Source organism: Mustela putorius, unplaced genomic scaffold (genome assembly GCF_011764305.1).
Source record: "Mustela putorius furo isolate JIRA1106 unplaced genomic scaffold, ASM1176430v1.1 tig00000281_pilon_pilon_pilon, whole genome shotgun sequence".
In the NCBI taxonomy this organism is placed as follows: Eukaryota; Metazoa; Chordata; class Mammalia; order Carnivora; family Mustelidae; genus Mustela; species Mustela putorius.
In genome coordinates, this window is record NW_025421343.1 from 14,458,047 (window position 1) to 14,602,225 (window position 144,179).

Below are 144,179 nucleotides of genomic sequence, written 5' to 3' on the forward strand. Positions count from 1 at the left end.
GAAGAACGTCTGTGTCACTACAGTAGGACAAGAAAAGTCCTAGTTCTTCAGCTAGGGGTTGGGTGGCAGGAAAAGGTCAGAGGCAGGCATGGCTACTATTATTTAGGAATAAATATGAGTCATAACCCTTTCTTTTAAGAAGTTCTGAGACAGACAAGGAAATATATGACAAGAAGGCCTACAGTCATGTGAGCTATACAAGTGGGAAGTGCTCAGGAAGGCATGGCGATATGGGGAGAATGGGGAGGGATGAGGAAAGGGCGGTAACAACCTGTCTAGAGGGAAATGGTGGGTGATCACCACAAGCTGGATGATTATTTTTAGATAAGCTATATTTCCAAATAAAACAAAACAAATGGATTGGTGGTATGAGATACTATTCTGAGTACTCTTGACATTATTATTGGGTTTTTTTTAGGCCATCAAGTAGATTCAGTCTGTAGTTGGGGCGGAGAGAGTGTTAGCTGGTGCTGGCCCTATGTTGAGAGGCTGAGGACAGAGGAGAACTGTAGTAGAGGTATTTACACCATTATTTCCTTTCCCAGATTGTGGACCTTCCAGGGCCAGGGCAGTATCTTACTGTGTTAGCCCTTGTTTCCAATGATGCCCAAAAGAATATGGAGGGAAAATGGACTATATGACATGGTAATAAGCCAACAATGCTCTTTCCTTAACCTGAAAGCAGGAATGGAGAAACGGGGCTTCTTCAAACAATGAAAACAAACCAACCCTACATTTAGATCATTTTATTTGAATGGTTGGAAGAGTGACTATAAATATTCTGTCCATCCATCCACCTGAATAAATTTTGATTATCCACATAAGACAAAAATGTTCAGGGATTATGAGCATCCCTTAATTCCATTATCTGAATAAACTAGCCAGATAAATGCAATCGTGAAACTATATCCTGTCATTATGTCTGTTCTTCTCAAGTTGATTTACAGATTCAAAGCAATCCCAATTGAAATCACAGCAAGTTAGTTTGTGGATACTGACAAGTGAATTCTAAAATTTATATGAAGAGGCAAAAGACCCAGAATAGCCAACACAATACTGATGAACAAAGTTGAGGGACTGATGCTATCTGACTTCAAGACTTACTATAAAGATACAGCAATTAAGACAGGGTGGTATTGGTGAAAGGAGGCAGACACATCAATGGAACAGAACCGAGAGCCTGAAACAGGCCCACATAAGTACAGTCAACTGATCTTTTGATCTTTGAAAAAGGAGTAAGGACAATACAATGCAGCAAAGATTGTCTTTCCAGCAAATCATGCTGGAACTGGACATCCCACATGCAAAAAAAGAATATACGCACAGACCTTACACACTTCACAAGAATTAAATCAAAATGGGTCAAGACCTAAATGCAAAACACAAAATTCCCTGAAGAGAACATAGAAGACCATGGGTATGACCATGACATAAGATCTAACACCAAAGGCATGATCATGAAAGAAATCATTGGGAAGCTGGATTTCATTTAAATTTGAAACTGGTCTGTGAAAGACAATAGGAAGGAGTGAGAAGACAAGCCACAGGTGGGAGAAAATATTCAAAATAAAAGACACATGTGAGAAAGGAGTGTTACCAAAGTATGCAAAGGACTCTTCAAACTCAACAATATGAAAATGAACCACTCAATTAAAAATGGGCAAAAGGCCTAAACACCTCACCAGGAAAGATACACAGATGACCAAAAAAAAAAGCATATGAAAAAATGTTCCAGCATCATAATTTGCATAGGGAATTGCAAATTAAAACAACAGTGAGATACTACTACATACCTGTTAGAATGGTCAAGATCCAAAACAATGATAACATCAACTACTCCCAAGGATGTGAGGATTAGGAACCGAGTCGTGGCTGGTGGGAAAGCAGAACGGTACAGCCACTTTGGAAGCCAGTTTGGCAGTTTCTTAGAAAAGAGACAGTCTTACCAGTGATCCAGCAACTGTGCTCCTTGGTATTTACCCAAGTGAGCTGAACAGCCGCAGCAACAGCAGAGAAAAGCGATTGGAGAATGAGAGAATCCTGCTCTCACAGCTGTCTGTTCTGGGTCCAGCTTGCCCTGGGAAGGAGGGCAATGAAACCTACATACACACACCTGTCAGGACACAGTACACACATCCAGCCAACAGGACAAGGAGTTACCCTTCTTGAGGATCCTTTTGGTTAAACAGATGACAGAAAGCAGAAGTGTGGCTCCACACCACATCTGTGAAGGCTGGGGAATAGCATCCTCGGAGCAGAAGCCTCTCGTGCTGAGTTCCCACGTCCCATACGACTGGCTATAGCACCTCCTCTCTTTCCAAGGTCAACATATAATTTGAGACTGCAAACACCTTGAAAATTGACTGCACATGACAATCTACGATGAGACCAAGTGTTAATGCAGAAATTTATTAAAATCCACTTTATATAGTGTTTTAGGGACAAAAAAGATAAGAGTTCTCAACATTCAGGCAATCAATTCTAATTTCCGAAGTGCTTCTGGAGAGACAGATTCCTTTGCCCTTTCCTCCAAAAGAAACTTCTGTCTATATTCCTGAAGATGATGCACTGCGAGAAGACCGATTCCTTTGCCCCCCCCCCAAAAGATACTCTATGTATACCCGTGAAAATGCATTTATAACCCCGCCTCTCAAGGACAAACCCGTTGAGATCCCAAAACCTCGGCAAAGATGGAGAGATATGAGCAGAGAACCTTCTCAGAACGCAGTGCTCGTTCAGAGGTGTAGTGCAAGAGACACATAAAATGGTGGCCGCTTCAGAGGAGTGTGCCGGCTCCTGGCAGGCGGGCAGGGAAGGAGCGCGAGGGCCCGGCGGGGCGGCCCCTAGCTGCGGAGTGTGGCCAGCCGGGACTGCATGGCCTCCAGGGCCTCCTCCTCCTCCTCCTCCTCGTCTTCTGATGCTGCCATGGCTCCTGGAGGTTCTGGCTCTGGAAGGGCGTCGGTCACTTTACTAGGTGCTTTGCCCAATGCCCCTGAAGAGAAATAGCAAATGAATTAACCAAGTATCCTGTTAAGGTGGTCCCTCATCCTCTCCGCCTTTCATGCCTGGATGAGGCCAGCAAGAAACAGAAAAGGGGCAATGAGTGAGCTGTTTGCATGGGGTTTTGCTCACTATGACAAACATGCAAACACCAGCTTGTCAGGAGACCAAGGTTACAATAACTGAGGATTCTGAGTTTTAGAATTTTGGTTCTGACACTCTTGGTTTAAAATCCTAAACACCAAATACTTAATTTTCAAGATTCATGAAGATGTTAAATGCCTCTCAGTCAAGCTAAATGGTTTCTAAACCTCCACAAAAATGTTTTCCTGGAGCAACTAGTCTTTCTCCCAACAATTTCAAAAGAAAGAAAGAAATAATTTTAAAACATAAAAATTAAATGTCACCAATTTTTTATTAAACCTAAGTTCCAAAATCCAGAAGTAAAAATGAAGTTTAAAACCTCATTAACAATCTTTCGGAGATAACTACTATTTTTGTTTATTCCCTTTCCAGACTTCTTCTATAGGCGTGTTTTTCACACCAGAGTATGTATCAAAATAAACAAGACTTTTCTCACACATTGTACTGTGAACATCTTTCCATGTCAGTGAATGCATTTCTGCATTACCACAGCTATAAAGTATTCCATTCAAACAGATACAATACAGTTTAACCAATACTCTATTATTAGGCACTTAACTGGTTTCAAAGTTTTCAGTATGATAAATAATGCTCCTATAGACATCCTTGAATTTATATCTTTCATTCACATCCTTAATTATAGAATAAACTCCTGGAAATCAATTTGTTAGGTCCAGGGCTTTTGACAGCTACTGCCAAACTGCTTTCAAGAAAGTCTTACCAACTTAAGCTCCCAATGGCAGTGTTGTGAGAGCACTGTTTCTCCTTACCACTTGAAAACTCTAGGAATTTTTTAAAAAAAAAAATCTTGGCATTTTTAAAAAGATGGTTATGGATATTGTGCTTCTTTTTCAAATACTAATTTTATAATCTAAAACGTGTAGACATAAGATAGGCCTACTAGATAACTTAGTGGCTGCAAGAAGGACCACAGGAGGAGAGAAAGAGGAAGAATCTCGAGGCCATACCTGCTGTGATTTCAAAAAGAATTTTATCAATTTCCATTTCTGCTGCTTCTTCCATTTCTTCCTGATCATCCATGCTTTCAAAAGTGTCCTCTAACATTTCTTCTATGATACCAGCCTGAAGACAGAAAAAATCACATCATTTCCCTCAATAGGTCAATCTGGTCCCCAGGGACTCCTCTGTGGGTCCAGTTCCACCCAAGCTCTAGTGTCCCCAAGTCCAGACCACCCTTCTGAGGGCTAACACCAAGACAGATGGCCACCGGAAAAAAACGATGCTCTCTCCCTCTCCGAAAAAAGGCAAAGGCCTCAGGGAAACTGTTCTCCATATTCAGCACCAGGGCTGGGAGTGGGGGGCCTCTCTCAGCAGAGCCTCGTAGTAACCCAGACTGTAATTAGACAGACTTGGGAAGAACCTGCTGAAAATGAGTGTGCTCTGAGCTCTCTCAGGAAGCATGTGCCCTGGGGCACCGCCTGGGTGGTTCAGTTGGTTAAGCGTCTGCCTTGGGCTCAAGTCCTGATCCCAGGGTCCTGAGACTGAGCCTGGCATTGGGCTCTCTGCTCACTGGGGAGCATGCTTCTCCCTCTCCCTCTTCATCTGCCACTGCCCCAGCCCCTGCTTATGCTCTCCCTCAATCTCTCTGTCAAATAAATAAAATCTTAAAACAAAAACAAAAGAAAATGGAGTGGAGTCTTCATAGACTCTATGATAACATGTACTAAGAGTAGAGCAGGGTTCCATGGAACCCTGAAGAGGCATAAAGAGTACTTCAGCGTGTCTAGGTTACAGCTGCTGGTACAGGCCAGTCCAAGGGGAGTCTGGCAAGGATCAATTGGTTCACTAAAGACTGACTCCATTCCTGAGAGAATCAATAAGACAAGGTTTCTGGACTCAACAAGGTCACTCCCAGACTCTACTGGAAGCCTCATGTCTGGCAGCCTGAAGCCAATCACTCAGCCTCCTTTGTTCTCGAGGTAGCACGGCACCACCACCAGGCAAAAGAAAACCATTCTTGAGCACTGCCCAACACAAAATGGACCCACAGCCTTCCTTGCCGAGCAGTGTCCTCGGCTCCCAAGTGAGACCCTACTGTTTTTTGTTTGGTTTTGAAGCAAAAGGTCCTAAGAGCATCCTCTAATGAAAGAGGCCCCTGGTATCCCCGGGCAGAAGACATAGGAAGGGATGAGAAGCAGAAGGAAAGTACGGGTTTAGGCTTCTGAGAAGTGGCCAGACAGAAAAATCCTAATTCCTTTGCCATTTGCAAGAGCTGAGCCCCTTTGCTTTGTACCTTGATCCAGACTCATGGAGCAGAGTGTCCCTTGTGGCAGCTCTGGCCCTGGCTCCCTGGCATTGGCAGGGCACGGTGTGTGCTCATGGACCATGCCGATAACAGCAGATGTGAAGCAAGCCCTTTCTCCTGCCAGACCATTCTTACTGACATGAATCAGACTAATAACCGTGTTCTACCCATTCTCAGATCCCTTCCTCCCAACCTAAATGAACAAATCAACAAATGCACAGGTGGAGCCCTGTGACCTGAAGGAATGGATGTCAGCTTGGTGTTGGAGGCTACCGTGCCGGAGGTTCAGGACGTGCTCCATAACCGGCTGAGAGAGCCTACTGGAGTCCTGACTGTAACAGCCTTCCACATCCCGGAGGCAGACGTCATTCAGTCATTTATCCACTTATTCTATCTGCAACCATTCGTCAAGTGCCTGCTCTGTGCCACACAACAGGCCAGGGTCTGGGAACAAACGGGATGACTAACATCACGTTTCCTGCCCTAAAGGAGCTGGGCCCCTACCAGAGGCTTCAGTTTGTACTTGAGGATGGAGCCTAGAACGGGTATCACATGCAGGTCTGCATTACTGTATTACTTTCAGCATTCAGAAACCCTTGTGAAGGGCGCCTGGGTGGCTCAGTTGTTACGCGTCTGCCTTCAGCTCAGGCTCAGGTAATGACTCCAGGGTCCCGAGATTGAGCCCTACATCGGGCTTCCTGCTCAACGGGAGGCCTGCTTCTCCCTCTACCACTCCCACTGCTTTGTTCCCTCTCTCGCTGTGTATCTCTCTCAACAAATAAAATCTTTAAAAAAAAAAAAAGGGGGGGAGGGACCATTGTGGAAAAGACCCCAGATTCTAAAAGGGGCTTCCCCTCTGATCCTGGTGGCTATGTAAGTTAGAATGAGTGGCCTGAAGTCATTCTAAGACTTCTCTGTAGAACTTTTTATCCAGTTCTACATGGACAGTCATCACAACTTGGGAAAAAAGATCCACACACCACTTTGAAAGGACACACACTCCTGACCCCATTTCCTCCTCCCTACTACTGCCCAAGCACTTCTGGTTCCAAAGACCTGGGTTCTGGGCATTATTATATGTTGTCATTCCATCAATTTTCTCCCGTTCCTCTCTCCCATGCCCTAGAGCTTTGCACAGATTTCAATTCATAAATGCAATTCCCAAGGAAGAAAAAAGAAATTTTTCTACATAAGCTAATATATAAGAATCTGAGGTATCCAATTTTGGGGCTCAGGTCACAAGTCCAAAGTGAGAAACACATCTGTCTGAGGAACTTACTATCACCACTTGTGACACAGCTCAGGCAATAAGGTCAGACGTGTGTGCTCCAACCCCAGATCTGTCATTACTACCAAAGTCACTTAGGTAAATTACCTGGCAATCTGAAAACTTGATTTCCTCCTGTGTAAAATGGGGTAAAAAAAAAAAAAGCTTCCTCACAGGATCACTAGGAGGACTCTCTAGGACCACATGTATGATATACCGCTGGCTGGCGGGGGGCTCAGTAACAATGTTTTCCTGAGCCTTGTCCCTGTCTGAAGGCCACCCGTAGAAGTCCTTTTTTAGGCCTTGATCCTGGGACACTGGCAATACGACCCAGCCTCTGCCATGGTCAACTCAAAGAGTTTCAACCAGCGTTAAGAGCTGCTCCTCTGTCTTCAAAATCCTTTCCACCTGGCAACAGTGATCTATCCATTCCTGCCCACTCCTGGCCCTAGCCCCCTACCATCCGCTGGGAGTGACTGCTAGGAATGGGATGCAGGAGTGGCCCCAGTCACCTTCATCATCTCTTTGGACAGCTCCCTCATGGTGGCCTGGATTTCTGGGATCTTCACGAGACTCTGCATGGCCTTCATCACTTCTGTGCTCTTCTGCAAGGAACCAGCCACTCGCAAAACCGCTGGGGGAAAAGTAACAGGATTGCTTAACAGAATGTGACACAGGACTGGTACAAAGATTAACAGTTATAAGGTATTTTAATAGAACAGCAACAGGTGGACTCCCAAAGCTAGTTACGAACATACAGACTACATTACTCTGCTAGCTGACCCAGAGATTGACTTTTCCGAATTGTATGTGACTTTGGCTACAACAGGTACACATTCTCTAAGCATGCACATAGACTAGAGAGTGGCCTGAAGGCATGCACCTGATCTTTAAGGAAGAAGTCAGCTAGGAATGACTGCTGATACCCAAGACAAGTCACCTACAGGAGAACAGCCACACTAAAAAATTCAACACTTTAGGCTACCCAACCGGTGTTCCTCATACACCAGCCAATGGACAGCAGCTGCTCTGAGAGAGACCTGTCACTGGTCCTCAGGAAAATCAGAGAAATAAGGACAAGATCCATAGTGAGTCTATGTGTCACAATATGGTGGTTACTGTTCCTTGTTAAGGAAACATTTCTGGTAGTCTGATCATATCCATTCTATATATTCTATCTAAGAAATCACAAACATAGCAGCTGATCATCCCTCTGCCCTGCCCCCTGGCCACACATACATCTGAAATGTGTCCAAATAAAGATTTCGCACCCCTCCAAATCTGTTCTGGACTTTCATGAGACTTAAAGTTCTGAGATGTTCAACAACTGCTTTCACATCTAAGGGAAGACAAGAGGCAAGGAAATGAGTGACTGCGGAAATGACTAACATACAATTTTAAGATTCTTCCGAAGGAGCAAGGAAGCTTGCTAGTTGGAGAATACTTCATCCCCTTCACATGAGCATGAAGAAGTAAAATACTGATCTATTTATTAAGATTACAGCAGAAATACCAAGAATCTGTATGGCAGAAATAATAAATTATATATGCCATTACAATGATACAAAAATGATCTCCCTGATATGAGGAAGTGGTGATGCAACATGGGGGCTTAACTGGGTAGGAGAAGAATAAATGAAACAAGATGGGATTGGGAGGGAGACAAACCATAAGTGACTCTTAATCTCACAAAACAAACTGAGGATTGCTGGGGGGAGGGGGTTTGGGAGAAGGGGGTCGGATTATGGACATTGGGGAGGGTATGTGCTTTGGTGAGTGCTGTGAAGTGTGTAAACCTGGTGATTCACAGACCTGTACCCCTGGGGATAAAAATATATGTTTATAAAAAATAAAAAAATTTAAAAAAAAGTTCTAAAATATTAGTTACAATTCATTATTGTAAAAAGGTAAGTGATGGGAAGAAGGGCAGAAATGAAGCGGATTCCATACAGTTCTTTCTGAACTGTCATGTTTGATGTCCACACAGGCCCAAGTTTTATCCTAATCTGGATCCTGAGTCCAGAGAGTGTGCTTGAACATGACATGTGTTCAATATTTTATTGAGCTGAATTAGTAAAAACAAATAAAATGATGGGAGACAGAAAAAAAAACGGTGGGACCAAAGTGTTAAAATACTAAAACATTAGTACTTTGAAAAAGGTATAAATTTCTGATTGTCAAAAAAGGGAAGAGTCAATATAGTGGGGACAAGAGGAAGCAAAAATAAACCTAGAAATAAAATTCCAAAAAATTTAATTTGATAATCAGGATCGCAGCAAGTGGATTTTTTAAAAGGCCAAAAATAAATGTGCACTGTATAATGAAAACACAAAATAAAGAAGATTATATATACAGATAAAAATAAAAGACTAGACTATGATGTAGTTTCTATGTTCCACAAGGAAAGAAGCATGTGAATCAGACAAAAATTACAAAACTGGTCACCCCTACAAGAGAAGGAGAAGACAAGCTACAAGCTGGAAGAAAGTATTTGCAAAAGGCTTATCTGAGAAAGGACTATTATCCAAAGTATGCAAAGAACTCTTAAAACTCAATAATAAAATGAACAACTCAATTAAAAATGGGCAAAGACCTAAACAGATACCTCATATCAAGATCTACAGATGGCAAGGGAAAAAAAAAACAAATAAAACCCCCAAAAAACCCCCACCAAAACCCACATGAAAATATAATCAACATGTCACTAAGGAACTGCAAATTAAAACAAAGAGACACCACACATGTACTGAAATTGTCAAAATCCAGAACACTAACAATACTCAATGCTGGCAAGGATGTTGAACGATAGGAACTCTACTTCATTTCTGGTGGGAATGCAAAATGGTAGTATGCCACTCTGGAACACAATATGGCAATTTCTTACAAAACTAGACATATTCTTACTATGATCCAATAACTGTACTCCTTGGTATTTACACAAATCAGCTGAAATGTAGGTCTATACCTACAGATGAGCAGCTTTCTTGCTAACTGCCAAAACTTAGAAGCAACCAAAATGTTGCTTGAAAGTTAGCAATACCAAAAAAATAAAATAAAATTTAAAAAAAGTGAACAGAAACAGATAGTGTGGTACATACAGACATCGGAATATTCACTACTAAAAAGAACTTCCAAGCCACTAACAAATGAAGGGGACTTACTTCCATGCATATTACTAAATTAAAGAAGCCAATCTAAAAGGCTTACACACTGTATGATTATAACCATATGCCATTATGGAAAAGGCAAAAACTAGGGAGGCAGTAAAAAGACCAGTGGTTGCCAGGAGTTATGGGGGAGAAAGGGTGTGTGAACAGGCAGAACACGGAACATGTTTTCACTACATACATTTCATAAAAAAGGATCTCTGGGGCACCTGGGTGTCTCAGTCAGTTAAGCTGCGAGGCATGGAGCCTGCTTAAATTCTCTCTCCCCCCCTTCCCCCTCTACTCTCTGACCCCGTGCACACACGCTCTTTCTCTAAAGAAAAAAAAAAAAACCTCCAAAAGGTTAAAACAACACAGAAAACATTAATAAGTTAGCATTATAAAAACCAGCTGTCATTTAGAATTAGATCAAAGTCACACAGAAATAAGCATTTCCTGGTTACAGCTCTTTCTGCTAGCTCCTCCCCAGCCCACTGCCAGGCCTTCCTGTTGCTCTGCAGTGTTCCAGGCCCCTCCCGCTGTGGGGTCGCTGCATATGCTCCTCCCTCAACGTGCAGTGCAGGGCCTTGCGAGCAGCTCTCTAGAGTGGGGGACAAGGACCATCAAATCTTCTCACTACGGTACCATTCTGGTAATTCATGTTTGCCCAAGGGACAAGATGTTTTATCTGAAGTGGATTCATGATTTTACTCCCAGTGCCTAACATTGTGCCTGACATGCTGACACTCAAATATGTGTTGAAGAAAGCAACAAATGAACTCAGAAGACAAGGAAAACTATATTCAAATTTGACTTTAGGGGGTGTCTGGGTGGCTCAGTCGTTAAGCGTCTGCCTTCAGCTCAGGTCATGATCCCAGGGTCCTCGGAATAGCCCCACATGGGGCTGTCTACTCAGCGAGGCACCTGCTTTTCTCCCTCTCCCACTCCTTCTGCTTGTGTTCCCTCTCTCCGTCAAATAAATAAAATCTTTAAAAAAAAATTGACTTAAAAAATGTTAAACATCGTCATGTCTTAATAGCAAACACACTGGTAGTTAAATAAGACTCAAGTGCACCTACCTACTTAAATATTGGCATATTTAAGTAAAAAATGTGGTTTTCCTTTCTTGTACTTATCATTAAAATTCCAGAACTCTTTTTTTTTTTTACAGAAAATCAATTTCATACGGCAAAAGGGGAGGGACTAAAAGTAATTAGTTCTCCCCAAATTTTCAATTAGACATAGAATGGCTACATATTAGTGACAATAACAGACCAAATGTGAAAGAAATTAAAACCCAGAAATAAACGTAAGAAACAAAGCATTTAAAACCCAGAAACAGGCAGCCGCCACACGGAGCTGGCCCTCACTGGGACCCCAGCCGCCGTGCTCCTCCCCACGGACCCCCGGGCATCCAGCGCCGGTGCAGCGGCTGGTTTACACTCGCGGAGCCGAACGCTGCGGTGCGGCCGGCAATGCTTCCAGTCGTTGACGCTTCCAGTCGTTATCCGATGACCACCGTGTTCGAGCCGCCATGGAGGCATCCACCTTTTGCACGCCGCCTCGTCTCTGCGGCCCAGGGCGGCAGGGCCCTCGCTGACTGCTCGTCGCCGGACCCCCCCTCGCTGAGCGTGTAGGTGTCAGGCTGGCACGGAGCAGCTCAGAAGACAGAGGTACAGTCCACTTTGTAAACCGCACCGGCGAGACATTAACAGCCAAAGGAAAAGTTGGTGACTCTCTACTGGACATGGTGAGGGAAAATAATCTAGATATTGATGGTTCTGGTGCATGTGAGGGAACCCTGGCTTGCTCCACCTGTCACCTCATCTTTGAAGAGCACATACTGGAGAAATTAGAAGCAGTCACTGATGAGGAGAATGGCATGCTCGCTCTGGCACGCAGATTAACAGATCTCGACTGGGCTGCCAAATCTATTTGACAAAAGCTATGGGCAGCAAAGCTGAGAGGGGTGAAAATGTGGCTTTTTGATGATCCAGCTTGCTACAGATGGGACCTTAAAACTCCGAGGACAACTATGTCATGTCACTCACTTAATGTCAATTATATGTTCTTGCACACTTACAGCTCCATAAAAGTATTCCTATCAACTATAACTAAAACTAAAAAGAAAACAAACAGAATCAATTAATTTGTTAGGGAGGTATTTTTTATCCTTTTAAAAACTTCTACTAATACTGTATTTTGTTTGTGCAAAGGAAAAATATTTCATTTGAAAAAGACCATTTGCTCTATAGATTTTGGATTTGTGAAAGTTTTAAAGGAAAACATTTAAGACCACTGAATAAACACATGGACAATACATAACACAGATATTTATTTTAGAAGATTATTGTCCAGCAAATCTTACATAAATTGAGTTTTAATTTTGTATATGCTAGATCATATTAAACATTAAATGCCAAATAAAGGGAAAAGTCTATGTGTTCCTATGTGTTTATTTATGGGGTTAGATTTGGAAACGTGGGTAAGAAATATATACACAGACATATCTATTACTGTATTATCCATTATATGTAATACATATAATTTTATGTTTATGTACATAAGAACATTATGTCCTTATATTACGGGTCATTTATATGTAAAATGACACACTACTAGAGTAAAGAAAACAAACTACCCGGAAGTTCAAATGACACTGTAATAGTAGTTACTGGTGGAGAAGAGGGCTGAGGCCAAAACAAGGGAATTGGTGAACACTTTTTATTTTATATATTTATGTAGTACTTTTTTAATACAGTAAGCCTGCATAACTTTTAAATTAAAAATTTCTGATTGACCATCAGTTTAAATTTCACAAACACTGTGTTTCACCTCAAAGATCCACACTTGGCAGACTCGCTTTCAAGTGCTCTAATCAAAGCAAGAAAACAAAACAGAGGCCACAGAAGGAAACCGGAACAGGTCCCTAGGTGGAGGGGCTGCCCTAGGCTGACCCTCTCTTTTCATTGCCTTTCTTGCTCCTCTGGTCACTCTGCCCCAACTACCCACGGGCTCAGAGCTCCCATTTCCACGATGGCTCAGCATCCAGGCCTGGCCCACTTTTACAAAATATGCATAACAGAAATAAGTCAAGCAGAGAGAGTCAATTATCATATGGTTTCACTTATTTGTGGAGCACAACAAATATCATGGAGGACAAGGGGTGTTAGAGAGGAGAAGAAGGGAGTTGGGGTAAATTGGAAGGGGAGGTGAATCACGAGAGACTATGGACTCTGAAAAACAATCTGAGGGGTTTGAAGTGGTGGGGGGGTGGGAGGTTGGGGTACCAGGTGGTGGGTATTATAGAGGGCATGGATTGCATGGAGCACTGGGTGTGGTGAGAAAATAATGAATACTGTTTTTCTGAAAATAAATAGAAAAAATTAAAAAAATATATGCATAACATAAAACTTACTGTTTTCATCATTTTTAAGTGTCACATTCACACTGTTGTGCAACCATCACCACCGTCTCTAGATCTTTTTTCATCTTCCCAAACTGAAATTCTGTCTCCATTAAACTCTCACTGTCCCATTTCCCCTCTTTCCAATGCCCGGCACACACCGCTGTACTTTCTGTCCTTATAGATCTGACTGTTCTAGGTACCTCCTCCCGCAAGTGACATATAGTTGCTACCTATCCTTTGGTGACAGGGCTATTATACTTAGCATAATGCCTTCAGGGTTCATTCACAGTGTAACAGCACGTCAGTATTTCCTTCCTTTTTAACTGAAGTTGAATGACATTCCGCTGTGTGTACACACATTTTGTTTATCCATTCATGCTTCAATGGACACTCAGATTACCTTAAACTTTTGCCTACTGTCAATAATGTGACTATGAACATGGATGTACAAATATCTGAGTCCCTGCTTTCAATTCTTTTAGGGGTATACCCAGAGCTGGAATTTCTGGATCACAAGGCAATTCTCTTTCCTGCCCCATCGAACCTCTCTTTTAATTTACTCCCCTAATTAAAACATACTCATCACCTGTCTTATTCTGCAAGAAGATGCTGTCAGAAAGCGATCACTTGCAAACCATCTAATCATGACAGTGTATTAATAGCTGACAAGGTTTAACGTATTACCCCTCCCAGGCACATCTGCATTTTAACCGAATAACATCTTAAGGAAAATGACTTCATCAAATGTTGGCTTTTCAAAGCAGAAGCAGGCAGAGGGCGGAAGGGGGGGTGGACATCAAGGGCAAAACCCTAATATCTCAGGAACTCTCAGTACAGTATTTCTGATTTTCTCTTTTCTCATTCTAAAATGTAGACTCCTCTCTCCTGCCTTGTCCTTGATGCCACCTTCAGTTACCTTCTCTGCTGTATTTATTAATTTGCCAGCAGGAACCTCCTACTACAGACCCTGGCAACAACCCTCCCTGGGAGTTCCTCCCACTGTGCTTAGGTGCTGGGAAGCAGGGGGATCCTGCTGGAGTCAGTCTGGACAGCCCCAAACGGAATCTCCATTTTCTCTTTAGAGCCTCTCCCCTCCCTGTGGTTTCCAGTGTCTTTAATGGTCCTGCATTCTTCCCAGGTTCAAGGGCTTAGAGCATTTCCAGCTCATTTATACCTTCGCCACGGCCATTTACTCTGCATCCAGATTAGGCCTTCCCAGTGTCCTCTCTTCACTGGGAGCCGTCAGACTGAGCCACTCAGGCCCTGCCCGCTACAGCAGCTCCAGCCACCCCCGGCCCCACCCACTGCCACCATTCCACGGGGTCAGATCCTCGCCGCACAGCCCTCTGTGCTTGCAGGGGGCCGCGGTGCTCTGCTGCCTATGAGATGAAGGACAGCTCCTCAGATTAATTTATAAAACTGACTCCAAGTTACCTTTGGAGCTTTACCTTCCACTGCCCCCCTTAATGTGCTCTTGTCAAATGGAATCAAGTGCTGTTTGCTGAACACAGCCCGAAACGTTCCCCTGTGCCTCGGTACACCCTAATCGGTCAACACAGAGGACTCCGATTCTCCCCAAGATACTCTTCCTCTGTACTCCCCTTGCATCTCACCTGTGCCATCACCATCGCCGCCTAAACCGGAGCTTGCCTCTGAAAACCCTTCCTCTCCTAACAGCTGTAAAAAACCATCCTCACCTTCCGGATCAGCCTCTCTGACCACCCCTCCCCATTGCTCTCAGGCACCCCAACCTCCCAGAACTTCCTTCAGTGCTTTAAGTGCACAGTTCTTTTCGGCCCTGGGGCTTTCTGGCAGTCTGGTTGGACCCTTCCCCATCCCCTGCCACCCACACTTCCTTCTTCAGGTATCATCAGTTCCCTTTTACAAGTCCCCTGGTGCTTACTGCGAATTTGCAGGACATCTACTTACTTCTTAAATTTATTATTTATTATGTATTTTTATTTTTGTTAAATTTATCTGATTATTTGTTTACCACCCCATACTCTAGAGGGCAATGACTGTCCTGTAATGTTGATTAATTCATTCCCTGTGCCCAGCAATATATCTGGCACATAATACGGGCTAAAAAAAATGGATCAAATGCATTATCATTTTGCTCTTTGTAGCTTAGTCTATCTGCCTGAGAAGACCAGGGAAGGTCCTCACGCAGCCTACACTCAATCTACCCTCCCCACCCTTTCTCCCTTTCTTCCTTAAAAAAAAAAAAGGAGATAAAGGGAAGAAGGGGGTGGTGGGAAGGAGCTCTGAGAAACACAGTTCAAGGAACACTAGAATATTTCAGAAAGAAGACAATCAGTATGGGGAACAAATTGTGTTTATGAAGTAAGAAAAGGATGATTAAAAAAAAAATAGAGATCTCTTTTCTGTAAATAAAATTAAAACAGCCAAAATAAAGAATTCAAGAAAAGAAATGGAAAATAAAGTTGAGGAAATTTCTCAGAAAGGAAAACGCAGTGACAAAACTGATGACAGCTGATATTCTGAACCTACATGTAAAGCAATCACCCCACGCCAGGTGTTGAATAAGCCTCACACCTACCCTATGAGGAAGGGGCTATTATGATTTTCAAAATGGAAAACAGGAAAGGTAAGAAATTTAAGAATCGGGCTGGGAAATCTGACAACTAAAATCTTTTGCTTCCAGAAAGAAACAGAAAATACAATGGCAAGGAAATAATCACATGAACACATCCAAGAACTAAGAGAACAGGGAATAGAAGGGACAGAACCCCTGTCTTAGGAAGCCATGTGGAAATATTCCCAGATGAAAGTGTTCGAGGTCTTGGGCTCCCAGAGGAAAATGCAGGGAGGAGGTGTGGGTGCAGCTGAGGTGCACCAGCCAAGATTTCTGTGCAGGCATGGCAACTGTGACACACCCACAAAGACAGAAGTGGAGACGCCACCCATACACTAGGTGGCAAAGTCGGGCTTGTAGATAAAAATGTGCAAAGCAACACCTGGAGGAACGAAGTTAGGTGAGGTCATACGGGGACAGAGAACCTGGAAAACAGCAGAGGATCTAGAACGGAGCTTTGGAGCACTTGGACATTTAAAGACCAAACAGGTATCTTACTTCTTGGTTGTGATAAAACCAAAAATAATATATATTTGAAACCAAGAATAAAATATATTATTATGGGTGTATAAAGGATAACAGGCTTCTGACTTCTCTGCAGTACATACGAGAGCTTTCGTTATGCTCACTATTGAAAGAACACGCCACAGGAGAAGAGATTTTTCATGCAGATTACTTGTGAGCTGTAACTGTTAGGAAAGGTTTTTAGGAATGAGTACACAGAGAGAAAAGGTGAAAAGAAGACTGTGATCAAGTACACTAGTTCCCCAAGAAATGTTATTTGCTATGAACAAGGTAACATTTCTCAAAAATTACAAAGTCTGACAAAGACTGGTAAAGAGGTATGGAAAAAAGAACTCTCATCCACTGAACTCATTCATGACAGTGGTTACCTGTGGGGAGGCTGAGAGAGAAGGGGCTGGAACTGGGAAGGTTTATTAAAGGAGCTTCAACTGTAGTAATATGGCTTCTTCTATAATATAAAACTGAAGCAAATATAGCAAGTGTCAAATTTTATTAATTCTGGGTGATAGGAACCTAAGCATCTAGTGTATTATCCGGTGAACTTTTATCTTTGCAACTGGGGAAACAAAAGAGGCTGTGCATATAGTGCTTTATTCGTGGGAGAAGCGGGGAGCACAGTAAGCTGTACGTTTTCTAATGATGATTCAGTAAAGGAGATACTGAAAAATTTTACAGTAAGTTCATCATGGGAAACTGAACATGTATGCTGCAGAAAGAACAGGATGTAAGAAAGAAATCCTTGCTGGCTGTGAAAGGCAAGAGTACACTTAAGCTTTCAAAATGACAGGTTAGATTAGATTATTTCTTCCAGGTACGCTCGCGCTCTCTCTCTCTCTCTCTCTCTCTACTCTGGCTTCTTCAAAGGCATGTATCTAGATTATATATCTAGTATTTAAAAAGCATGTGCGTGTGCGTGTGTGTGCATGTGTATAAATATGTGTATGTATAATTACTTAGAGCTGAAATAATAGATTTTAAAGTTAAGAAGATGTGGTATGGTTGTTTTCGTTTTTTCCCCCCCCCTCCTTTCCAATCCATTATTACTATCCTCAGTATCTTCAGAAAGAAACTGATGGTTTATTCATTACTAGGCGTTTTTAACAACCACTTCTCAGTGTTAACATTGAACCCAAAGGAATACTTTCAGAACCAAATAAAACCAAATAATGGATCAGGTACTCATTTGGCACCAGCCCCTAATCTGAAACATTCAAGTCCCCTAGCTTTTGAATGTGCCGTATCATCAATGTCGTATCTGACAGCTGAAAACATTCCTTTGTGAAAAATTTCACTGTAATTTCTGAGTCAGTACTCACGTCTAAATATCTGAGAGTCACTTGCTGCCATTCTCAAGGAATGATACTTCTGAGTTAGGACTTCTTAATTTAACAGAAATTAAGTAAAAAACCAGAAACCAAATGGATATAAAATTTAATCTATGACTCAAGCTGCCTCTGACCTGGAGACAGATACCTGTGAAAGATCACAACAGTATTATACTGGACAATAAAAGAAAACTCAATTATGTTTATTTTGTTTTAAATATTACAACATGTTTTTAAAATTAAACTGATAATTCCCATGTGTGCTGAACACCCATTACATAGTGTACAGATTCCTAAAATGTAAAGAAGCATTAAAGGGCCAGAGATTAGCATAAAGGGCCAGAGATAAGGCACAAAAGGAAGTGGGTAAAAGCTAAAGACAAACATGGACTATTTTAAAATTCTGGCTAGGGGGCGCCTGGGTGGCTCAGTGGGTTAAAGCCTCTGCTTTTGGCTCAGGTCGTGAACTCAGGGTACTGGGATCGAGCCCCGCATCGGGCTCCCTGCTCCCCCCCCCTCTCCGCCCGTCTCTCTGCCTACTTATGATCTCTGTCTGTCAAATAAATAAATAAATAAATCTTAAAAAAAAAAAATTCTGGCTCCGGTGGTCTGCACCCAAACCAGGGAAATGCTCCTCTTCCTCCTCTAACGCACTTCTTACTCCCATAACTCAATGCTCAAGTCACTTTTAAGACACTATTCACACGAGGGAAAATATTAAGTAAAGCAGATTGATATGCATATCTTGCCATTATTGTAACAACACTGGCAAAGGAAAATGAATCATAAAATGATAGTAATAATCATATTTTGCATTGTGTTAACACTCCAAAGACAATATAAAGAATAAAAACCAGAGCTGAGACTTTTTCCTACTCACGGCAAGCAGCCAGGATTGGTAACAAGAGCAAGAGCGTCCGCACCGAGGAAGTTGCTGTAAGGTAACTGCCCTCTTACCCAGCTGGTTTTTCATCCCCATGAGCACGGAGTTCATGTGCGCTTTGGAAGCGTAGAGCTTGCTCACAGCCTTCCTTGACCTGATCATCTCCTTGGCTAGAACCACACAGACGTCCTTCTGACCCTTCTTGGCAGCATCTTTCACTGACCGTTTCACTTTTTCTTCTTCTCTTTGGATATCTAAATTTAGAACATAACACAAAAAAACCAAAAAATTAAAGGTAAGCCAGGAGATGTACTGGCACTCAAATCTGTTCTTAGGATGATCTAAGTGTGCCTATTAAAAAGAAAACAGGGGCAGCTGGCTGGCTCAGTCTTTGAAGGTTGTGACTCTGGATCTCAGGGTTGTGAGTTTGAGCCCCACGTTGGGTGTAGAGATTTCTTAAAAATAAAATCTTAAAAAAGATTAAAAATAAAAGGGAAAGAGAAAGGAAGATATAAACAAAATTAAAATAATTAATATAAGAGGCTTTCATTATTTCCAAAAACAGTTTAAAGTAACGTAAAAGTAAATTCTAGTATAATTAGGCAAAATTTCAAAACTGCTCTGGCAAGGGCATTTGTTGGTATTGGTACTAGGGACCTTTAAAAATACTGTAAATGTATTCCAGAGCTTGCTCTAATAATCAGCAGTGCTCCCACGATTATGAGAGTATAATCACTACATTCACTAATGACTTATAAAATCCTGCAACTTAAAGGAAAACCCGAACATATTAAAATTATCAAAACATTCCCTCCTCTCACCAGCCCCTAGTAACCATCCATCATTCTACTTTCTGCCTTTCTGAATGACTACTCTAGGTACCTTATATAAATAGAATCATAGACCATTTGTCTTTTTGTGACTAGCTTATTTCACTTGACATAACATCCTTAAGATTGATCCATATTGTTACATGTATCAGATTTTCCTTTCTTTCTAAAACTGAATTGATACCCCATTGCATGTATATACCAAATACCAAATTTTGTTTATTCATTCATCAACAGACATCTGGGCTGCTTTTAACTCCGAGCTATTGTGAATAATGATGTTAGGAACAGAAGTATACAAATATCTCCTGGAGGCCCTTTCAAATCTTTTGTGTACACACCATGTTACCATAGACCGGGTAGTTTAAACATAAATTTACTTCTCACTGTTCTGGAGGCTGGAAGATCAAGCTGCCAACAACCAATCTGGTTCCTGCTGAGAACCTATTTCCTGGTTTGCAGATAGATACCTTATTGCTGTAGCCTCACATGCCCAAGAGATACAAACATTCAGTCCACAGCATTCTTCCTCTGCCCAAATTTATGCCCTTTTCACATGTAAAATGTATTCATTCCATCCCAACAACCTCAAAAGTGTTAACTCGTTCCAGCATCAACTTCAACTTTTTTTTTTTTAAAGATTTTATTTATTTATTTCACACAAAGAGATCACAAGTAGGCAGAGAGGCAGGCAGAGAGGGAGGTGGAAGCAGGCTCCCTGCTGAGCAGAGAGCCCGATGCTAGGCTCCATCCCAGGACCCTGAGACCATGACGTGAGCTGAAAGGCAGAGGCTTAATCCTCTGAGCCACGCAGGCACCCTTCAACTTTTTTTTTTTTTCAATTTTAACTTCTAAAGTCCAAAGTCTCATCTAAATATCATCTAAACCTTACATGTGAAACTAATGTAACATTGTATGTCAACTATACTAGAAAAATAATTAATAAATATCTAAATCAGATGAGTAAGACTCAAGGTATGATTGATCCTGAGGCAAAATTCCTCTCTAGCTATGAACATGTCACTAGCATAGGATAGACATTTCCATTCCAAAAGGGAGAAATAGGAAAGAAGGAAGGGGTGACAGTCCCCAGCAATTTCAAAACCTAACAAGGCAAACTCCACTAGGTCTTAAGACTTAAGAATCCTCATTGATCCAGTGATCTTACTTCCAGACCCACTGGAGGTGGCAATATCAACCCCATGCCTTGGTGGGGCACCACCATGCTGTGGCTTTCTGTGGAAGACCCACCCAACTTGAGGCTCTGCCAGGCAGGGGGTCACATCCTTAGGGCCCTGCCAGCAGTCCTTTTCTATGGCTTTGGCTGGAAGCAGACTGGATTACTAGAACCAAGATAGTAGCCCTGATGATCTCTGAACCAGCTTTTGGAACATTCTTTCCTTTCTTGAAAAACAGTGCAGGTTCAAAGTCTAATGGTTTGTTTATCGTCCTGTCCTGAAGAATCTAAGTCTATCTAAGTCTGACAGCCCTCCTTCATTCTGGACCTATATCCATCTCTTTCCGTTCAAACTGTCAGTGATCCTGCTGGGGTCGCTGAAGTAGTCTGCGGTTAACACACATTCTAAGCTCCTTACCAAACAGCTGGCCAACCATACCCTTGTTGTCTTCTTCCAAACATGCCTTCTCATTTTCTGCGATATGTACAGATTGAAACTATGCCAAATCTTTAAGTTCTGGTTCCTTTTTGTTTAACAATTCCTTCTTTGAAATAATAAATGAATTCAGTAACATTGCAGGATAATATGCTGAAATTGGATGCATTTCTATACATTAATAACGAAGTGACAGGAAGAGAAAGTAAAAAAACAATTCCATTTACAACTGGACCATAAAGAATAAATAACCTAAGAATAAATAACCAAGGAGGTAAAAGACCTGTATTCTGAAAACTATAAAACGCTGAAGAAATCAATGAAGACGACACAAACAAATGAAAAGATACCCCATGCTCATGGATTGGAAGAATTAATATTGTTAAAATGTCTATATTACTCAAAGCAATCTATAGATTCATTGCAATCCTTATCGAAGTACCAAAAGCATTTTTCACAGAACTAGAACAAATAATACTAAAATTTCTATGCAACCACAAAAGACCCTGAATAGCCAAAGCAAATTTGAGAAAGAACAAAGCTGCAAGTATCACAACCCCAGATTTCAAGATCTATTCCAAAGATATAGTAATCAAAATACTATGGTATTGGCATACACAAAAAGGGCATATAGACCAATAGGACAGAATGCAGAGCCCAGAAATAAACCCACACAAAGTCAATCTATGACAAAGGAGGCAAGAATATACAATGCGGAAAAGACACCATTTTCAGTAAATGGTGCTAGAAAGTTGGACTTACAAAAAAAAAAAAACAAAAAAAAAACAAAAAAAACCTACACCACTCATACAAAAGGTATCTTATACAAAATAAACTCAAAATGGATTAAAGACCTAAATGTGAGACCTGAAACCATAAAACTCCTAGAAGAAAACATAGGCAATAATTTGACATTGGCCTTAGCAAAATTTTTCTAGATAAGATTCGTCAGGTAAGACTATACCAAAATGAAAGTTTTTGCAAAGTGAAGGAAACCATCAATAAAACAAAAAGGCAACCGACTGAATGGGAGAAGATACCTGCAAACAATACATACAAATAGAGGTTAATATCCAACATATATAAAGAACTTACATAACTCCACGCCAAAAGAAACCAAGCAAACACAAACAAAAAACCACCCCAAACAATCTGATGAAAAAATGGGCAGAGGATCTGAATATTTTTCCAAAGACACACAAGATGGCTAACAGACACATGAAAAGATGCTCAACATTACTAATCATCATGGAAATATAAACTAAAACCACAATAAGATATCACCTTACATCTGTCAGAATGGGTATAATAAAAAAAAAGACAAGAAATAACAATGGTTGGCCAGGATGTGGAGAACAGGGAACCCTCGTGCACTGCTGCTGGGAATGTAAATAGGTGAAAACAGAGAAAACAGGAGGAAAATAGCATGGTTCCTCAAAAACTTAAAAACAGAAATACCATATTATCCAGTAATTCCACTCCTGAGTATTTACCCAAAGAACACAAAAAGACTAATTCGAGGAGACATATGCACCCCTACGTCTACTGCAGCACTCTTTACAACAGTCAGGATTTGGAAGTAGCCCAAGTGTTTATCAATACACGAATGGATCAAGACGGGCTATATACACACAATGTAATATTACTCAGCCATAAAAACTAATGAAATCTTGTCATTTTTTTGACAACATGGATGAACCTAAAGGTTATTATGTTAAGTGAATTATGTCAGAGAAAGACAAATACTGTATCATTTCTCTTATATCTGGAATCTAAAAAATAAAAATGAAAGAAAAGTAGAAACATCCACAGAAAACAAACTTATGGTTGTCAGAGGGGTGGGGGGGTGGAGGAAGGCTTCCAGTTATGGAATGAACAAATCACTGGAATTAAAAGGTACAGTGTAGGGTATTTTACTAGTGTTGTACAGTAACAGACGGTAGTTACATTTGAGGTGAACATAGCATAATGTACAGAGAAGTTAAATCACTAAGTTGTAAAGCTGAAACTAATGTAACAACACGTGTCAACTATACTTCAATAAAAGAAAGAAAAAAACAATTCATTCTTCAGTTTCTCTATTTCTCCTTGTATTCTACCATAAACAGGAAGAACCAAGCTATCCCTCCAATATTTCACTTAGCTCAGTGGGTTAAGCTTCTGCCTTCAGCTCAGGCTGTGATCTCAGGGTCCTGGGATGGAGCCCCGCATCAAGAGCCTGCTTCCCCCCACCCCTCTTTCTGCCTACTTGTGATCTCTGTCAGTCAAACAAATAAATAAAATCTTAAAAAAAGAAAAAAAAGAAGAAATTTCTTTAGCTAAATCTGTAACCTCATTGCTTGCAAGTTCTAACTTCCAATAAACACTAGACACCAACATAGTTCAGGCAAATTCTTTGCCATTTTATAAACAAATGCCTTTTCTCCATTGTCCAATAATCTGTTCCCCATTTCCATCTGACACCTCAACAGAATGAACTTTAACATCCATTATCTTTACCAATTTATGTACCGTTATTTAAGTGTTCTCTAACAAGATGGAAGATTTCTCTCCAGCTTTTTTTTTTTTTTTCCCACTAAGCCCTCCCCAGAACTGCCATTAAAGTTCCATTCCTGGCAAAGTAGGCTTTTCTTAGCATGCAACTCAACACTCTCCTAGTCTCCACCCATTACCCAGTTCCAAAGCTGCTTCCACATTTTTAGACGTTTGTTATAGCAGCACCCCACTTCGTGGTATGAATGTATGTATTAGGTCAGGCTGCTATAACAAAAACCGAAGATTTGGTGAATTAAACAACAGAACTCATTTCAAACCATTCTGGAGACTGGGAAATCCAAGATGAAAGTGCTGGCTAGTTCAATTCCTAAGAGCCCTCTTTCGAGTTTGCACACAGACACCTTCTTGCTGTATCCTCACATCATGGACACATTATCTTTCTTGTGTCTCTTCAGAAAAGGGCACTAATCCCATCCATAAGGGCTCCACCTTCATAGACTAATTATTCCCAGACCCTACCACCACCTCCATACTATCACACCGGGGATTAGGAATTCAACATATGAATTTTGGGAGCAAAACATTCAGTCCACAGTAATACTCGAAAGTGTTATTGTGGCATCACATGGCAATTCAATTTTTAACTCTTTGAGGAATAGCCATACTGTTTTCCACAGCTGCTCTGTCATTTTACACTACCACCAACAGTGACCACTGGTTCCAGTTTCTCTACATCGTGCCCACACTTATTTTCTGTTTTGGTTTGATTGATAGCAGCCATCCTAGTGGGTCTGAGGTGTTCTCTCATTGTAGTTTTTTTTTCTAAGATTTTATTTATTTATTTGTCAGAGAGAGAGAGCACGAGCACAAGCAGGCAGAGTGGCAGGCAGAGGCAGAGAGAGAAAAAGGCTCCCAGCTGAGCAGGGAGCCTGATGTGGGACTCAATCCCAGGACCCTGGGATCATGACCTGAGCCGAAGGCAGCGGCTTAATCAACTGAGCCACCCAGGCATCCTCATTGTGGTTTTAATACACATTTCCTTAATCATTAGTAATTCTGACTATCTTTTCATGTGCTTATTGACCACCTGTATACCTTCTTTGGAGAAATGTTCTAAGGACTTGAAAGTCTATTCAAGTCCTTTGTCCATTTTTGAATAGGATTTTTTTTTTTCAGTTGAGTCCTAAGAATTTTATATATATTCTGGATATTAATCCCTCATCAGATATATGATTTACAAATATTTTCTTCCATTTGGTGAGTTATCTTTTTATTCTATTTATTTTTACTACATTCTGTGATTCGTAAAGCTTTTAATTTTCATGAAGTCCAATTTGTTCTATTTCTGTTGTTGCCTGTGGCTTTAAGGTCATATCCAAGAAATCACTGACAAATCCAATGTCATGATGCTTTTGCCCTATATTTTCTTCTAGGAGTTTTATAGCTTTTACGTTTAGGTCGTTGATCCATTTTGAGTTAATTTTGAGTTAATCTGTATATGGCAATAGGTTAAAGTCCAACCTCATTCTTTTGCGTATGGTTTATCCAGTTCTCCCAGCACCGCCTGCTGAAAAGACCGTCTTTTCCCCACCAAATGGTCTTGGCACCTCTGTCAAGAATCATTTGGCCATGTTTTATTTCTAGGCTTTCTATTCTATTTCATTGGTCTTTATGACTGTCTACATGCAGGTAGAACACTGGTTTTATTTCTACAGCTTTATAGTAAGTTTTGAGATTAAGGCGGTGTAAGTCTCCATCTTTGCCCCCCCCAAACTGGTTTAGCTCTTTCTGGAGATTCTATATGAATTCTAAATGGATTTTTCTATTTCTAAAAAAAAAAAAAAAATGGGGCTCCTGGGTGGCTCAGTGGGTTAAGCCGCTGCCTTCGGCTCAGGTCATGATCTCAGGGTCCTGGGATCGAGTCCCGCATGGGGCTCTCTGCTCAGCAGGGAGCCTGCTTCCTCCTCTCTCTCTCTCTGCCTGCCTCTCCAACTACTTGTGATTTCTCTGTCAAATAAATAAATAAAATCTTTAAAAAAAAAAAAAAAAAAAAAAAAGGTCATTGGGATTTTGATAGGGATTGCACCAAATCTGCAGATCAGATCAGGTGCTACAATATTAAGTATTCCAATCCATGGACACAGCAGGTCTTTCCCTTTATTTAGATCTTTAATTTTTTTTTCAGTAATGTTTTTATACTTTTCACTGTGTAAGTCTTTCACCTCCTCGGCTAATAATTCCTAAGGATTTCATGATTCTTTTTGTTGCTACTGTAAATATGATTGTTTTCTTAATTTCCCTTTCAGACTGTTCACTGTTAGTGTACAGAAATGCAACTGACTTTTGGGTGTTTTGTATCCTGCTAATTTGCTGAATTCATTTATTAGTTCTAACACTTTTGTTAGAATAGATTTCTTTGGAATCTTTAGGGTTTATACACATAAGATCATATTATCTACAAACAGGTAATTTTACAGGTGCCTGGGTGGCTCAGTGGGTTAAGCCTCTGCCTTCAGCTTAGGTCATGGTCTCAGGGTCCTGGGATTGAGCCCCACATCAGGCTCTCTGCTCTGCAGAGAGCCTGCTTTCCCCCCTCTCTCTCTCCCTGCCTTTCTGCCTACTTGTGATTGCTCTGTCAAATAAATAAAATCTTAAAAAAAAAAAAGTAATTTTACATCTTCCTTTCCAATTTGGATGCCTTTTCTTTTACTTAATTGCTCTGGTTAGAGCTTCCAGTATCTGTTGAGGAGAAGCAGCCAAAGGCAGACAGACATCCTTGCATTGTTCCTGATTGTAGAGAAAAACCTTTCTTTCACAACTGAGTGTAATGTTTGCTATGGATTCTTCACATATGGCTTTTATTACATTGAGGCAATTTCCTTCTATTCCTAGTTTGTTGAATGTTACCATAAAAGGGTGTCAAATTCTGTCAAACGCTTTTCTGCATCAACTAAGATGCTTATGTGTTTTTCCCTCTTTATTTTGTTGATGTGTTATATTACATTGGTTGATTTACATATATTGAACTATCCTTGCATTCCAGGAATCCCACTTGGTCATGGTGTATAATCCCTTTGAAGTCTCTGCACTTTTTTTTTTTTAATTTCTGCATTGGTGTTCATATTCCTATACTGTCAGTTGACTTGGATATCAAGGTAATGATGGCTTTATAAAGCAACTAAGGAAGTGTTTTCTCCTCAGTTTTTTGTAAAAGTTTGAGAAAAACTGAGGTTCTTTTAATATTTGGTAGAAATCACCAGTGAATACATCAGGTTGGAGACTTTCCTTTGTCACAAAATTTTTTCATTACTAATTCAATCAAGTCTATTCAGATTTGCTCTTTAGTTTCAGTTTTGGTAGGTTTTATTATTTTAGAGATTTGTCCATTTCAAAATGTGTTATCCAATTCATTGGTACACAACTGTTCATAGTAACCTTATATATTTCGTTTCTGTAGAATCGTAGTAACAGTCCCACTTTCATTTCTAATTTTAGGGACTTGAGTCCTCTCTCTTTCCTCCCATTTTTAGTCAATCTAGCCAAAGACTGGCTATCTGTGTTGGTCTTTTCAAAGAACTCACTGTTGGTTTCTTATTCTGTTTTCTTATTCTCTATTTTACTTAGCTCTAATCCTTATTACTTCATTTATTCTGCTAATTTTAGGTAAGTTTCTTGTTCTAAATCTTTAAGATACAAAGTTAGAGGTGGCTGGTTTGAGATCTTCCTTCTTTTTTAATATTAGCATTTTTATAGCTATAATTTCCTTCTGAGACTGCTTCTGGTACATACCACAAGTTTGGATATACTGTGTTGTGGCTCAGGTCATGATCCCAGGGTCCTGGGATCGAGCCCCACATCAGGCTCTCTGCTCAGCAGGAAGCCTGCTTCCCCAACATCCCCACCCCCCCGCCTCTCTGCCTACTTGTGATCTGTCAAATAAATAAATAAAATCTTTAAAAAAAAAAAAAAAAGAAAGAAATATATTTTCCTCAATTTACAGCCATGCTAAGATAGACAATTAGTCATGAAAATGGAATTCCATTCCTTATTTATGCACAATTTAATCTGAATTCCATAAGGCATTCCTTTATAAGTAGAAGAAGTGTTTGTTTTTTTGTTTGTTTTATAATGGTTTACAACACAACTGATTCTTTTACAATTTTGGTGGTCAGAAGTCTAAAATCAAGGTGTTGGAAAGGCTATGTTCTGGAATCTTCAAGGAGAAATCAGTATCTTGCCTTCTCTAACTTCTACAGGACAACTGCATTCTGTGGCCTGTGGCCTCTTCCTCCATCTTCAAAGGACATTTTCCTAACATCTGGTTCCATGGTTACCTCTCCTTTTCTCTCACTTTTTCCTTCTTGTAAAAACCCTTGTGATTATATTTGTCCCACCCAGACAACCTAGCATAATCTCCCCATCTGAAGATTCCTAATTTAATCAGATTTGAAAAGTCCCCTTTGCCACATAAGGTAACATATTCACAGGTTCTTGAGAGGAGAATGTGAACATCTTTGGAAGGCCATTATTCTACCTATCGCAATAATGTTAGCACCTGCTTTGTTTCCAACACTAACCTGATCTCTAGGAAATCAGAGATAAAGGAACACAGCCCCTCCCCCTTTCTGAGCTGAACTGCAGGCCAAAGGAAAGATTTAGTTCTTATAAAATGTAAAGCTTTTTCTTATAATGATTAAAAAGCAAAATAATTAAGACAACCATAAATAATTAATATAAGAATGAACTAGGCCTTACAATGGGGTAGATGCAATTTATTTTTATGAATATAAGATTAACAAGAAGGTAAGGAATAGGAGACAAAATTATAATTTACCTCTTATTTGCCTGTCAACAACTCTCATTTCCTTTCTTATCTTCAATGACCATTCATTGACCTGGGAAAAATTTTAGAAAAAAATTGTAAGAAAAGCCAACACTCCTAGTTCACCAAACTTTTTAAAAATGCTACATTTATTCTAGACAAACAATAAATCCATTTCAAACAAAAGCTTTAGGGCCAAACTCTTTTTTTTAATCTTTTTATTCACAGTACAGAAGTCCCAATTTATTTAAAAATTCTTATCTGAAGGTAGGCAGTAAGAAGTACTTTATACAAGACTTCAGAGAGAGTTCAGGACCCTGTAGGTACATAAACATTTTTCAGGAGGTGCCCAGGCATAGTAAAAAGTGATCTTTAAAAGTTGAAAACCTTTCATTGGGGAGGGTATGTGCTATAGTGAGTGCTATGAATTGTGTTAAGACTGATGATTCACAGACCTGTACCCCTGAAGCAAGTAATACATTATACGTTAATAAAAAAATAAAAGTTGAAAATCTTTTGAAACCTATTTCAAAACCTGTACTTCCTGTGTCAAGAGTTCACCTTTTCCTTCCTCTTTTCAACAATAATGCTTCTTCATTTTACAAAGGACAGAAATTCCTCTGACCTATGTCTATTATAATGATATATTTCCCTTAGAGGCAAAAACATCTAAAGCACTAAACATAGAGCCAAATGGAAATAATAGTGTGGGTGTTGAAAAAGCACTGAACTACTCTAATGTCTATCGAATTCTTATGCAACTGAAGTGTTTTCTAATTCTTCAGTTTCAAAAGAAATTGAAGGAAAATCAGTTATCGGCTGATAATCATTAAAATGAAATTTATATTAAATAACTATATGCCCTTTGCCATAGGACACAGAATTTCAAAGAACTTAGTGACAATGACATAATATAACTTCCATTACCATCGATTTATTTATATTAAGGGTGTTTCTCAGCACTGGAGTCTTATAAGACATAAAACAGGGCTTTCTTCCTATTGTGATGAGGATCTCTTGTCTGTGCCCACAGCCATGCAGTCCACAGACTCTCTACAGTTGGTGCAGGTCTTTGGAGGCAGGAAGATGGGCACAGCTCTGGCACTCTGCCAATGGGGTAACAGCCTCATTAGGTGGATGGGCGTTCCCTGGAGATGATCCAACCATGCACAATGCAATCCAAGCTACTGAACCCTCTTCTGTTTCTGGGCAAGGAGTGATTAGCTGGCATGGAACCCTCAGACTATGAAGGGTGGTGGTCGTAAGACACAGATTCACACATTCAGTCCACCTCCAAGCCAGGGAGGCCTATTACCAGAAAAAGGTGGTTAGGCTTCCAAGAAGATTAAAGACCTCTTCATCTAGTATGACTAGATGCTGCTGGTAGCTGACCCCCATCACTGCAAATCCAAAAAGTTTGCCTGTGATCACTACCAAAAATCGAACCAGTAAGCCCATCAGGAGAATAAGGATTCACCTTTACAAAAAGCAATGACTGCGGGATTTAAACTTACAAATAATGAGACAGGAATAGAATTGATGCTGAACCTTGTAGCATTCATCTATGGGGACATAACTACAGCATTAAAAAATTTATAAAAATATTGGGACACCTTTGGCTCAGGTCATGATCCCGGGGTCCTGGGATTGAGTCCCACATCAGGTTCCTTGCTCAGTGAGGAGCCTGCTTCTCCTTTTGACTGTTCTAAATAAAATCTTAAAAAAAAAAAAATCTATACAATTAAGAGAAAGTAGACTTCCAATAAATTTCACTTTTTAATGATTTCATTAAAATCCTTATTTAACAAAATATATAAAAATTTATTTTGCAAAAGCTGTAGTAACTCCAACCAGAAGAAATATTAAGGTACTTAAAATTACATGGATATGTGATTTTTAGAATTTTAACATTAGGTTTATATATTTCTTCTTTTTTTTAAAGATTTTATTTATTTATTTGACAGACAGAGATCACAAGTAGGCAGAGAAGCAGGCAGAGGGAGAGGAGGAAGCAGGCTCCCTGCTGAGCAGAGAGCCTGATGTGGGGCTCGATCCCAGGACCCTGGGATCATGACCTGAGCCGAAGGCAGAGGCTTTAACCCACTGAGCCACCCAGGCGCCCCAGGTTTATATATTTCTTAAGGTAAAATTCATATAACATAAAAATAACCATTTCAAAATATACAATTCAATGGCATTTAATGACTTCATAATGTTGTAGAATCATCAACTCTCCCTAGTCTCAAAAACTTACTAACACATCAGAAGAACACACTATACTCTTTAAATAATCTCTCCCTATGTCCCCCTTCCCCCAATCCCTGGAAACCACTAATTTGCTTTACCTCTTTTGATCTTTTTACTTTCATATAAAAGGGATCATACAACATGTGGTCCCTTGTGCCTGGCTTCTTTCATTTAGTGTAGTGTTTTGGGAGTTCATCCATGTTGTGGCATATATCAATATTTCAGTCCTGGGGCGCCTGGGTGGCTCAGTGGGTTGAGCCTCTGCCTTCGGCTCAGGTCATGATCTCGGGGTTCTGGGATTGAGTCCCGCATCGGGCTCTCTGCTCGGCGGGGAGCCTGCTTCCTCCTCTCTCGGACTGCCTCTCTGCCTACTTGTGATCTCTCTCTGTCAAATAAATAAAATCTTTAAATTAAAAAAAAAATACTTCAGTCCTTTTCATGGCTGAATAATATTTGTTATACTTATACAACACAACTTGTTCATATATCCTTTGATGGACCTCTGGATTGTTTCCATCTTTTAGTTACTGTGAATAGTGCTGCTATAAACACTTGTATACAAGCATTTACTTGAATTCCTATTTTTGATTCTTTGGAATATGTATCCAGTAGGAGCAGAATTGCTGGGGCATATGGTGATTCTATGTTTATCTTTTCAAAGAACTCCAAAACTATTTTACAAATTAGTTTTACCATTTTACATTCCCTCCAGGAATGTTCAAGGGTTCTTATTTCTCTACATCCTTGCCAATACTGTCAGCCTCCAATTTTTTAATAACAGTCAACCTGCTGGATGAAATGAAGCAGTTATTTCATTATGGTTTTGATTAGCATTTCCTTAAAGATCAATGAAGTTAAGTATCTTTTCATGTGCTTGTTGGCCACTGGAACATATTTTTTGGAGAAATGTCTATTCACGTCTATTCATTTTTAATTGTCTTTTTGTTGCTGGCTGTATGAGTTCTTTATACATTCTAATAGAACCTTATCAGATGTAACATTTACAAATAAATTCCCCCATTCTATAAGTTATCTTTTCACATTCTTGATGTCCTTAAGATGCACAAAAGCTTTAATTTTGATGATTTTCAATTTGCCTATTTTTTCTTTTGGTGCTCATGCTTCTGATGCCATAGTTAAGAATCCACTGCCAGATAGGAGGTCATGAAGATTTGCCCCTAGGTTTTTATCTAAGAATTTTATAGCTTAATAAGGGTTTTAATTTCTGTATATAGAATGATGTAGGGGTTGAGTGAATATCCACTTATCCCAGCACTATTTGTTGAAAAAACACTACCCTTCCACTATTAAATGATCTTAGCACCTTGCAGAAAATTAACTGGCTATACATGATGGGTTTGCTTCTAAACACAATTTTATTCCTAGTCTATACATCTATCCTTATGCCAGTACCATACTCTTAACATTACCATAGCTTCACAGTAACTTTTGAAATCAGGAACTGTGAGTCCACCAAATTTTCTTCTTTTTCAGGATTGTTTTGGCTATTCAGGGCCAGTTGTACTCCATATGAAGTTGGAGATCAACTATTTATTTTGGAATTTTGATAGGCATTGTACTGAATCTTTGGGTGGTACTGCCATCATAATAGCATTAAGTTTCACAATCCATTAATTTGAAATTTTTTCCAGCAATATATTGTAATTTTCAGTGATTTGCTTCCTTGGTTAAATTCTTTCCTCGGTATTTTGTTCTTCTAGATACCTTTGTAAATGATTTTATTTCCTTTTAAGATTTTTCACTGGTGTGAAAAACAATGAAATACTTTATGCTTGTCTTAAAACCTGTCAATTTGCTGAATTCACTTATAAGTATTAGTGCGGATTCTTTGGAGTTTTCTATATATGGAATCATGCCATCTGCAAAGAAATAGTTTCACTTTTTCCTTTTCAGTGTGGGTATCTTTTATTTCTTTTTCTTGCCCAAGTGCTCTGGCTAGAACTTCTAGTACAATGTTGAATAGTAGTGGCAAAACCAGGTTATCTTTGTCTTGTTCCTAATCTTAGGAAAAAAGCTTTAGTTTTTCACAATTCGCTATAAAATTAGCTGTAGTTTTCATAAATGCCCTTTATCATGTTAAGAAAGTTCCCTTCTATTCTTAGTTTGCTGAGTGTTTTTAAATCACAAAAGGTATGTATGTATTTTGTTTCAAGTCTAATAGGATGACTTTTATTTCAAGCATAGAAGTGCTACATTAAGAGAAACCCATATGGTGAAAACAGAATGGAAGTAAATGGCATTTCTCCTTTCAAGAAGAAAGAATAATTTAAAATGTCTGACTATAAATAAGAATGTGTGCATGTATGTTTTAAATGAATATTGATGGGAATCACACTCCTGTGATACTTTTAAGAGAGTGATGTAATAATTTTACAACATTTATAATATGCCAAAAATTAAAACCTGTACGACTCTACTTAAAACCTCATTATGATAAAAAAAATTAAATGATGATTTATAACTATTCAAAAGGGCACACAAGTAGTCGAAATTATTTTAGGAGATACATGAAAAAATTTGAAAACACGGTTATAATCTAACCAGAACTTTCAGAATCAGCAGAAAAGGAAATCCAAGTCTCACAATTCAAATGTTCACTGAGCTCAATGTGCTACTGATGCAGCAGGAAACAAAGATTCTACCTTATGAACTTACATTCTAAGGAAACAGACAGTAAGTAAATAAAAAAGGAAATACTCTGTCACAAAATGAAAGCTAAGGAGAAAATGAAGCAAGGAAAATAGGATGAGGGCAGTTGTTGGGGGGAGGTTTGCAATTTCATACAGGGTGGTGGAAGAAAGCTCAACAGCTAAGGTGACTTTTGAGCAGACTTCGAAAAATTTGAAAGGAAACCATGTAACCATCCACTATGGGGGGCAGGGAGGACTCTAACATTTTAATCAGAGTGAAAACAAACACCACTAAGGGACCTAAACAAAAGAGTATCCTTCCCTGTAGACCAAAAATGAATTTGGATAAATAATTTTGTTTGAACTAGCAACATGGATGGGTAAAGCTATTTGATTCAGGTTTACAAAAAAAATACTGGGACTCCTGGGTGACTCAGTCAGTTAAACATCTGATTCTTGATCTCAGTTCAGGCCATGGTGTCAAGGTTGTAAGATCAAGCCCTACGTCCAGGTCCACACTGAGCATGGAGTCTGTTTAATATTTTCTCTCTCCCTCTCCCTACACCTCTCCCCTCAATTCCACCTATATGCACTCTCTCTGAAAGAAAGCAAAAAAGGGAAAAAAATTATCTTTTATATTATAGTTTTATAAGGCAGCAAGTAACTCCTAATCCTATTCATTATAAAGCTAAACATAAATTTTAGATTTTTATTCTCATGGGTCAAAGTACTGATTATGATTAGCTCCTATTATTTCTAATGCTTTCAACTGCTAATTCCTGAGGATACCCAATCAGGTGGAAGCAAGGCACCCATGAGTACAAACCTGTAGCAGTTACAAGAATTCCAGGAACCACATGTAAGATAAGTTTCACAATTTAAATCCAAATCTTAATGCAAGGCAGAATGAACCAGTGCAGTGATTTTCAAACTTGTTTTTAGTAATAGAATCTTTCAAATAAATCTAATATGAAACTCCACAAATATAAGAAGTATAATATCAATACACACTTATACATGATCAGATTGAAAATTTTTACTACTATAAATAAATGATAGGTTATCTGTCTTGATGAAAGACAAAATTTTAAATGCGCTGTTACAGTGTTACACCAACCTTAGCATCCAATTAATTTCTGTATTTTGTTTCCATGTCCAGTATTGAGAAAATTCTAATTCAAAAAGAAGCTATTTCTTATGCTATTACTACAGTTTGTCTTTCAACTTAATGTTATCCATTGCTTAAATAAACCCAGAAGCTCAAAATAAGTCATTAAAAACTGGTTGTTTTAGGGCAACCTAAGTGGCATAGTTGGTTAAGCATCTGATTCTTGGTTTCGGTTCAGGTCGTGATCTCCAGGTCATGAGATCAAGCCCCACATCGGACTCTATGCTCGGCGTAGAGTCAGCTTGCATTTCTCTCTCCTTGTCCCTCTGTCCGCCTCCCCATCCCGTGCCGTGTGCATATACTTTCTCCCTAAAACAAATGAATCTTCAATTTAAAAAAACAAAAAACAAAAAAAAACTTGTTTCAAAGTTTCTCATTACAGTGCTTAACTGCTCATATTCAAGGGGTGAGTACTCAATCCAATACATTAGATGACAATGGTGAAATGACTTTTGTAAAAAATGCACCGTTGCACTATTCATAGTAGCAAAAGACTAGAAACTACCTAACATATATCAATAGAACACTAAACATATTAGAGAATTTCCATAAACTGACATTATGCTCTAACTAAAAAGAAAAAAAGCAATGCATCGAGGACTACCCATGGAATTAACTCCCAAAATATAAAGGAAAACAGCAATGTAAACGACATTTACAGTATGACATATATGTTAGAGAAAGAGGGATAAAGAGAGAAAGGAGAAAGAGAAGGAACAGAGGAGGAGAGGAAAAGAGGTGGAAAAAGGGAAAGAGAGATATTTATATGTTCATATATTATAGACTATCACTGGGAAAATCCATAAGAAATTAGGCTGCTTTCAGGGTTGGAAACTGAACAATTTGTGAACAAGAGTGAAAGACTTATTTTTTATTTTTAAGATTTTATTTATTAGTAGGCAGAGAGGCAGGTAGAGAGAGGGGAGAGGCAGGTAGAGAGAGGGGGGAGGCAGGCTCCCCACTGAGCAGAAAGCCCTATGTGGGGCTTGATCTCAGGACCCTGTGATCATGACCCAAGCTGAAGGCAGAGGCTTTAACCCACTGAGCCACCCAGGCGCCCCAGATTTAGTTTTCAGGATACATAAAGATATACTTTGCTGCCTTTTGAATTTTGTAGTATGTACAAATATAATCTATTTCAAAAAATATTAAAAAAAAGAATAAGGAAAATATCAGGTTCTGGATTGGAAGAATAGTGTTAAAATGTCCATGTTACCCAAAGCAACCCACAAATTCAACGCAATTCCTACCAAAATACCAACATCATTTTTCACAGAACAAGAATACTAAAATTTGTATGCAACCACAAAAGACTCTGAATAGCCAAAGCAAACTTGAGAAAGAAGCTCAAGGTATCATAATCCTGATTTTAAAATATATCACAAAGTTATATGTAGTAACAATATGGTATTGGTAGAAAAATAGATCAGTGGAACAGAAGTGAGAATTCAAAAATAAAACCCAAGCATATATGGCCAGTTAATCTATGACAAAGGAGGCAAGAATATAAAATGGAGAAAACACAATCTCTTCAATAAATGGTGCTGGAAAACTGGACAGCTACATGTCAATGAATGAAACTGGCCGACTTCTTTACACCATTCACAAAAATAAACCCGAAATGGATTAAAGGCCTAAATGTGAGACCATAAAACTCCTAAAAGAAAATTTTAGGCAGTAATCTCTTGGACATCAACTACAGCAATATTTTCCTCAGGCAAGGGAAACAAAAGCAAAAACAAATCATTAGGATGATACTGAGCTAGATGATATTGAACTAGATGATACTGAACTAGATTCTGCACCATGAAGGAAACCATCAATAAGATGGAAAGGCAACTAACTGAGTGGGAGAAAATATCTGCAAATGATATATCCAATAAGGGTTAATATGCAAAATATATAAGGAACTCCTATAACTCAACACCAGAAACACAAATAATCTAACTAACAGGCAGAAGACATAAATAGAATTTTTCCAAAGAAGACATACAGATGATCAAAAGACACATGAAAAGATGCTCAACATGACCAATCATTAGGGAAATGCAAATCGAAACCACAATGAGGTATTACCTCACACTAGTCAGAATGGATAACATCAAAAAGACAAGAAACAAGTGTTGGTGAGGATGTGGAGAAAAGAAAGTGCTCACACATTCTGGCAGGAATGTAAACTGGACCAACTGCTATGGAAAACCGTATGGAGTTTCCTCAAAAAATTAAAAATAGAACTACCATACAACCCAGTAATTCTACTTCTGGGTATTTACCAGAAGAAAATGAAAACACTAATTCAGAAAGATACATACACCCCATGTTTACTGTAGCATTCTTTACAACAGCAAAGATATGGAAGCAACCTAAGTGTCTGTCTATAAATAAATGAGGAAGACACACACACACACACACACACAACTCAGCTGTAAAGAGGAATGAAATCTTGTCATTTGTGACAAGAATGGACCTAGAGGGTACTCTGCTAAATGAAATAAGCCAAACAAAAACAAGTATCACATGGTTTCATTTATATAGATGATCTAAAAAACAAACAAAAAAATAACAAGAGAGAAACGAACTCATAAATACAGAGTACTGGTTGCCAAAGGGAAGAGAAGTGGGAGGATGGGCAAAATGGGTGAAGGGGATTAAGAAATACAAACTTCCAATTATAAAATAAATGAGTCATGGGAATGAAAGTTCAGAGAATTCAGTCAATAATATTGTAAAACATTTATTACTGATATTCATAATTTATACAATCACTGATCTCTAGGTTGTATAACTAAAACTTATTGCATAACAACTATATTTCAATTAAATATTTTATTTTATTTTATTTTTAAAGATTTTATTTATTTATTTGACAGAGATCACAAGTAGGCAGAGAGGCAGGCAGAGAGAGAGAGAGAGAGAGAGAGGAGGAAGTAGGCTCCCTCAGAGCAGAGAGCCCGATGTGGGGCTTGATCCCAGGACCCTGTTAAAGGCAGAGGCTTTAACCCACTGAGCCACCCAGGTGCCCCCAATTAAAATTTTAAAATGTAAGACTATTTTACAAATTTTAAAAACTGAGTTTATAAGTGCTTTAAATCATCTTTGTTAGAAATACTTAAAAATTCTATAATATTAGACTCACTGAATCTTTTTAAATTGTTTTAGATATCACACTCCCTTCTGTTATATAGTCACCCAAAACTTCAAAACAGTTAAGCCAAAATTTTGTTTCAGTTTCATAAATGACATTTAATCAGCTTCTTCTACAATAAAAAGTTGAAAAAAGTAAAATGTGTGACAAATGATAATTGAAGATTAATGTCAATGTGTCTTCGTTACAGGGGAAAATAACAATTGATGGATTACCTACACTTACTTCCAAATCAGAGCAAAATAAAGTCAAGTTTTTTGGCTTAGTGAAAAATAGATTTTCATCTCTTAAAAAAGACCTTAATGTCCTAAGTCATACATTTCATTTTAAGGACCAATATAAAGCATATATAGGATAACAACAGGAAAAAAATAGCAAGAAGGAAAATTGTGCAAATGGCTGCACATTTCCCTGTCCCACTTTGGGAAAGGAAATTTACCAGACTCTCATCTTCTTTTAGTCTTCTTGTGTCACCAGAAGTGGGCAAGAAATTAAATACTTAGGAATGTCATAGTCCAGGGACATAGGCCACTAAACATAGACTTAATAAGATTGTAGAATGCTTCCAGTCCCCCACATCTTCCCACCACACCAACAGAGCTACAGTATAACAACCAATTACAGCTAAAAGAGATGCAAAATGGGAGTTGTTATGAATGTTCAAGATAACAAAGGAGGTAAATACAAGGACACTAGAATAACTTTAATCCTATAGCACCTACAGCTACAGCAAATATTAACAAACTCCTAGCCTGACTAAAATAAAACCTCATACTTCAGACCAATTTACCTCAGTTCCTATTACCTTATATATCGTGTCCAGTTTTCAACATGAAATTTCAAGGCATTCTAAAAGGCAAGAAAAAGTACAGTCTGAAGAAACAAAGCAAGCATCAGAACCAGGATTAGATGTGACATAAAGTCTGACATTCTGTGATTCTTATGGGAAAAAAAAGTCGATATTATCCAAGAAGAGATGGATAATGAGGGCAAGTACAGGGATGGAAACACTAAGAATCAAAAGGAAATGCTAGAAATATAATATCATAGCAGAAATGAAGAATACCTTTGAGAGGTTGATCAGTAAACAAGACATAGTCGAGAAATGAATCCATGAATTGGAGACACTGAAATTTTAAAAAGAAAAACATGAAAATGAAAAGAAAAGAATGTCTAAGAACTGTGAAACAATTTCAAAAGATGTAATACATAATTGGAATACCTGAAGGAGATAAAAGAGGAAATGGAACATAAAAATTACTTGAAATAATGATGGCTGAGAACTTTCCAAAATTAATGACAGACACCAAACCAAAGATCCAGGAAGCAAAGAGAACACAAATGAGATAATGGTCCAAAAAAATGACAAATAGTAGATATCATATTCAAGCTGCAAAACACCAAAGCAAAGAGAAAATCTTGGAGGAAAACAAAGCAGAAAGAAAACCACTTTATCTATAGGAGAACAAGGCTGAGAATTACCAAGGACTTCCTGTTAGAGACTATGCAAGTACAAAGAGGATAGAGTTATTTAAAGTGTTGAAAAAAAAAATCACCAACCTAAAATTCTATGTCCAACAAAATTATCTTTCAAACGCGAAGGAGAAATAAAGACTCTCAAGTAAAAATTGAGGTCATTCATCACAGATTTGGCCTACCAGAAATGTTTAAACACAGTTCTTTAGGGAGAAGAAAAATTATGTAGTTAGAAACTTACATCTATATAAAGAAAGGGTATCAAAAAAATAAAAGCAAATTTTTACTTTCCTTATTCTTAAGTGATTTAAAAAATAACTATTTAAAGTAATAATAGTAAATGTGTACTGGATGAAAACACTATACAGATAAGTGAAATGAAAGAAAACAATGTCATATTGGACAGGAGGGAGGATTGGGAATACAGTGTTAGAAGAATCCTCATTTCACATTTCATGTGAAACAGCATTATGTTATTAGTTAATAAATTATTAGTTATAAATTAAGTTTGTTAATTGCAAATGTATTTCAAAATCTGGGATAATCGCTAGAATTTTCTTAAAAACATACAATTGATATGTAAAAACACGAGATAAAATGAATCATAAAGTGCTCAATTAAAACAACACAAGGCAAAAAAAACTTTTTTTGAGATGGGAAAAAGTAACAAAGTATAATAGACACCAATTACAACACTGTAGATGTTGATGCAGCTATATCAATAGTAGTTTTAAATGTGAAGAGTCTAAATAAACCAACTAAAAGATGGTGTGCCAGAGTGGGGGAAGGAGGAATTAAAATCAAGACCCAACTATATGTTGCCTACCAAATACCCACTTAAATATAAAGACTAAGATTAAAAGATTAAGGCATACAGAAATATACCATGCAAACACTAATTAAAAGCAAGCTGTGGGGGTGCCTGGGTGGCTCAGTGGGTTAAGCCGCTGCCTTTGGCTCAGGTCATGATCTCAGGGTCCTGGGATCGAGTCCCACATCGGGCTCTCTGCTCAGCGGGGAGCCTGCTTCCTCCTCTCTCTCTCTCTGCCTGCCTCTCTGCCTGCTTGTGATTTCTCTCTGTCAAATAAATAAATAAAATCTTAAAAAAAAAAAAAAAAAAAAAGCAAGCTGTGGGCGCCTGGGTGGCTCAGTCAGTTAAGTGTCTGCCTTCGGCTCAGCAGGTAGTCTGTTTCTTCCTCTCCCCCTTACTCCCCGCTCATTCTGTTTCTCTCTAATAAATAAAATCTTAAAAAAATAAAATAAAAAAAGCAAGCTGTACTCCTACCTCCAGTATATGGAGTCCAGTTACATGAGTCAAAGACCTAGCTAAATCTATAAAACTCTCAAAGTATCAGATTTAGCAATGGATAATTAGAAATGTCCCAAAAGCATGAATAAAAACAGAAAAAATACATAAACTGAACCTTGTTAAAATTAAAAACAACTGGGGGACCTGGTGGCTCAGTTGGTTAAGCCTCCACTCTTGGTTTAGGCTCAGGTCAAGATCTCAGAGTCCACAGATGGAGCCCTGTGTCAGGCTCTGTGCTCAGTGGGAAGTTTGCTTCTCCCTCTGCCCCTCATGCTCTCTCTCAAAAAAATCTATTAAAAAAAAAAAATTAAAAACAACTGTGTAAAGATTATCAAGAACGTAAAAAGATAACTATAAATTTGGAGAAAATATTTGCAAATCATGTATCTGATAAGAGCTTATTATATGTAATGAACTCTGACAACTCGACAACAAAGTCAGCCTAATTAAAAATCGTGCAAGGACATAAATAGACATTTCTTCAAAAAAGACAAATGGTCTGGAAGCACATGAAAAGATATTCTACTTCAATGGTCATTAAAGAACTACAAGTCAAAACCATGAGATACTACCTCACCCCCCAGCAACTGGGCTATCAAAACAAAAACAAAAAACATTGTTGGCAAGGATGTAGAGAAACAGGTACTATTTTATGTTGCTGGTGGGAATGTAAAATGGTGAAGTCACTGTTAAAAACAGTTTTGGAGTTTCTTAAGAAGGTAAATAAAGAATTACCGTATGAGGGGCACTAGGTGGCTTATTGGGTTAAAGTCTCTGCCTTCAGCTCAGGTCATGATCCCAGGGTCCTGGGATCAAGCTCTGAGTCAGGCTCTCTGCTCAGCCGGGAGCCTGCTTCCCTTCCTCTCTCTGCTGCCTCTCTGCCTACTTGTGATCTCTGTCTGTCAAATAAATAAATAAAATCTTAAAAAAAAGAAAAAAGAAAAAAAAAGAATTACCATATGATCCAACAATTCTACTCTTAGGTATATACTCCCAAAAACTGAAAACAGGTACTCAAACATTTAAGAAAAAAGTGGTAACAAATTTCAAAATAAAATCTTCAAGAAAAGTATGTGGGAACACTTCTTTTTTAAAGATTTTATTTATTTATTTGATAGAGAGCGTGCATAAGTAGGCAGAGCTGCAGGCAGAGAGAGAGGGAGAAGCAGGCTCTCCACTGAGGAGGGAGCTTATTAACTAATTTCTAGGAGACCAGCATTATCCTAATACCAAACCCAAAGACATTACAAGAAAGGAAAAGTACAGAGTAGTTAGTATTGTTCATGAACACAGATGTAAAAGCCCTCTACAAAATGTTAGCAAATTGAATACAAAAATACATAAAAATAATTATAAACCTTAGTTTATAATTACCAAGTACAATTTATTCCAGGTATGGAAGGCTGGTTTAAAATTCAACAATCAATCACTGTAATCCACCACACATCAGTAAGCTAAATAAGAAAAATCATAAGAATTGACAAAGAAAATCTGAAAAGATCCAACACCTACTCACAATAAAACCTCACAGCAAACCTGAATGAAGGAAAACCCCCTCAATTTAATAATAATTTAAAAAATCACAACCCCCAGGGAACCTGGGTGGCACAGTCAGTTAAGGATACTTGGTTCTGGCTCAGATCATATCAGTCATAAGATCAAGTCCTGCATCAGGCTCTGTCCTCAGCATGAAGTCTGCCTAAGACTCTCTCTCCCTCTGCCCCTCCCACTGTGCTTGCTCTCTAAATAAATCTTAAAAAAAAAAATTGCAGCCCCTCCAATTACACCTAACATCATAAGTAATGGTAGAAAATTAGAAGCTTTCACTCTAAGGTTGGAACAAAGCCTCTACTCCTATTCAACATTGTAGTGAAGTCCCCACTAATACAGTAAGACATGCAAAAGAAATAAAAGGCATACAGATTGGGAAGAAAGCAATTAAACAGCCTTTTTTTTTTTTTTTTTTTTTTTTTTTTTTTTTTAAAAACAGAGGACACTGTTTTCTATGGGGGAAAAAAAATCCCTAAGAATCATTAATATCAAAAAAAAAAACCTCCCAGTACTAAAAAGTATAGCAAATTTGTAAGACAGAATGTAAATATATGAAAGTTGACTGTTTTCCAATATACCAGTAATAACTAGAATCTGAAATTTGGTTGGGGGGGGGCCTTTACAACAGCACCAACCAAACAAAAAACCCAATCAAGTAATCAAACAATATGTATAGATAAGATCTACTGGAAAACTATAAATTGCTGATGAAAGAAATCAAAGAAGATATAAATGGAGAGACCAGTCCATGTTCATGGACTGGAAGACTCAACATTAAGGCATCAATTCTCGAGCTCTGCAGATTCAATGCAATCCCAATCAAAATTTACCACTATCCATAATTGTAGATATCAACAAAGAAATTCTAAAATCTATATGTAAAGACAAATGACCAAGAATAACCAACATAACAGTGAAGAAAAACAAAGCTGAGGGATTCCCCACTATCAAACTTCAAGACTTACTATAAAAGGTACAGTACTCAGCAGAATAGTATCAGCCAAGGAACAGACACACAGATCAGTAGAACAGAATGGAGTCCTAGAATTTGACCCACATAAATATACTCAACTATATACATGAAAGTAGATATTTAAAAATTAACATATAATTTATTGTTTCAGGGGTACAGGTCTATGATTCATCAGTCTTATACAATTCACAGCAACTACCACAGCACAAACCCTCCCTACTGTTCATCACCCAGGTACCCCATTCCTCCCACATCCCTCACTCCAGCAACCCTCAGTTTTTTCCTTAGGTTAAGAGTCTCTTATGGTTTGTCTCCCTCTCCTTTTGTCTTATTTTTCCCCTTGCCCGATGATTCTCTGTCTTATTTCTAAAATTCCTCTTATCAGTAAGATATGATAATTGTCTTTCTCCAAATGACTTATATCGCTTAGCATAATACCCTCTAGTTCCATCTCTGTTGTTGCAAATGGTGAAATTTCATTTTTGTTGACTGCATAATATTCCATTATGTATATATACCACTTCTTTAACCATTCATCTTTGATGGACACCTAGGCTCTTTCCATATTTTGGCTCTTGTGGACTGAAAGTAGATTAAAAAAAAAAGATTTTATTTATTCATTTGACAGAGAAAGAGACACAGCAAGAGAGGAAACATAAGCAGGGGGAGTGGGAGACGGAGAAGCAGGCTCGCAGGGAGCCCAATGTGGGGCTCGATCCTAGAGCCCTGGGATCATAACCTGAGCCAAAGGCAGACACTTAATGACTGAGCCACCCAGGCACCCCTGAAAGTAGATTTTTTTAAAAATAATTAACTGAAACAAACTCATTTTTAAATGGTCTAAATTCAAATCTTGCAGATAATGCTGATTAAGCTCAATTTTCATTTTAATAACAGCTTAATAAATTATACCCTAAATTTATACTTGAAGTATTTTGATAACTAGAAGCACTGAGGCGTGAATTGGAACAATTTAATAACTACGTAGAAGGTGGTAACTAGGGACACATGGGTGGCTTAGTCAGCTGTGTCGGTCTTCAGCTCAGGTCAAGATCCGAGGATCCTGAGATCAAGTCCCACATTGGGCTTCTTGCTCTGCGGGAAGCGTGTTTCTCCCTCTGCTTGCTGCTTCCACTGCATGTGCTCTGACAACTAAATAAGATCTTTAAAAAAGAAGAAGGCGACGGTGGCAACTAATGGATAGAACAATTTCAAATGACCATCAGAAAATATTTCTTTCCCCAAATGTTAGCAATAGTCAGAAAAATAGTTAAAGAACATGTTTTCTGAACTTGTGTATATATATACATCTGTATATTTTGTATATTATATACTTGTATACAATTGTATATTATAATTACTTAGACTGTCAAAAGTCCAAAGGTCAAAGAGCTTTTCTTATTCATTTAGCCATTGCACAATGTCTGGCACAAAGCAGATGCTCAATAACTTATGTTGAATTCAATTGCATGGAATATGCATTGTGAAGGGGCAAAAAATTTCAGCGATTAGTAACAATGAAAAATCTAAAGAAACTTTATATGTTTTTGAATGTCAAAGTTTCACAAAATCTTGTTAAAAAGAAAAGAAATAACTTTAAAAATCAAAAGAGACTTTGCAAAACAAAGGGAGAAATGGGAACAACCAAAATTATCCAGCCATACCCGTGGTTCTCCACCTGACTGTATATAGAAGTCACCTGGGCAACTTTAATACCAACTTAACTGGGCTAGTAGTAGAGCCCAAATAATAGACTTAAACTCTCTAGGTGATTCTAATGTTCTATTAGGGTAATGTTCTATTAGTCCAAGACAAACAACTCAAGAAAATGTATCAAACAAATCTTAGAACTGTAACGATCACTACAAAAACGGGAAATTGAAAATAGATAAAAAGGAAATTAACGTTTTAGTCCCGGTATTATTTTAATAATAAATGAAAAGTATATGTAATCGATAAGTAAAGGTGAAAATTTAAAAATGAACACAGTATTAAACAAATACATCTGTAAAGTAGACAATATGCTATGAAAACCAAAAGGAATCTACAGAGTTTCAGACTATCAAGAAAACACTTTATACAAGTTCATTCATAGAGTCTATGACATGCCAAGCAAACTGGGCACAGGAAATAAGTAAGAGGGCATTTTCCAATAACAGTGTGGAGATGAACAGTAAGCCAAATAAATGAAAAACAAGATTATTGAATTTCTGTTACCATCCATCACTGAAATTAATTCCAGATGGACTGATAATTTAAATACAAATACAGGGCGCCTGGGTGGCTCAGTGGGTTAAGCCACTGCCTTCGGCTCAGGTCATGATCTCGGGGTCCTGGGATCGAGTCCCGCATCAGGCTCTCTGCTCAGCAGGGAGCCTGCTTCCTCCTCTCTCTCTCCGCCTGCCTCTCTGCCTGCTTGTGATCTCTCTCTGTCAAATAAATAAATAAAATCTTTAAAAAAATAAATAAATAAATAAATACAAATACAGAGTACAAAACTGTGTTACTCTAAAAAGACAGTACAGAAGAGTACCGTTTATGATTTTAGATTTAGGAAAGGGTTTCTTAAATAAGCAGCAAAAATCAGGGACTGATGGGTGGCTCAGTTGGGTAAGCGTCTGCCTTTGGCTCAGGTCATGATCCCAAGATCCTGGGATGGAGTCCCACATCAGGCTCTCCACTCAGAGGGGAGCCTGCTTCTTCTGCCTGCCACTTCCCCTGCTTGTGCTTGCTCCCTCATGACGGCACGCTCGCGTGTGCGTGCACTCTCTCACTCTGACAAATAAGTAAATCTTAAAAAAAAAAAAAAAAATCAGTAAGTGTAAAAGACTGATATTTTTAACTATGTTGAAATTAAGAATTTTTATTCATCATAAGACACTATTTAAAGAAAGGAAAAAGACCACAAATTTGGAGATCTCACCACATAAATGGTTACAAATAAAAAGCATTTATAAAAAGTTGGTATCCAGAATATATAAAGACATATTCAGAATAGAGATTTCCTATGAGTCAATTTTCCTGAATTCTGCACACTATATGAAAAATCCACAGGATAATTTGTCTCTGGATAATGTTATCTCCTTCCAGAGAAGACTTACATTTGCTTTTGGCAAACACCTAGCCTAAGGGCCCTGGCAATTGGTTTTTAATTAAATTTAATGAATGCAATCAGAGATGTGAAACCGGACTTCAGTCTTTGTGAAAGCCATTTTACTCCCAGCTCACTGCCACTGCTCAAGTGTACCCTTCTCAGAGACCCAACCAAAAGCCTTGGGAATTTACCTGAATAGTATTATCACTGGTATGCCCTGAACTCTAACCTTTGAACTATATCTAACCATAGGGTCTGTGAAGAACTCCACTCAAATCCTCACTTTCTTAACCACTGCATTAGGAATTAGAGGATCTCTTTAGTGGGACAGTGGTCCCAAATGACTGGGCTCATGTAATCGAGCTTTCCTTTTTTTCTGGGATTTTGATTTTGTAATTCTTCACTGCTTTAATAATTTTAAGTGATTACAAATAGTTGGGCTTTTTATCTAGCTCTTCTAGTTATATTTGGCAGAAGGGCTGGTTTCAAACAACCTAGTCTCTAATCACCTCATGTGTTTTTTAAAGGATGATTTCTTAGTTCTCTCCAATTAAAAGGCCTAGAAGCAAGAACATTCCAGTAGCATTAAGTACCATGAGCACCTAAATTTTGTTTTCTAAATACCATTCCCTCTAAAAGAAACCAGTGCTCCTTAGAGAAATGGCTGATTCCAGGTCCCAGGCTAGGAGATTCTAATCACACTGCTACAGACAGAATGTTTATGTCTCCCCCAAATTCCTATGTTAAAACTTAATCCCCAATGTGATAGTGTTTGGATGCCGGGCCTTATGGAAGTGACTGGGTCATGAGTGCCAAACCCTCATGAATGAGTTTAGTGACCTTACAAAAGCCAACCCCAGAAAGCTTGATTCCTCCTTCTGCCATGAAGACACAGTGAAAAGACAGCCATCTATAATTTAGAATCATGTCCTCACCAGACACTGAATCGCTGGGTACCTTGGTCTTAGGACTTCTTAGTTTACAGAACTGTGAGAAATAAGTTTCTATTGGGTGTAAGCTACCTAGTGTAGTCAATAGTATTTTGTTACAGCAGCCTGAGCAAACTAAAACAGGCATATATCTATCTATCTATCTATCTATCTCCCCCCTACTTTTGACCCTTAGCTTCCTAGCACCTCTTCCTAAAGGTGATGTCTGTAAACTGGGATTCTGTGTATTCTTCAAGATTTAAAACATACATATAACTAGAAATTCACCAAAAGGAACAAATAACTGAACTTAGGTCAAAATGTGCCTACTGTGATCACTGTCAGATAGATATACAAAAGGACAAGTGGGATGTACTTCAAATATGTAACTGTTCTCTCATTACCTCTACTTCTGCTCATCAAGCAAATATCTGATAGGCACCTTGCTCTTGTTAAGGGAATTCAACACTATGCTGACTCAGTGAATGATAAAAACATGATACTTGCTCTCAAGAAGCTTACAATTTTGCTGAGCGGACACAAGTAGAAAAATATTCTCCCAGGATAACCTTTTCTCTGTTTTCCTTGATCTCCTGAATTCTCTCCAAAATGGACACTGTGGTTCCTTCCCCTCCACCATCAGTATCCCATCAAACCTGCTGTTTTCCTGAATTCTCCTATTTTCAGTTCATGGTACCAAACTGAGGGGAATAACAGGTTGCTGTTTAACCTCACCTCCACTCAACCCTTAAGAATCAGCTTTGCACTCTTATTCCAAACCCAGTAGATCAGCAAATTCCGACCACATCCTAAATATTTCTAAAATCCATCCTCTCTATCCCCATATTTCCACTACTGGTTAAGACCAGCATCATCTCTCACCTGGACCACAAACTGACTCCCATACCTAATTCTCTTCCCTCCAATTCTTGCTCCAAACCACTATTCTGAATGCTCCCATCTCTAGTGGGTACGACTCACAGGACTTTGCTTATCTACCTCTGCAATTTTATATTTGACACTGCCATCACTTCCCCCTGCATCCCATTCAGTTATTTCATCCTCTAACCACACCGGAGTTCTTTCTGGTTCCTCCAATCTATGTTCCACACTTCCATGCCTTGCACATGCAGTTTACTTTCCTTGGGATGCCCCCTCTTTCCTGATCATCCATCCATCTGCTCTTGTGAGAAGATCTAGAAACCCTCCCTGATCAGGTCTTCTTCCCCGCATTGAACAGTTAATCACTGCCCCACTGTGACATCACAGATCTTGTATACACTTACACCACTGCCCTTATTTACTCTAAAATAAGAGGATTTATTCACATGCCAGTCTCCCCCAGTAAACTTGGTAGTCTTTGATGTTGTAATCCAATGTCTTACTTTGAAAACCTGGTATCCACCCAATACACACGAAAATATCTCAATAAATGTTTATTGTATGAACTAAGTAAATCAACCCTTCTCTTATTCTCCATCTCCCTGTCTTATCTTTTTTTCTGACAACAACCCACAACCATGAGACATGACTTCGTTTAAGGATAGAAGTTAGTCATAGGATTTAGGAATTCTGATGCTATGACTATACTACTCTAGCCAAAGGGTAAATCAGCGAAATCCCTGTGTAAAGATAGCACAATTTTCCAGAAGTACCTTAAGTCCAACAGAACAATCTCTTTCCAACACAATCTCATGTCCTCTTGATTCCCATTCCAACATAGTCACAGGTTTCTAACTAAATTACAAGGCTCCTTCATCCTTAGCAGGCCCAATCTATTCATCACATGGGCACTTTAAGGTAGAACAAGTTTCACCACTTAAAAGTCTCCATCAATGCATCAGGGATGCCTGCGGGCAATAACTTTAGTCTGTAAGGCTCCTTAAGTAGCCATAATGTTTCCCTGATATATCCCTTGAAACACTGTTCATCTTAAGACCATTTGGCTTTAGGAATATTTGACCACCAATTAAATAATACTAAAAATCCTATAAATAGTCAAGAACAATTCATAGGAAGGTGATGTGTGGAAAAAATGATAGTAAACGGCCAAATCATTTCTGATCATCCCAGTCTGGGGGTGATCACTCCAACCTCTGAGCTCCTGTAACTGTTTATATAGTACCCAATCAAGACTTGTTCTTGAAATGCTTATCTTACTTGCTAGATGATACATTCCTTCAGTGTTTATTTCATCTGTATGATATCCCACTGGCAGGCATATATTTTTTTTTTAAGATATATTTATTTATGAGAGTGTAGAGGGAGAGAGAAACCCAAGCACAGAGAAACCCAAGACAACTCCACACAGAGAGCAGAGTCCTGCATGAGGCTCGATTTCATGACCCACAAGATCACAACCTGAGCAGAAACCAAGCTGGAATCCCAACTGACTGTGCCACCAGGTGCTCCCTGACAGACATTATTTTATAAAACAATCTCATGGGCGCCTGGGTGGCTCAGTGGGTTAAGCCGCTGCCTTCGGCTCAGGTCATGATCTCAGGGTCCTGGGATCGAGGTCCGCATCGGGCTCTCTGCTCAGCAGGGAGCCTGCTTCCCTCTCTCTCTCTCTCTCTCTCTGCCTGCCTCTCTGTCTACTTGTGATCTCTCTCTGTCAAATAAATAAATAAAATCTTTAAAAAATAAATAAAAAAAAATAAAACAATCTCATGCATAAACCCTAAAATGTACTGGTTGTTGACTCACTTTCCTAGGTATGATGCCGTACTGGAAGGTATTCTGACATATTCTTAGCAATTATATTTATCATTTAAAAATACTCTTAAGTGTTATACAAGAAACACATATACGAGAGATCAGTTTAAACAGTAATAGAACAGTTTTCCCAGAATCTTGTTTTATGAATGGCAAAGCTAAGGTCAAACACTGGAGGAAAATAATCTTTCCCTAACATCAAAAATACACTTCTACAATAACAAGCATCTTTGAATACACACACACACTACAAAATGTGCATCTGCAGAATGCTCTACAGCTTACAAAGTAATATCACACGCTCCTACCTCATTTCAGCTCCACAATTTTTATTTTACCAGGGAGTAAAACTGAGTAAGTTGCCTACAGAAATTAACATTTATAGAGGATGTAGTGTTCTAGGACCTATGGTTAACAAATATAACCATCATTAACACACATTATATGTAAGCAACTTCATGATGTAGGACATTGCTTTCTAAAAACATGCCTGCAGGGACGCCTGGGTGGCTCAGCTGGTTAAGCACCTGCCTCCGCTCAGGTCAAGATCCCAGTGTCCTGGGATCGAGTCCCACATGGGGCTCCTTTCTCGTCAGGGAGCCTGCTTCTCCCTCTGCCTGCCATTCTGTCTGCCTGTGCTCGCTCGCTCTCTCCCTCTCTCTCTCTGACAGATAAAATCTTAAAAAAAAAAAAAAATAAATAAATAATAAAAACATGTCTGCAAAAGCTGCACAGGTGAGATCATTAAATACAGGATTTCGGGGTTTTTTTTTCTTCATTATGGGTAAATTTGTACTGGGTGTTGTAAAGCAATGCTTCTCAAACTTTAGCGTTCACAAAAATCAGTGAAGATCTTGTTAGAATTCTAATTATGGTTAAAAAGCTCTTGGGCAGGGCCTCAAGATTTCTAACTAGCTGCCAGGTAATGCTGACGAGGCTGGGCTGCAGTTGGGTGGCCAGAGTGTAGAATATATAAAGAATTACCCCTAACTAACACTACCAAAAAACTTAACAAAACTTTACAGTTTTTTTTTTTTTCCATCTTCCATGACTCTGAAGTGAAACTTTCATCATTTCTACTCGACAAGACTAAGGCACGGAGAAATGAACTTTCCTTAGAGGACAATGCTGGGGAACCAGCATTCAAACAGGAAAACGGACTCTGCGGGGCACTGAACCGCTACACACTACACCATTATCTCAGTTTACAGGTAGATCCGGAGTTCGAAGCCAGGTCCTGAGATAGCTTTAGTACCATTCCCACCAGTCGGGTCCTTACTATAATTAACGTGCCTGCAGTCAACATCACGTTGTAGGGCAGGGAAAGAGGAAAAAGGAAGGAGACCCTCCCATTTAACACAGGAGGTTAGAGGGAAGGGTCGGCGGTGGCAGGGCACCCTGGGGTCGACTCTCGGGCTACCGGCAGGTGCGCCAACTGTCCGGAGGCGGGCGTTAGGGGCGGGGCGTCGGCCAGGGAAAGGTTCCGGGCGGGACGTACCAACGCGCGCAGGGGAAAGGCTTTCCTGTGGCCAGAACCGCCTGGCTACCTCCGCGCCCGGGGCCGGGGCTCCGAAACTCTTTATCCGGCTCTCGGCCCCTCTGTGGAGTGCTGACGGAGCAAGGCTCTCTTTAGCCACAGCCGCCTCCTTAGAGATTCCTCCTCTGGCCCCTCGGTGGAGTGGAAGGCCCCGGAAATGGGGGCCGAGCGGCACCTGGCCAGCCGGGAGGGAGTGTGGCCAGGCGCTTACGAACTCCACTACGCCCCACGCAAATCCCCCGACTCTTCTGTCATCCCCGTAGCCCTTACCAGCTCTTTGGGCGGCTTCTCCTGGGTTTTCCCAAACAGCCCCATGGCGAACCAAACTCGTCTTGCCCCTTCCGGCTTTCCGTTCCCTGCGCCCAGGCAGGTCACGGGCAGCCGCCTGGGCGGGGCAGGCGATAGGGAAGGAGCCCAGACTCCCAGAAAAAGGAGCGGCCGCAGGGAGGGTCGTGCGCATGCGTCCGGCACATGCGCAGAATTGAGTTGGGCGGGGTTTCGTCGGAAAGGTTGGTGGTGTTGCGCATCGTCTGGTAGGTGTTTTGTAGATGCTCCCGACGAGTTGGGCGTGTTTTAGCCAGGTGTGGAAGTGATTCCTTTGGAAGATACGAATTTATTAGCTACATGTGGTGATTGCAGCTGCTCCTTATACTTCCGCTAAATCTGTATGTTGTTGCACAGAAATCTGTATCTCCGCCTGCACAAGGTCCAGTTACAACCACGTTGCGAACGGCGTGTATCTCCTAGGCACATCACAAAGCCAGAAATGACCCCTTCTTCCTCCCTCTAGACTTACTCCTACCCTGTGTGGTCGCCGCCATCACCTAATCATTCTAACCTGGGCATTATCTTCTCTCCTCTTATCAAGTCTCAACAATGGTAACATCTCAATGTGTTCGAACTCCCGCTGTCACAGTGTCACAATGTTCAAGCCATCGTCATTTCCCACGTGGATGATTCCTGCCTGGCATTTGTGTGTGTGTCGTCCTGTGCGCCGCATGGACCATGACCTTAATCAAATTCTCAAAGGAATCTGTGATTTAAAAGGACCAGACTCATTTTAGCCTGGTAAGCTGATTGAACCTGTGCAGTGAGCTGATGGTTGCTGTCATTACCAAAGGTCTTGGTAAAGCGACCACTCATTTAGTGCCCACAACTCCATACTCCGTCTCTCGTGGGAATGTAAAATGGTACAACCATTTTGGGAAGGTTTTGGCAACTTATTAAATGCCAAACATACACCTGACTTATGCCATTCCACTGCTAGTTAGTGGAGGTAAAGCATAGGTCTTTTACAAAGACATAAATGGCTGTTCGTGGCACCTTTATTTGTAATAGCCAAAAGCCGGAACTAGTCCAAATGTCCATCGAAAGATAAATGGATAAATCAGTTGTGATAGATCCATGCGATGGAATACAACTCAGCAATAAAAATGAACAAACCATTGATACACGGGACAACATGGATGAATCTCAAAATAATTATGCTGAAAGAAGCCAGAAATAAAAAAGAGTAGTACTGTAAGATTACATTTATATAGCATTCTAAAAAATGCAAACTAGGGCGCCTGGGTGGCTCAGTGGGTTAAGCCGCTGCCTTCGGCTCAGGTCATGATCTCAGGGTCCTGGGATCGAGTCCCGCGTCGGGCTCTCTGCTCAGCAGGGAGCCTGCTTTCCTCTCTCTCTCTGCCTGCCTCTCCATCTACTTGTGATTTCTCTCTGTCAAATAAATAAATAAAAATCTTAAAAAATAAAAAATGCAAACTAGTCTATAGTGACAGAAAGTAGCTCAGTGGTTGCTAGGGGATGGGTTAGTTTAGGAAGAGGCAGGAAGGACAGACTACAGAGACACATAAGGAAGCTTTTGGAGGTGATAGATATTCTCTTAATTGTGGTGTTGGTTTCACAGATTTATACAATGTTAAATGGATACTTTCAATATGCGTAGTTTATGTCAATCATACTTAAATAAAGTTTTAAAAATAGCAGTACAGGTTATTGTAAAAATTAAAATCCCATTCTTAGTTCCTCAGGGGAAAAGTTCTCAAAGGACCTTATAATTAAGCTATTATAATTATAAGGACACCTGGGTGGCTCAGTTGTTTAAGTGTGTGCCTTCCTCTCAGGTCATGATCCCTGAGTCCTGGGATCAAGCTCAGTGGGGAGTCTGCTTCTCTTTCTCCCTTTCCCTGCTCATGTCCTCTCTCTTTCTCAAATAGATAAATAAAATCTCTAAAAATATATAAGTATACATAGTGTGAATCGTTTGAGATCTTTTCCTTCAGAGAATATGCTTTTATATATTTTTACTTAGTTGGGATCATATTACATGTATTGTTTTGCAATCTCCTTGTTTTAAAAATGATTTTATTGACTTATTTTACAGAGACACATCGAGAGAGGGAACACAAGCAGGAGGAGTGGGAGAAGGAGAAGCAGGCCTCCCACTGAGCAGGAAGCCCTGTGGGGGGCTCCATCCCAGGATTCCAGGACCTTGACCCCACCAGAAGTCAGATGCCCAAAGACAGAGCCACCCACGTGCCACTACAATCTCTTTTTAAAAAAATATTTTACATAGATTTTCATTGCCGTTAATATTTATAGCTAAGGAATTCTGTGGCAGGAATGCACTAAATTTTTTAAATCATTTCACTATTGTATGAGGTCAAGTGGTTTCCAAATTTTCCTTATTAAATAATAAATGTAGACATAGTTTAAATTTTAAAAATACAACCAATGTTCTCCATATAGGTTGCACAGTTTTGAACTACCAACAGTGTATGAGAGCATCCTATTCCCTAAATCCTTGCTAACAATAAATGTTAATAAATATTTTGCACTTTTGCCAATCTGAGGCTATAAAATATTGTTTTTAATTTTCATTTCTAGGATTACTAGTCTAGGTGAGCATCTTTTTGTATATTTATTAGCTATCTGAAATTCTGTTAATTCTTTTATCCTTTGCCCATTTTCCATTGAATTATTTTCCTTCTTTCCTCCTTTTTTTTTTTAATGTGAAGTAACTCTTTGAAAATGAGAAATCTGCAGGCATTTTTTTTAAGATCTTATTTATTTGACAGACAGAGATCACAGGTAGGCAGAGAGAGAGGAAGGGAAGCAGGCTCCCTGCTGAGCAGAGAGCCCAAGGTGGGGCTCAATCCCAGGATCACGACCTGAAGGCAGAGGCTTTAACCCGCTGAGCCACCCGGGCGCCCCTGCAGACATGTTTTTAAAGTTTCCTTCACCATATCACTCCTCTACTTTTTCTTTCTTTTTGAATGAACTATAAGGCAGCAAATTTTCATGTAGAAAGATACTGAACTTCCATTGATTCAACAATATTTATCAAATGCCTACTATGGGTCAAACATTCTATAGGCTCTAGGAAAACTAGAGTGAACAAAAAAGAGCCTCATACAATCTGGTGAGGACAGGTATTAAAAATGGTGATCCATAAAATTAAGTGAATTACTACAAATGCACAAAATTCTGACCCTAAAAAGAACACGATGGTTAGTGAGTCATCCCTGAAGGTCATATACAAGGGAGCCTTGAAGGGTGAGCCAGCAGAGGTATGAGAAATATCCAGTACAAAAGAAACAGCATGTGCCCAAGAGCCTTCCCGGGTCTGGGGGTGGGTTTTGGGCCACAGGCACTTCAGTTCCTAAAGCTGTACTTGTTTTAAAGCTGGTTATCAAGGGTGGAGAGGCCAAGGAGAGTGTGGAGGAAGGCTGGACTGGGCATGTGGCATCTAACTGAAATGCAGAGTCCATAGCTACTCATAGAGCCCTGTAAAACACCAGTGCAGTTTTCCTCAGTGACTAAAAGGGCACCGTGCATCTTCCACACATTTTCCAGGCTCCACCCTCGAAGCAACATACCCTCTACTTGTGTCCTGATATTGCTTTGGCACTAGACTAAACTGGCTACAGCTATAGTTTGTCCTTCATGCATGGACCTCAGGAAGCATGCACCAGATCCTCCCACCTGCTAAGGCTCACATCTGAGGGGGTGGGAAGAACTAAGTGAGCAGGCATTCTGGCTCTCTGCTCCTGCCAAACACAGCAAGTGTTTAACAGGATCACACTCCCTTGCCATATGTTCACAAAGACGTTTATTCACACACAATTTCAAAGGTTTTATGTGCATTCTCCTGATCCCTGAAAAATATTATAAATAGATGCATATCCCTCACTTGAAAGGTACTGCAATGCCTGAGGCTTTAAATACTTCCCTGAAAAAAAATTTCCCTGAACAAAAAATAGAAAGGACTGTTTTTCCTCCATACCCCAGTTTGTCCTTGCTCATTTCTGCAATATTTCCCGTCTTACAGAGCATTGTAGCTCACAACTGCTCCCCATTCACCAGGTAGGCTGTTAAATGAAATGTTTTGGGCAAGAAAATCACAACCCAATTCCTAGCAGGAATTTTGGCCTAATAAAACCAAAATACACTTCGTTTTATATAACAGATGAATTCTGAAAATGTTAGATGTAAACTGAACTATAGAAAATTGAATTCCTTTCCATGCCTTATATAATAATTTGGGGATGGATATTCCATGCCTTATATAATAATTTGGGGATGGATCTATCTAAATTTCTGGCTAATCTTCAGATCTCAGGGGTTCCTAGCCACAGCTTATGACTTGAGAGAAGGCAGAAAGACCTTGAGTCATCTGCTGATTTCCAGCATTCCTCCACCAACCCTGCAATTACCCTGTACTGGTTCCGCAGGGCTGCTCTAACAGAGTACACCAAAACAGGTGGTTTAGAACAACAGAAATTCATTCTCTCACTGTTCTGGAGACTAGAAATTCAAAATCAAGGTGTCAGCAGAGCCATGCTTCCTCTGAGACTATGGATAGAATTTGTCCTTTCCTTTCCCTAGGTTCTGCTGACGGCTATCAATCAGTGGCATTCCTTGGCTTGTAGGTGCATTACTCCAATCTCTGCTTCTGTCATTACATGGTGTTTATATGAGTCAGCTTGGGCTGTCATAACAGGATACCATAAATTGGACAGCTTAAACAACAGAAATTTATTTTTTCACAGCTCTGGAGGCTGGAAGTCCAAGATAAGTACGAGCATGGTCCGGTTCTAGAGAGAGATCTCTTCCTGGTTTGGACTTCTTGCCATGTCCTTACATGGTAGAGAGAGCAAGTTGTGGTATCTCCCTCTCTAATGAGGGTACTAAGCTCATCATGAGGTCCCTACCCTCATAATCTCATCTAAACCTAATTATCTCCTAAAGGTTCCATCTCCAAATGCCAACACATTGGGCACAAATGCATTTTTAAGGATGACACAATTCAGTCAATAGCAATGTTCCCTCTGTGTCTCTCTTCCTCTTCTTATAACTAAACCAGCCACATTACGGACCCATCCAAATCCACCAGGACCTTGTCCTAACTAATTATATCTACAATGATCCTATTTCCAGATAAGATCACATTCTGAGATACTGGAGGTTAGGACTTCAACATCTTTTGAAAAGGTACAAATTCATTTATACATGAATTCCCAACTTTGGAGAAGAGAGAAGGGGATAGAGGATGGGTGGAAAATGTTTAGCTGAATCCTTTCAAAATAGACTTCCATCTTCCCTGAGTGGCCCAAAAGTAGGGACAGTTTCCACTTGGAAGGGGTAAGTAGATATCTGAGGCCTAACTCTAGCCTGAAAGATGTACTTTCCCTAGGAAATTACAGTAATTACTATGGCCACCACATATTGCCCTCTAAAGTAACATCTCCACCATTAATATTCTCATGGGAGACTCAGGTGACTTTTCTTACTTCCACACAGCATAGCGGAGACAAAGCCTGAACTTTGGCAGATCCAGTTGGAATATTTAAGTGATACTTTACAAAGTTGCCAAAAACAGTATCAGAATATCAGAATTGAAAGAGTAGCATGTGACTCACACATTCAACATGATGCTAGGCTGAATATTCTGAAAAACTAGCTACAAACACAGAGTCTTGTTAAAATATAACCAGAACTATTTTATGTGCATGGTTGATCTCCAAAAAATTAAGAGAAATTGGTAATATCTGCCAATAACAGAAACTTAGAACCTTGTGTTTGTGTTTTAAAAAATTCTATGTAGCTTATAGATGGTAAAGTACACAGATCTTAAGTGTATGATCTGTTGAGTTTTTCTGTTGAATTTTTACATATGTATATATAAAATTTTTTACATATGTATATGTAAAACTACATAGTAGTAAGACTACATAGTAGTCTTAGTATAGTAGTTACATAGTTAGTATACATAGTTACATGTATAGTTAGTATACATAGTAAAACTATGTAGTTTTACATAGTAGTAAGACTACTATACTAAGACTACTATGTAGTCTTACTACTATGTAGTTTTACATATACTACTATGTAGATTAACATTTAAAACTTTTAAATCAACATTTAAAAATTTTACTACATATGTAAAAATTTTTACATATGTATTTACATACATATTTATATATAAATTTTTACATATGTATATATAAAACTACATAGTAGTAAGACTAATAGTAGTCTTTGGAAACATTTGGAAACATTTTGGAAATGTTTTAAAGTAAGACTACTTACTCCTATGTAGTTTTACATAACTACTATGTAGATCAACATTTAAAACATTTCAAAAATCTTAGAAGGCTCTATCATGCTTATTTCCAGTCAGTACCCACCAAAGATAATCATTATTCTGACTTGTATCTCCATAGATTAGTTTTCTCTTTTCTTGATGTCACATAATGAAATCAAATAGTACGCTTGGCTTTCATGTCACATAATGAAATCAAATAGTATGCTTGGTTTTAATGATTGGGCAGAGGAATAGGAGGCAAGGCTTTAAAGGATGGGAAATGGTAAAGCAAAATTGAGACTCCCTGAAGAGAAGAGCCTTCCAGACTCCACTCCCAGTAAAAGGACAGACTATGGAGAGAAATCTATCTGCTGACAAAGAGGGGTAAGAAGAAAATGTTTGTTTCAGGCCACATATCTGGTGAAAAAATAAAATTAAAAGGCTTCCTTAAGAAACCGTAATTATAAGGCTGCTTTTCTGTGGGTTTAAATAAACAGTACTTCCTTTGTGTTGCAAATCCTAGGCCTAGATATTAAATTAAACTGTTCCTAATTTTAATTAATTAAACTGTTCCTAATTTAAACTGTTGAAAACTTTATGGGGACCTAACTGTTAACTTGTAATTGTATAACCTGCTAAACTATCATTCCAAAATGGGGGCAAAATAAAGACATCTTTAAGAGTAAAAATGGTTAGAAACAGACCAAAAAAGTCCACAAATGGACAGATCAACAATAAACAAAAATCTGAAGAATGTGCTTTACAGATAATAGTGTTGGTCTTAAAAGGAACGCCTTAGATACAAGAAAAAATGATAACAAATAATTTAGTGAATACTGTGGTCAATCTGAAAAGAGTTGATTGAATAAACAATAATAATATTGAATTTGGGGAGATTAAAAGGGTAAAACTAAGTCATTCCACAACAATAATGTGAAATAAATGGGTGGGAAGTCATTGGAATTAAAATGATCACAGGGGAGTCACACATCTTCCCTTATTTCCCCATAACAATGAGATAATGAAAACAAGATAAAATTTAATATTCTTTGGGAAGGAGTTATATATTGAATAATTTTAAATATAATGTAAATTTGTTAGAATTTAAGGATAATCACTAAAATAAAAGCAGTATTTCCAAAACAGTAGAAAAATGGAATTAAGAATATTAATCTAGGGCCGCCTGGTGGCTCAGTCAGTTAAGTGGCTGCCTTCAGCTCAAGTCATGATCCAAGGGTCCTGGAACCAAGACCAAGGGCAGGCTCCCTGCTCAGCAAGGAGTATGCTTTTCCTCTCCCTCTTACTCTGTCCTTCCCTGCACTTGTGCTCTCTCTCACTCTCTCTTAAATAAATAAAAAAAATCTTTTTTTAAAAAAGAATATTAATCTAAATAAGGTAGAGGGATGCCTGGGTGGCTCAGTCAGTTAAGTGTCCTACTTTGGCTCAGGTCATGATCTCAGATTCTTGGGACTGAGCTCCACATCAGGCTCCTTGCTCACTAGGAAGTCTGTTTCTCCCTCTCCCTCCACCCTTCCTCACACTCATGCATTCTCAGTCTCTCTCTCAGGTAATTAAAATCCTTTTAAATAAATAAGGTAGAAAAGGAGACAGAAAAGTTGGGAAAAGTAGGAGGCACAAAAGACAATGATAGAAATAAAGACATATCAGTATTCATAATGAAACGCTCTACACTCACCATTGAAAAGAGATTCCAGACTAGGTTTTTTTTTTACATTTAGGTTTAAGCTACTTAAAAGGGACACAAATGCAACATAAAATTTTTAAAAAATGGAAGAAAGACCTACACAAACATATTTATCAAGCAATTATGAACCCAAACAAAGCTGTTATAGCTATATTATTTTATGGCAAAATAGCTTTTTATGTACAAAGAAGTTTATAATGTACAAATTTCAATCCACCAGGAAGCTAATCATATTATCTTTATTAAAAAAAAAAAAAAGAGGGGCAGAGGGAGAAGCAGACTCTCCACTGAGCAAGGATCCCAACATGGGGCTCTATCCCAGGATCCTGGGATCATGATCTGAGCTGAAGGCAGTTACCCAACCGACTGAGCCACCCAGGCACCCCAAGAACTGACAATTTCAAAGAGAAATACATAAACCCACTATCTTAGGAGTAAATCTGAACTTTTTTTTTCAATAAGTGATAGATCAGGAAGACAATCATTTGATAAAGACAGAGAAGACATAAAAAGACATGAATTGGTAATCTAATTGTCATATTTTGTATACAACAGACAGAACAAGTTATCGCATAGCAAATGTTTAACAAAGTTGACTGTGTACTAGAATATAAGACAAATGAAGAAGTCATCCTGATACACCCCACTATATGACCACATTTCAACTGGGTTAAAAATCAATGACAAAAAACAAAATTTAAATTATTTTTGAAATGTGAAAATATTTTTCCAAATAATTCATAAGTCAAAGAATAGATCTTAATGGAAATTGGGGAGCCTGACTCCTACCACACCTGGTAGTCACAGGACAACCTTTCCTCTTCCCACTGGGATGGTGTTAGAGGAGACCTAATAGAGACTCAAGACTTTCACTATCACTCTGTGATACTGAGATGACCCTAACCATAGTGTGGTGGAGAACTGGAACTCTCATCTCTACTTAGCATTTAGGAGGAATGCTTCTCAGTGTCCCTGGCTGGCTCAGATGGAAGAGTATGTGACTTTTGATCTCAGGCTCATGAGTTCAAGACCCATGTGGGGTGTAGAAATTACTTAAATAAATAAAATTGTTTTAAAAAACTAAAAAAAAATAAATAAATAAAAAGAGGAACACCTCTCATGTCTCACTGAAGGCTAAGTAGGGAACTTGGACTTCTACCTTCACTTGCAGGTAATGAGGTGGTGCCTCCACTTTTCCTACCAAAACAGCTGCAGAAAAGAACAGCAGAAACAGGTTTAAATAAGATGCAGTATCTCAGAACTTAATGGGAAATGTCCAGGTTTCAAGTGAAAATCACTCATCATACCAAGAATCAGGATGATCTCAAACTAAATGAAAAAACAAAATCAATATATGCTTTACTAAGTGGAACAGTGTCTCCCAAAAATTCATGTCCCCTGGAAACTTTGAGTTTTACCTTATTTGAAAATAGGGTCTTAAAAAAAATAGGGTCTTTGCACATAAATTAAATTGAGTAAAGATTATATGGGATTAAGTTGGGTCTTAAATACAATAAAGATGATGTCCTTTAAGAAGAGAGAAATTTGGGGATGCCTGGGTGGCTCAGTTGGTTAAGCAGCTGCCTTCGGCTCAGGTCATGATCCCAGCGTCCTGGGATTGAGTCCCACATCAGGCTCCTTGCTCCGCAGGGAGCCTGCTTCTCCCTCTCCCTCTGACTCTGCCTTCCACTCTGTCTGCCTGTGCTCGCTCTCGCTCTCTCTCTCTGACAAATAAATAAATAAAATCTTTAAAAAAAAAAAAAAGAAGAGAGAAATTTGGACACAGGCACGTAGTAGAGAAAACCATGTGGAGACAGAGGCATAGACAGGAGTGGGTATCTGTAAGTCAAGAAACACAGAAGATTGAACTATCAAAAGCTAGAGGAAGCAAAAGCTTTAAGAGGCAAGTCCTTCAGAGAAAGTATGGCTCAGCCAAAAACCTGGATTTCACTTTAATTTCTAGCCTGAAGAAATATGAGAGAATAAATGTCTGTTGTTTTAAGCCACCTAGTTGTAGTCACTTGTTGTGGCAGCCCCAATAAACTTAATATAGATGCTAAGAATGAAATAACAAAAATTTTCAAATTACTTAATAAAGATTAAATTCCATGAGTTTTTAAATGCTTCAACAAGTGACTTAAAACATGACTAAAACAAATAATTAAAAATCTCAGGAAAAAAGGAACACACAAAGAAGAACCAAAGGGAAATTTTAGAATTAAAAAACACAATAACTAAAATTAAAACATTCATTTGGTAGGCTCAACATCACAATGGAGAAGACAGAAGAAAGAATCAGTGAAATGGAAGATAGAACAATAAGCCAGTACCCAATCTGAATGACAGAAAATAAATGGAAAAAGAATAAATAGTACCTCAGAGACCTGTGGGACTGTAACAAAAGATAAAGCATTTATGTCATCAGATTAATGGAAGAAAAGAAATCTATAGGACTGAAAAAGTACTTAAGGAAATAATGGCCAAGGAAAAGAAAAGAAATAATTACTGAAAATTCCAAATTGGCAAGGAACATAAACCTGTAGATTTGAGAGACTGAGCAAACCCCAAAAAAGATAAAAAGAAATACACTTTAAGATGAATGGTAGATTCAACTTTTGAAAATGAAAAACATCTCAAAAGCAGCCAAAGAAAAATGGCATCTTAACTATCTGGGATAAACAATTCAAATGGCAGTGGATCTCTTATCAATCCACGGGAGACAGAAGGAAGTAGCACAATATTTTTCAAGTACTAGAAGAAAAGAATCATCAGAAGATAATATTCTTCAGAATGAAGGGGAAATGAAGACATTTTCAAGTTGAAGGAAAACTAAGAGAATGTGTCCCCAGAAAACTATCTTAAAAGAAAAGATAGTTACTTTTTTTTTTTTAAGATTTTACTTATTTTTTTGAGAGAGAGAGAAAAAAAGAGAGCAAGTGAGCACACGAGGTGGGGGCAGAGGGAGAGGGAGAAGTAGACTCACCTGCAAAGCAGGTTGGATGCAGGGCTGGACACAGGGCTTGATCCCAGCATACTGAGATCATGAACTGAGCTGAAGACAGATGTGGTGTTTTTTTTTTTTTTTAAGATTTTTTTTTTTTTTTTTAAATTTGAGAGAGAGACAGAGAACATGAGTGAGGAGAAGGTCAGAGAGAGAAACAGACTCCCCGTGGAGCTGGGAGCCCGATGCGGGACTCGATCCTGGGACTCCGGGATCATGACCTGAGCTGAAGGCACTCGTCCAACCAACTGAGCCACCCAGGCGTCCCTGAAGACAGATGTTTAACTGGCTGAGCCACTCAGGTGCCTCAAGAAAAGATATTTTCTAAACAGGAATGAAACAATAAAAGAAGGAATCTAAGAACATTAGGGAGCAAAAAAGAACAGATTAGGCAAAAATATGGATTGAATACAATGGGCTTTTGCTCTCCTTTTGAATACAATGGGCTTTTGCTCTCCTTTTGTATGGTGACAAATTTCTAAACTGTGTTCAGTGATTGAAGCAAAAATTGTAATATTGCCTAATGTGATTCTAAATAAAGGTAGAAGAAATACTTAAGATAATTATATTATAAATGGGGGAAGGAAAAGAGATCTAAAGAGAAATAAGTTTTTTTTTTTAAAGATTTTATTTATTTATTTGATAGTGAGAAAGAGAAAGAGAGCACACACACAAGTAGGGGGAGCAGCAAGCAGAGGGAGAAGCAGGTCTCCCACCGAGCAGGGATCCTGATGTGGGACTTAATCCCAGGACCCTGGGATCATGACCTGAGCCAAAGGCAGATGCTTAACCAACTGAGCCACCCAGGCGCCCCAAGAAATAAGGTTTTTATACTTCACTTGAACTGGTAAAATGGTGACACTGGTAGACTGTGATAAGTTATATACATATAATGTAATACCTAGAGCAACCACTAAAAAACTATACAAAGAAGTACACTAAAAAATACCATAGAGATATTGGCCATCAGGGAAATGAACATCAAAACCAAGTGAGATGACTTCAAACACACTTGAATGGGTATAATTAAAAAAAAAAAGACAAAGTGTTATTGAGGATACAAAGAATTGGATCTCTCATACGCTGACAGTGGGAATGTAAAATGATGCAGTTTGGCAGTTCCATAAGAGGTATGATACCATATGATTTAGCAATTCTACTACAGAAACATATATATCAAAACGAAAATATATGTCCACATAAGAACTTGTACACAGATATTCATAGCGGCATTGTTCATAATAGTCAAAAAGTAGAATTAACCCAAATGTCCATCAACTGGCAAATGGATACATAAAATATATTATCCATGTAATCAAATATTATTTGGTCATAAAAAAGGAATGAAATACTGATTCATGCTACAATGTGGATGAAAAATTGAAAACACTATATTAAATCCAAAGGACACATTATTTTGCATAGAATAAGCAAATCCATAGTGAGAGAACATAGATCAGTGGTTTCCAGGAAATGGGAAAAAGGCAGAATGGAATGTGATTGCTAATAGGTATGGGCATTCTTTTTGGAGTGATGAAAGTGTTCTGGAATTATATAGTGGTGATGGTTGCACAACTTTGTGAATGTAGTAAAAGTTATTGAATTGTACATATGGAGATGAAAAGTACAACATAGAAAATAGAGTGAATAATATTGTAATAATGTATGGTGACAAATGATAACTACGCTTACTGTGGTGAGCATTAAGTACTGTGAAGATTTTTAAATGAACGAATCATGTAGTATATGAATTCTGTTTCAGTACAGCAGTTTTTTAAAAAAACAATATAGATATATCAAAATGGAATTCTAAAAAAAAATGTTCAAGTAATCCATAGGAGAGGAAAATAAAACAGAGAGAACAAACAAAATAAAAACAATCACACTTAATCTGAGCATATTGAGAATTATATTAAATGTCATGGTCTAAGTACAATTAAAAGAGATTGATAGAAAGGATTAAAAATATAATTATATGTTAGTACAATAAACTCAGTTCAAATAAAATGATATAGGCAGAATGAAAGTAAAGAATGGCAAAGTTATTTCATGCAAACATTAATCAAAAGAAAGCACGAGTGGCTAAATTATCAGAAAATTTACACCTAAGATCAAATAAATTCACCAGAAACAAAGATGTACACTATACCATGATAAAAGTGTCAGTCCACCAAGAAGACATGGCAATCCCAAATGTGTACACACCAACAACAGAAGTGAAAAAAATGGGAAATAAAAATTGATAGAACAGAAATAAAGAAACAGACAAATACACAATTAGAGTTTGAGATTTCAATACTACTGTCTCAACAACTGATAGAACAACTAAGAAAATCATCAAGGACCTCATGATGAAAAACATCATCAACCAACTGGATAGGATCTAAATGACATATATAGAACACTCTACACACAACAGAATGCATACTCTTTTCAAGTGTCTACAGACCACATATCAAGGGAGACAATATCATGGGCCATAAAATAAATCTCAAGAAATTTAAAATAAGTTAAGTCATACCAAGTATGTTCTCTAGCAACAGTGGAATCGAACAAGAAATCAATAACAGAAAAATTCTCCAAACACATTGAAACTAAACAATACACTTCTAAATAATTAATGGAACAAAGAGAAAGTTTCAAGAGAAATTTAAAAATGCATTTGAACAGAATGAAAATGAAAATACAACATATTAGTTTGTCTGGGTGGCTCAGTCATTAAGAGTCTACCTTCAGCCCATGTCATGACCTTCAGGTCCTGGAATCAAGACTCACATTGTGCTCCCATCTCAGTGAGGAGTCTGTGTCTCCCTCCTCTTCTGCCTCTCCCCCTGCTTGTGTTCTCTCTGTCTCTTGCCCTCTCTCAAATGAATAAATAAAATCATTAATAAAAGAAAAGAAAATACAACATATCAATGTTTGTGGGACATAGCTAAATCATTATTGAAAGGAAAATTTATTGCATTAAATGTACCATTAGAAAAGAAGAAAAGTTTTAGATCAATAATCTAAGTTTCCACCTTGAGAATATAAAAAAAGAAGAGCTAAGTAAACCTAAAGCAGAAGGAGGGACAAAATAAAAAGCAGAAATCAATGAAATTGAAAATAGGCAATAGAAGAAATTAATGAAACAGATCCATTTTCTTTGAAAATACAAACAAAATTGACAGACTTCTAGAAAAAAAGACGTAAAAATAAAAATAAAGAGAGAACACAAATGACCAATATCAGGAATGAAGTAGAATATCAATACAGGACTTACAGACACCAAAGAGCTAATAAGGGATGAAATGGACAATTTCCAGAAAAAAAAATGTTACCACAACTCACCTAACATGAAATGGATAATATGATAGATAGTATTGAAGATAGAATGATGGATAATATTCAATTAAGGAAACTGAATCATAATTTAAAAACAATTACCAAATAAATACAAAAAATCTATATAAAAGGATTTTTCCCAAAAAAGATATTTCTGGGCTCAGATGGATAAACTGGAGAATTCTATTGAATGTTTGAAGAATAATTAGTGCAGAGATTGATGCATAAATACAGACAGTAAACTGATGGTTGCCAAGAGTGGCAAAATGAGTGAAAGGGAATGGGAGGTTCAGGCTTCCAGTTGTAGAATGAATAATTCATGAGGATGAAAGGTACAGCATAGGGAATATAGTTAACAGTACTGTAATAGTGGTGTAAGGTGACAGATGGTAGCTACACTTGTGGTGAGCATAGGATGATGAATAGAGTTGTGAATCACTATGTTATATGCCTGAAACTAATGTAAACATTGGTTGTCAACTATACTTCAATTTAAAAAAGGAAACAAGAAAAAAAGAAATAATAATTAACACCAACTATACACAAGCTCTCCTAGAAAATAGAAGAGGAGCAAATGTCCCAGTTCATTTTATGCAGGTAGTATTATCCTCATACCAAAACCAGACCAAAAAAAAAAGTATAAAATAAGAAAACTAGTGATCAATATCTCCCATGAATATAAACACAAAAACTCTTAACAAAATACAGCAAAGATAATTCAGTAATATGTAAGAAGATTAAACACCATGACTGAGGGGCTTATTCCAAAGTTGGGGGGGTGCTGGTTCAGTATTTGAAAATTAATCAGTATAATCTACTGTAACAGGCTAAAGAAGAAAAAAAAATCACATGACCATATCACTCAATGCAGAAAAAAAATTTTGACAAAGTTCAATATCCATTTGTGACGAAATAAATAAATAAACTTTCAAAAAATAGTAGCAGGGGAAATTCTTCAACTTGATAAAAATCATTTACAAAAACCCCTGCAGCTAAAATTAAATTTACTTTTTAAAAGGTTTTATTAATTTATTTGAGAGAGAAACAGAGTGCATGAGCATGGGGAGGGGTAGAGAGAGACGGACAAGCAGACTCCTGGCTGAACATAGAACTTGGCATGGGGCTTGAGCCCAGGAGCCTGAGTTCATGACCTGAGCGAAAGTCTGAAGCTTAACCAAGTGAGCCACCCAGGCATCCTACTAACATTAAATTTAATGGTGAAAGATTGAATACTTTCCCCTAAGACTGTGATATCCACTTTCACCACTCTTATTCAATTTAGTGCTGAAAAGTTTTAACCACTGTAATAATATAAGAAAAACAAATTAGAGGCAATCAAATCAGAAAGGGAGAAATTAAACTGTTATTTACAGATGACATAATTGCTTATGTAGAAATTTCAAGAAATCTACCAAAAACCTTTAAAGAACTAAAAGAGATTTCAGTAAGGTCACAGAGTAAAAGACAAATGTACAAAAAATATTTTACATGATATTTCTTTTTTTTTTAAAGATTTTATTTATTTATTTGAGAGAGAGACAGTGAGAGAGAGCATGAGCAAGGAGAAGGTCAGAGGGAGAAGCAGACTCCCCGTGGAGCTGGGAGCCCGATGCAGGACTCGATCCCAGAACTCCGGGATCATGACCTGAGCCGAAGGCAGTCGTCCAATCAGCTGAGCCACCCAGGCGTCCCACATGATATTTCTATATACTAGTGATGAACATATGGACACCAAAATTAAAAATACAATGCCATTTACAATCACTCAAAAAATGAAATACTTAGGTTTAAATCTAACAAAACATGTATAGGACTTGCATGCTGAAAATTAGATAACACGGACAGAATCATGAAAGAATCAAAGATCTAAATAAAATGGAGATGCATACAATGTTCACAGATTGGAAACACAATGTGGTAAAGATATCAGTGCTGTCCACATAAATATACAGGTTTAACACAATTCTTGCCTTGAAAAAAGCTAACTACAAAAATACATTCTTTTTGTATACAATCAACAATTAAAGAACAAAATTTTTTGGCCCTAGCAACTTCTTACTAGGTATGTCTCTTGGGGCAAGGGAAACAAAAGCAAAACTAAACTGCTGGGATTATGTTAAAAAAAAATTCTGCACAGAAAGGAAACAATCAACAAAACTAAAAGGCAACCTACAGAATGGGAGAAGATATTTTCAAATGATATGTCTGATAAGGGCTTAGTATTCAAAGTATATAACCTTATAAAACTCAACACGTAAAAAGTAAATAATCCAATTGAAAAATGGGCAAAAGACATGAATAGACATTTTTCCAAAGAAGACATACAGATGGCCAACAGACACATGAAAATATGCTCACCATCACTCATTATCAGGAAAATACAAATCAAAACTATAATCAGGTGTCACCTCACACCTGTTATAAGGGCTAATGTCAACAACACAAGAAGCAGCAGGGGTTGGTGAGGATGTGGATAAAGGAGAACCTTCCTGCACTGTTGGTGGGAAGGCAAACTGGTGCAGCCATTCTGGAAAACAAGGTGGAGTTGCCTTGAAAAGTTAAAAGTAGAACTACCTTACAATCCAGTAATTGAACTACTAGGTATTTACCCAAAGAATACAAAAATACTAATTCAAAGGGATACATGCACCCCAATGTTTATAGCAGCATTATCTACACTAGCCAAATTGTGCAAAGAGCCTAACTGTCCACTGACTGATGAATGAACAAAGGAGATGTGGCATATAGATACAATGGAGTATTACTCAACAATAAAAAAAATGAAATCTTGCCATTGACAATGACGTGGGATGGAGCAAGACAGCATTATGTTAAATGAAATAAGTCACTCAAGGAAAGACAAATACCATATGACTTCACTCACATGTGGAACTTAAGAAAAACAAATGAACATGGGGAAAAAATAGAGAGAGGCAAACCAGCTCTTAACTATAGAGAACACACTGATGGTTACCAGAGGAGAGGTCAGTGGGGAGATGGGTTAAGTAGGTGATGGGGATTAAGGAGTGTACTTGTGATGTTGTAAGCACCAGGTGTTGTATGTAAGTGTTGAATCACTAAATTGTATCTCTGAAGCTCATATACTATATTTTAACTAACTGGACTTCAAATAAAAACTTTAAAAATTTATAAAACACTTATTTACAATGTCACAAAAAGTCAATCAAGTAGGAATAAATTGAATGAAAATATACAAGACCCCTTTATAGGCAACTACAAAGCACTGCTGATATAAGTTAAAGAATATCTAAATAAATGGAGATATATGCCATATTCATGAAATGGAACTCAGTATTGTAAAGACATCAATTCACCACCAAAGAGATCTATAGACTTAATGTAATCCCAAAACCTAGAAGGGTTTGCTGCAGTGAATTTTGATAAGCCAATTTGAAAAGTTTGTGTGGAAATGCAAAATACTAACATTGGAAGATTTATGCTACCTGATATCAACAGTATTATAAAATTCTAATAACTAATGTTATGAGGTGTTGGTGTAAAATTATTATAGAGATTAATGGAACAGAGTAGAGAACCCAGTAGCAGAACCTGGTTTATAACAAACACCACCACAATTCATCAAGGAAAATTATATTCTTTCCATTAAATTCCACAAGGTCAATTTAGATCTCCATAAGAAAAAGAAAAAAAAAAAAGATCTTTGGTCCCTACCTCACGCCAAATTCATTTCAGATGGAGCCATCGACTAAAATATGATAGGTAAAAAAGTAAAGCTGCTAGAACAAAACATAGGAAAATATCTTCCTGACTTTGAGGTAGGCAAAGATGACTTAAACAGAACACAAATTTTAAACAACTATAAAACAATCATTAAATTGGATTTTTTAACATTAAGAACTTTTATTCATCAAAAGATGAGGGTGAAAAGGGAAGCCAAAAACTGCTTAATATTTTCAAAATAAAAACACTCATATCTAGCATATATAAAGGACACTTACATATTAATAACAATAGATACATCCCAATTTTTTAATGAGCAAAATACTTGAATAGACACTTCATAAGAGAATCTTCAAATTGCTATTGAGATTATGAAAAGATGATCCACTTCATGATTCATCAGAGAGATAAAAATTAAAACCATAATTAAATACTACTACATCCCCACAAGAATGGTTAACATTAAAAGCACTGACAATGCCAAGTGCTGGAAAAAACATGGGGACTCATATACTGCTGGTTAAAGTACACATTGGTATATTTAGTTTGAAATATTCTTTAGCAGTAGCCACTAAAGCTACGATATATATTAACTTTATGATATAGCAATTCCATGGTTTATTATATACTCAACATAAGTTTTTGTCCATTAAAAGACATGTATAATATTCAAAGTTGCTTTATTCATAATGGCAAAAACTGGAAATAAATGTCCAACTTGTGATATATTCATATAATAATATACTAATTAATACAGCAATACAAAAAAAGAACTGTAGATACAACATCATAGTTGAATCTCGGTGGAATTGCTTACCGGGCATTTCTTGGACTTGAATTCTGTGTAAAGTAGTCAAGAAAGTGCCCTGTGCAGACAGCCGAGTAATCAGGGGCTTTACCCTGTTTGTTTCCTTCCTCTCAGCAATCTCAATCTCATATTCCCTGTTGTCCATTGCCCCAAAACAATTGCTCATGTACTTTTGTCTGGATTTATAGTTATGGTAAGAAGACCAGTCCAGTACCAGTTACTGCATCATGGTCAGGAGTAGAAATCTTGAGTTATTTTAAGAAGTAGTAGGAACTGCACCTAGGAAAAACGGTTGAGAGAGGAACACGCACTATGTAATTGCAGGAGACTTTAAGCATGCTGGAACTACAGACTTAGGATATTTAGGTGAAATGATGATCAGCAAATTTTGGATACGTTGTGACTGGGTTGCTGTCATAGTTAAAGGTTAATCTGTTATCACAGAAAGGCCTCAAAATGCAATGACTTAAATTAAATGGAAATTTGTTTTGTGGAAGATTCTAGTAATCTCCATAGCCAGGTAGCTCAGTTTGAGGTCAGGAACCCAGGCTGGTGAGGCATCTCTGTGTAATTGTCTCACCTAACCTCCAAGGTTGCATCGGCTGTCACCGTACCTGGCAGGTTAGAAGCAGAGAAGAGAAAGTGATAACACATATACCCAGTGTTTTAAGTCAAGATCCAGAAGTGGCGTGTATCACTTTTGCTTACATTGTACTGTTAAGAATTAGTCACAATGGTCACAACTAACTACAATGTGGGCTGAGAAATATAGTTGATAGCTAGGAATTTATTCAGCTAAAATTCTAGTATAATGGAAGAATGGGAGAATGGATAGCGGGGGGGGGGGGAGAACAACAATCAGCAAGTCTGGCATGAGTTGAGTATGGGTCATCCTAGTGAAATGCCCAGCAGATAGTTCCATACGGGGACCTGGTATGGAATAGAGTGATCTGAACTGCAGAGGTGGATTCCGAAACCGTCAGCATATAAGTAGGAGTTGAGGACATGAATATTGATGAAATTGCCCAAATGAGTTGAGAACTGGACTCAACTTGACTCTGATGGAGCAAGGGAGGATCATCCCAGGAAGGAAATTATTTTAAAAAAAGGATCCAAGAAGTAGGAGGAAAATCAGGTAGAGTAGTACCAGAGAAACCTGAGGGAAAGGAATTTCAAGGAGGGAGCGGTGAATAAAGTCACCATATGCAGAAAGTACTGTAAGTACAAAAATGCATTAATCAGATTTAATTATTAATTCAACTGGGGCTGTGTGGGTGGCTCAGACAGTTAAGTCCCGGACTCCTGATTTCTGCTCAGGCCACGATCTGAGTTGTGGGATTGAGCCCCTCCTGGGGCTCCAAGCTCAGCATGGAATTTGCTTGTCCCTCTCCCTTTGCTCCACCCTCCTACCCCCCACTGCTCTTTCTCATGCTTTCTCTCTCTCTCAAATAAATAAACAAAATTTTTTAAAAAATTCAATTGGGATTAATCCAAATAGTTACGAATAATAAACAAATGAATGTTGAATAAAGAAATAAAGGCCTAAAGGGTTAATAATGAAAACCAAAGGAGAGATAAGGGCAATGCCAGAGAGTGACTTTTATTGCAGGTAATTGCTGAAATGTGATTGGCCATGAGTTGAGACTTGTTGAAATTGGGATACATGGGAATTCATTATATGAATCTCTCCACTTTTGTATGTGATTAATTTTTTTTTTTTTTAAGTAGGCTCCATGCCTTGCATGGAGCCCAGCACAGGACTTGAACTCACAACCCCAAGACCAAGATCTAAGCTAAGACCAAGAGTTGGATGTCTAACTAACTGAGCCACGTAGGCAATTTTCTGAGGAAAAAAATGGTTTAGGGGTGCCTGGGTGGCTCAGTCAGTTAAGTGTCTGCCTTTGGCTTGGGTCATGATCTCAGGGTCCCAGGATGGTGTCCTGCAACCTCACTCCATGGGAAGCTTGCTTCTCCCTTTCCTGCCCCTCCTCCGTGCTTGAGCGCCCACTCTCTCTCAGATAAATAAAATCTTAAAAAACAAACAAACAAACAAAACCCAAAAAACTCTGAAATGAAGGGTCCTTTCTCCAATTTCTATATAACCCAGTCTGGTGCATATCATGCTGTAACCTGTCTTTTACCACTCAACCTTTTCACAGTCATGAATATACAGCGGTCTGTACATCTGCCATGATTTGGTAATAGCAGAGAATACGCTCAGCGGAAGTACAAGAAAGCTGATCTCATGTCGCCTTTTCTCTGTTTTGGAGATAATTCAGGGCAACCGGATGAGTTGGTCGCTGGACTCATGAGGTTGGGCTTTAATACCTTAACAGTTCACAGGTTTCTCTCTAAATAAAAATCCTGATTAAATATGTGCCATTTTGATGAATAGATGTAGATATCATAATAAATTTCAGAGTAAGGTTATATTAGAACTAGTTTTTTTTTTTTTTTTTTAAACAGATTTCATTCTCCTTCCCATGGTGACATGGAACGTATCCAAATCTGACCATTCAGCACCTGTTACGGTTATATTGCCAGGTAACTGCATGCTTTTCTTTGGATCCTGGCAGGGGGACTGTTTATAGATTTTTGCAAACGTAGCATGCCTTTTGTTAGATGATGAGTGTGCCAATCTATTCTTGACAGGGACATTCACAACCTAAACTAAGGTAGAAGATTGGACAAAACAGTTTTTACATTTGCTTCTGACACTCAGATTCTATTATTTTAAACAGGAAATCTGTTAAGAATGACACTCTTCTGGGGCACCTGGGTGGCTCAGTCGGTTGAGCAGCTGCCTTCAGCTCAGGTCATCTTCCCAGGATCCTGGGATTGAGTCCTGCATCAGGCTCCTTGCTCAGACGACAGTGTGCTTCTCCCTCTCCCTCTGCCTGCTGCTCTGCCTACTTGTGCGGTCTCTCTGTCAAATAAATAAAATCTTAAAAAAAAAAAAAAGAAAAAAAGAATGACACTCTTATTTTTCCTTCTCATCAGACAAGTTAAAGTGCTTTTAAAGCAAAGCAATATATATCAAGTTTGGTCATAGTCCACCATGTTCAATACTAACAAATAATTTGAACAATTCTGTTTTAAAAGCCCAAAATATTTGTGTTTGGCAAGAGGCGTCTCTAACCCAAGCCTCTGGCAACAAAGCTGGGAGTCAGCTTGAGGCATTTTGTTCCAGAAACCTACTGTTTTAGCCACTTGACTCAGGAATTAAGTGAAACTAAATGGGGAGCATTTAAATAATAAAAACAAAAGCGGTCCTGGAGATAAGAGAATTCTAACTTCTGTTTTACTGGTCTGAAATCCAACTACTTTGTTTTTGTGCAAGGACTTCATAAAACCCCAAGTAAGTTACCCATGTAGAAATATCACCAGACCCCACATCATCAACAAATAGACGATGGTCTCAAAGTACATTCCCAAATGAGAAGAGCTCATAGAATTTTACCAACAGTAATGACAGTGACTAGATAAATAATATACATGAACATCATCTTTCTACTCTACAACTGGAGGCATGTTATGGATAATTGGTGAGACTGTCCCACACATCTCCCTAAATGGGTTTTTCAGGAAACAGAAACTCTACTTTGTTGGAATGTTTTAAAGCATTTTAAAATTCAATAGTTTTAAAACTATTTTGAATATAATAAAATGAATTTTCCTGACTTCTTCTGCAAATGGTACTGATAAAATGTTTTTCTGGACAAACACAGAATCATTGTCAGTGAGATAGTGAAATTCAGGAAACTGACACTGTACTTACTGGCCACAAACTACTGTTTTGTTTTTGGGTTTTTTGTTTTTTTTCTTAATACCTTTAACCTCTAACTGTCAAACTATTGTAACTATGATTTCTTTGCCTGCCCTGCCTCTAGTAGGCTCCACCTCCTACTTCCAAGTCTCTATCTGTCAGCATTGGGGGGTACACTGGTGAGCATAGCTGCCTTCCAAAATCTCTATCTGTGTAGCTTCGGTTCTATAGATTGGGAAGCTAAATCACCAAACTCATTCAAGTTCTGTGTAAAGTAAGAATAAATTCTGAGTAAGCATCTGTGTGACTTTTCATTCATTCAGTAGATGCTTTAAGAAAACACTAAGTGTCCATCAATGGGTATATGGCTAAAAATACGGTATATATATATATCACCATATTTGTACCTCTACATTGTATATACCAGATATATATTTAATGGAATATTATTCAACTACAAGAAACAAGGAAATCTTGCCATTAGTGACAACATAGATGGTTCTTGAAGGCATTATGCTAAATGAAATAAGTCAGACAAAAACAAAAACTATACAATATCACTTACATGTGGAATTTACAAAAAAGGGGGAAAAAAAAACCCAAAAAAGAACAAAAAGGCCAAACTCAGAAACAGAAAGTAGAATGGTGGTTATCAGGGACTGGAGGGTGGGGGAAATGGGGAGATGCTTATCAAAGAGTACAGACTGGGGCACCTGGGTGGCTCAGTTGCTTAAGCATCTGCCTTTGGCTCAGGTCATGATCCCAGGGTCCTACAATCCAGCCCCACATCAGGCTCCTTGCTCCACAGGGAGTCTGCTTCTCCCTCTGCCTGCCACTCCCCTTGCTTGTGTTCTCTCTTTCTCTGTCAAATAATTAAATAAAATCTTAAAAAAAAAAAAAAAGAGTACTTAAAAAAAAAGAGTACACATTCCAGTTAGTAGATTTGTAAGTTTGGGGGCTCTAACGCACAGCATTGTGATTATAGTTAAAAATATTGTACTTATTCACTTGGAAGTTGCTAAGAGAGTGGATCTTAAAAGTTACTAGAAATAATTATGTGATGTGATGGAGGCATTAGCTAATGATACCATGGCCATTAAACTGTAATATATTTATTAAGTCAACATGTTGTACATCTTAAACTTACACAATGTTATATGTCAGTTTTATCTCAATAAAGTTAGAAAAATAAACTAAAAAACAAACAAAAAAAGAAAACAGATAGTACCTGACCTTTGACATCTATTTGGGTGCCTCTGTACTTTTAAGCTTATTTTTGTTATTAGATAAATATGTTATAAATCCAGTTAGGTATTGTCAATTCTAAGAGTGTGTTTTAAAACAGACTGTATATGAGAATATTCAAGCCCTATTTGTTTAGCATATAATACAAAGCACCTTTTAGTCCATCATCACATAAACTAAGAGAACTTGACAGTAAATAACAAGTATACAATTTAGCATCAGCTTAAAGGATAATGTAAATTTGACAAAAGACTTTTCCTATTGTCTTTTCCACAGATGCACTTATTTCTAAGTGAAACAATCGTAGAAAGAGCCTTGAACAAGATAGAATCTTATCCAGAGGTTTTAAAGAAGCCACCACAGCTTTGACTGGCTGATGTCATCTCTTAAAACACACACACACTGTTGCCCCCATCACTCCTTCTCAAACTGTTTCACTGGGCCCTGAAGACATTCAGATTTGGAAGCTGTGTCCTAGTCACATCTTTAACTATCTTGGTTGTTCTGAATTTCGACCACCTATTTAGTGGGGATTCCTTCTCATCTACCTGTTGCACATGGATATTATTAAGTAAAATGATCTATTATATACAGGTCAATAAAAACTTTGGCTGAAAAAAAAAAAACTTTGGCTGAGAAGATGGCACAAAAAATTAATCAAAGAGATTGTCTAAACTGATCATTAATCAATAAATTTTGGCAACAAGAACCAGAATAGAATGATTAAAACACAGATGATTCAAAATGTCATTTTAACAATGAAATTTCCATTCTTTCTTCTTAAATTTTATTTTTAAAGATTTTATTTATTTGACAGAAAGAGACACAGTGAGAGAGGGAACACAAGCAAGGGGAGTGGGAGAGGAAGGAGCAGGCTCCCCACTGAGCAAGAAGCCCGAAGTAGGACTCAATCTCAGGACCTTGGGATCATGACATAATCCAAGGCAGATGCTTAACAAATGAGCCACCCAGGCACTCTTCTCTAAATTTTAACCAAATCCAGTAGCAAAAAGGACCCAACACTTCACCTCTGCTACCTTTTGTCCCTTGGATAGTTTTTAAAGTAACAATAAAATGGCCAAGGGGAAAAATGTGGGAGCAAGAAGAAAGAGCACATAAATAATCTTCAGGTTCCCAAATATTCTAGAGACGAAAAGAAGTACGGGACTACAAAAATTTAAAAAAAGAAAAACCTCAAGTTTTTTTTGTCTTGGAGCAGGCCATAAATACTGATGTCTTTGTCAGTACTAATAAAAATATAATTTATCTTTTCTACCTACACTAGATGGGTGATAAAAAGTTTGGCAAAGGGCAAAATTAAAATAGATTTTTAAAATTCAAGCCAGTAATTACCTACTGAATATCAACTCTGGGTCTGACATGTTAAGGCTATAACAGTAGATTATAGCATTACTCCTGCCCTCAAGGATCTCTTATCCTTAAAGCAGACTTACACAAAAACATGAAAGAAGACTGTAGAAAAACTTCTGAACAGAACACAATCATATATCCTACTATACAGTTAACCAGAATTCAGTAACCACAAAGCCCACATACTTGGAAAATTTAGTTCTTTAAATTCAATAGGTAGCTCTATGAATTCAAACTTTCTTTTTAAACATAGTTCAAGTGTAGAGTCAACCTTGACTATTTCCTTCAATTCACTGCCTCCAGGAAAATCTGACATAAAGCACTATTGGCTATGCTTAACAATTAAGGGAAGAGTTAAGCTTCCCTGGAGATCTGATCTTCTGGCAATTATTTCCTCCTCAACTTCATTGTATTGTTTTTACTGTATGTCTAACATTCTAAATGTATGTTTATTTTATGCCCTGCCCTGTTGATATTTAGATGAATAGTGCACAGGTGCTACCTTAAAGTAGTTCACCCAAAAGAGGCACATGCATAGTTTCAACACAATGCAGTTAAGTATGACAGATGTGTGCAAGGTATCAGTGGGATGTAAGGGCACATATCAAGAAAGGGCAAATATCACTGAGATTAGAAGAAGGGCACATATCAATCTGCTCCACTGCTGGTGATACTAAGTTTGATCACTTGAGTAAGAGGACAGCTGGCTGAGCTTTCAGTGTAAAGACATCTTTATCTCTTTATATGCCTGGGGTGGGGGTGGGGAGGAAGATGGGTAGGAGGGTGTCTGGATAAAGTGGGATCTAGCCATGGGGCGCCTGGGTGGCTCAGTGGGTTAAAGCCTCTGCTTTCGGCTCAGGTCATGATCCCAGGGTCCTGGGATCGAGCCCCGCATTGGGCTCTGTGCTCAGCAGGGAGCCTGCTTCCTCCTCTTTCTGTTTGCCTCTCTGCCTACTTGTCATCTCTGTCTGCCAAATAAATAAATAAATCTTTAAACAAAAAAAAAAAAAAAGTGGGATCTAGCCAGACAAACCAGAGAAGGGGTGGAGAACATTAGGCAGAGGTTCAGAACAAAGCAGCAAGCTGAGAAAAGCTAGAGCATGGACCTGGAGAGATAAACAGCCCAGAGTGTGGTAATGTCTCTAAGAAGTCAGGCAGGAAGATCATGAAGGGCCTTAAAAGCTGATTTTAAGGAGATTGGTTTATCTTCTAGGGTAGTAGTCTCCAAAGTATGATGTGCCCTAGGAAGCTAAAGAAATTTTAATTGTTTTTTAAAATGTCTATGCTTTTGTGTACATCTCATAATGGGACAATATTATAGGTCTATGACCCACTAACTGAAATCAGGACCCTAAGAGGACCGGGGGTAGGAGAGACAATGAAAAGTTGTTTTACTAAGTACTGAAAAGCATCCAGGAGAGGCTGTTCAGCAGATGGCTGAATATAAAACTGGAGGTCTGAGGAGGGGCCTTTGTCTGGACATGTAAACTGGGGATATCCACAGTAAACAAGAAAGAACAGTGGACCAATGGCAGAACTCTAAGAAACACTAACATTTACAATAACGTGATTACCTTTTTTTCAAAAAGGAAAATTAAAAGCACAAGGAGCTATGTTTGCATTTTTATTTAAAAAGAGCTCTCAGAGGCACCTGGGTGGCTCAGTGGGTTAAGCCTCTGCTTCGGCTCAGGTCATGATCTCAGGGTCCTGGGATAGAGCCCCGCATCGGGCTCTCTGCTCATCAGAGATCCTGCTTCCCCCTCTCTCTGCCTGCCTCTCTGCCTAGTTGTGATCTCTTTCTGTCAAATAAAAATATTTTAAAAAATAAAATAAAAAAAAAAGAACTCCCAAACATTAAGTAATAGCTGGTCCTTAATATTGTCATTAACATATGAAAATTAGCTTCAGTCTACCACGAAGGAGAAAAAAGAGTTTCTGCTAATAAGCCAGCAGTAATTCAGAATAAGAAAATTATATTTTCTTACCATTTTGGAGGACAGTCAAGAAAAGATTTTAAAAGTGCACCATGAAACTCAGACCCGATCTCAGCACTGGGCCGGGGAAAATACAAAATGAGCCTGGAACACCTTTGGTCAAAAAGCAAGCAAGTGCTTCAAGATTAAAAGGGATATATCAATAGCACAGAAGAGTGGCCTAGAGGAGTTCCCACTTACCAGATTTGGGATGATTTGGAAACAGAAAAGAATAATGAATATTTACACACTGACTGTAAAAAGAAAGTAAGTCCAGTAATATTCAAAGTATGTGAGAAAGAAAAATGGAAAAATAGCTGTTTTTCATACATATACACACACACAAATGCCACCTAAAAAATGTAGAATAAAGGATGCAATTACAAAATACCCATGTTGGGGCACCTGGGTGGCTCAGTGGGTTAAGGCCTCTCTGCCTTTGGCTCAGGTCATGATCTCAGGGTCCTGGGATCAAGCCCCACATCGGGCTCACTCTCTGAGCAGGGAGCCTGCTTCCTCCTGTCTGCCTCTCCCCCTACTTGTAATCTCTGTCAAAAAAATAAAATCTTAAAAAAGAAAAGAAAAGAAAAGAAAATCCCCATGTTATGGGGTAACTGGCTGGCTCAGTCAGTTGAGTATCTGACTCTAGATTTCAGCTCATGATCTCAAGGTCGTGGGACTGAGCCCTGAGTCAGATTCCATGCTTAGCGGGGAGTCTGCTTGAGATTCTCTCTCTCCTTCTGCTCCTCCTAATCCCACCTCATCGCCCCCACTCTCGCTCACTCTAAAATAAATCAACCAATCTTAAAAAAAAAAAAAAGAAAAGAAAATCCCCATGATACAACTCCTATTTAATACCCGATTTAGACTAATCATCAGTGGATGTTAAAAACTTTGGGTTACTAACATAACACTAAACGTTAACTACACTGGAATTAATTTTTTTTAAAAAAACTGGATATTCACATGGCCTCACAGGTTCCCTCTTAAGTGAAAAAGTATCTTACAATGGATAGATATTACTTTAACCAAATTTAGCTTCACCAGTAATGGGATGAACTAATACAAAGTGTCTACTGATGACATACAAATGGGAGGTACATATCACCCAGGCAATATTGTTTAATTTAAATCTAATCATGAGGAAACAGACAAATCCAGAATGTAGAACATTTTATAAGCCAACTAGCTTTTACTCTTCAAAAATTTATCAGGGAAGACTACTAAAAAAAAAAAAAAAAACATGCAAGGAACTGCTCTAGAGAGAACATGAAAGGAAGACCAACCCAATTCATGAACCTTATGTGAGGTTCACAACAAAAATAAAACAAAAGCATATAAAGATATAAAGGATATTTTGGGAGCAAGTGGGAAGTAGGGATTATATATTAAGTATTACTGAGTCAATGTTAATAAATATCTTGGGTATGATGATGGTACAGTGGTTAGGTAAAAAATTCTTATTCTTAGGAGACACATGGTGATATATTCAGTGGTAAAGCAGTACTAAGATGACTAACATTTATTTTCAAAGGGATCAGCAATAAACAAACAAAAAACATTCAGAGAAAAGAAAGAAAAAAGATAAATACACACATAGAGAAGATAAAGCAAAAATAACAAAATACACTTTGTGAATTAGAAAAATGGATGCTCATTGTATGGTTTCCAATTTTTCTGTAGTTTTATAATTTTTAAAAATCAAAGTCAGGACAAATGTAAGTAATCAATGTGTGGCTAATATGCTATAGTTGATTTAACTTAGATGAATATACTACTCATAAATGACTTAATACTTAAAAAAAAAAAAAAAAAGAAAGAGCCACCATGAAATTCTTTTCCATCAAAGCTAACCAAGCTAAGAGGCTGATTAATGCCACCTCTGGCTAGTATTGGCAACATAATTCATCTTTTTGTTTTTCCTCATGAGTCAAGGATCATGTCTGACTTACCTGTAAAATTAACAAACTAGCAAAACACCTATAGCATTCAGCCACCTCATCAAAACAATTTAACATTGGAAAAGCTGTAATCTTCTGGTTTTAAAATAATTTATTTCATAGGTCTGTTTTAATTTCATGTCTCAGAGCATACATTATTTAACCAAGAGGTGCTGGACAGAGATTGTAAAAAGGGAGGAAACATTTAGGATAAGAAACTGCCTCAATTCCATTAGAATTTGATCCTACCTTGTAAAGTCTTGCTAGGATAAATTTCTATCATACTTCTTTTGTGCTTACAAAAAACATTAACTTCTGAATTTCCAATGTTGTAAATAAAAATTTTTACAATTAAGTATGCATTCAATTGACACACAAGGCAACCAAGTAATCGTCATCAACATTAGCATAATGTGTATTTCCTGTCACTGCACTAACATTAAACTAAACTTCAAACCACAAAAACATTGTGACTAACATTAAAAAGGCAAGCTGTAAGATACTCAAAGCTTATAAAGGACAAATTGCACATAGTTAAGATGGGACATCATTTGACAAGGGCTGGTGTTGTGCATATGGCTGCTTTTTTTTATAAGAAGGCCACCGGCAAACAGGGCAACAGTGTCGGCCTCCAGCCAACCACATCACAATGCAATTCTGATGGAACACATGACCACAAGGCAACCCCATTAGCAAACATCCATCTTCAAAATTCTCTAGGCAAACAACACATTCAGTACAGTGCAGCATATCAGCAGGCCAAGTTAACCAATCAGGTTCCATATCTTCATTAGTATTATATGATCCATATGACCTCCCCTTCCTTTCATACGGGCTGGTCTGACAATATTTATTGGCACATGAACAAGCCTCAGCATCACAGTGACTTGCTCTTCCTGGAGAATTGTGAACTATGCTTTGCTTATCTTCAAATACTTCCTTTTCACTGCTAAAAGTGTCTGTGCTCTCGCTATCTGAGTCATTTTCAATATCTTGAGAACCCTCCGACATTTCCTCTTCAGACTGGACTCCAAGACATTTAAATCGCCACATTGGCAAATTTTTTATGTAATCAGTTGGTATCAGAGGGTGAAGCCAAAGGTCAGGGAAAGCTAAGCGCTCCAAGAATAAGTCAGGGTCTTCGTCCCAATCAGATTCTACAGGAAAGTTCTGAAAAGAAGCAATCGGGTGGAAGAGGTAGCTGGTGTACCAGTCCCACAGACTTGATAACCATTCTAAGTTATTGGCATTGACTTCATCATTGTTGTTGTTGCGCCGTCTCTTCTTCTCAAAGTAATCGATTAGTAAACCATGTCCAAGGTACGTACTGAGAAACAGGGCTGGGTGTGAAGAATAGAACATCCAGTCTGCCCTCACCCATGAAGCCAGTGTGGTTGTATTGGAATATCGCAACAATTTTAAGCTATATTCATAAAAGCTATCTAGGTAAGGGAGCTGTAAAAAGCCCAACACAGGTAGCCAGGAAATAATTAATAGAGAATTATATGTCCCTAAAGTGCTTATAAGAACCACAAATCGCTTTATGGTTGCTCCTTGTGTGATAAATAAGTCCATCCAAGCCATAAGATTAACTAGAACCAAGCTCAAAACAAACAGATCATTTACTTCAGGTTGCAATGAGCGCAAAAATGAATCCATGGCCTGAAGGGATATAAATTCACCTGTGTGGTTTCCGTATCTGTAAATTCCTTCAGGAGTTCTAAGAATGTATGACGGCATGTTATATACACCAATATCTGTCATGTAACTCTTATTGTCCCAATTTTCCACATTAACAAAAATAAACTCAACTCTTCCAGTAAACTTTATACTTAGTGCAGAGAAGAAAGCTGGGGGTTGGTCAAGGTTTGCAAATAGGTATATTTTTACCCAATACTGATCACTTTTATTCCATTCTTCTTTCAAATGTTCAGCATTATAAATGGTTTTGATCCGAGATGCTGCGTGAGCAGTTATCCACTTAAAAATGTGCTCTACTTCAATTTTGCGTCCACTATATTCTTTAAGCATGACTTTCCCCTTAGAAGTGCTTGTTTGTGGGACAGACATAATGAGTGTGGATCGTACCCAGCCTCTTCTCCTGCAGTATCTGTAAGAGAGTAAACTTTAAGTGAAAGGTAGGCTCATGGATGAGCTAGCTTGCTCATCTTCACTGTCGCACAATTTGTTTTCCCCTAATGAACTTCTTTGGCACTGAAAGATACTCTCTCCCCAAAACCAAATAACGTCCAAATAATCAAAGCAGTACCAATACCTGGCAGTCATACAAGAACAAAAGCAAGCTCTCTTTTTGTAGTTTTGTTTCATATCTGTTATTTTTTTTTTTTTAAGAAAAGGCTTTAGTCAAGGAAATCAGTAAATACTTCAGCATTTTTTATGTGCCTACTACTTCATTATGTGCTTATAAGATCAAAAAAATAGGAAAATAATTCTTGTTCATAAGGAATTTAAAATCCCAATAAGGAAACAAAACAGAAATATAAAACCGTATATATTCAATTACTAAATAAGGTTAAAAAAAAAAGGTTAAAAAAAGGAATATCACTGAGAGTTTGAGCTGGTGAAGATGTCATGAAAGGTTTGGGAACTGAATGAGGTCTTGAAGGTGGTTAGATTCAGATGGGCAAAGAAGAGAGAATAGATTATCCTACATGCCAAGTCCCTGACTTGAATGCAAGCTCCTTGAGGGTAGGAGCCAAGCTCTACCCACTTATTAACCCAAGCACCCACATGATACCTGACACACATGGGCATGGTAAAAAGCAATTCATATAAAAGCTCACCTAAGAAGGAGCAAGTCCCATACTTTCTTGTACTCTTTCATCCCTTTAATGAAGATTATGAAGAGGAGTATTTAATGCAGATGAAACAAAGTAAGTTTTCAGATTAAGAAGAGATTCAGTTAGAGGATGAGTAAGTATAGAAGAATTTACCTAAAATTAAATCTTTTTTTTTTTTAAAGATTTTTTTTTTTACTTGAGAGAGAGAGTGAGAACAAGAGAGACGATGAGTGGGGTGAGGGACAGAGGGAGAAGTAGGCTCTCTGCTGAGCAGGGAGCCTGATGCGGGGTTCAATCCCAGTACCCCAGGATCACACCCTGAGCTAAAGGCAGATGCTTAACTGACTGAGCCACCCAGGCACCCCCATTTGTTTAGATTTAACCAGTGTGGTCATGACTCCAATCCTTTTGGAAATGGACAAGTTCTTGCTATATAATTTGTGACATCACCTTCCCCCTAAAAAACTGGATGAGAAATAAAAGGAAATACTGAAAAACCAAATCAGTTGTTGTAGGACAGTGGAGAGATTGTAGGTGCAGCATTTCCCATTTTTTAAAAAAATGTATTTTTTTCCCAAAAACCTACCATGTGAAGTTTTATGATATGTAAATTTAACTCAATAAAATTGGAAAAAAGAAAATCTACCATGCAGGTACAATTTTTTTCATTACAGATTTGTAAATGGATAGTAATGAATATTTAACCTCTTATTTTGCTATTTAAAATATTGATAGAAAAATCATAAAATCAGGACGCCTAGGTGGCTCAGTGGGTTAAGCCTCTGCCTTCGGCTCAGGTCATGATCTCAGGGTCCTGGAATGGAGCCCCACATTGGGCTCTCTGCTCAGCGGGGAGCCTGCTTCAGCTTCTTGTTGAGTTGATTCACTTCCTTAACAGTATAGATTTCACTAATATCAATACTGCTTTAAGTGAAATGGTTCTAGAATTATGAATTCCTACAAAGAAAATATCCTGTATCCCTTAACCCTGTATTTGTAAAATGCAAAGTAATAATTCATTGACATGAATTCTATTTTTACCCTCCACCCCGAGAAGCAATAAGTCAAATAGATAATTGCCTTATTTACATCTTAAATATTTTTAAGTAGCTTTAATTTTTAAATTTCATATGACACTTGTGATGACACATTTCTACTCATGGTCATTCTTTTTAATCTTTCTATAACTACCTCAGAGAATATTGGCTACTGAGTTGTGCCATAAATTAAACGCCAATTTTCTGACAGGAAACCTTACTCTATAAAATAGGCAAAGAAGGTCTTAGTGCATACATTTCTTCATGTAAAAAAAAAATGTATCACATGCTTTCTTTTCAGTTCACAGTTGGGTGACGGCTTTAAGGTCACCCTGATTGATAATACCATAAAAATAACCTCTAGTTCTTCAAGTAAGCCTTTTGAGATCTCTTAGAGAATTTGAAGACTAAAAATGATAGAAAACATGGTTAGTTTGTTACTCCAGTTTCTTGTGTGACATTCAGTACTTAAAAAGAAACCTTCGTGTTTCTGTTTAGGCAATGTGGTTTCTTCAGATGAGGTCAGTGGCCTCACTGACGTTGCAGGCCTGCTCTCCCATCTCCCCTTCACTTTCCCTTCTCTGCTTATTCCACCGGCCCTCTACCCTTTCACTCTGACCCACTTGCTTTTCAGCTCCTGCAATTTCAATGTTCTCCATCTGCTCTTTACTATCCCCCATCTCTCCAACCCCTCAAAGACATACCCCACCTTGTTTTCTACTTTCTTCAAGAAAAAGCAAGAGAATAGATGTAACAGAGGGTTTTTTTTAGCCTTGTAAGCTATATTGCTTGATTGGAGAATGAGAGGTAAGTTGAGTATGTGAACAAAGAAATTAAAACTGCTGTCCAACAGAGTCAGGTGCTGCCCAAAGGTGGTAGCCCTGAATATTCTCAGGGCAGCTAACAAGGTCAGGAAAGTACTGCTATCCAACGGGACCAGCACATCAGAAGAGGGTGCCCTGAGACCACCCCAGAGAAGGAACTCCAGTAAAGAAACCAATACAAATAGTGGAGCAGAGAGCCCGGTGTCTATAAAAATCTGAAATGAAGATGATGACTTAATTATTCAACATATGATTAAAACACTTGCTGAAAAACATTATTCCCTGCCCGGTTATACATTCCCTTTTTTTTTTTTTTTTTTTAAAGTAGGCTCCACGCTCAACATGGAGCCCAGTGCAGGGCCTGAGATCAAGACCTGAACTGAGATCAACAGGTGGACACTTAACAGACTGAGACACCCAGGCACCCCTGCATTGACATTCTGAACACACTTTTCCATATCTATTTTATTCTTCTGTATCTCCAAGATCCTCACAAGGAGAAAAAAAATGATCCTGACTAAGCACAGGTTTTATGGCAACAGCAGTTGTTACTCTGGTTGTAAGACCTTCCCAATAAAAGGAAATATGAATATGACAATACTGAAACTGATGAGTAGGGGTTCCTGGGTGACTCAGTGGGTTAAAGCCTCTGCCTTCAGTTCAGGTCATGATCTCAGGGTCCTGGGATCGAGTCCCACATCAGGCTCTCTGCTCAGCAAGGAGCCTGCTCCCCCCCCACCCCTGCCTACTTGTGATCTCTCTCCCTGTCAAAACAATAAAAAAAAATCTTAAAAAAAAAAGAGAGAAACTGATGAGTAACTATGCATCAAAACGTTCACCTTTGGATGAACCATACGTGCATGAGCAGAGGAAGGGGAAGGAGGAGAGGGAGAGGCAGAGAATTCCAAGCCGACTCTGCATTGAGCACAGAGCCCATCACGGGGCTTGACCTCATGACCCATGAGATTATGACCTGAATGGAAATAACAAGTCAGACGCTTAACTGACTGAGCCACCCAGGTGCCCCAAAAAGTGTCTTAATAACAAAAAATAGTTGCAATCAACAAAAAAAGCAAAATTTCTTAAAAATAATCTGTTCTATCATAAATAAGAGGTGAGATTATTTGAAGATGAAGGATTTAGAGAAAAATATATGGAGGTTGCTTTTACTATCTCTTTACCATTCTTCAGCTAGTACAGACTCAGAGTTTTTCTAAAGAAAAGCTAGAAAAAGTTGCATTAAAATCTGTTAGACTCAATTATGATACTTCTGATGCATTCTGCTTTATAAGATTACACCAAAAAAAGTAAAATACTACTGTTTCCTTCAGTTTTTCATATTAATAGATTATCATTTTCTGTTGTGCTTAGTTTATTTTTGAATTCTTAAAGTTATATAACAATTTATATTAGACTATGTGTTTAACCTTTATATTTTCTAATCTATAAGTTACAGTGTTGAAATGTATGAATTAGCTCATGGATTTTTTACAATCAATTCTGAATATTTTTTGAAAAACAGTGATACTGGGAGCACCTGGTGGTTCAGTGGGTTAAAGCCTCTGCCTTTGGCTCAGGTCATGATCCCAGCCCCACGTCAGGCTCTCTGCTCCGCAGGGAGCCTGCTTTTTCCTCCTTCTCTGCCTGCCTCTCTGCCTACTTGTGATCCCTGTCAAATAAATAAATAAAATGTTAAAAAAACAATTGTGACTTTTGGGATTACCTGAAAAAAAAAAATCAAAATATTGGTATTTTAATTTGTTCTGGTATAGCAATCACTAGTACGGGGGAGAAAGATCTTTCACTCAGAGACTATTTGGGAATGATGAGATCAGACCAAATGCAACTGTCTTTGATAAATAAAGGACAAAAGTAACAACAATTTCCTTTTCATCAGAACATTAACACTAGGCCTGTTCTGGACATTTCAACAAAAGGCATTAGATATGATCAAGATTCTGTGGTGAAGATGAGAATGCAAATTTTGTGGGTAGATGAGGAGACTGTGAATTAGGAGATACAAGAACTTTCTTTCTTATCTCCAGTTCTCTAGGGACTCTACACCTTAGGGTGTGGATCACACCCTATAATACCAGTAAGCAAAAACAATCTTGAGGTAAAATGAAGCAAACATGGATTTAAAGAAGAAAGGAAAATCTGAGTAGTATAATACAGTAGTATTGAAGGGTTTTCTACAGCTAATGGGCTTCTCACTGGGGCCACATATAAGGGACACAGATGAATCAGATCTATTACTTACATTAGAAACTATCCAATGTTGTGGGGTTTTCTACATACACATCATATGTCCTATCCTCAGAACTAAACAGAACATGCTGTACATGCTAATCTTTTATTAAATATTTACTGAAAGAGTAATTAAATGAATGAATATATGTAAAAGTTAAAACTTGATGGCACTATAAGTTGAAATAAAAAGCATTTCTTTTTTTTTTTTTAAAGATTTTATTTATTTATTTGACAGAGATCACAAGCAGGCAGAGAGGCAGGCAGACTGAGAGGGAAGCAGGCTCCCTGCTGAGCAGAGAGCCCGATGCGGGACTCGATCCCAGGACCCTGAGATCATGACCTGAGCCGAAGGCAGTGGCCTAACCCACTGAGCCAACCAGGCGCCCATAAAAATCATTTCTTAAAAAAAATTTTTTTTAAGATTTCCTTCATTTATTTATTTGACAGACAGAGATCACAAGTAGACAGAGCAGCAGGCAGAGAGAGAGAGAGAGAGGAGGAAACAGGCTCCCCGCTGAGCAGAGCTCGATCCCAGGACCCTGGGATCATGACCCGAGCTGAAGGCAGAGGCTTTAACCCACTGAGCCACCCAGGCGCCCCCAAATAAAAAAGCATTTCAAAGAAATAATTTAATAATGAAACAAGAAATAACACAACAGATAAAATATTGTAGATGATGACAAAAGAAAAAAGAGAAATGCCTGCAAGGATTCTTGTCTGAGAAAATGGGAAAACAAAACAAAACAAAACACAACAGTAAAGAACAGAAAAAGGAAAGGTAGAAAGGGTACATGCCTGATGAAAGAAAAAAAGGATGAATCTGAATTTGGACAGTTTAGGGAGAAGGACACATCTAGGAGTAGGGCAGATGGAAATGAGCATCCTCATGCAAAGCAGAGGTTAGAATTATGACAAAAGATTTCAATCAGTACAAAGCTATAAATGAGCTGAAGTCTTCTGGGGAAGAAAAGTGAAACTAGAAGGACTGAAGACATAGTCTTGAGTCACCCCCACTAGAAAGAATATAGAAGAATGTGATAAAGTCATCTCAGAAAGAAAGTAAATAGCTGCCAGTTTATCAAAAACTATTAATCAAGCACCTGTATAACTAACAGTGTGCTAAACATTATAGTTAGCTTTTAGTTCAAATAGACTTCTCATATCATTGTCTTCATTAGTTAAGACAATTCTGGTCAGAACTCAAATTCTAAGAAATGCTTAATCAACTCACCTGGGGTCACTGGAACAATTAAAAGTGCCTGTTCGTATTCCAAATCTTGACACCTTTTTCACCATTTTCTCCCAGTGGATTTTACCAACCAAGGGACTTCTGTCATTTGCTATGACCTGTTTGCCCAGAAAGAAAAACAGAAACTTTAATTACCTAAAATGAAATCGAACTAACCACTTACTATCTACAATACACTTTTATCTTTTGCAAAAAGATTCTGTTCCCAATTACATCATCACAGCAATTCTTGTAGAAAGAACTACTGTCCAGCTGAAAAGGCTTAAAACACTGAATACAGTGCATTAAACTTCCACACTCTGTGGCAGTTACATAGAGGGGGAATCAAAACCATATTAAAAAGCTAGCCACATTCTTCACCCTGTAGGTCTATTCTCTAGAAATAAGTTACACAGGAAGTAAATGGCCTTTGGAGGCATTTCTCGGCTCCAAAAATTTTAAACAATAATCCAAATAGAGCTTACTAGAAATTATCATATGTGGGTTCAATGAGTTCAAATTTCATTTTTTAAAAATATTAAGGATCCGAGAGTCAAACATATGTTTTCTATTAAACTATGCTTTAACTAAACCAATACTATTACTTCTACAGCTTTTTCTTAACAATGATGAAAAGGTTCAAACATATAAAAAAAATTGCTGTAATGAATTCTACACTCTTGAACTTCTCCTTCAAATTTGCAAATAGCTTTCAAACACAAGTAAGACTGGGAGAAGTCAAAGATATTTTAAAAAAAGAAAAGAAGGAAAAAGAAAAAACTCTAATAAGTTAACCTCCAAAATGAGTCATGGCTTTTTAGACTTTCTAATCGTTAACACCTTTTCCTTTTATTCCCTAATCTTTCTGCTTTGAATGAAGGCAGGACTTCAACAGACACACCAGTAAAAAACAAAATTATATGTTAAAAACAAAAACAACTGAATAGGAACTTAAAGGAAAGTCAAAATGTCTCTAGTCTTCACAAAACCATCTGTTTGATTTATTTTAAACCTAGGGTATATAGGCCAAGTTTATTTTTACAAAGGCTATGTAACTGATGTTATCTAATTCAAAATTACAACACAATACTCGGGGGCCCTTTCTAGGAGGAAGGGCCGTTTTCATGTTCACAATGCCTCCAGGAAATGAAATCCCAGGTGCATGAGTGAAATGAGTGCCAATATATACCCCTGGGAGACACAAGAGTGGTACAGCTACCTCATTGTGGCCTCTCTGCTGGGAAGCCTAACAAAGGGCAGCAGAAAGAGACAGAGCATGTGGTGGTGACAAGTGACTTGAAATTCACTTTATGTCCACTAACCCTGCCCTACACCATTGCTATCATCCCCACATCTATAGAGACTTATATGCTATACATAACATTTTGTAGTAACTCTGATGCTTCATAAATACACAAACATATACGCAATTTAGAGCATTAAACAAATGGTTATAATGTGCTTTTTAGTAAAAATAGAGGTCTTGTTGAGGGAGACATGAATTATTTATTCAAATGCTCAGATGGTGGAGGTAAGCAGAAAGAAGGTAATCTGAGGACATGAAAGCTCTTTCTGAGGAGGTTCATGCCAGTTACGTTACCCACTAAGTCCCTAGTTTTCATTTTTCCATGGTCCAAAAGGTTTGGATACATTTTATCTGAATAATCAGGAGAAAAAGCAGGGCAGGCATTTCTTTTCCTTCCCCCCACCACTATTCAAGAGTCAATATGGTAGTTCTTCTTTCCAACAAGTAATCAAAGAAATCTCAAACTTATTTTTCAGTTTACTAAGAAGGTTTAAGAAGTCTCCACGCAATCATATACCACTCTACTCCCTACTTTTTAAAATAACTCTTAAAGAACTTCTTTTCACTCCCATTTCCTGATCAAGGCTGCAAATGACCCAAACATTTCAGGTCAGTGTTTATAATGACATTGCACCAAGGGGTTAATTAAGAGGTTGTTCTAATCAATGTAAGTTATGGCCCTATATCTAGGGGCATCTTTCAGTGAATATCCTGTCCACTGTACAAGTATCTTTCAGACTTAAAAGAGCTCAATTCTAGGAAAGGAAGTAGGAATGAGAGGGGGACATTGGCAGGCACTGCTGGTTACAGCATAGACAACACAAGTTTGTGATCAGAGGTAGGAACATCTGACAGGTGCATGACAATGTGTAACCCCAGGGCCTTATTTATTCAGCAAGCTGTACCCACACCTGCTTTTGAAGAGTTTAATCATCCCTAACACAGAGGGCCACACAAAAATGAAAACTCCTGTAGGCATTCATTGCATGAAAGCATTTTATTTAACTCTGAAGTTCTATTTATGCAATTAGAAATTGCTCTGTTCAATGTCCTATATAGTTCTATTATTCAACTTATGGCTTGGCATAAATTAAATTTTACAGAAGTTGAATTAGATTACCACACCATTAAAAAATTTAATATTTTCACAAAATAACCCACCTGGCTGAGTCACATGGCACTAACAAATACTCTAGGCCTATTACTACTGTGTCACACCAGTAAGAGTTCCCAACTTACAGCTCATGTCCAAAAAGTATGCATGACAATTCTGAGTGGCACTCACATTGCTGGTCTTATTAAAAGTAGAGACATATTCTTGGCAGTTCAGGAAAGATGTTGTGTTCTCTGTGGGAAATATTTTCAGGACTAGAAAAAAACTAGATGAAAGTGCAGCCCGAGTTCCAAGTCTGGAACAGAGTTGGTAGCATAAGCTGGAAGTGAAGGAATCTTACCCTCTTTCTTCCCTAGTTATCTGCCTCTCTAACTGGCATCCCTACACTTGCTCACCATTGCATTTCCTGCAATTAATACAGAGTCTAATTCATCTGGGTACTCATTAAACATGTATGCTGACCTAAATTATTTCAGCTTTTTACAGCTTAGTAACTTCATTCTTCTATATCTGACTAAAGTTCTCTAAAGCCACCAAATTTTTGTTATGTGTTATAAGTCCCTTCCCTAGCAACCTATCATCTGGAATATTTTCTGGACAAACATTAGCATAAACAGTACCTTGCTATGCAATGTGTATTAATGTATTGGACCCCAGTCAGATATGAGGACTTTCAATTCAATGAATTTAAAAATACACTTTTTCCAGGGGTGCCTGAGTGGGTCAGTCAGTTAAGTGGCTGCCTTTGACTCAGGTCACGGTCCCAGGGTCCTGGGATTGAGCCTGGCATTGGGCTCACTGCTCAGCGGAGAGCCTGCTTCCCCCCCTCCTTCTGCCTAGGTTCCACTTCACAGTCTAATACAGTTCTTTAGCATCAAGATGTTAGCACCATCACGGGCCATCTAACTCAGCTGAAAGATAATCATATACTAAGATTTTTACTGGTCTACACATTTTAATAAACCAAACTCTAAGCTATCTTAAGGCACAGGCTATAGTTTATTCACCTTTGTGCCCTCAGTGCTAATCCCAAGGTTCAGTTGGCTCACATTAGATTTCAAAAAATATTTGTTACATGGTTAGATGAATGGATGAAACCAATGGTTTGCTGGTAGACATTTAATAACTAGCTCTCCAAAAGAAAAAGGAACTTCTTATTTCTATTACTTGTTGATTTCCTTGGTATAAATACTACCATATGGTGATTTCAATTTCCCAACATGTTATCTCTGAACATGGAACTGGGAAGAGATGTTAACAATCACCCTTCATGAAGCAGTATAAGTTGGCTCCAGCACACCACGCATGGAACTGTGTTGGATAATGTGTGATGCTAACTGCCCATATTCTCTGATGTCAAACTAGTGTGGTCCGGTTAAACCTTCAAAGAAAAACTGCACCTCAGGTTCTTATCTATTCCCTTCCTCCTGTATTACAGGTGTTACAATTGTATAAGAAAAAAACCATATACTTTTGCCTAATTTTTAGATGTGGGTTTTATTACTAATCAGAACATGTGCCATATAAATCTAGGCTAAATTAAATAACAAAACTCCATAGAACAGGAGTGCTGGGCTATGATATTTTCTGCATTTGTCAGTATTTCATTATTTTTTTTAAAGATTTTTTTATTTATTTGTCCGAGAAAGAAAGAAAGGGAGAGAGACAAAGCACAAGCAGTGGGGAGCAGGAGGCAGAGGAAGGAGCAGGTTCCCCACTGAGCAAGGTTTCCCACCACCTCCCGACCCATGCAGGACTTGATTCCAGGACCGTGGGACTGTGAACTGAGTCAAAGGCAGATCCACTTGATCCACCCAGGTGTCCCCCTATATTTCATTACTAATGGGGAGTTTCTACTTTCAAAATCATAGCCCAACTTAAATAAATATATGCAAATTATATAAGATCATTAAAAGTGAGGACAAGTGATTGATTGACAGAAACAAAATTAAATGGCATTTAATTATTTCTTTGGTATCCCCACTAGCTTTCTTTATGAGTAAACAAAAGTAAAAGTTTTTCACTAGTATAAAATAAATGATAAAATGGCTTACCATGTATTTTACCTTTAGGGTAGTGTCAAGAAAGACACTTATTTACTTTTATTTATTTATTAATAGGTTAGACTCTCCATGGAAAAGACGATTGTCTAGAACAAAGCTAAACAAGTTTTAAGACAGCTATTAACTCTTTTTAACCAAACACAAAATATAGTAACATAATACTTCAGCAAATATTGACCCAAAGCTTTACTTTAAATCACATGATGTTTTTCACTGCTACTTCAATTCTAGTGACGTTAAATTCCTTATGATGGGGATAAAGCCAGTAGGGAACAAATATCACAGTCCTTCTTTGAACAAGGTGAGAAAGGAGAAATAGAAATGTTAAGATAAGGATGAACCCATAAAACCCACAGAGCATGCTAACTTTTCCATTTCAGAAGCCTAACCACTATTCCATCTGCCTCTCTAAGCCTTTTTTGAACAGGAAAAAAAAAAAGTAACTATCTTTAATTTGTGGCGCTCAGAAGATTGGGTGGTGGTAAAAACCAAAGAATTCACAACACTAAGTGATAAATAACTGTGGAGAGATATGAGCTGAGGTTAGGAACAAAGTAGGAAAACTCAGAATGTTACAAAGAACTGTTAGAAAAAAAGAGGACTCAGTTGTTCCATGGGTTACATAGTATACTGATGATAAAGATGTCCCATATGTGTTGCTGCCTGGAAAACTAAAATTAGCTCTTTTCTTTTCATCTCATATTACAGAGAATACAGGACAGACATGGAAAACCTTGACATGAAAAGGAGCATCCTAATACTCTGGTTCAATGTAAAGATAATTCATGAGCATGAATACATCTTAAAACAATTAAGAAGAGAAAAATAAAAAGGCCATTAACATGTATCATGCAGAAAATAAAAGCATGAATTGCACATAAGATACAAATTATAAGAAATATAGAAAGAATTAAATAAACTATACAAATTCAATTTTTCTTGTGTAGTATCACAATTCCACATGTGGTGTCACCAAAAAAGATAATCAACCTAGGTTACCAATCTATAATCAACCCAGATTACTAATCTACTCCAGAAAAATGAAATGACCACGTGATAGAATAACTAAGTCATATACCCATTTATTAAAGTTACATTTTCCCTAAATAAGCAAATCCAGACATCCTTTCAATGACATGATTTATAAATCTAAAGTGTTTATTATCAGTTATATGCCATCTAGCATATAACAAATATACATAGCATATAGCAAAAATACATTTTTTTCTCAATAAATACAAAAGAAAACCACAATTCATGGGAGTAAGGAATAATATTAGAAAAATGGGAGGAAAGGAAAGAACTCTGATGTGCTTCAATATTTCTTACACAGCATACCTAAAATAAAAGCAATCTAAGGAGGATTGAACTGGCCAGGATCTATGCATGACCAAAAATTTTTTTTAAAAATGACAGAGCAAACTGAAATTAGTCAGGTTCTTTTAAAGTAAATAGAAACGAATAATTCAAATCACTAAGAAAATTTTTTAAAATTATCATAAATATGACCTGAGCTGAAAGAATGACAAGCAACCGAGAGAATACTTATCTTGTTTCTAGCAGACATTTTCAATTTAAAAACAAAAACCAACAGCCCTCTCTTAAGAGCTAAAACCAATGTTTGTGCTAATTAGCTTAGCTGGTGACTTCAGAATGCCAGAAGACAGGATTTCAATCTCAGTCTTTCAGTTGTCCTGCCAGAGATGATTGTTCTAACCCAAGCCAGGCATCTGACAGATGTAAGTGACTGGCCCCAAGGGACACAAGCCAGACACTGGTGGTCAGTGCAAACACTGAATGTCATTAGAAAAATTAAATGTATGTCCTACTATCATTAACACATGGAAAACCACATAAATATATTCCATTTTCCTTAAGAGTCATTTTTCAACTACTAATACCTTGTGAGGCTTAAAAAATATTTTAGAGGAAAACAATTTAGTGATTAGAATTTATAATGCTAACATTCACTATCATTCATTATTTGTTCTACATTTCACTCAGGTGTCCCTTTATCAGAATTTTTTTGCGACTCTCTATCTCCTTATTCTTCTTTTTAGTATTTTCCACTAACTTGATGCTATATTAAATATTTACTTATGTATTGCATACCTCTCCCAACTGGAATGTGAGGTGCCTGAGAAAGCAGGGACTTAGCCTGATGTATGTTCCTGGTATATCTCCAGGGCCTGGCATACAACTAACTGCTAAATAAACTAGTTGAATTTTGTCATCTATTAACAGAGTTTAATTTATGTTTATCTGTATTATTAATTTTTTATTTTATTTATTTATTTAAGAGAGAGAGAGAGGGAGAGAGAGCAAGCAGAAGAAGAGGCAGAGGAGGAGAGGGAGAAACAATGTGAAGCAGGCTCCACGCTCACATGAGGGGCTTGATTCCACAACTGTGAGATCATGACCTGAACTGAAACCAAGAGTCAGAAGCTTAACCAACTGAGTTACCCTGACGCCCCCACAGTTATCTTTTTTTTTCCCCTCAAGATTTTATTTATTTATTTGATAGAGAGAGAGATCACAAGTAGGCAGAGAGATAGGCAGAGAGAGAGGGGAAGCAGGCTCCCTGCTGAGCAGAGGCTTAACCCACTGAGCCATCCAGGCACCCCCCCCCCCGACAGTTATCTTTAATAGAACATTAAAGAGCAGTGAGGGTGCCTGGGTGGCTCAGTGGGTTAAGTGTGTGCCTTTGGCTCAGGTTACTCTCAGGGTCCTGGGAACCAGTCCCACATTGGGCTCCCTGCTCAGCTGGGAGCCTGCTTCTCCCTTTCCTTCTGCCCAGTCTCTCCTGCTTACGCATGTTCTTTCTCTCTCTCTCAAATAAGTAAATAAAAGCTTCTTTTAAAAAGTCTTAAAAAAAAAAAGAACATTAAAAAACAGATCATTTATAAGCCTAGAATATATGTTAATTAGTGAACCAGAATGTGTTCATTGTCTACAGGCAGAATCCTACATACCAAAAGAATATTTAAACTTTGACATGGCTTTTTCAAGTTTGGAAGGTGTTCAGCATCTATTTATCATTCATCTTTATGGGATCACTCAATGTATGGAGAAACATTTAGATAGAGAATACAGATAAATGGGACAGGTGATTCAACTCAGTATCAGTAAATAAAATTAAAAATTATCAAAGCCAACAAGTCTTTCTTGATCAGACCATCAGATATAAATATCTGGGAAAGGAAATGGAATAACTATTTACTTATGAATTAAAGCTTTAGAGATGCTAGTTTATTTTTCAAATACAATTAATTGACAGAGAAATAAACTAGAATTTGATGGATAATGCACAGACTACACCCATAATCTCCCAGGTTCTCCCTTTGCTGAATTTAAAAATTACAGAATTAGAGTATTTGACAGGTAAAAGGTCAAACACAATTGGAAGACTGCATGTCAAGGAAAGTGATGAATAGCTTATGTAATCACCTGAAGAATTCCCAAACCTCAACTCTTTAACCTTTAACTCCGTGGACCACAGTATTATTCCACTCTCTTTACATGTATATGTTTTATTTGAGGCCAGGTACAAGACAAAATCTGTCTATCCATAATTATATTGCAAATCTACGACAGGACCAGATCTGCATCTAAGGTCTCTGAACTCCTAGCTTTTTTTTACTATGTTTTGACATTACTGTCCTCAGAAAGAAATATGAAGAAGCTGTGAATCTAACTTAGCCAACCCCAGAGTGAAATGACAAGAGTACTAGACAAGAAATCTGGGGCCCTGGGATTTGATCCTGATTCAATAATCATAATTTTAGCGAAAATCATGCTGTTAATTTATTTGAGATTTTACTTTAAGTGATCTTATATTTTTAAAAATTTAACTTTAGCCTTGTCCTAAATAATATTTATGAAATTACATGTTCAATATAATACTGACTAATTTGCATTAAAATCCATAAATGATAATGTATGCCCACTCATTTACCATGAGTGATATATAAAGCACACTCTGTGAAACATAAAAGACTATTTTTTAGGCCCTTCATAGCTCTACATAGCTCTAATATGCTAATTAAATTTCACAGTTTTGATATCACAAGAATTTAGGGTTTAAAATGATCATTTCATCAATTTCACAAGCTGAGTAATGAGCACTCCCCACCATTCCCCACAATATCTCATCCTCTATAGTCATGAAGTTGGCTATTTCCCCAATAGAAGGATTTTCTTACTTTGATTTCCAGGTTCTTCCTTTAGATACAAAAACCACTTGGATCACTGAATTAAAAACTGTTAACCAGGGGCACCTCGGTGGCTCAGTGGGTTAAGCCGCTGCCTTCGGCTCAGGTCATGATCTTGCGTCCCGGGATCGAGTCCCGCATCGGGCTCTCTGCTTGGCAGGGAGCCTGCTTCCTCCTCTCTCTCTCTCTGCCTGCCTCTCTACCTACTTGTGATCTCTCTCTGTCAAATAAATAAATAAAATCTTAAAAAACAACAACAACAACAAAAAAAACTGTTAACCAAAACTGAAACAGTGCAAATAGCTCAACAAAAGGAATATATCTGTGTAGTTCTTACTTTAATGAAGATCCAACAACTACAATGGATTTGTCAACTCTGTTTTCCCAAAGCTTTCTCTCCCCTCTCTTCAATTTTCATTTTCCTTGGTCTGCAAAACCTCTTTAAGAGGTCATTGGAGCCTCCCTATGTGGGCCCCCTATGTGGGCCGACTTATGTTTAAGAAAAATGACACAGGTACACAAAAGTGTCACTAGCTGGCGAGTGAATACTATTCCGGTAAAAAATAATTTTACTTCTATCACTGTTTCTTATACCTGAACCAGCCAGATGCCATCCTTTGTGTCTTCTACAAGCTCATAGAAGTGCATTTCACCACTGAAATTGGTACTAGAAATGGATTCAGATGCTTCTTCTTCCTTGAGGGCAGAATAGAGCTCACCTTCCATCAAGTCACCTGAAGAAATGAAAAAAATAACACCAGTTAGATTTCAAAAATTCTACATTCCCGGGGCACCTGGGTGGCTCAGTGGTTAAACGTCTGCCTTGGCCTCAGGTGATGAGCTTCCAGGTCAGTGGGGAGTCTGCTTCTCTCTCTCTCCCTCCGCCTCTCCCCTTGCTTGTGCTTCTTCTCCCTCAAATGAATAAAATCTTAAAAAAAAAAAAATCTACATTCCCAACTTCAATAATTAATTCCACTTTACACTGTTAAAAGTCGTATCACAGTACTTTCATCTCAGTCTATAGAAAAGAAAAGTAGAACCTGAATATACCCATTTAAGATTCACTCAGTAAATATGTCATAAGAACCTACTAGTATCAGGCAAATATGAACAGATAAAAATCCACCTTCTCATGGAGCTTATATTCTAGTGGGGTCATCACATAACCTGTTAGGAAATTACTTAATTTCCTGCTAAGTCCAAAAAGCCATCACGGTATTATTTAGTTTTGTGTGTAACATGCTGGGCTTCAAATAATTTTTAAACAGTATGATTTATATACTTCTGACTTACAAGATTTAGAAATGGGTTTATAGAATTTGCCATTATCACTTGCTTAAAATAGCATAAGGCTTTTAAGACTTGATGGTTAGATACAAAATATTACCTGTAAGAAAAAAAACCTCCACATTAATACTCAAATTTACAGTGTAAATTGAGAACTTGTGTCATCAAATAAAAAGTAAACACTACTGTCAAATTAATTTTTGCCTTAATGTAAAAACAAGCATGACTGCAGCAAAATCATTTATAACAAACATTTAAATTATAAAGTTAAATTGCTACACCAAGACCTCTCTGCTATAAAATGTGTGATCCTAGTCATACTGTTGTGAGCTGTGTGTATTCTTTAAATGATATGCACATTCTTTGTATACCCACAGTGACAAGTATTTTTAGGCCCAAAGGAAGCAACACTAAATAAAAGTCAAAAGAAAAAAGTGTTACTAATTTTTTTACCATGAGAAATGATTTGGCTTTGGTAGTTCTCATACTTCTAAACCTAGAAAATTAATTTATTAGAAATCTACTTTACTCCATTTCCCATCTCCCACACCTGTGGTAGAAGTCACCATAAACCAGTGAGTAAACAAGAGGCAAGGGAAAAAAATGGGTTTTACGTTTTCTTTAAAAAAAAAAAAAAAAGCATCACATCTACAGAGGGTTCCCTCCTCTTCTCCAGTAGTGAGATACAAATTTGACAACCCTCAACCTGCAAATATGTAGTGTTAAAGTCGTCTGAAGTTAGTATTCTTAATGGCTACAGGGTACTAAATAAGGAAAAAAACTATCTTGTAAAGGACACAGCAGACAGATATATTTGAAACAACAATAAAGATAACCATCAGTTAGTTTCAACTGCTTCCTACAGCAACCCAGAATGTCTTTCTCAAGTTACAGTACATTCCCCTTCTAGACATTTACCTAAACAAAGATATATTTTGTCCAGGGGGTGAAAAAAAATTAACATATTTCTTATTCAATCCTACCCCCAAACCAACAATCACTGACAATACACTGCTTAAGATGTTAAATAAATATTCTCTTAGCTATTTCCATTCTATTTCTCATTCCATTTAAGTTGATGCAGCTGTATCCGACTTCTAAAAGGAAAAATAAAAGTTTACATCCAAGACATAAAGATTTTTTTAAACACTGACAGAAATATAAACTCTTCAAAACAAAACAAGGTAGGCATTCACAAAACATATTCATTCACTTTATTTTCACCATAAAGTATGAAAAGCTAATACTCTATACAGTTAACACTTTCTCTATAAACTCATGATTTAAAATTTAAATCTTAGTCCTAAATGCCTCTTTGATATTAAGGATTCCAACATTTTTTCTTCCTGTCATTATACTATGATTACTATCCTGACAAATACTGCTATCTACAGACAACGTTTTGGGGTTTTCCTTTTCTTATATCCCTATGAATTTCAACCGACAAATAATGCTTTCTAGTTTGCCTGCAACTGGGTGACAGTCTTTAATTTTAAAAAAATTGTTTCTTGGGCGCCTGGGTGGCTCAGTGGGTTAAGCCGCTGCCTTAGGCTCAGGTCATGATCTCAGGGTCCTGGGATCGAGTCCCACATCGGGCTCTCTGCTCAGCAGGGAGCCTGCTTCCTTCTCTCTCTCTCTCTGCCTGCCTCTCAGTGTACTTGTGATTTCTTTCTGTCAAATAAATAAATAAAATCTTTAAAAAAAATAAAAATAAAAAAAATTGTTTCTTAGTAAACAATGTTAAGAACTTCCACTTATATCTGTTATTTAAAAAACAAAGCTTAAAAGGACACAGCAACACCCGGGCAAATAATTCCAGTCCTCTTCTCAAAACTGGATTCACTTTTTTTTTTTTGGTAGAAAACCTGGACAGCTCTCGGAGTAGTCGGCTTAACCCTTTCAGGTAATGTCTCATTCTGGAGGAAACAGCAAGAACGAGGAAGCCCAAGTCACCCCCTCCACCCGGTGGAGGGGACCCCAGGGGCGTCCGATACTCGCCTGACTTCTCCACCAGCTCCCGGACATCCTTCTTCTCGGGCAGCCCTGAATATCCCAACCCCCGGCACTCCAGAATGGTCTTCAGCTTCTTGAAGCTCAGCGCCACCGGATCCACCAGCTGGGTGGCCAAGATGCCAGTTTCATACCACACAATGGCCTCAAAAAACCTGGCCAGGACGAACAGGACCAGAAAATAGAGGAGCAGGAAGAATAGCTTCAGCCACATCTTCCCCTGCGTCTTCTCTCTTTACAGAGAGCTCGGAAGACGAAAAAGAGAGGCGCAGAGCGGGGGAGTGGGTGCTCACGCCCGCCGGGGCGCGGGCACTGTCCCAGCGTGGTCCGGCCTCGCCGCCCTCACTGTCGCGCCATCGCCGGCCGCGGGGCTGGGGGTTTGGCTCCCGGTGCGGGGGTGAGGAAAAGAGGAGGAGGGGCCCAGGCGCAGAGCCTCTCGCGGGGCCTTCCAGTCAGGAGATGAGAAGAATAAAAGGGAAAAAACTAGAAAAAGCCCATCAGTCAAACACCGAAAGGAGCGGGACGCGGGAGGGCCGGCGGGGAGGAACAAAACGAGGGACGTTACCCTGGCGGGGGGCACTGACCGAGGTGGCGGGTCGGCCTTCCAGCACCGTAATCTCAAGGGGAGGGAGGAGGCCCCCCAAAATCATTCAGATCCACAAAGGAAGCGGGGTTCTGGCGGGAGGCCGGGGCTGGAGGGGCGGCGAGCCCGGGAGGCGGTTGGGGCCGACCGGCGGCGGGCGGCGGCTGGTCAGGAGAGCGAGGCGCTCCGCCCGGCCAGGCCCCGGGCCCAGCTCGGGGAGGAGCGGCCGCCGCAGCGCAGCGCCCGGAGCCCAGGCCCCAGGCCCCGCCGGCCGCCCAGGATCCGCGAAAGGCGCGGAGAGCACCGCGGCGGCGGCTCCAGGTTCTCTCAGGCCGGCGGGCGGCGCCTTTCAGGCGGGCGGGCGGGCACCGCGGCCCGGCCCGGGAGGGGGCGTCGCGGTCTCTGCAGAGAGAAATAGGGCGCGCGGGCCGACGGTCCTGAAGAAGAAAAGCAAAAACAGGCCTGAGAGGGCTCCCCGGGCGGCCCTGGGGCGGCTTCCTGGCCTCGGAGCGCCCGCCCCGCTCAAATGGGCGGCGCGGGTCTCGGCCGCCGTCACCTACGCCCCCGCCACCTCGCGAGGCCGCGACGGTCGCCTCGGGAGCGGAGGATCAGCTGGGGCCGCGGCCCGGGCCGAGACATAACAACTGACGTCGGCGGCGGGGCGGGGCCTCGGGCGGGGCAGGGGCGGGGCAGGGGGAGGGGCCACGATGGAGCGCTCGCCGGGGCCGCGTTGGGGACAAGTGGGCGTGGAGGGGGAAGCGGGCGGCTAAAGCAGGGGTCTGGAAAGCCGTGCGGGGCCGCAAGCTCCGTTGGGCTTCAGAACAACTCCCAAAGTTGCCTGTCCGGTGCCTTCTTCACTCTTTCCTTTTGCCCTGAAGATGTTCAGCACATGATTTTGGGCTAAGGGTTGGACTTTGGACTCTGTCACTTTGTGTATTTTTCGTACAAATAGGGCAGTTAATGATCCTCTTAAAATCGGTAAAACTAGATGAGTACGTGCATGCTAGGTCCTGGTGCAGTGGAAAAATTTGGGCCCTGTCGTTTGAGAGGGTAGAAAACAATGATTTTCCGTTTCTCGAGTGAGAGTAGTTTGTGCACGAGAGTAGTTTGTGCACGACGTGTATTGGAGGAGGTTTGGCCCAAACGGGAGTTAGAACCAGGCCCACTTGTCCCTCCGGTTATAATTTTTCCTCCCCCTCTTCAGTGTTAGGGGTGTTAAAAGCCGGGTATTGGGTCGGTGAGTTCCCAGGACAAACGTGGCTGAGTGTTGATATGTCCCTGTGCAAAGTTTACATGTCTTTTCTTTTGTTACCTTTCCTGAGTGTGGCCACTGCTAGCAGGAGGAACATATATAAAGTGAGTGATGTGGGTGACTATGCACTATCCAGTTCTGTATTTAACCTCCATGGAGCATACTCTTTTCTGTCAAACCCTGTACCAGTCTTGAGGGAGAAAGAGGTTGCATAATTAAACTGAGGAGGCTGGCTTCTACCAGCTCCCTTGATCAGGAAAGAAAAGACCCAGGAATTGTGCAAAGCTGCAAAGCTGTCAAATATCCTGAACCAGGGAGGGGAGAGGGTGTAATTTTAGGAAGAATGAAGGTGTGATCTTCCATCACGGAGCAAATGAGAAATGGAAACCAAAAAAACGGACCGTGAGAATGTAGCCTCAGAACAGCACCCCTTTAAAGCACACAAAGGTATTTCAGTGGCCATCTAGTGGAGGAGAACTTGGGAGGGGATGGGCCCAAGGGAGCAGGCAGGAAGAATCAGAGGAACAGATACAAGAATGCATACCCAGCTCTAGGCCTCTGCTCCTGTGTCTTAACTAGCTTTAATGTGGCTTTGTTTCCATGGCTGGCAAATCAACATGGGAGGCTATATTAAACAGTTCATTCTAACAAGATTGTTTCTGAATTTCGGAATCCTTAGGCATGTCAAGGTGACCCTGTGACTGGGCAATGTTACTGTCCAAACCTTGACATATAATGTGAACCCTCATCTCAAAGCAATGTACTCATTAGTAAAGAGAGACTGACCCCAAATCAAATAAAAGTTGGACTGTGAGCTGAGGAGGGAACCATCCAGGCTAGAGTTTCAAATTGGAAAAATACTAGAGTGTGGGAGGGACTCCAAAGAAGGAAGTAAAGAACTCTTTTGGCATTTCTTTTTGTTTCATCTGCCTGTGATCTCAATCCCCTTGCCTTGTTCCTTCCTGGTTAAGCTCTTAGAAAAGATAACAGCACTGATCAAAGAATGAACAGGACTGGTGGGATACAGTGGTACAGGCATTTATTTACATCCTTTTCAATAGGATGTACAACTTTCCAAAGGGCAGTTTACAATAGGAGTTATAAGGTGCCCTGAAATACATGATGATTGGCCCAGTAATCCCACTTCGGGGAAGTTGTCCTGAGGAAATAATTGGACATGTGCACAGAGATGTGTGTGCAGAATTTTGCTGTTGCTGTAAAAGAATAATAATAGAAATAATAGAAAAAATAATTATTAATTATTAATAATAGGAAAAAAGAGTAAGAACAAGCAACCCAAATATCTAGCAACAGAAGACTAGTCAAATACAGTAATCTAAATGGTGAGCTACTAAGCCGCTACTAAGAACCATATAGACAAATGACTGTAGACATGAACCTATGTCCAAAAGAGAGAGTGTTTGGAGAAGGAAAGCAGGTTACTAAGAATTTTGGATCATATAATCCTATTTTTTGTGTTAGTAGACAAAGGTAGAGATATATATACACTGAAATGTAAACCACGTTCATTTTTAGATGATGGGATTTGGATAATTGAAATTCTTTAATTTTTTGTTTTATCTCTATTTCATTATTTTTCTGCAATAATCATGCATTATTTTTATAATTTTAAGATATGTTTTAAAAAAACAACCATTAAGACTGCTTCCCTGGTCTGGAGGTTTACAGCAGGAATTTATTCTCTGAGACTCTGAGGGGTGGGCTGTCTTTCCATGAGGGTGATTTCAGTTTCCACGTTGCCTAACTGGGCAGACTAATTATAATTTCTGTTCAAAGACCAGTCTGACAGAAGGATGTTTGAATTATTCATTGGTTTTCATAATCTGTTTCTCTTACAGCCAGGCTATTAACCTGAGTTCTTGATTTCGCTTCTCAGATCCTGTTTATTTGTGGGATGACATAAATCCTTATCATTTGATATTGTGGCAAGAACATGGGGACCATCTTTAGTGGGCCTGATCCAGTGTCACCTAGTATCTACTAGCTGTATCACCTTGTTAGAAAATCACAATATCTGTCTGAACTCATTTTTCTCATCTGCTAAATGGGATGCTATGTTTATCCCATGAAGCAGTTGTAAGGATTAAATGAAGCAGTGAGTGTAAAAAGTGCTTTGAAACAGACATATTGCTTATATGTAAGTAGGTAGATATTTTACATTCATTCCTTTATTCAAGCAATATTTATGACAAATCACCGAGCTTTGTTACTGAGATGAAGTCAAACAGGATCTTGTTGCCAGGTTATTTGAAGTCTAGTAGGGGAAACTTTCCAAAATTGAATATTTTTTAAAAATTAAAAAAAAATATATAGACCTCTTGTAGACCTAATAACAGAAATACACGAAAAATACAGATACAAGTTCTCTAAAGTAATATAAAATGCAGAATCTATTTAGAGGTACAAATGAAAAAAAAATAGAAGCTAGTTCCTGGTTTTATGGGTTTCAATGAATATATTTCATCATTTGTTTTCTTCTATAACTTTCATTTATTTTTAAAAAAATTTTGTATTTGAGGGGCGCCTCAGTGGCTCAGTTGGTTAAGCATCTGCTTTTGGCTCAGGTCATGATTCCAGAATCCCAGGATCAGGCCCTGCATGGGGCTCCCAGCTCAGCAGGGGGTCTGCCTCTCCCTCTGCCCCTCAACCTGCTCATACTCTCTCTCTCTCAAATAAATAAAATCTTTAAAAAATAATTTTAAAATTTTTGTACTTGAATATAGCTGACACACAACCATTAGTTTCAGGTATTCAACATAGTAACTCAGCTTCTGTACACGTTATGCTATGCTCACCACAAGTGTAGCTACCATCTGTCACCGTACAACATTATTATAATATCATTGACTATACTCCCTGTGCTGTGCCTTTTATTCTTGTGACTTCATTCTATAACTGGAAGCCTGCTTGTATTTAATTTAAAATGAAGAATTAATTTTAGAGGAAAAAAATCAAAGTCTTTGGCTGAGCTGGATGGAATATGGAATATGGTTATTTTATTTAGGATCCAAAGAGTTCTCACTTTTTATTTTACTTCTATCAAAGTATCACCTATACACAGTTTGAAAAGTCAAATAACAACAACAAAAAAAGTCAAATAACACTTCAAGTCTTCATCCAAATCAGAACAATTTTGAAAGTGAAAGGGACAATGGTAATAAATTTTTTAAAAAGATTTTTATTTTTTCATTTGACAGAGAGAGATCACAAGTAGGCAGAGAGGCAGGCAGAGAGAGAGAAGAGGGGGGAACAGGCTCCTCGCTGAGCAGAGAGCCCAATGTGGGGCTCAATCCCAGGACCCTGAGATCATGACCTGAGCCGAAGGCAGAGGCTTAACCCACTGAGCCACCCAGGCAACGCAAGACAATGGTAATAAAATTATACCAGACTAACAAGGGTAAGCTGGGACTATCCCAACAAACCCCATCTATGAAAAAACACATCCTCTGTTTATCCCTACCCACTAGGACAAAACTACCATTTCTCAGAGAAAACTACCTTCAATTTCTTTGAAGTATTTTTCTCATGTTTTCTTTATATTTCCAAATTAGCGGTTTCTACTACTTTTCTTAATCTTTTCATTTGTTACATTACCTATTGATTTCTTACTACAGAAAATGAGGAATGATCTCTTTTACGCCCTCCACGCACACGCCATTTCCCTCTCTCATTCCCAAAATGATTATATTCTATATTCATTTCTATGTTAATGTGACCACATAAATCTCGTTGATGGCTGAACCACATCATTTATATTTCCTTTCTTGTGCAATCGTCCATTTTCCCTGGAGTTAATAATTAACTCAGATTTTGGTTTGTTCTATCTTTGATGGCTCTGTCCATTTATTCATCCCCAAATTCTCTGTCTGAACTACAAAACAGGTCAAATGGTTAATGTATCAATTCCATATTTTATTGGAACTAAATCCTCTGTCCGGGTCTTCCTGTTCTATGCTAGACCAACTCCTCTCCAGACTCTATGCAGCTTCATCCCAGGACTTCCCTTTCACAACCCTTCTATGTTAGATTCTGTTTTCTTGATCCCATGGTTGCATGTTTGTTCTTTCACTTCTTTGTTTGCATGGAACACGTCTCATCCTGCAGTGACTTATTAAAAAAGCTGGCATTGAGATAAGCTTCAGAGACCTTACATATCTAAAAATTCTTTTACTCTAGCCTCATTCTTTTCTTTTTTCAAAGTTAGGGAAGACTTGCAAGAATATTACCAAAACCTGCTTTATGCCCTTCACCAATTCACCAATTAACGTTTTTGCCATGTTTGCTCTCCATATTGTATATACATTTTTTTTTCTTGAGCCATTTAAGAATTGGTTTCAGTTACCCTTCATGTTTAAATGATAACTTGGCCAAGCATATAATTCTAAATTAGAAATCCCTTCCACTCAGAATTCTGAAACTTCTGGCTTCTGTTGTGACTTGTGTTTTCTCTCTGTAAGCTCTCAACTCTTCTTTTCATCCTTGGTATTCTGGACTTTTATGATGATGTGCCTGAGTGCAAGTCTCCTCTCCATTGTGTCGAGCCCAGTGGCCCTTTTAATATGAGTTGCCACTCGTTACCTTCAGTTCAGCGAGATTCTTTGATAATTTCCTCTGTTTCTCACTTTTCTGGAACTCCTGTTAATTAGATTTTGAAACTCCTACATTGATCCTATAATTTTATTCTTTCCTTTCTCTAGTTTTCCTCTTTTTGCCTTTTGTTCTACTTTCTGGGAGTTTTTTTTTTTTTTCAACTTCATTTTTCACCCCTTCTACTGAATTCTTAATTTTGTCTATCCTATTTTTAATTTTCAAAAGTTCTTTCTTGTCACAGGGATGTGCCTTTTCTGTAACACTCTGTTCCCCTTTTTAAAGAAATGCATGTAATACATTCTCATATCTCTCTGAAGATATTAATTAATAGTAATTCCCCCCCTAAGCTTTCTTTTGCTTTTTGTATTGCTTCTTAGACCTGGGTTCATTTTCGATCTCTTTATTTTGGACTTAGTCTTTCACCTTAGAGGCTGTCTTTAATTACTTTGTGACCCCTGGCTCTCTCCTTGTTCATAGATTCATAAATGGGAGGTACTGAAAAGTTCTCTGAGTTTGAGTGGGGCTCACTGAAGGGTAAATGGCCAAGCTACAGCCATTTCACTAGGAGGATCTATAAATTTTTCTCCTCAGCTGTTTGTTTTCTTCAGAGAGAAATCCTGCCTGGAAACTTCAGGTATGGTTATCAGCATCCTGGGACTGAGTGGGAGAAGGAGGCTGGGAATATCAAGTCTCAACCATTAGGGTTCCTCATCTCCCTCATATGACCATGACAGGAATTTCTTTTTTTTTTTTTTTTTTAAAGATTTTATTTATTTATTTGACAGAGAGAACCACAAGTAGATGGAGAGGCAGGCAGAGAGAGAGAGAGAGAGGGAAGCAGGCTCCCTGCTGAGCAGAGAGCCCGATGCGGGACACGATCCCAGGACCCTGAGATCATGACCTGAGCCGAAGGCAGCGGCTTAACCCACTGAGCCACCCAGGCGCCCCCATGACAGGAATTTCTAAGTCCAGAACTAGTCTGTTCATTTCAGAAGGCAAACCTCCCGTCTTCCTATAGGGTCAGAGAGGGGCAAGTGCTTGGCTATACAGGGTCAAATTGTACCTCATGAAATTTTTCATAAGCCCTCCTGTTTTCAGCCCTACCCACCACCTTGGGCTTCCAAAATATCATGCTTCCAATTTCAGAACCTTTCCGGAATTCTGTGGCACCAACTGTTTAGTGTGGTAGAGGTAGTGACACAGGTCCCCTACACCATGGCCTCTGACCAGCAGTCTAGACAGAGAACAGCTTTTAGCTTTTCTTGTCGTTAGGTTGGGTAAGTGACTGAATTGAGAGCAGTGGAAGGCAAGTAGGGATGTATACCTCTTTCAAGCCTGGCCCTCATAAATGGCCTCCAGCCTGAGAAGATTAGGTAGCCAGGGAGAGAGATGACGGAGAGAACATCCCTGAGACCTTTGTACTGCAGCAGACCTGGGACCCCTCGGATTTGTTCTCAAGTTTCTATTTTCTGTCTCTACATCTCTAAATCCGAGACTCAATCAGTTGCACTGAGCCAGAGGAGCAAGAGTGGGGCTTGCAAGAAGCTCAGAATGGTAGACAAGGAGTATAGGAGAAGTGATGCCAACATTTACCAATTTACCTTCTGGTGAGGACAAGGAGAATGACCTATGAAAAGGAAATAACCCCATTTTCTTTGCTTTGATCTCTAACCCCATTATGAAGAACACATTTTGGTTAAAAAAAGAAAAAGGGAGGGGGGAAGGTGGTAAAAATGGCTAGCAATGGTTAAAAGAAAGGCTAGAAATTTAAGTCCTATGTGGGTAGGTTAGGTATTTATCATCTTATGTTTGATTGATACACCCTGCTAAGCACAGATTCAAGGCAGGTAAGGGAATCACTTTAAGTCTGTCTCCAGCATATAAACATATTTGATATTTCCCATTTCAGCACAGAAATGTTAATTTCATTCATAACTAATAATAAAATGATGATATGGGTAGCGGTTGGCTTAGATAAGCTCACCTTCAGCTATGTCTCCTAGGAGCTCTTCGCTCTGGTATAAGATGATAACAGAGAGGGCTTTCCCCCTCTCTGTCCATAGCAAACAATTGTCAAACAACCAAGCAAAGATAACTGAAATGATCTATTTCTTTATTGCCAGGCCAAATGATTCACATTTTGAAAACTTACTGTTGGACAGGGTACTATTACATACTTCAGCTGATTTGAATATGGCATTTACGTTCATTAAACGAGAAGCATTAAGATTAAGGTTTTAGGCCTATAGCTACTACATTGTTTCCATGAGAAAAGCAGTTTCCCAAATGCCTTCACCAGGAGCATCCCCTGCTATGATTGTGAGAACTGTCCAGCCTGCCCTCTCCGTGTGGACATGACCCTAGTGACTATCACCATGGCATTGGTAAGTTGGGTTTCCAGTGCGTTAAGGCCATTATTTGCTGGAATAAAAATGTCCCAAAGCAATACTCAGAGACCTACGTGGCACTCACGCTGGAATCTTCAAAAAAAAGAAAGAAAGAAAAAGAAAGAAAGGAAGAAAGAAAGAAAGAAAGAAAGAAAGAAAAAAGAAAAAAAAAAGGAACCTCTTTTCACTGAGAGATACCTGCAGGACACTGAAATGAATGCACCCTGGGGGAGCGCTGCTCCCTACACTTCCGTCCATATGATAAACAGCCCTTCTCCACTTCTGGGCCAGCCAGCCATCCAGAGTCACCAGAGATTTCATCTTCCAACCCAGGAACATCTAGCAGTAAAGCTCTATATAAACACTCATAAGACAAAGGTAAATAAGGGTGGAGTAAGCAAATAGAAAGTCACCTTTCCTCCTGGAGAAAACCATTCCTCCTCTGATCACCTGAAGCTACAATGACATAGGGTCTGACTAGAGCCCGACAGGGCTGACTACATAAGTACAAGCCTCCTCCACCATCCCCCACCCAGTACTAAATGAAAATGCATGCTTCCTTGTTCAAAATGCAGGAAAAAGTCATCCTTAAAAGGTACTATAGAGGGGCACCTGAATGGCTCAGTTGGTTAAGCGGCTTACTCTTGATTTCTGGGTTATGGGATCAAGTCCCCCACCTAGCTCTGCACTCAGGGAGAAGTCCGCTTGAGGATTCTCTCTCCTCCCTCTGCCTCTCCCTGACCCAGGGGGGTGGAAAGTGGGGAGGGTGTGCTCTCTCAAATAAATACATCTTCAATAAAGGGTACAATATAGAATTTTTCCTTTCTTTTCTGGTGGCTTTCTTGACCTGTCATGGTGTTTTTGATTTGCCATTTAATTAACTCTCCCTGGGTCAAGGGCTACTCATGGGGTAAGCGCAGGTCCTCACAGGAACCCAGACTCCCTCCCTCCTGCCCTAGACCCTGCAGCTGACAGTGGGCTCTGAAACAATTGCAACCTCAACACTGGGACTTGCTCAGTACCTGGATTGGAGGCGGGCAAGAGACCTGTCCCCTAAGAGTCTCACTCGAAATAGTTGTGGTGCTGCCAACCCTGGGTAAGGATGGCTGCTGCCAAGCCTTGCCTCAGAACACCTCAGCGTGCCCAACCCCAATCCTCCTGGTCCTGAGTCCAAGACCCCACTGGGTGCAGAGGGCCACAGCAGAACATGGACACCCCCCACACCTTCTTTCATACTGTGGAAATAGCTCTGTTGCTGCCCCCTTCACAGAGGGAAATGCTGACCTGGGGAGGGGTGGGGGAAAGTGGGGGGAAGGTGGGCAGGGCTCCAGGCACCAGGTGACAGAAAGCAGACTGCCAACGAGACTGGGGAGCTGGCTGCCAGGAGGTGGGGAGCTGACAGCAGGCAGACCGTGTGTGAGCTGAAGGCTCCAAGGTCTTGGCACATGCTCTGATGTTCATCAGATTTCACTTACAAAACACAAATTCAAAGGAAAAATTACTTAGAATTTCAAGATGACAACTGCAGAATAAACTCCAAGTGTTTAGGGTCCTTCTGCACTTGGGGTCCTGTGCAACTGCTCGTTCACACACCCAGGAAGCCGATTGTGTGGGGTAGACTTACTGAAGTCAACGAAGGTCCAGAAAATTCTACATTTCTGATAAAAAAATGATAAAAATGTGTGGCATTTCTCATAGGCTGCCTGTACATAGTTTTATTTCTGTGCATAAACTGCTTCCTTTCCTGGATGCCATCTGCAAGGCTTAGCTTACCAGCTCTTCTCTGGCACATTATAGCCCCCCTTGAAGCCTTATCTGTTAAATAGAAATGATAACAGTAATCTCATCCGATTGTTGTGAGTACTTAGTGAAGCCAAGCTTAGAAGGCACTAAGAACAGTGACTGGCACATATTTTATACAAATGGACATACACACATATATATATTTACTCACATACACTGATACCCATACATCTCTGCTCTAACAGTATCAGAACACCTAAAAGGTACTTAATAAGTCTATTCTTTTAGATAAAAGAACATGGTATGACACGTTCTTAAATGTCAGTCTGGCAAATGGATGAAATGCAATGCAAATATAACTTTATTATTAGCAGCACGCTCTAACCAGCTGAGCTAACTGGCAGCCTAACTATGCTTTTTATTTAAAAGAGAAACCGGAAAGCATTTTTTTCAAAAATTCAAACCAGTTATGGTAGAATATTTTAGAAAGTAAGCTCAATTGAATCAAGCACATAGAGAAAATGAAGAAAGTTCTGAAAATCTTGGTAAATACAATTTCAGAATAAAGAAGGGCTTGTATAAAAAGATGAAAGAAATCAGAATTGATGAACGTGGAGAAGAGAAGGATAAGAGAGAATTTTTTAAAAAGCATTATTGCTTTCAATTAAAAGTGTTTGTTTTGTTAATAATGTGGTATGTGGTTATTTTTAAAAACTTAGAAGATGTATATTAGTAAAAAGAAGAAAATCGAAAATATGCTCAATCCCATCACTCACACAATGAAGAAGTTTGTACTAATTGAGAATCCTACTGTGAATATAGGTGTGATCCCCTTGATAATACTGGACATTTCATTTTAAAAAATATCTTCCAACTGTACACTTGAAGTGGCATCTAATTTCTATTTTGACTTAATTACTTCTTTTTAATAATAAATTACTTCTTTTTTTTACCTCTTATGTTTATTGTTCATATACATAATTTTTTCTCTTGTGAATTTCGTGTACCCTTAGATCATTTTTAATTAGGATGTTTTTCTTTTAAAAAATTAGAAATATTTAAAATTATATACAAAATACTGAGGATAATATAACAGACACTGCATTTCAATGTGTTTTACAGAAAGAAGCCCTGGTGAAATGAGATACATGCTGTATTAAAGTCTGCCACGTTGTTAGAAACATAAGTAAAATGTTTGTCTTTTATGCATACTGATGTGCAAGAGTTTTTAGTACATTAAGAATGTTAACAGGGGCACCTGGGTGGCTCAGTGGGTTAAGCCTCTGCCTTTGGCTCGGGTCATGAACCCAGGGTCCTGGGATCGAGCCCCACATCGGGCTCTCTGCTCTGCGGGGAGCCTGCTTCCTCCTCTCTCTCTGCTTGCCTCTCTGCCTACTTGTGATCTCTGTCAGATAAATAAAAAAAAAAAAAATCTTAAAAAAAAAAAAGAATGTTAACCTTTTTCCATGCCATAGAGCGTTTGTTTTAATATGTCAGACCAGTTCATCAAAGTGACTGGTAAGATCAGAACAAAAGGAAATTAGTTTAAATTAGAAATAAAAATTTTCTTAGTTGGACATGAGAAACAATTTCTTAACTGTGAAGAGAATAAATGAAAGAAAAGGAATTTGTCATAATGGAATTTCTGACCCTTCCTTTGTCTTAAAGGACTCCTGTTATATTTAATCAACTAGAATGGCACCTTTGTCTTTTGTCTTAGAGGACTCCTGTTATACTTAATCAACTAGAATGGCACCTGGGTGGCTCAATTGCTTGAGTGTCTACCTACAGCCCAGGTCATGATCTGAGGGACCTGGGGATAAAGGCTTCCCTGCTCTGTGGGGAGTCCGCTTCTCCCTCTGCCCTGCTCATGCTCTTTCTCTCTCTCTCTCTTAAATAAATAAATAAATAAACAAATAAACAAATAAATAAATAAATAAAATCTTTTAAAAAAATGGCTAGGAAACAGAAGCTAGACCAAATGGTGGTACACGTTTTCTTCCAGTTCCATTTATTCTCTTAGATTCTAAAAAGCACTAATTTCAGAATTAGTAGCCAAAGTTCTGGGTTATTTGTCCAATTTTATTTAAATTGTGTTCCTCACCATTGCAAACAAACTGGTTGAATATTAGTAGCACTTTTGAGTAAGGGTTACTAAGTCTACTATTGTTTGGTGGTTCTGCAAATGCATGTGAATTCTCTTACGTAACAACTGGGACAAGTGTTCTATTTATAAAAAACCAGTGTTCGCTTAGGCAGCACATATACTATTTATAAAAAAAAACCCAGCATGCTTACTGCTGAGTATGGTAGTCATTAGGAATATACACAAATAGCCAACTCTATCCTTCCAGGCACATAGTAAGAACATACTTTCCTGGCCCTTTGGAGTTAGGAGTGGACATGTGACTTTCACTGGCCAGTGAAACATGACAGGAAGTGACATGTTCATTTCTGGGTCCAAGTTTAAGAGAAAGTTATATGTATAGTTCATTATATCTCAGGTACACTCAATAAAGAGGCATAATTTTATATACAGCTGAAGTTTATACATACTTATTTTTACTAAAGCTTATATAGAGAGTCTACGATAAACTACATGATTAAAGTACAAAATTTTGGGGTGCCTGGGGGGCTTAGTTGTTTAGGTGTCTGCCTTTGGTTCAGGTCATGATCTCAGGTTCTGGCATTGGGTTCCCTGCTCAGTGGGGAGTCTGATCCTCCCTCTCCCTCTGCCTTGCCCACATCCTCATGTTTGTTCTCTCTCTTTCTCTCTCAAATAAATGGATAAAATCTTAAAAAAAAAAAAAAGTACATAATTTTTACACATGTATATACCTGTAAAATCATCACTACAATTAAGATAGTGAAGCTATCTATCATCTCCAAAAGTTTTTGCTTGTACCTTTATAATTCCTCCCTCCCATACCTCCTCGTCCCCATCTCCAAGAAGCCACCAGTTGCTTTACTGTCACTATCAATTAGTTCTAAATTTTCTATAGTTTAATCATATAATACATACATTTTTTTGGCTGGCTTCTTTCACTGTGCATGATGATTTTAAGATTCATCCATGTTGTTATACGTAGCAATAGTTCACTCTTTTTTAATGCTGAGTAGGATTCCACATATGTCATTGTTTACCTACTGATTAAAGCTGTTTCAAGATTTTGGCTATTACAAATAAAGCTTCTGTAAACATTTGTGTTCAAGTCTTTGTGTGCTCATAAACTTATTTTTCTCTTGAGTAAATAAATACCTATGAATGAACTGGGAAGATCATATATTCATCATATGTTCAGCTTTTTAAAAAACTGCCAAATTGTTTTCCTGGGTGGGTGTAACATTGACATTGTCACCATAAGTTCACCAGAGTTCCAGCTCTTCCACATCCTCGTCAAGCTTGGTACGGTAAATTGTTTTTTAAATTTTAGCCATTCTAATAGCTATGTAGTGTTATTCATTATGGCTTATTTTTTATTGTGGCCTTAATTTGCATTTCCCTAATGACTAAAAACATAGAGCATCTTTGTCTTATGTTTATTTGCTGTCTATGTGTCTTAAATTGTCAGTTCAACTGTTTTATTCAGTTTTTTTATTGGTTTGTTTATCTTATTGTTGAATTTTGAGAATATATACTCTGGAACAAATCCTTTATCAGATGTATTTCTTTTTTAAGGATTTTATATATTTATTTTTCAGAGAGAGAGAGCTTGCAAGCAGGGGAAAAGGGAGAAGCAGGCTCCCCACTGAGCAAGAGGCTCAATGCGGGAGCCACCCAGGCATCCCCAGATGTAGGTTTTGCAAACATTTTTTTTCCCAGTCTGTGTCTTGCTTTTTCATTATCTTTAGAGTGTCTTTTATTTTTTTATTTTTATTTTTTTAAATATTTTTAAAATTTATTTGATAGACAGAGATCACAAGTAGGCAGAGAGGCAGGCAGAGAGAGAGGAGGAAGCAGGCTCCCTGCTGAGCAGAGAGCCCGATACGGGGCTTGATCCCAGGACCCTGGATCATGACCTAAGCTGAAGGCAGAGGCTTTAAGGAGTCACTCAGGTGCCCCTAGAGTGTCTTTTAAAGAGTAGAAGCTATTAATTTAACCAAATCCAATTAATCATTTTCTTCTTTTATGAATTATGCTTTTGATGTTGTATGTAAGAAATCCTTGCTTAACCTGAGATCACAAAGATTTGCTTCTATTTTCTCCCAGAAGTTTCACAGATTTATATATCTCCACCTAGGTCCATTTTTAAAAAGATTTTATTTATTTATTTGAGATAGAGAGAGTGAGCAAGAGAGAGATCATGAGCAGGGACAGAAGGAGAGGGAGAAGCAGATGCCCCTGTTGAGCAGGGAGACCAATGTGGGACTGGATTCCAGGACTCTGGGATCATGATGGAGTCAAAGGCAGACACTTAACCAACTGAGCCACCAAGGCATCCATACATTTAGGTCCATTTTGAGTTAAATTTTGCATAGAGTTGTGAGATACAGATCTAAGTTCTACTTTTCATATGTGTATGCACTTGTTCTTGCACAATTTTTTGAAAAGACTATCTTTTCTCTTTTGTATTATCATTGCACCTCTGTCAAAAATCAGTTGTCCAGGTATACGTATGGGTTTATTTCTGGACTTTCTATTTTGTTCCATTGATTTATTTTTCTAAACTTACACTAAAATTGTACTTTTTTGTAGATTTTATTTATTTTTTAGACAGAAAAAGAGTACACAGACAAGGCGGGGGTGTGGCAGGCAGAGGGAGAAGCAGGCAGAGAGAGAAGCAAGATTTCCACTGAGCAGGAAGCCTGATGCGGGACTTGATCCCAGGACACTAGGATCATGACCTGAGCCAAAGACAGATGCTTAACTGACTGGGCTACCCAGGCATCAATATTGCACTATTTTTATTAGTGTAACTTTATAATAACTTCTTTTTTAAAGATTGATTTATTTGAGAGACAGAGAGAGCTAGCGAGCATGCGTGTGCAAGTGGGGGCAGGGCAGAGGGAGAGAGAGAGAGAGAAACAGACTCCCTTCTGAGCTTGGAGCCCAATATGGGGCTCAATCCCATGACAATGAGATCATGACCTGAGCTGAAATCAAGAGTTGGATACTCAACTGACTGAGCCACCCGGGTGCCTCATAATAATTCTTAAAATCAGTGTTACACTTCCAAATTTGTCTTTTTCAGAGTGGTGTGGTTATTCTAGATTCTTTGGATTTCCATAAAAATTTTATAATCAGCTATTTATAATCAGCTTCTACAAAAAAATCCAACTGGGAATTTGACTAACATTGTATTGAATCTACAGATTCATCTGAAGGCAGTTGACATCTTTATGATATTGAGTTTTCTGATCCATGAACAAGGTATACCCTTCCCTTCATTTAGGTTTTCTTTAATTTCTTTCAGCCATATTTTATAGTTTTAGTGTGCAAGTCTTTCACTTCATTTTCAAGTTTATCTCTAAATAGTTCATATTTTTATGTTATTATATATGGTCATGTTTTTCTTCTTTTTCAAAAGATTTTATTTATTTATTGATAGAGAGATCACAAGCAGGCAGAGAGGCAGGCAGAGAGGCGGGAAGCAGCCTCTCCGCTGAGCAGAGAACCCGATGTGGGGTTCCATCCCAGGACCCTAAGATCACAACCTGAGCCGAAGGCAGAGGCTTAACCCACTGAGCCATCCAGATGCCCCTGGTAATGTTTTTCTATTCAAATTTCTGATTACTTGTTGCCAGTACTGATAAATGGAATTTTTTTTTAAAGAATTTTTTCACTTATTTGACAGAGAGAGATCACAAGTGAGCCGAGGCACAGGCAGAGAGAGGGGGAAGCAGGCTTCCCACTGAGCAGAGAGCCCGAGGCGGGGTTCGATCTCAGGACCCTGAGATCATGACCTGAGCCAAAGGCAGAGGCTTAACCCATTGTGCCACGTGGGCACCCCAGAATTGATCTTTTATATTGATCTTGTAACCTGCAACTTTACTGATCTCAGTTATTATTTCTTAAAAAAAAAAAAAAGATTTTGGGGCACCTGGGTGGCTCAGTGGGTAAGCCTCTGCCTTCAGCTCAGGTCATGATCTCAGGGTCCTGGGATTGAGTCCCTCATCGGGCTCTCTGCTCGGCAGGGAGCCTGCTTCCTCCTCTCTCTCTCTCTCTCTTCCTGCCTCTCTGCCTACTTGTGATCTCTCTCTCTGTCAAATAAATAAATAAAATCTTTAAAAAAAAGTAAAGATTTTTATTTATTTATTTGAGAGAGAGAGAGGAAGAGAGAGAGAGAGAGAGAGCATGAGTGGGAGGGGGGCAGAAGGGAGAGGGAGAAGCAGATTCTCCACCAAGCAGGGAGCCAGATGGGGCTCAATCCCAGGATACTGAAATTATGACCTGAGCCAAAGGAAGACACTTTATCAACTGAGTCACACTTAACCAACCACTGTGCCCCTCAGTTATTAGTTCTAATAGCTTTTTTGGAAAAGATTCCATCATATTTTCTACATAAATGATCATGTCACCTGCAAACAAAAATAGTTTGAATTCTTCCTTTTGAATCTGAATGCCTTTTTTCCTTTCCTGATTGCACTGGCTAGAACTACTAGTAAGAGTGTTGGATTAAAGTAATAAAAGCAGACATTCTTTCCGGTTTCTGATCTTATGGAGGAAGTATTTAGGTTTTAACCATCAAGTATGATGGTAATTGTAGGTTTCTTTAGATGACCTTTCTGAAGTTGAGAAAACTCCCTTTTAATTTTAGTTTACTGAGAGTATTTATCAGGAACGAATGTTAGATTTTGTTAAGTGCTTTTTTGACATTTATTCAGATAAGCACATGATTTTTATTTTTAATTTGTATGCTGAAGCATATTGACTGATTTTCAAACTTGCACTCCAGGGATAAATTTATTTGGTCACCTGATATTTTATCTCTTTAATACAGTGTTAAAAATGTATATATGTACAGTGTTGAATTCAATTTGTTATACATTTTGTACAGAATTTTTGCTCATGAGGGATTATGGTTTATAGTATTCTTTTCTTATAATGACTTTGTCTTGTTTCGTTTTAAAGGTACTAACTTATCCTGGCTTCCTAGAATGAGTTGGGAACTATTCTCCTCGCTTTGCTATTTTTGGAAGAGTTTGTGTAGAATTGGCATTATTTCTTCCTTAAGTGTTTTCTAGAACTTACCCATGAAGTCATCTCAGCCTAAAGTTTCTTTGGAGGACGTTTTGATGTATCCCATTTTCCTAAATGGATATAAGGAATATAGGTAGAGATATTTATCTCTTCTTGATTGAGCTCTGATCATTTTTATAATTCAAGGAAACTGTTTATCTTAGTTGTCATACTTATTGACATAGAGCTGTTTATAATAATCCCTATTGTCCTTTTATATGTGTAGAATCTGAAGTGATGTCACCTATCTTGTTCTTGTTATTTGTCATTTGTGTCTTCTTTTTTCTCTTATAAGTCTCACAGTGTTTTATCTTTATTGATTTTCTCAAAGAAGCAGCTTTTGTTCTATTGATTCCTCTATTGTTTTCTATTTTATTGATTTATATTTTGATACTTACTATTTTTCTCTTTTTTTGCTTACTTTTAGTTTAATTTGCTCTGTGTGTGTGTGTGTGTATGACGCACTCATGCATGCATATGTTTTAAGGTTATTGATTTGAAATCTTTCTTCTATTCTAATACAGGTGTTGGCTGTTATAAATTTCCCCCTCAAAACTTCCTTAGTAGCATCCTACAAATTCTCACTTGTTATGTTTTTATTTTTATCAGCTCAAAATATATTTTAATTACCCCTTTAATTCTTTCTTTCACCCATGTGTTATTTAGAAATGTGCTATTTTGTTTCCAAATATTTGGAGGTTTCTCTAAGAAAAATGTCTTTTATTAATATCTAATAATTAATAATAATTACAATAATCTATAATAATTCCATTATAGTCAAAGAACGTACCATGTAGGACTTGTGAGTTGTAATAGGAAAATTATAATTTAATATCGACCAAAGAGAAAATCTTATTTCTCAGGAAGCCCTCTTGGTCAACTAAAGGTGCTGTAATCATTAAGTTCCCAGTTTAATTCAAGTTGACAAGCATTTGTTGAATACTGATTATTAAGGCTCTGGGTAGTGCAGGTTACAGAAATAAAGAAAGCAGAGCTCTTGATCTCAAAGAACTTCAGGTTAGAAATGAACAACTGATAATAGAAAAGACATGGTAAAATCCCAAAGTGGATTAAACAAAGAACAGAGGGGAACTGAAAGAAGAAAACAATCAGGAAAGGCTTCACATAGGAGGTGGCACTCAAGAAGGGTCTTGACAAAAAGTGTTTAAGTTTGACAGGTAGAGATGGTAGAGACAGACGCCCAGGCAGAGGAAATGGCATAAGCTCAAGACAGGAAAGCATAGTATATGCTCAAGAAACTTCACTTTGACTGGAGGTTAGGGGAGTAGTGGGAGATAGGCTGGAAGGATAGCTTGAGAATATTTTATTAGGATCCTAAAGTCTTTATACTTAGCTGAATAGGTACTTAGGTGTCACTGAGACTTTTTTTTTTTTTTTTAGCAGAAGAGATCCTTTCCTTCACCCACCACATTTGCTCCATCAAATTCTGTTGGGGCCACATCTACCATAGAGCTCTGGAAAATGTTAAGTAGTTGGAATACATTGCTGACTTTCTTACTTAAAACACTTCACTGGCTCCCCACTGCACTTAGAATAAAATCAAATCTTCTTTTCAGCCCTGCATGGTGTGCCTTCTGACTACCCAATATCCTACGACTTCTTTTGTTTTAATTTGATTTAGTCCATTCTACCTCCATTGGCTTCCTCAAACACTAGTAGGATGTCTCCCACTCAGGACCATTGCATTTTCTCTTTCTTCTGCCTTAAACACTCTTTCCCAGTTCTTTCCATGGTGTGATAGGCAGCCTCTGAGATGACCTTGACCATTCCTGCCTCCTAGTATTCATACCTTTGTGTAATACCCTGCCCTAGAGTATGCATTGTATTTAGTGACTTGCTTTTGGCAAGCAGAATGCAGTAGAGGTGATGGGTTATGAAGAGAAGGTGGTTCCCATTCAGGGTGCACTCTTTCTCATTCTGTTACTGCCTTGCTTTGAAGGAAGCTAGATGCCTATTGTGAACTGCCCTAGAGACAGTCCCATTTGGCAAGCAACTGATATCTCAGGCCAGTTGCCATCAAGGACATAATGCTGCCAGCAGCCATTTGTGTGAGGTTGTAAGCTGATCCTTCCCCAGTAGATCCTTGAGTTGATTGCATGCCCAGTTAATATCGGATTTTAGTTTTATGAAAGGCCAAGTCACAGACACCCAGCCAAGCCACACCCTGATCATCAACCCAAAGAAACCATGAGGCAATAAACATTAATTGTTTAAAGCTGCTAAGTTTTGAGGTAGTTTGTTATGCAGCAATAGGTAACTAATACATATAGCTGGCTCAGTCTTATCCTTCATAACTCAGCTCAAGTGTTACCTCATTAGAGAAGCCTTTCCTAACCATCCTGGCTGAAGTAACTTTCTTCCTGCTCTGCCTCTTTCCCAAGTCACTTTCTAATATAGTACCCTATTTTCTTTCTGCCATAGTGTTTATTATCATCTCTAATTTACTAACACATTATCTGACATCCCACAACTAGAATGTAAACTCTTTTTTTTAATAATTAAAAAAATTTTTATTAACATATAATGTATTATTAGCCCCAGGGGTTCAGGTCTGTGAATGGCCAGGTTTACACACTTCATAGCACATACCTTTCCCAATGTCCATAACCCCACCACCCTCTCCCCTTCCCCCTCCCCCGGCAACCCTCAGTTTGTTTTGTGACATTAAGAGTCTCTTATGGTTTGTCTCCTATCCCGTCCCATCTTGTTTCATTTATAGAATGTAAACTCTTAAATGGTAGAGCTATTGCCTGATTTGTTCTCTGCTCTATCTCCAACAGCTAGAATGATACCTGGTTTAAGTATCTGTTGAATAAATGTAAGGGTTTAATAGCTCTGTATTATTTACTCCAGAAATTTCCTGGTGCCTAACAGAGCCAAATCCTATGAACCGAGCATAATCTGTGTTTTGATAAGAACTTTGATGACCAAGAAGGCCTGGGGCTGTTTTCAGGTTTTAGAACAAGATATGCTTTTATTTTATAGATCAGGAAAGTAACTTGAGAGAATCACAGAGGTAGTAAGAAGTAGAGACAGGATTCAAACCATGATCTATCTGAGTTTAAATGGAACACCCATTTCCATAGAGCCTTCTTTGGAAATATCTCTCATACCTGATCTCCTTTTTACATTCACCTTTACTTTCCCACACATTAGCATTTCTTCAAACTATTTCTTTGGAATATCTTCCTCTGTTCACCATTTTTCCAGTTTAGAATCATTCTTAAATTTTTAACTCTTTTCCTTTCCACAAAGCTACTTCATGTCCCCATCTTGCTGCTTCTTCTGTCACTAGAATCTCAGGTAATGGTATTACCCACTAGGAGATAACCTCTCCTGAAGTTGCTCCCAGGCCTGCTTCTTCCTCTACTGAGACTAGCTCAAGCCCAGTGTCATTAAAGCCACAAGCCGCTTCTTCAGCCCATGCTGACAATCCCCTTTTCTCAAACCCATTCTTGGCTAAATCCATGCCTCTGAACTACTTATATATCCTTAATTATTTAGCTATACAATTGTGTATATATGGGATGCTTCTTGTCTCAACTTGCTGTATGGGGAGAGTTTCAAGGCAATGACAAGGGGGAGAAGCCCAGGGAGAGATCAGTGGTGTGTTTGAATTGAGAAGATGAAGCTGATTCATGAAGACCAAGGGGGTTACAGTTTGCAGGATAGAGTATCAGAGAGGAGGAAGTTTCACAGAAAGACTACTCTGAAAATTTTCATAATAATCCCCTTGATTATAGATCAGCACATGTGTCTTAGGGAAGTACCCAAAGTCAGGTAAAGAACCATCCATAGAGATTGCTGGTAACAGTGACTGGCATTTTCCACCAAGAACAGCCTCTTTCCACCTGCCAAACTGAAAAAATAATGATCTACAGGGAAGTGGGTAGCATACAAAGAAGGATGTTACCTCAATAGGGGAATACTTACCTCCAAACTAAGCAGTGGTCTGGTCCCACCTGACAAATCATGAAAATAAGATCCCAAAATATTAATTTTTTTAAAAAATTATTTATTGTCAAAGAGCGAGCACAGGCAGACAGAGTGGCAGGCAGAGGCAGAGAGAGAAGCAGATTCCCCGCACAAGGAGTCTGATGCGGGACTCGATCCCAGGACCCCAGAATCATGACCCAAGCTGAAGGCAGCAGCCCAACCGACTGAGCCACCCAGGCATCCCTAAAAATATTAAATTTTAAAAATTAATGTACGTGCATCCTAAAACAAAGCTTAAGAATATTTGTAGGGATCAAAAATATTCACCTGGGAAAGGGACTGAGGAGGGGAAATGAGTAAGCAGAGGACAGAGGATTTTTAGGGCAGTGAAAATACTCTGTATAATATGGTGATGGATGTGTGTCATTATACTTCTATCCAAACCCCTAAAATGTATATGAAAAGTGAAACAAGGTAAACTATGGACTTTGGGTGATTATGTGTCAATGTAGATCCATCCTTGGTAAATGTACCATTTTGGTGAGTGATGTTGAAAATGAGGGAATTTAGCATGTGAGGAAACATGCATATCTTATGCATATGAGATCTTGGTACCACCCAATATTGCTGTAAACTTAAAATTGCTCTAAAAAAGATAAAGTCTTAAGAAAAATCTATCTCCCAAAAAGATGAAATTTCCAATGTCTATAATCCAATCAAAGATTGCCAGACATGCAAAGAAGCAGGAAAATGTGTCTTGAAATGAGGAGAAAAATCAATAAAAAATGAACTGGAACTGACACAGCTGTTAGAATAAGCAATCAACTAAATTAAAAGTTATTATAACTGTATCCTACATGTTCAAAATTTAAGTAGAAACATGAAGACAGAAAACCATCCAAACTGAAATTATAGAGTTGAAAGCTACAGTGTCTAGAATGGAAAATACATTGGGTGTGATCAATGGCAGATAAGACATGACTGAAATAAGATTAGTAAATGTGAAGACCCAGCACTAGAAACTATTCAAATGAAATACAGAGAGGAAAGTTGAATTTTAAAAAAGAAAAAGGAGGGTTCCAGAGAAGATTGCAGAGTAGAAGGACCCTAAGCTCACTTCATTCCATGGATATAACTAGATAGCACCCACATCAGTGTAAATAACCCAGAAAATGACCCAAAGAATGGCAGATAGACTCTTCATAGCTAAATGTAGAGAGCACACACTGAAGAGTGTAAGAAGGGTGGAGATATAGTTGGGAAGATGAGGGGGAAGAAATAGACATACCAGGCACCTGGGCCTAGGAAATATGAACCTCTGTAAGATTTGCTTTTAAAAACCAGAAGTGCCAGATTTTGCAAGTTCTTACTATTAGGAGGGTCTAACACCTAGATCTTTAAAAATCAGCATGCTGGGATCTGAGAGAGCTGGAGGGAGATAGGAAACCTAGTCCCCACTCTTAAAGAGACAGCACAACAAACAGCCCTGGGGCAATACAGTGTAGGCAGCAGTTCAAAAAACTCCTGGGTTGTAGGGAGGTGGATTTGTTTACTAATCTCAGAGGTGTGCTGGAGGAGCAGGGATTGTTGGGAGACATCTTAGGAACAAAGGAGATGGGGGTGCCATTTCCCTTCCTCAACCCACAGCCTGGACAAATGGACACTTGCAAGAACAAGCCCAGGGACAACACTCTCCACCTACTTGCTAACACTGCTTGCTCTGCCCGTGTGCTTCTGTGGATTTGCCACCTCCAACCTGGTGGTCTTTTTTTTTTTTTTTTAAAGATTTTATTTATTTATTGGACAGAGAGAGAAATCACAAGTAGGAAGAGAGGCAGGCAGAGAGAGGAGGAAGTAGGCTCCCCACTGAACAGAAAGCCCAATGCAGGGCTAGATCCCAGCACCCTGGGACCATGACCTGAGCCAAAGGCAGAGGCTTAACCCACTGAGCCACCCAGGCGCCCCCAACTTGGTGGTCTTGACAGGAGCTTTGGGCAGGCCAGCACAAACCTTGCCAGCACTGCTGGCTCTGCCCATCATGTTCTCCTGTGGACCTATCCTTTTCTATATATGGATTGAGCCCATCCAAAATGGTGCCACAAACCTAGCAGTGGGCAAGCAGCACCAGTGGGGCCAGCACCACTCCAAAGTGACTTCTATCCTGGGAAGAGGGAAAGATAACCATATGTACCAGTCCAACTGAGGTCCCCACAGTGGGTTGGGGGCAGACATCTGGTATGACTGCAGGGCCCACTCACCAATGAAAGCTTATCAAGGGAAAGTGCCCTGGAGTTTAATGCTACTGCATCTCGGGCAAACATCTGGTTCAACTCAACACAAGGCAGCCCCAGACTGGCCTAATAACAACATAGGGACCAAATCCTGCCCACAACAGTTAAAAAAAGCCATTGTACATGCCTGGGATGAAGGTAAAAGCAGCTCAGCCACAACAGTAGGATGCATGCAACATGCATAAGAGATACCCCTGAAGCACCAGGTTCTGGTGAACAGGAGAAACTAACTGCACCACAGGGCACTACATGACCTCTTCTTTGAAAAGCCACTACTTTCAAAATCAGAAGATGTAGCTGACTTTCTTAACACATAGAAACAGACACAGGGAGTTAGACAAAATGAGGAGGCAAAGGACTATGTCCCAAATGAAAGAACAGGAAAAAACCCCAGCAAGAAACCTAAACGAAATGGATATAAGTAATATGTCTGATAGAAAATTTAAAGTAATGGCCATAAAGATACTCAGTGGACTTGAGAAGAGAGTGGAGGACCTCAGTGAGACTCTTAACAAAGAGATAGAACACATAATAAAAAACCAATCAGAGATGAAGAACTCAACAAATGAAACTAAGAATACTAGATGGAACAAATAGTAGACTAGAGGAAGCAGAAGAATGGATCAGCAATCTGGAGAACAGAGTAATGGAAAGCAATTAAGCTGAATAGGAGAGAGAAAAATAATAATAGAGTGAAAAGAGACTTAGGGAACTCAGTGACACCAAGTAGCATAATAACATTTGCATTATAGGGATCCTAGAAGGAGAAGAGAGAAAAGGAGGCAAAAAACTTATTTGAAGAAATAATAGCTGAAAACTTCCCAAGACCAGGGGAGGAAACAGAATCTAGATCTAAGAGACACAGAGAGACCAGAACAAAATCAACCCAAGGAGGTCCATGCCAAGACAAATAGTAATTAAAATAATAAAAAGTAGTGATACGGAGAGAATTGTAAAAGAGTAAGAGAAAAGAAACCCCATAGGGAAAGTGTGGAAAGAAAATACCATAAGTAGGAGTAAGAAAAGCAAGAAGCATAAAAGCAATAAAAATACGTTTATCTATAAAAAAATCTGTCAAGGGATTGACAAAATAAAAGGATATAAAGTAGGACATCATACACCTAAAGTGTGTGTGTGTGTGTGTGTGTGTGTAAGGGGAGAAGTAATGGAGTCAACTCAGTATAGACTGCTATATGCAGAAGATGTTATATACAAACTTAATGGTAACTACAAATAAAAAAAACCAGTAATAGATATGTAAAAAATGAAGAGAAAGGAATTTAAGCATATCACTAAAGAAAGCCAGCCAACTGAGATAAGACAGCAAAGGAAGAAAGAAAGGAAAAACTAGGGGAAAAAAAAACACAAAACAATCAACAAAATGCCAATAAGTACATACCTATCAATAAAGACTTTAAGTGTAAATGTTCTGAACTTTCTAATCAAAAGACATGGAGAGACAGATGGATAAAAAAGTAAAAGCCTTCTATATGCTGCCTAGTAGAGACTCATTTCAGGCCTAAAGATACATGCAGATTGAAAGTGAATAGATAGAAGAGCATTTATCATACAAATGGAAGTGAAAAGTAAGCCAGTGTACCAATACTTTTATCAGACAAAATAAACTTCAAAACAAAATCTGTAAGAAGAGAGAAGAAGAACACTATAAATCATAAAGGAAATGATTCAACAAAAAATATAATACTTATAAATATTTATGCATCCAACATATGGAATCAAAATACATAAAGCAGCTAATAACAAACATAAAAGAACTAATTGATAATGATGCCATGATAGTAGGGGACTTTAACAGCCCAATTATACTGATGGATAGACCACCAAACAGAAAATAAACATGGAAACAGTGGCTTTGAATGACACATGGATCATTCAGAACAGATTCTATCCTAAAACAATAGAATACACATACTTTTCAAGTGCACATGAAACATTCTCTAGAATACATCATCTATTAGGTCACAAAACAAATCTCAACAAATTCAAAAAGATTGAAAACCCCACATCTACTCTCACACTCCATGGGGAAAAGCTACTCAATGGGTAAAAACTGAGAGCTTTCCCCCTAAGATCAGGAACAAGACAAAGATGTTCATTTCTACCACTTATTAAACACAGTACTGAAGTCCTAGCCACAGCAATCTGATAACAAAAAGAAAAGGCATCCATACTGGTAAGGAAGAAGTAAAACTTTGACTATTTGCAGATGACATGATATTATATACACATAGAAAACTCTAAAGATTCCACCAAGAAACTACTAGAACTGAAAAATGAATTCAGCAAAGTCACGGGATACAATCAACATACAGAAATCTGTTGCATTTCTATACACTAATAATGAAATAGCAGAAAGAGAAGTTAATAAAACTACCCCATTTCCAACTACACCAAAAATAATAAAATACCTAGGGACAAATTTAATCAAGGAGATGAAAGACCTGTACTCTAAGACTATAAAACATTTATGAAAGAAATTGAAGATGATGTAAACAAATGAAAAGACATTCCATGCTCATGGACTGGGAGAAAAAGTACTGTTCAAATGTTCATACTACCCAAAGCAATCTACAGATTTAATGCAATCCCTATGAAAAAACCAACAGCATTTTTCACAGGATAGAACAAAAAATTCTAAAATTTATATGGAATTACAAAAGATCCTGAGTAGCCAAAGCAATACTGATAAAACACATAAACAAACAATCCCCCACCCCCCAAAACTGGAGGTATCAAAATCCCAGATTTCAAGATACACTACAAAACTATAATTAATCATAACAGTTTGGTACTGGCACCAAAAAAACCCAACAACAAATAGACCAATAGAACAGAATAGAAAGCCCCAAAATAAACTCATGATTATTTAGTCAATTAATCTTTGATGAGGGAGTCAAGAAAAAGCAATGGGGAAAAGACGTCTCTTCAACAAATGGTGTTGGGAAAACTAGACAACTATATGCAAAAGAATGAAACTGGACCACTTTCTTACATCATACACAGAAATAAACTCAAAATGGATTGAAGATTCAAGTATCGATATGATACTTGAAACCATAAAAATACTAGGAGAGCACAGACAGTGCTCCTACTTTGACATTGACTATAGCAACATTTTTCTAGATATGTTTTGAGGCAAGGGAAACAAAAGCAAAAATAAACTATTAGGATTACATAAAAATAAAAAGCTTTTTCATAGCAAAGGAAATAAAACTAAAAGACACCTATTGAATAGGAGATAATATTTGCAAATGACATATCTGATAAAGGGTTAGTATCCAAAATACATTAAAAAAATTATGCAACTCAACACCAGAGAAACCCCAAATAAGCCAAAATAAAAAATGTGCAGGAGACATGAACAGACATTTCTCCACAGAAGATATACAGATGGCCAACAGACACATGAAAAGAAGCTCAACATCACTAATTGCCAAAGAAATGTAAAGCAAAAGGTGTAATGAGCTAGAACCTCACACCTTTTCAGAATGGCTAAAATAAAAAACACAAGAAACAAGTGTTGGCAAGGATGTAGAGAAAAAGGAACCCTCATGTGCTGCTGGTGGGAATGCAAACTGCTGTGCCTACTGTAGAAAACAGTATGGAGGTTTCTCAAAAAATTAAAAATAGAAATACCATATGATCCAGTTATTCCACTACTGGGTAATTACTCTAAGAAAATGAAAACAATAATTCAAAAAGGAATATGCACCACTATGTTAATTGCAGCATTATTTACAATAGCCAAGATACGGAAGTAACCCAAGTGTCCATCAATAGGTGAATGGAAAAAGAAGATGTGGCATATATTCACAATGGAATATTATTTGGCCTATGGAGGGTATGGGATCCCCGGTCATGGTTGGGGGTGGAGGGAGAAACAGATAGAGACAGAGAGAGAGAAAGAGGACTGCATAGGGGATCACACAAAAAACCATTTACCTAAAGCCACTGACTGGGAAAACCAGAGAGGCTGATTTTTGTGAGTTTTTAAAAGCAGCAGGGCTAAAAGCCTGGAGTTTTAGAAGTCCCTGGTGGCCAGTGTGGAGCCCTGAGGACACTGCAGTGCTCCTGTGGAGAAGGAGGGAGACAGCCCTGAGGCAGATGGCTCAATCCAATGATCCCCTAAGATGCACTGGAAGAGATAGTTTCCCTTTCTTGGAGCACATCTGGGAGAAGTGGCATTGCCTCTCCAGGGACAAAAAAGCTGGTGGGTGCCATTTCCCTCCCTGACCCAAAGCATAGGTGCTGAGATATCTGCTGAGGGAAGCTAACCCGGACACTGGCTCTTTGCTGTGCTTTACTCCAAATTCCACACTTTTGTGCTTTGGTGCAATTGCCCTTCTTGAACAAACATACATCAGTCCCAGCATGGCAAGACCTTCCTGCAGAGGACCTGTGTTGGGTTCTTGCCACACCAGGTCCCTAGTTTGAAGTTTTAAAACTCAGCTGGCCTGCCCAGGATAGAGCCCAAGGTATCCTATTCTGCCAGACTGGGCAGATGGCCTGGACACAGACAGGGTGGAGGCAGTGGTCAGAGGAACACCTGGGACACATGAGGAGAGAATGTTCACTCTTATGGGAACAGTGCTAACTTCCCTCTCCAGGAATGAGGGAGCTGGCTGGAGCCATTTCTCTCCCTCACGCCTCAGCATAAACCAACTTGAGTAAACAGCACAGCGCCAACAGTGGTGGCCTAAACTGCTTAACCCAAGCCTGCCCCACTGCTCTGCTGGTACTGCTTTTTTTCTGGCAAGTGTGCCTGAGAACCAGTGCAACAGCCCCCCCCCTCCCCCCCGAAGACCAGTACAACCATCCACACACACCACATCCACTAACCATAGAGTTCTGCAGTGTTTCAGCTGCAGTGGAAGTAGCATCAGGTCTCTTTTAACAAACAGACCAGAGCACACCTAGTTAAAACCTGCCATATTCTGGCCAAGGTCCAAACACTCCCACTGCAGTCAAGAAGAAACTCTGCAGAGGACTGACCTGAGGGAAACAGCAGCCAAAACACAGCAGCAGAGTGCACACAGCATATACCAGAGACACTTCCTGAAGTGCCACGCCCTGGCCAGTATATGACCTCTTCTTCATAAAACCATTACTCCCAGGAGCTGGAAACATAACAAGCTTTCCTAACACACAGAAGAAGACAGAGACCTAAACGAAATGCAAAGACAGAGGAATTCTTCCAAAAGAAGGAACAGGAAAAGGTTACAGCCTGGGATTTAACTGAAATAGATATAATATGTAATATTTCACATATATATATATATATATATATATATACACACACATATATATATACATATATATATACAATTATTATATGCAATATTATACATATAATGTGTAATATGCCTGATCCAGAATTTAAAGCAACAATCATAAGGATACTATCTGGGCTTGAGAAAAGCACAGAAGACACCAGAGAGTTTCTTACCACAGAGATAAAAGACCTAAGAACTAGGCAGGCTGAAATAAAAAATGCAATAACCAAGATTTGAAACCAACTGGCTGTAATGACCACAAAGACAGAAGCAGCTGAGGAATGAATAAGTGATACAGAAGATTAAATTATGGAAAATAATGAGGCTGAAAAGAAGAGGGAAAGAGAAATATTAGATCATGACTGTAGGCTTAGGGAACTTAGTGACTCCATAAAGTATAATAAGATTTGTGTCTTAGGAGTTCCAGAAGAAGAAAAGAGGGAAAAGGGTGCAGGAGGTTTATATAAGAAAATTATAGCTGAAAATGTTCCTAATCTGGAGAAGGAAACAGACATCCAAATCCCGGAGGCACAGAATATGTCCATCAAAACCGATAAAAGCAGGTCAACACTCAGACATATTGTAGTTAAATTTGCAAAATACAGAGACATAGAAAAAAATCCTAAAAGCAACAAGATGAAAGAAGTCCCTAGCTTACAAGGGAAGACAAATAAAGTTAACAGCAGATCTTTCCACAGAAACTTAGCAGGCCAGAAGAAAGTGGCATGATATATTTAATGTGTTGAATGAGAAAAATCATGCAGCCAAGAATACTCTACAGCAAGGCTGTCATTAAGAATAGAAGGAGAGATAAAAAAGTTTCCCAAACAAACAAAAGCTAAAGGAATTCATGACTACAAAACCAGCCTTGAAGGAAATATTAAAGGGGACTCTTTGACTAGGAAATAAAGACCAAAACTGACAAAGAGTGGAAAGGAATAGGGAAAATCCCTAGAAACAATGACAAAACAAGTAACAAAATGGCACTAAATTTATATCTATCAGTAATTACTCTGAATGTAAATACACTAAATGCTCCAATCAAAACACATAAAGTGTCAAAATGGATTGAAAGAAAAAAACAAGATCCATCTATATGCTGCATACAAGAAACTCATTTTACCTAAAGACACCTACAGATTGACAGCGAGGGCATGGAGAACTATTTATCATGCAAATGGACATCAAAAGAAAACCAGAGCAGTCATACCAGACAAACTAGATTTTAAAACAAAGACCATAGCAAGAGATGCTGAAGAGCACTATACCACAATAAAAGTGTCTATCCAACAAGAAAATCTAACAATTGTAAGTATTTACACCCACAACTTGGGAGCACCCAAATATATAAAACAATAACAAACATAAAAGAACTTACTGATATAAAAAAAAGAACTTATTGATAATAATACAATAATAGTAGGGTACTTTAACATCCCATTTACAGCAACGGAAGACCACTGAAGCAGAAAATCAACAAGGAAACAATTGCTTTGAATGACACACTGGTCTAGATGGACTTAGTAGATGTATTCAGAATATTTCATCCTAAAGCAGCAGAATACATGTTCTTTTTGAGGGCACATGGGACATTCTTCAGAATAGATCACATACTAGGTCACAAATCAGGCCTCAAAGTGCAAAAAGACTGAAATCAGCTGTGCATATTTTCAGACAACAACGCTATGAAACTTGAAGTCCACCATAAGAAAATATTTGGAAAGACCACAAATACATAAAGTTTAAAGAACATCTTACTAAAGAATAAATGGGTCAACCAGGAGATTAAAGAAGAAATTAAAAAGTACATGGATACAAATGAAAATGAAAACATAACCATCCAAAACCTTTGGGGTGCAGCAAACACAGTCTTAAAAGGGAGGTATATAGGAATACAGGCCTACCTCAAGAAGCAAGAAACATCTCAAATACTACGCAACCTAACCTTAGACCTAGAGGAGCTAGAAAAAAAGATCAACAATGAAGCCTAAGACCAGCAGAAGAAGGGCAATAATAAAGATCAGAGCAGAAAAAAATGATATAGAAAATAAAAAAAAAAACAAAAAACAGTAGAACTGACCAATGAAACCAGGAGCTGATTCTTTGAAAAAATTAATAAAATTGATAACCCCCTAACCAGACTTGTAAAAAAGAAAATAGAAAGGTCACAAATAAATAAAATAACAAATGAGAGAGGAGAGATCACAAGCAATACCACAAAAATACAATTATAAGAGAATATTATGAAAAATTATATGCCAAAAATTGAGCAATCTTGAAGAAATGGATAAATTCCTATAAACATATACACTATCAAAACTGAAACAGGAAGAAATAGAAAAGTTGAAAGGACTGATAACCAGCAAAGAAATTGAATTAGTAATCAAAAATCTCCCAACAAACAGAATTCCAGGGCCATATAGCTTCCCAGGGGAATTCTTAAAGAATAGGTATTAACACTTAAAGAAGTGTTAATACCTATTCTTCTCAAATTGTTACAAAAAATAGAAATGGAGGGAAAACTTCTAATCTCATTCTACAAGGCCAGTGTGACCTTGATTCCAAAACCAGACTAAGACACTACTAAAAAAGATAATTACAGGCCAATATCCTTGATGAACATGGATGCAAAAATTCTCAGGCAAATATTAGTGAATCTAATCCAACAGTACATTAAAAAAATCATTCACCACAATCAAGTGAGATTTATTCCTGGGTTACAAGGGTGGCTCAATATTTGTAAATCAATCAACACTCTACATCACATTAATAAAAGAAAAGTTAAGAACCATATGATCCTCTGAATAGATGCAGAAAAAGCACTTGACAAAGTACTGCATCCATTCTTAATAAAAAACACTTAGGGGTGCCTGGGTGGCACAGTTGGTTAAGCATCTTTCTTCAGCTCAGGTCATGATCCCAGTGTCCTAGGATTGAGCCCCACATTGGTCTCTCTGAGAGCTCAGTGGGAGTCTGATTCTCCTTCTCCCTCTGTCTCTCTCCCAGATCATGCTCTCTCTTTTTCTTACTCACTCTCAAATAAATAAAAAATAAAATATTTAAAAAAAAATCTTAACAAAGTAGGGATAGAGAACATACCTCAACATCATAAAGGCTATATAGGAAAGACCCACAGCTAATATTATACTCAATGAAGAACTGAGAGCTTTTCCTCTAAGGTCAGGAACAAGAAAGGGATGTCTATTATCACCACTGTCAATTAACATAGTACTGGAAGTTCTAGTTCCAGCAATCAGACAACAGAAAGAAATGGAAGGCAAGGAACCCAAAAAGCCAAATTGGCAAGGAAGAAGTCAAACTTTCAGTATTTCTGGGTGACATGATACTCTTGGTAGAAACCTGAAAGACTTCACCAAAAAAATTGCTAGAACTGATGTACAAATTCAATAATGGTGCAGGATAAAAAAATTAATGTACAGAAATTTGTTGCATTTCTATATACCAATAATGAAGCAACAGAAAGAAATCAAGGAATTGATCCCATTTACAACTGCATCAAAACCTAGGTATCATAAGATACCTAGAAATAAACCTAACCAAAGACAAAAATAATCTGTACTCTGAAAACTATAGAACGCCTATGAAAGAAACTGAAAAGGACACAAAGAAAAGGAAAAATATCCCATGCTCATGGATTGGAAGAACAAATACTGTTAAAATGTCTATATTACAAGCAACCTACACATTTAATGCAATCCTTATTAAAATACCACCAGCATTTTTCACAGAGCTAGAATACACAATCCTAAAACTTGTATGGAACCGCAAAAGACCCTGAATGGCTAAAGCAATCTTGAAAAAGAAAAGCAAAGCTGGAGGCATCACAATTCTGGACTTCAAGTTATATTACAAAGCTGTGGTGATCAAGACTGTATAGTACTGGCACAAACACAGACATATAGATCAATAGGAAGGAGTAGAGAACCCAGAAACAGATCCACAACCAACTCTATGGTCAACGAATCTTTGACAAAGCAGGAAATAATATCCAATGGGAAAAAGACAGTATCTTTAAAAAATGGTGTTGGGAAAACCGGACAACCAGACATGCAGAAGAATGTAACTGGACCACTTTCTAAACCATACACAAAAATAAGTTCAAAATGGATCAAAGACCTAAATGTGAGACAGAAAACCATCAAAATTCTAGAGAAGAACACAGAAGAACCTCTTTGATATCTTCCATAGCAACTTCTTGCTAAATACATCTCCTGAAGCAAGAGAAACAAAAACAAAAATGAACTATAGGGACTTCATCAAGGAAGGCTTCTGCACAGTGAATGAAACAATCAACAAAATTAAAAAGGCAACCTTCAGAACGGAAGAAGATATTTGCCTCGATGACATATCTGATAAAAGGTTAGTATCCAAAATCTATAAAGAACTTAGTAAGCTTAATACCCAAAAAACAAATAATCCAGTTAAAAATGGGGAGAAGACATGAATAGACATCTTCCCAAAGAAGACATAAAGATGGCTAATAGACACATGAAAACATGTTCAACACAGGGAACAATATATTTTGGTGAGGATGCAGAGAAAGGGAAACCCTCTTACATTGTTGGTGGGAATGCAAACCGATATAATCACTTTGAAAAACAGTGTGGAGATTCGTCAAAAAGTTAAAAATAGAACTACCCATGAATCCAGCTATTGTACCAGTGGGTATTTGCCCAAAGGATACAGAAATAGTGATCTAATGGGATAAATGCACCCTGATGTTTATAGCAGCATTATCAACAATAGCCAGGATGAGGAAGGAGCCCAAATGTCCATTGACTGATGAATAAAGAAAAAGTGGTATATATACATATATATACGTATACATATATATATGTGTATATATGTATATACACGTATATACATATATATGTATGTATATACACGTATATACATATATATGTATGTATATACGTGTATATACATATATATGTATGTATATACGTGTATATACATATATACACATATGTACATATATATACACATATACGTGTATATACATATATACACACATATATATGTGTATATACATATATACACATATATATATGTATACGATCTGTGCTGAAGGCAGAGGCTCAACCCACTGAGCCACCCAGGTGCCCCCTAAATTCTACTCTTGGATCTAATATTACACTATATGTTAACTAACTGTAATTTTAATAAAACTTGCAACTGCAGTAAAAAAGAAAGTACACTGTATATGAAACTACAAAAAATAAAAAAGAAGAAAGTACACTGAAAAAGAAAGAAAGAAATGTTAAAGAAAATCCTAAAACAAGAAGAAAAGTGATATCAGATGGAAATATAGATCTACACAAAGGAATAAAAAGCACTGGATGGGCGCCTGGGTGGCTCAGTGGGATGGGCCGCTGCCTTTGGCTCAGGTCATGATCTCAAGGTCCTGGGATCAAGTCCCACATCAGGCTCTCTGCTCAGCAGGGAGCCTGCTTCCTCCTCTCTCTCTCTGCCTGCCTCTCTGCCTACTTGTGATCTCTGTCTGTTAAATAAATAAAATCTTAAAAAAAAACTTTTTGTAAATAAATTTAAAAACTTAGAAGAAATAATCAAATTCCTTGAATGACACAAACTACTAATGTTTGTTCAAGAAGAAATAGATGGGCTGAGTAGCCCATATCTGTTAAAGAAATTGAATCTGCAGTTAAAAAATCTTTCCACAAAGAAAACTCCAGGTCCAAATTACTTCATTGGTGAATTCTACCAAATATTTAAGAAAGAAATAGTATTATAAAAACTCTTCTCTGGTAAAGAAAGACTTTACAGAAGAAAACCACATAACAATATCCCTTATAAACACACATGTAAAAATTCTAAACAAAATCTTAGTGATTCAAACCAACAAAGAATTAAAAAGACAATACATGGTGAGCAAGTGGAACTTACCCCAGGAGTGTCAGGTTCATTTAATACTTGAAAATAAGTCAATATAACTTGCCTTATTAATAAACTAAAAAAAAAGTCATATCATTATCTAAGTAGATACAGGAGAAGCATTTGACAAAATCTAACATTAATTCCCAAGAATACAGCAAATAAGAGATAGAAGGGAACCTCCTCCACGTGATGAAGGGCATCTATCAAAACAACAACAACAACAAAAAACCCCCGTAATACACTTAGTGGTAAAAGACTGAATACAAAGAAAGAAAGAAAGTAAGAAAGAAAGAAAGAAAGAAAAGACTGAATGCTTTTTCCCCCCTCTCTATTTAACATTATGAGAGATTCTAGCCAGTGCAATAAGGCACAAAAAAGAAATAAAACGCATCAGGGGCATCTGGGTGGCACAGTCGGTTAAGAGGTGGACTCTTCCTTTCAGCTCAGGTTGTGATCCCAGGGTTGTGAGATTGAGCCCCATGTCCAGCTCTGTGCTCAGTGCAGAGTCTGCTTAAGACTCTCTAACTCGGCCACCCCTAAAATAAATAAATAAATCTTTTTTAGAAAGGCATCCAGATTGGGCAGGAAGAAGTAAAACTATTTTTATTTGAGATATGAAAGTCTATGTGGGAAATTCAAAAGAATCTCCCAATTCCATTATGGGTTTAGAATATATGAGTTCTGCAAGGTTGTAGAATATAAGACCAACAGACAAAATAAATTGTTGTCCTTTATACTGTCAATAAACAATTGAAAACTGAAATAAAAAATTACCATTTATAATAACATAAAAGTATTGAATAGAGATAACTGACAAAAGATATGAAAGATATGTACACTGAAAATGATAATACATCACTGAGAGAAATTAAAGAAATTAATAAAATGGATATACTGTGTTCATGACTCAGAAGACTCAATATTATGATATCATTTCTCCCAAAATTGTTCTATAGTTTTAATGAAATCTTAATGCAAATCCCATCAGACTTTTTGTAGAAATTGACAAACTGATTCTAAAATTCATATGAAGATGAAAAGGAGAGGAGGAGTCAAGATGGCGGAGAAGTAGCAGGCTGAGACGACATCAGGTAGCAGGGGATCGCTAGATAGTTATCTAACCATTGTGAACACCTACAAATCCAACGGGAAATCGAAGAGAAGAAGAGCAACAAGAGCGACAGAACAAGAGAACAAGAGCAACAGAAAATCGATCACTTTCTGAAAGATAGGACCAGCGGAGAAGTGAATCCAGAGTGATGGGAAGATAGATGGCAGGGGGAGGGACCAGCTCCCGGCAAGCGACGGAACAATGGAGCACAAAATCAGGACTTTTAAAAGTCTGCTCCACTGAGGGACTTTGCTCCAGAGGCTAAACCAGGGGGAAGCCCACGTGGGGTCAACCTAACTCCAGGTCCCGTGGGGTCACAGAAGGACCAGGGGTGTCTGAGTGTCGCAGAGCTCAAAAGTATTAGAGCGGGGAAGCTGGCTACAGTGACAGAGCCGAGGAGTGAGCTCTCAGCTCGGGGTTACCTTGAACTGGGCACAGGCTGGGTGAGCTCAGAGCGTGGCGAGGCCAGGGAGACAGAGTGACTGAGCACTTTTCTCCAAGCATATGTCTGGAAGCCAGGGAGATGTAAGCGACGGAGTGCTTTTCTCCAAGCGTGATCGATTGAGCGCTTTTCTCCAAGCGCGACCAGAGGCCAGGGAGACAGGAGAGATGGGGCACTTTTCTCTGAGTGTGCACTGAGAAGTGGGACCCGAGCTCTCTGCTACTCGGGGCTGGAGATTGGGAAACCACCATTATCATTCCCGTCCTCTGGAAATCTACGGAAAGCATTCAGGGAACAAAAGCTCCCAAATGCGAACCCAAGTGGATTACTTAGCCTGGCCCCCAATAAGGGTGGGGCAATTCCACCTCTGGCAAAGACACTTGAGAATCACTACAACAGGCCCCTCCCCCAGAAGATCAACAAGAAACCCAGCCAAGACCAACTTTACTTACCAAGGAGAACAGCGGAATTTCAGAGGAGGAGAAAGCAAATCTTATCTGGACAAAATGACAAGGCAGAAAAACTCACCACACACACACAAAAAAAGAACAAGAACAAGAGGCAGTACCGAAGGCTGGGGACCTAATCAATATGGACATTGGTAATATGACAGATCTAGAGTTAAGAATGACGATTCTCAAGGTTCTAGCCGGGCTCGAAAAAGGCATAGAAGATATTAGAGAAACCCTCTCCGGAGAGATAAAAGCCCTATCTGGAGAAACAAAAAAACTAAAATCTAACCAAGTTGAAATTAAAAGAGCTATTAATGAGGTGCATCAAAAATGGAAGCCCTTACTGTTCGGATAAATGAGGCAGAAGAAAGAATTAGTGACATAGAAGACCAAATGACAGAGTATAAAGAAGCTGAGCAAAAGAGAGACAAACAAATGCTGGACCACGAGGAGAGAATTCGAGAGATAAGTGACACCATAAGACGACACAACATTAGAATAATTGGGATTCCAGAAGAAGAAGAAAGAGAGAGGGGAGCAGAAGGTACATTGGAGAGAATTATTGTAGAGAATTTCCCTAATATGGCAAAGGAAACAAACATCAAAATCCAGCAGATGCAAAGAATGCCCCTTAAAATCAATAAAAATAGGTCCACACCCCATCACCTGATAGTGAAATTTACAAGTCTTAGTGACAAAGAGAAAATTCTGAAAGCAGCCCGGGAAAAGAAGTCTGTAAAATACAATGGTAAAAATATTAGATTGGCAGCAGACTCATCCACAGAGACCTGGAAGGCCAGAAAGAACTGGCATGATATATTCAGAGCACTAAATGAGAAAAACATGCAACCAAGAATACTATATCCAGCTAGGCTATCATTGAAAATAGAAGGAGAAATAAAAAGCTTTCAGGACAAACAAAAACTGAAAGAATTAGCAAACACCAAACCAGCTCTACAGGAAATATTGAAAGGGGTCCTCTAAGCCAAGAGAGACCCTAAAAGTAGTAGATCAGAAAGAAACAGAGACAATATACAGTAAAAGTCACCTTACAGGCAATACAATGGCACTAAATTCATATCTCTCAATAGTTGCCCTGAATGTTAATGGACTAAATGCCCCAATCAAAAGACACGGGGTATCAGAATGGATAAAAAAACAAAACCCATCAATATGCTGCCTACAAGAAACTCATTTTAGAACCAAAGACACCTCCAGATTTAAAGTGAGGGGGTGGAAAACAATGTACCATGCTAATGGACATCAAAAGAAAGCTGGGGTGGCAATCCCTATATCAGATCAATTAGATTTTAAGCCAAAGACTATAATAAGAGATGAGGAAGGACACTATATCATACTCAAAGGGTCTGTCCAACAAGAAGACCTAACAATTTTAAATATCTATGCCCCTAACATGGAAGCAGGCAACTATATAAACCAATTAGTAACAAAATCAAAGAAATACATCAACAATAATACAATAATGGTAGGGTACTTTAACACTCCCCTCACTGAAATGGACACATCATCTAAGCAAAAGATCAACAAGGAAATAAAGGTCTTAAATGGGACACTGGACCAGATGGACATCACAGATATATTCAGAACATTCCATCCCAAAATAACAGAATACACGTTCTTCTTTAGTGCACATGGAACATTCTCCAGAATAGACCACATCCTGGGTCATAAATCAGGTCTCAACCAGTATCAGAAGATTGGGATCATTCCCTGCATATTTTCAGACCACAATGCTCTGAAGCTAGAACTCAATCACAAGAGGAAATTTGGAAAGAACCCAAATACATGGAGACTAAAAAGCATCCTTCTAAAAAATGAATGGGTCAACCAGGAAATTAAAGAAGAATTGAAAAAGTTCATGGAAACAAATGATAAGGAAAACACAACAGTTCAAAATCTATGGGACACAACAAAGGCAGTCCTGAGAGGAAAATATATAGCGGTACAAGCCTTTCTCAAGAAACAAGAAAGGTCTCAAATACACAACCTAACCCTACACCTAAAGGAGCTGGAGAAAGAACAAGAAAGAAAGCCTAAACCCAGCAGGAGAAGAGAAATCATAAAGATCAGAACAGAAATCAATGAAATAGAAACTAAAAAACAATAGAACAAATCAACAAAACTAGGAGCTGGTTCTTTGAATGAATTAATAAGATTGACAAACCCCTGGCCAGACTTATCAAAAAGAAAAGAGAAAGGACCCAAATAAATAAAATCATGAATGAAAGAGGAGAGATCACAACCAACACCAAAGAAATACAAACAATTATAAGAACATACTATGAGCAACTCTACACCAACAAATTCGACAATCTGGAAGAAGTGGATACATTTCTAGAGACATATAAACTACCACAACTGAACCAGGAAGAAATAGAAAACCTGAACAGACCCATAACCAGTAAGGAGATTGAAACATTCATCAAAAATTTCCAAACAAACAAGAGACTAGGGCCAGACAGCTTCCCAGGGGAATTCTAACAAACATTTAAAGAAGAATTAATTTCTATTCTCCTGACACTGTTCCAAAAAATAGAAATGGAAGGAAAACTTCCAAACTCACTTTATGAGGCCAACATCGCCTTGATCCCAAAACCAGACAAGGATCCCATCAAAAAAGAGAATTACAGTGCCACTTCCAGTTGGTGACAGGAGAAGAATTAGGCACAAACAAGTCAGCTGCAAGAGACTGGGAGCAGGGGACAACAGTCGAAAAGACTGCTGCCATGAGCAACTCCACAGTCTCACTTTTATTAGATAGAAACAGTAGCCAACAGAAGGACCGACAAAGGCCAAACGTTAGTCACATGTCTTGTGGACAAGCAAGAAGGAGGATAAAGTTTATAGTTAACCAAGCACATTCAAAGGACTCATCTAACTAACAACAGGCACTTCTGGGAAGAGAAAGGAGCGACAATGAAAAAGGGAAGCAGGCGGTATTTTGTTCCACCCTGAGCTGACCGGGCATTCCCAGGTGCTAGGCTTCCCTGAAGCAGGTGGTGTTCCACTCTGGGCAGGCCGGGCATTCCCGGCTGCCCAGCTTCTGTGAAGGGGCGGCCTTCTGCCCTGAGTGAGCCAGGCATCCCCAGCTGCCCAGCTTCACGGTCTTGTATCATCCTTCTCCCCAAAGACCTGTTGCCAGTATGTTTTTCTTAAGGCCATATCTAAATGTGCTTGGCAACTAGTAAAATCCTCCAGTGGTTATAGCTTAAGTAACAAATTGTTCCGAGGTGCAGTAGCATTGCAGACCATTATCCTTGATGAACACAGATGCGAAAATTCTCACCAAAATACTGGCCAATAGGATCCAACAGTACATTAAAAGCATTATTCACCATGATCAAGTGGGATTTATTCCAGGGCTGCAAGGTTGGTTCAACATCCACAAATCAATCAATGTGATATAACACATTAATAAAAGAAAGAACAAGAACCATATGTTACTCTCAATAGATGCTGAAAAAGCATTTGACAAAGTGCAGCATCCCTTCCTGATTAAAACTCTTTAAAGTGTGGGGATAGAGGGCACATACCTCAATATTATCAAAGCCATCTACGAAAAACCCACTGCAAATATCATTCTCAATGGAGAAAAACTGAAAGCTTTTCCACTAAGGTCAGGGACATGGCAGGGATGTCTGTTATCACCACTGCTATTCAACATAGTACTAGAAGTCCTAACCTCAGCAATCAGACAACAAAAAGAAATTAAAGGCATCCAAATTGCAAAGAAGAAATCCAACTATCACTCTTCACAGATGATATGTGGAAAACCCAAAAGGTTCCACTCCAAAACTGCTAGAACTTGTACAGGAATTCAGTAAAGTGTCAGGATATAAAGTAAATGCACAGAAATCACTTTTGTTTCTTTACACTAACAACAAGACAGAAGAAAGAGAAATTAAGGAGTCAATCCCATTTACAATTGCACCCAAAACCATAAGATACCTGGGAATAAACCTAACCAAAGAGCCAAAGAATCTATACTCAGAAAACTATAAAGTACTCATGAAAGAAATTGAGGAAGACACAAAGAAATGGAAAAATGTTCCATGCTCCTGGATTGGAAGAATAAATATTGTGCAAATGTCTATTCTACCTAAAGTAATCTACACATTTAGTGCAATCCCTATCAAAATCCCATCCATTTTTTTAAAAGAAATAGAACAAATAATCCCAAAATTTATATGGAACCAGAAAAGACCTCGAATAGCCAAAGGAATATTGAAAAAGAAAGCCAAAGTTGGTGGCATCACAGTTCCAGACTTCAAGCTCTATTACAAAGCTGTCATCCTCAAGACAGTATGGTACTGGCACAAAAACAGACACATAGATCAATGGAACAGAATAGAGAGTCCAGAAATAGACCCTCAACTCTATGGTCAACTAATCTTTGACAAAGCAGGAAGGAATGTCCAACGGAAAAGAGACAGCCTCTTCAACAAATGGTGCTGGGAAAATTGGACAGCCACATGCAGAAAAATGAAATTGGACTATTTCCTTACACCACACACGAAAATAGACTCAAAATGGATGAAGGACCTTAATGTGAGAAAGGAATCCATCAAAATCCTTGAGGAGAACACAGGCAGCAACCTCTTTGACCTCAACCACAGCAACTTTTTCCTAGGAACATCGCCAAAGGCAACAGAAGCAAGGGCAAAAATGAATTATTGGGATTTCATCAAGATCAAAAACTTTTGCACAGCAAAGGAAACCGTTAAAAAACCAAAAGACAACTGAGAGAATGGGAGAAGATGTTTGCAAATGACATATCAGATAAAGGGCTAGTATCCAAAATCTATAAAGAGCTTAGCAAACTCAACACCGAAAGAACAAATAATCCAATCAAGAAATGGGCAGAGGACATGAACAGACATTTCTGCAAAGAAGACATCCAGATGACCAACAGGCACATGAAAAAGTGCTCTACATCACTCAGCATCAGAGAAATACAAATCAAAACCACAATGAGATACCACCTCACACAGTAAGAATGGCTAAGATTAACAGGTCAGGAAATGACAGATGCTGGCAAGGATTCGGAGAAATGGGGACCCTCCTACACTGTTGGTGGGAATGCAAGTTGGTGCAACCACTCTGGAAAACAGCATGGAGGTTCCTCAAAACGTTGAAAATAGAGCTACCCTATGACCCAGCAATTGCACTACTGGGTATTTACCCTAAACATACAAACGTAGTGATCCAAAGGGGCATGTGCACCCGAATGTTTATAGCAGCATGTACACAATAGCCAAACTATGGAAAGAACCTAGGTGTCCATCAACAGATGAATGGATAAAGAAGAGGTGGTATATATACGCAATGGAATACTATGCAGCCATCGAAAGAAATGAAATCTTGCCATTTGTGACGATGTGGATGGAACTAGAGGGTATTATGCTTAGCGAAATAAGTCAATCGGAGAAAGACAACTATCATATGATCTCCCTGATATGAGGAAGTGAAGATGCAACATGGGGGGTTTGGGGGGTAGGAAAAGAGAAGATGAAAAAAGATGGGATTGGGAGGGAGAAAAACCATAAAAGACTCAGTCTCAAAAAACAGACTGAGGGTTGCTTGGCGGAAGGGGGGATGGGAGAGGGTGGTGGGGATATGGACATTGGAGAGGGTATGTGCTATGATGAGTGCTGTGAAATGTGTAGACCTGGCGATTCACAGACCTGTACCCCTGGGGATAAAAATACATTATATGTTTATTGAAAATGAAAAGGACCTAAAAAAGTGAAAACATGATTGAAAAAGTAGAAGATTAAAAACTTACACTGATTTCAAAATTTATTGTAAGATGAAAGTAATCAAGACAGTGTAGTATTAGTACAAAAGTAGAAAAATATCCATGAAACAATAAAGTCCACCAATAAACCATATGTATACAGGAAACTGATTTTTTACAAAGGTGCAAGAAAACTTAGTGTTTTTAAATGGTACTGGAACAACTGGGTATCAATATACAAAGAAATCTAAATAAAGTATACTTCTGTCCGTATCTGTGCTATATATAAAAATTTACTCAAAATAGATCTTAGATCTGAAACTATGAAATTTTTTAAAGATTTATTTAGTTATTATTTTTGAGAGAGAGAGAGAACAAGCAGGAGGAGGAGCAGAGGGAGAGGAAGAGGGAAAATCCCAAGCAGACTCCCTGCTGAGTATGGAGCCCAACCCAGGGCTCAATTCCATGACCCTAAGACCATGATCAGAGTTAAAATCAAGGATTGGATATTCATCCAAATGAGCCACCCA

The 144,179-nt window shown here is 38.5% G+C and overlaps 1 protein-coding gene and 1 long non-coding RNA gene across 5 annotated transcripts; one reads left to right on the top strand and one right to left on the bottom strand.

The window, feature by feature from the left end:
* Positions 1-2,393: 2,393 nt before the first annotated feature.
* LOC101683312 (E3 ubiquitin-protein ligase RNF103) lies at positions 2,394-101,897 on the bottom strand. 3 transcript variants are annotated; one of them, XM_004742360.2, is made up of 7 exons: positions 100,661-101,874; positions 97,970-98,109; positions 28,335-28,395; positions 18,636-18,815; positions 7,190-7,311; positions 4,113-4,227; positions 2,394-2,992 (listed from the first exon to the last, which is right to left on the bottom strand). In XM_004742360.2, the coding sequence occupies exons 1-7, from the start codon at positions 100,884-100,886 to the stop codon at positions 2,844-2,846; spliced, it is 993 nt and encodes a 330-aa protein (XP_004742417.1). In that variant the 5' UTR covers positions 100,887-101,874; the 3' UTR covers positions 2,394-2,843. The 3 variants fall into 3 exon arrangements, with proteins under 3 accessions (XP_004742417.1, XP_004742419.1, XP_004742415.1); XM_004742362.3 differs by lacking the exons at positions 97,970-98,109; positions 100,661-101,874 and adding an exon at positions 51,388-51,514; XM_004742358.2 differs by lacking the exons at positions 2,394-2,992; positions 4,113-4,227; positions 7,190-7,311; positions 18,636-18,815; positions 28,335-28,395 and adding exons at positions 80,636-82,651; positions 88,685-88,800 and having other exon boundaries at positions 100,661-101,897.
* Positions 51,078-53,966, top strand: LOC106004801. Of its 2 annotated transcripts, none has more exons than XR_001177854.2 (3): positions 51,078-51,650; positions 51,986-52,185; positions 53,504-53,966. It is a non-coding gene; the product is annotated as an uncharacterized LOC106004801 (long non-coding RNA). The 2 variants fall into 2 exon arrangements; XR_006606454.1 differs by having other exon boundaries at positions 52,034-52,185.
* Positions 101,898-144,179: the final 42,282 nt, after the last annotated feature.

Coding starts and splice junctions, on each gene's coding strand:
- LOC101683312 (XM_004742358.2), bottom strand. CDS start 100,886: ATGTGGCTGAAGCTATTCTTCCTGCTCCTCTATTTTCTGGTCCTGTTC. Junction 98,110..100,660: donor GGAGCTGGTGGAGAAGTCAG/GCGAGTATCGGA, acceptor TCATTTCTTCAG/GTGACTTGATGGAAGGTGAG. Junction 88,801..97,969: donor ATGGCATCTGGCTGGTTCAG/GTATAAGAAACA, acceptor CTGGGCAAACAG/GTCATAGCAAATGACAGAAG.